This window comes from Pteronotus mesoamericanus, unplaced genomic scaffold, assembly GCF_021234165.1.
Source record: "Pteronotus mesoamericanus isolate MK-2021 breed Mesoamerican mustached bat unplaced genomic scaffold, CSHL_Meso_final scaffold_232, whole genome shotgun sequence".
Classification (NCBI taxonomy): Eukaryota; Metazoa; Chordata; class Mammalia; order Chiroptera; family Mormoopidae; genus Pteronotus; species Pteronotus mesoamericanus.
In genome coordinates, this window is record NW_026555311.1 from 4,590,930 (window position 1) to 4,735,108 (window position 144,179).

Consider the following 144,179-nt stretch of genomic DNA (forward strand, 5'->3'; position numbering starts at 1 on the left):
TTTAGTTTCAACAAATAGTAAAGGAACAATTAAAATAATATCCTTGTCAAAATCAGATTACTAAGTATTAAAAATATCGGTAATATCAAATATTGGCAACTGAATGGAACTGGGTATTCATAGAAACTTTTTCTTCATCTTAAAGCAGTCCCTTTAGCATATTTTGCAGTGCTGGTTTGGTGGAGGTATATTTTTTTTAGCCTTCTTTTGTCTGGGAAACTCCTTATTTCGCCTTCCACTTTCATTGAGAGCCTTGCTAAGTAGAGCAGTCTTGGTTGCAGACCTTTGCTTTTCAATACTCGGAATATTTCTTGCCATTCCCTTCTGGCTTGCAGTGTTTCTGTTGAGAAATCAGCTGCTAGCCATATCGGGGCTCCCTTATATGTTACTACCTCTTTCTCCCCTTCTTCCTGTAGGATTCTCTGTTTGTCTTTGTTATTTTCCATTTTAATGATGATGTGCCTTGGAGTGGGCCTCATTGGGTTCCTCTTGAATGGGACCCTCTCTGTTTCCTGGACTTGTGGGACTTTTTCTCTCCTCCAATTAGGGAAGTTTTCCATCATGACTTTTTCAAACAGGTTCTCTATCCCTTCCTCATCCTCTTCTCCTTCTGGTATCCTTATTATATGGATAGTATTACGTTTCAGGTTGTCCTGCATTTCCCTAAATGCCTCTTCATTTTTTTTCAGTCTTTTCATTTTCTTGCTCTTTCTGGGAGCTTCTTTCTACCTTATCCTCTAGCTCACTGATTTGGTCCTCAGCTTCATCTAGCCTGCTTTTGATTCTTTCTACTATGTTCTTCAATTCAGAAATTGTATTCTTCATTTCCTCTTGTCTCTTATTGATAGTTTCTATGTCCTTTTTCATGCTGATATAGTTTTCAGTAAGTTCCTCATAGGTTCCCTGTAGTTTTTGGTAATTCTCTCTGAGGTCACTGAGCTCATTCAGCTTCCTTAGAACCATTGTTTGGAACTCGATATCTGATAGTTTACTTGGCTTTATTTCATTTAGTTCTCTTTCTGGAGATTCCTCCTTTCCCTTTGAGTGGGGTGTATTTCTTCATCTTCCCATTATTTGTGAGACTCTTCTCTTTTGCTTCTGATTTTAAGTTGAACTGTCTTGATTTCCTGACTTTGTCGTGTGAACTTCTATGGTTGGAGACCGCTGTTTTTACTTTCTGGATCTGCCTCTGGTAATGTCAGATGTTGATGCTGTCTGACCTTAGGCAGTCTGTTTGAGACTTCTGAGAATCTACTGTCTGTGGTCGTCTCCTTCAGCTGTTAATCTAGTCACTCTGCACTCAGCAGGCCACCTTAGACAGCTCAGAGCAGGGGAGAGTCCCTCCTGGGGGCGGGGTTATTGAATCTTCTCATGCTGCTGCCGTCTGGGGGAGAAGTCTGCACTGGGATCCCACTGGGCATTCTCTCCACTCTCTCCCCAAAGACTCCGTCTCCAGTCTATCCTCAAGTGTCGCCAGACGTCTCTGCACCCCCTTTAGTCAGGGACCTGCTGTCTGTGGCTGCCGCTCTGCACTCAGCGGGCAGCTTAACAGAGGGTGGAGTGGAATCCTACCTGGGGGTAGGGCTATTGGGTCCTTTGATGCTCGTGCCGTTCAGGGGGAGTGGTCTCTGCCTAACCAAGATGGCTGTTGCCGAATAGGGGATGAGTCAGCACCGAGATCCCACCAGCTACTCTCTCAGTTCTCTCCCCAAAGCTTCCTTCCCCAGTCTCTCCTCAGCTGTCTCTAGTCCACTCTGCTCCCGCCTTTGCCGGAGACCAGGTAAGTGACTGCAAATAAAAATGTATGCATTGGCCCTTTAAACGATTCTTTGCGTCTCCAGCCACCTGTCTCTGGCAGAGAGCAACTCTGCCACTTTTCGCAGCTGGCTGTTTTCTGTGTACTTTTCGGGCTCTGGTTCTGTGGGCTAGAGATCCCCGCTTTTGGTTTAGACCCCTCTCTTCTCAGGGGGATCCAACTGGCCCTTTCAATATCCTTCTGGTGCTGCTATCCATGGATGCCCTGCCTACCTTCTCAGGTCTGTACCGAACTCCTTACCAGTTAGATTGAGCTAAAGTCGATTCTTCTGTCTCTGAGGTTACAAGGCTCCTCTCTCACTATTGTTCAGTTGTTTATTCCAGGTGATTTCTCCCCAATTTAGTTGTAATTCCAGGCTGGTCCTGGGAGGAGGTCAGTCTGACTTCCACTCACTCCTCCGCCATCTTGATTCTCTCTCAACATCAATGTGCAGTTGCATCTTGCATGCCCCCTACTGGGGACTAGGCCTGCAACCCAGGCATGTGCCCTGCACTGGGAATAAAATGAGTGATGCCTTGGTTCTCAGGCCAGTGCTCAGTCCACTGAGCCACACCAGCCAGGGCTTCAAAACTTAATACAATTAAGCAAAATTGTATAAATACTATTTATTAATCCATACTAATTTTTGCTTGAAATATTTTTTTCTGGCTAAATCCTGAGTATTAAATATATCAAATAGGATGCAGATCTAAATGAATTGTTCAGGTTATGTCATCAACAGCTAAAAAACAGAAATGTATAGCAGAAATATAAATAGGTCTGAACATCCATCACTTACGTTATTAACTGAAATAAGTATCTTCATTGAACTGAATCTGACATTTACTTGCATTTATATCAGACACTTGGAATCTAGCTATTGTTACTGTGATTATTGTTGAACTTTTAATGAATTAGATGCCAGTAATTTCTTGTAGGCAGTAATTTCCTATCTAAAAGTACAAGTGTGTGAAAATCAAAATAAAATGAAAATGCTGATAGATGTTTAGCTTGAGTTTACCTTGGATTTAAACTATCTTGTGTTTTTAAGCAGTTTTCTTCTCAGATGCTTTAAAGAAAACCTCTAAACAAATCTGGAAATGACATCTTCCCTGAGACCTCTCTCATAAATTCTACATATTTTTACTCTCAAATTATGTTAAATGTCCAAATCCAGTCTAGGACTACTAAATATATAGAACTAAGTAAAGTACTAATTTACTCTAAAGAATTGCTCCCTCTAGTGAGCCCACAATATTACTTCACTTTTTGGCACTGTTAGCACTGAGTAATATAATAAATGATATAAATGATGATGATTATTAGGTTGATGATAGTGGTCTGGCCTATTTTTGTGATATTACATTTTAATGTTTTCTGTTACTGGATATAGGGAAGTTTTATAATGATTGATTAGAGCTGCTTGCTAGATATTTTAGAACAGTGCATTTTAAAACTCTGCACTGAAAAAATTACTTACAAAACTCTTCAGATTACTTTTAAATCCCAGTAGGAACTATGTTATTTTTGAGAGCTATGGCCATATTGATATCACCAACATAAGGTGGGGGAATTAAAGCAGTTGTCCTGCTAACGTGTTATGGTGAGAATAAGTTTAACTGGACATCTAATTCTAGTGGTAATGGCTGTCTTTGCTCTGGGTATCATATACCTCAGAAAAATTAGGCATTATCAACCTTACTCCTCTTTCTTATTCAGAAATGCTATGCAACCAATGATACAGATATAAAAATATTTCAAATTCTTCGGAGTTTTATTTCAACTTAAATTACTACAACTGAATATAAAGTCAAAAAAGAAAAAATACTGGTGCTGCCATGAAAGGAAAATCATTATTTAATTCTCCAGTTGTTAATGCAGACCTGGTTTTAAAATAATTCATTTTAAATCTCAGGAAGGAGAAATTAAAATTGAGAAGTTGTACAGGTGATTACATTTATACAACTGATTAAAACAGGGAAAAACAAAACAACATTTATCAGGAGATTTACTCTTCTTAAAAGCAGGATTCCATTTTCTATGAAATTTAAATTACCTGGATAATTATTTCTATACTCAACCACTTTGCTTGAATAAGCAAAGCCTTTTTACAATGTAATCTCAGTTAATATAGCAGATGGCATGGGTTACCAATCCCATCAAGTTATTGTTTTTCTGTATCAATAATAATAGAGTAACCCCACCTTTCAAATGCTCAGCAAATATTAATCATTTTAGCACTTCTAGGAAGAGGTAGGAAATTTTAATAAATAAAATATAATAAAATATAATCTAGATTAATTTATTTGAAAGCACCTGTGAAACACAAGGAGAGAAACTCAAAAAAAAATTAAATGACTATATTAATTATGTGAAAGAAGGTAATATTGTTTGATGAATCACTCTCCCTTGAAGTAATTTCAGGAGGAACTCATGGGAGTGAGGGGCCTGTCAAGGTTTCAAAATTTTTGTTTCCACTCTCTTTTCTCAAGTGAAGGAACAACTAGCAGTATTTCCATGGAGACGTGACTCAGTCCGCGCAAGGGGCAAGCCTGCAGGCAGGTCCCGCGCCGGCTCGACTCCCAGGTCCCTGTGCCCCTCACAGCACTGCACGCAAGGCCGCCCGCCACCCGCTCCCGGCCCCCGACCCCGACACGGCCTCCCGCGGAACAGTGTGGCGTGGCGAGGCGAGCCCACCTAAGTGTTCGTGGGGTTCTGGTCACCTATACGCCTGTCCCGAGGCTTCCTCCTCCTCCTCCTAGACCGAGTGCGCCATTTGCTGAGGAGCCTGAGGCTCTGTCCTCTTCCCCTGGGCCTCCCGTCTCCTGGTTCTGCGCTGGAGCGCGATCCGACCTGGAGGAGGACTGGCTGGACCAGGAGGCTGCATCAACCGCGGAGGCCAAGCGCGGAGGCCAACCGCGGGGCTGTGCGCGGGGGAGGTCCCAGCGGGCGGAGGCAAGACCCCAGCTGGCCGCCGAGGGAGCAGCGCTGGACATTCCCTGGGGCTCCCGAGAACAGGGAAGGGTGTTCACACACCAGGAAGGCGCGCAAGGTTTGCTGCCTCGCCATTCCACACCTTTCCAAATGGTATGGTGGAGCCTGATCAAAAGTCGAGGGAGTCAAGGATATGTGAAACTCCGTGCACCGCCTCTCTCATTCAGAGACTCCTTCTTTACTCCCTGACACTTCCCTTTGAGGAAACTTAAAAAATGTCTGCCCTTGGATATTCACAGAGCTTTCTGATTGTTCCTGTAGGGGGCGTGTCCTGTGAGCGACGTTTGGGCCACAGCAGTAGAGCTGTCATTGTGGGCAAACCTTACATCCCAGTATCACTCCTGAGTTCTATTCACAGGTAGTATTGGCGTCTTTGTAGGAATAACTGGAGAGAAAGAACATTTATTTGTTTGTTTATTATCTATCTTTAATTTCACAAGTGGTTAGACACCAAGGGTTTGTATGAGTATACAAAAGTTAAGAGGAAGAAGAAACACAGGGGTATAACGAGACAAATATATAAATATATATACACCAAATTGGTAAATATATATATATATTTTCTTTCCCTCCTCAGCCTTTCTCTTGCCTTGCTGGAGAAAAGGGTCCCTTTTGAAAAGATGCAATGAGATTCAAATAAACTCACTGTTTCTCAGGTGGTGGAGATATTTCTCTTTTCCCTAAAGTTATTTCTATTTTTGTTCACTCCTTATTCAGAGAGATAGAAAAGCCTGGGTGAGAGCTGGACTTCAGTTCATCAAACCTAGCTGTCTTCATTTACATTTCTATCAGTTGGTTTATTCCTTACAATAAAATACTCACCACCTCCCCATGATTCATATAATAGCTTGTTCAGTTGATAGCCTACCTCTGTCTACAAAGAATTTGAGGAAGATTTTTAAACTACACATATACAAAAGAATACAAATAAAAGTATTAAGAACACTCAATGTGTGGTGAAATTTAGCATAATTGCTAAAGTTGATTAGAAAATTTGGCTCTGTGCTTAACAGGTTCCTTGGATGAAATGTACTTTCTGCTCAAAGCAAATACAGTCATGAACTTCTTAACAACAGGGATATATTCTGAGAAATGCACTATTAGGTGATTCCACCATTGTGCAAACATCAGCGTGCACTTACATTACCTAGATGATATAGCCTACTACACACCTAAGCCATATGGTATAGCCTATTGGTCCTCCAAAACAGTCCGGCATTCTACTGTATTTCTGAATACTATAGGCAATTATAACACCATGGTAAGTACTTTTGTATCTAAATATCTAAAAACATAGAAAAGGCACTGCAAAAAAAAAATATGGTATAAAAGATAAATGATTCACCTGTATCGTGCACTTCCCATGAATAGAACTTGCAAGACTAGAAGTTGCCCTGGGTGGGTCCGTGAGTGAGCAGTTCATGAATATGAAAACCTAGGATATTACTGTACACCACTATAGATTTTATAAACACTGTACAGTTAGGCTACACTAAATTTATGAAACAACATGAAATTAAATGAAGCACAAGAAAAAAGATGGCATAAAGTGATGTGATAAATGAGAGATATATGAAGCTGCATAAATATGAATATATATGCATAATACTGCATAACTGTTTTACAGCAAGCTTTTATTTTTATAAGTAGAAAGAGTACATTTTAAAATAACAGTAAAAAGTGTAGTAAATGAATGGGGGTTTCCAGAAGGAAAGAGGGTGAGGGGAGGGCAAAATGAGTAAAGAAAGTTAAATATATGGCAATGGAAGGAAACTAGACTCTGAGTGAGGGGCACACAATAGAGGACACGGATATCAAATTATAATCTTGTACACCTGAAAATTATTATTAGTGTTTCCCAAGTAAATTTAATTTAAAAATTTAAAGTATAGTATATAAAATGCATGAATCTATAAAATAGTCACATCAAATATTATGTACTGTACATAATTGTATGTGCTACATTTTTCTACGACTGGAGCACAGTAGGTTTGTTTATGCCAACATTGCCACAAACACATGACTAATGTGTTGCACTATGACTTTAAGACAGCTATGGCACCATTAGGCAATATGAAATATTCAGTTCCATTATAATCTTATGGGATCACCATCATATATGCAGTCAATATGTGGCAAATGACAGTTTTGGTTTCTGCAAGGCCACTTTGTAAAATCCTTTACCTGCCACTAGAGGCTGCTCTTAATTCTTAATATGTGAGGACTAATCTAGTTAAAAGAGCTTTTTTCCAGAGTCAGTAAGGACCTGGAAATTACTTTGAAAATTGTTTCTTTGCCATTCACATTTTAATTTTTTCTCCATTAACAGTCCTTTCCTTTATTTTAAATTATTATTATTTTTGGTTCATATCAGTTCTGTTTCATGTTTTGCTGATGGTAACTAAATAGAAGATGAAGGCACACTTACTTTTGGCTCATGCTTTTGTATTTTAGCATTGCATGTAGGCCTGGGATGTTGTTGCCTGTTGTTACTGAATTTCTTTTTTTTGCAATTAGAAAGAAAACCTACTGGTACTTTTTAATTGTTTATTAAGGCACAATCCATGACCCAAATTGTGTCTACCACTTTTCTTATTAATCATTATAGTGAATTAAATGATTTTTCTCTGTTGCCCACTCTTTTTAATAAGATAAGGGATATTCAAAAAGGACTTTTCAAATAGGCAAGATATAGTTAGATCTCCAAAAAGCAAATACTGAGTTGGTAGATGGGAAAGCTGTGTTCTGCCTCCTTGAAGGTAGAGTACCTACATCAATTATGTGGACTTCTGCAAAGGAGATTTATGCACTTACCCCATTTATTAATTTATTTAATCATTTATTTGGATCAGTGTGATTCATGGATATTTATTTTATACTTTGGGTTATAAATCAATACTACTTCATTTATCAAAGTAGTCCAACTTGGGCCATTGGAGCTCTTTCAGTCACCTCCTGTGTCCCTCTGACCTCCATAATGGTGAGGTTTTTGCTTTGTTTTGTTTTTCAGCACCTCCTTACTTTCTGGCACTATAAGATGCTTCAGGCTTATTTTGTATATTTCCAGCCCTAGTCCTAGAATCAGTCAGTCTCCCACAGAGTCCTGGTTTAGTTTACTGGAGAATAGTCCTAGAAACCAACATGGGTACTAAATGTGCTCAATACTGCTGGGGTGTCATTGCTTCTAGTTTTTGTGTTGTCAGCTGATAAAGCAAGGGAATATATGTTTGTATACTGATCTCTCTGTATATACATACCTGTATATATCTCTATATGTAACCATCTGGGACTATACTAAAATAAACATGAGTTCATATTGATGCCTCACAATCTAATCTGTTACCACAGGGATTATTCTAGTTTCCTTCCCTTGCTTATCTCTAACCTTCCATTCCAATAGTTGAAAACCTGTCTCCCACCATCTGCCATCCATTTGCTTAACTGTTCAATTCTACTGTGTAGCAGTATTAGAATTGTTAACCAGAACTCCTCTGGGAAACACTATGTCAACTAAAGTACATGCTTATGTGTTGTTTCTTCTGCCCTTAGTCTTATAGATTCCACTAATTTTCACAGTTACAGAGGTCAGCTTCTTTTCCTCCACCCCATTGAGTGAAGTTGTAAATAGATTTGTAGTAAGTTAAATTTTTTTAGTCACATTCTGTATTCTGGATCCTCTGACATCCTAAATGAAATTTTTTCCTAATTTGCACGTGTTAATATTTATTCTTTGTGCTGTAAAATCCTACGGATTTTGACAAATGAAAGAAATTGGGCTTTAGATATAGAGTTTGGAGGCACCCTTATATATGTGGCAGTTAGAGGCATGCAGGCATGGAGCCCTTGGGGTAGCAAGTAGAATGAAAAACAGGAAGAAGGAGCACAAATCCTGGGAAACAATAATACTTAAGGGTCAGGCAAAGGAAGAGAAACCAGAAAAAAAGAAGGAGAAGGAGTGGTCAGAGGTGTGTGAGAGACAGCTCTAAAGAGGCCAGGAGAGGAAAATGTCAAGAAGGAGAATGTTAAAGGTTGAGTTGTGTCCCTCTCCAGCCAAGCTCATATATTAAAGCCCCCCCCCCCACCATCAATAGCTCATAATGTGACCTTATTTGGAGATAGAGACTCTATTAGAGATACTCAAGTCATGGTGAGATTATTAGAGTGGGCCCTGATCTAATATGACTGGCATCCTAATAAAAAGGAGAAATTTGGACACAGACACATAAAGGGAAAGTGCCATGTGAACATGAGGACAGCTGTCTACGTCATGAGTAGAGACTTGGAACAGACCCCTCTTCCTCAGCCCTCAGAAGTAAACAACTCTGCAGACACCATAATTCAGCCGTCTAGCCTTCAGAGCTGTGATACAGTAAATTTCTATTGTGTAAGCCACCAGTTTGTAGTGCTTAGTTATGACAGTGTTAGCAAACAATACAGAAGAATGATTTCGGATGCAGAAATAATATTATGGGTGAATTGAGAAGTGAATACCAGGTGACCAAATGAAGATTAATCATAGATTTTGCTTTAAATAAACTTGGTGATGCAAGGAAGAAAGGCATTTTCTTAAGGTTCTCATCACTTGAGATTTCCTGCATCATTGTAATTGATTCTGTTGCTACTGCTATCCACCTTGCATTAAAATACATCAAATTAGTATTTCAAAGCCTTCATTTTCAGTGCCTTACTTTTCTACTTAAAAATTTTAGTAGTTCTGTTATAACTTTGTTAAAAATAACATTTGCTAAGTGGAGCACAGGATGCTGGATAGTGAGTTGCAGTTCAGCAACAGACCAGAAGAGGTATTGAAATAGAGACCTTTTTTATTCACAGGTCCTGATAGAGGTACATACCTCACCTCGAAGGGCCACATGGGGAGGTCAAGGTAAAGACAGGGAGAGAGAGGCAACACCTGGAGAACATGGTTTGTTAAGTTTGTGGGTGGAGTGATTTGAGGATCCCAGGCTAAGGTGGAATTGGTCAATTCAAACTCGAAGAGCAGGGTTTTGACAAGCACTGCTGGAGTCTTATCTAAGGAGTACACAAAGGGCAAGTCCAGGAAGGCAGAGGAGAGTCGATTGCAAAGGCAGCTGGTAAGACATACTGGGAATTGACATTTGCTTGTGGCTCTGCAGGTTGTTATCTAGGGGATGTGCTTATGTGAGGGGGTCTAGTATCTGATTAAGGCTCCCGCAGGCCATTAGCCAAACCAAATGGATGCCAAGGCAGCAGTACAATGGAGTAACACAGCTAAACACTCTCAACACTCTTCTTGGCTGCCTATAAGATAAAGGCCTCAGGTTAACTTTAAGACTTCACATATTCTGGACCCCACTACATCAGTTCAGGTTTACTTTTCACCACAGTGATCCTACATTCTGATCCCAGTCCCTCTCTCTTTTCTACATACATATATCTAGTTTATTAAAAACTGCAGCCTCTCCCCTTGACGGTGTCCCTCGAGCTATATGTTACTGATTCTTTAAGTCAGAGTTTAAGTCCTCATTCTATTAGGACTTGGACAACTCTTCAAGTTACTGTTTAAGGCTAACTTCTGTTATTCAAATTTCAGTTGAAAGCCAATAACTTGTATTTATTTACCATTATATACTTAAAGATATATATTCAGAGGCAGTAGTAGAAAATTGGGAATATTTCTAAATAATCCTAGTCAGACAATCCTGCCTTTACCTAAAAGCCTCTGCATGATATGTCAATTAACTGATGTAGCTGGGCAAATGTAGCTTTGTGCAGCCCTGGGAGGGACTTTGTATTGGTGCTGAGTTTCAGTACATCAATAATCTGTATAGCTCCTTGCCCCCAGCTGAATTCTCAGCCAACTGAGAGATAAATAGAAGATTATTGCCAATAAAGCCTAAGTTGGAGGACATAGTTTCAGTGTGCATTATTGATAATGAACCCAAAGATTTAGGTAGGTTCACCATCCTGTCAAGCCCTACGGCAACTTTATGCCCACTTCCCTTCCCTACAGGGATCCTATTTGGCTAAGTTTGCTCTATTATTAAAAACAGATTAGAGTATATGCTTTATGAACAGGAAGGCTCCTGGAAGAGGAAAGAAAAGGGAGGGGAGGAATGTCCCATGTATGCCCAATTCCTAAATATGATGAGAGAGGTGAGTAAGAGGCAGAAAAAGGCCAGTACTTATACTCTGTTGGAAGGTACCTCCATGTTGAAGGACACATTAGGAGTTGGAAATAAATTCTCTCCTAACATTTGGGGAGAAAGAAAAGGAAAGATTCCTGCCAGAGAAATTTCCTAGGGATTTATAGCACTTGCATCAACATTCTGGAGAACGGCAGAACAGAATATTTCTCTTCTACCAATTCTGAAATAACCAAAAGGTCACCCTAATTCTTGACTTTACTTTGTAGATAGCTACATCCTTGAGTTAATACTCATAATTTCCTGTTATTGGCAGTGTCTCATTTGAAAAAGATTGGCAGTTGACAAAACAAGACATGTCTAAAACTATGGCCATATCAGTGTCCATATCAGATCTTGTATACTTCAATCTTTTTCCTTATTTCCTCAAAATAAGGAGACTTCTCTCCTGATACTAACAAGAAATATGAAAATAAAAATATCCATGTGGGAAAACCTAGCATGACAGTCAGAAACAGGACTTAGGGTAAATTCTGAGGCACAGTTACATGAATCATGAATTTAGTGAATGGTGTTCAAAGATCAGATCTTAGTTGACCACTGGGACCCTTCTCAGTTTTACAGATCAACACCAGCCCCTCTAAGATTGTAGGTCCCATGTTGCTCTGTTACATTCTCATTTTATGACTGTGCATTTGATCTTTAAAAGTTTAAGCTAAGCTTTGACATTGCATGTATAGGCATTGACTAATCCTAGCTGGATCTAGAGTGTAGTCTATCATTTTGTATTTAAGAGGAAAGGAAGAAAGAAAGAAAGAAAGAAAGAAAGAAAGAAAGAAAGAAAGAAAGAAAGAAAGAAAGAAAGAAAGAAAGAAAGAAAGAAAGAAAGAAAGAAAGAAAGAAAGAAAGAAAAAGAAAGAAAGAGAAAGAAAAGAAAGAAAGAAAGAAAGAAAGAAAGAAAGAAAGAAAGAAAGAAAGAAAGAAAGAAAGAAAGAAAGAAAGAAAGAAAGAAAGAAAGAAAGAGAAAGAGAAAGAAAAAAAGAAGGAAGGAAGGAAGGAAGGAAAGAAAGAAAGAAAGAAAGAAAGAAAGAAAGAAAGAAAGAAAGAAAGAAAGAAAGAAAGAAAGAAAAGAAAGAAAGAGAGAGAGAAAGAAAAAAAGGAAGGAAGGAAAGAAAGAAAGAAAAAGAAAGAGAGAGAGAGAGGGAGGGAAGGAGGACGGCCCTTTACTTACTCTAAACTAGGTACTTGTCAGTTTTCCAGGCATTTTGTCTAAATTTTACAGCTACCTTTATGATAAAATTCAAATTTGGATTTTTCTGATAAATCAGAACATGGATTCTCCTTATGTTGTGAATAAATCTTTTAGGAAGAGCATATATTTATTTGAGCTTTTATCGATCCTTAGACCTAGGCCTTTGATTCCTTCTGTAGCACTTTCACCACTCTGGGATAATCAGCGTTATAATGTTGACACAGATCCTTCCTGTTATAATACATCTTCAATTTCTCTTGAGGTGTTAATTACAAAGATATATTGATCAAAGTTATAGATTTTATGATACTTTATTAAGTCATTTTACTTCTTTCCCCTAAGGGAGGAAAGCTGAGGAGGAACCATGGCAATATTTTCCTAAAACCTTTAACAGGCTAAAACAACTAGATCCATGCTCTATATCCTGTAATTTTGGGACAATAATAATCAGCCTATGTGTCAGAGTAGATAGATGCAAAATTATTATTTGGGAAAATCTTGCTTTGCACAATGGTTCTACTTTTTGAGTGGATTTCCATTCAGACAGTTACTTCTCAACTTTTATAAGAATATGTCAACATATTCCTCAGTTCATCTGACTAGTAAAGTATCAAGGGAGGAAATCTGCACTCAAGCTCACTATTTTGATAAAATTTATTAAAACTCAGTTTAAAATATTATTTTTGAGAGACTACCTAAAGGATATAGTCCATTTCATTTGTCTAAATATTCTTAAATTTAGCTTTAGTTAAGCCAGGTATCAATAAATTATATACTTAGATGCTGTTATCTTAGCTTTCTGTAGAATTGCTTTGAGAATTGATTTTTAAATTTAGCAAGGTGACCTCAAAGCCACAGTTGTAGTGAAATAGTGGGGATGAAAGCTCAGTTAGAATGGGCTCAAGAAGAAATTTTAGATAAGCATAGACAACACTTTTGTGCTGTTGTTTTTAGTTCTTTATTCTCTGATAAAAGAAACTGTGCCAGATTCTAGCACAGACCTTGGACATAAAAAATGCTGTATATTATTTGTTAAACAAATAAGTGAGTATTTCTACGTATACACATATAAAGATTTAGGGATCCCAGTAGTGGAATTGCAAGGTTTGATGTCATGCCAATTTAAAATCTGAAAGTTTTTGCCATTTTTTAAAATGTCTTATTGATTATGCTATTACAGTAGTCTCAATTTTTTCCCCCTTTGCACCCCTCTGCCTGGTACTCACTATCCCTCCAGCAGTTGCCTGCTCCTTAGTTCATGTCCATGGGCCATGCATGTAAGTTTTTTGGCTACTCCATTTCCCATATTATTCTTTACATCCCCCTGTCTATTTTGTTCCTACCAATTAGGCTTCTTAATCCTTGCACCTTTTTCCCCATTCTTCCCCTACCCCCTCCCAGTTGATAACCCTCCAAATGATCTCCATACCTATGATTCTGTTTCTGTTCTGGTTGTTTGCTTAGTTTGGCTTTTTGTTTTTTGTTTTATTTTTAGATTCAGTTGTTGATTGTTGTAAATTTGTTGCCATTTTAATCTTCATGGTTTTGATCTTCTACTTTTTCTTGAGTAAGTCCCTTTAGCATTTCACATAATAATGGCTTGGTGATGATGAACTCCTTTAGCTTTACCTTGTCTGGGAAGCACTTCATCTACCCTTCAATTGTAAATAATAGCTTTGCTGGATAGAGTAATCTAGGTTGTAGATCCTTGCTTTTCATCACTTTGAATATTTCTTGCAAGTCCCTTCCTGCCTGCAAAGTTTCTTTTGAGTACTCAGCTGATAGTCTTATGGGAACTCCTATTGGACAACTCTCTCCTTTTCTCTTGTTGCTTTTAATATTCTCTCTTTAACTTTAACTTTTGGCATTTTAATTATGATGTGCCTTGGTATGGTCCTCTTTGGGTTCAACTTGTTTAGGACTCTCTGTGCTTCCTGGACTTGCATGTCTATTTCCTTTGCCAAATGAGGGAAGTTTTCATTCATTATTTTTTCAAGTAAGTTTTCAATTTCTTTCTCTTCCTCCTATCCTTCTGGCACCCCTATGATTAGGATATTGGTATGTTTAAAGTTGTCCCAGAGGTTTCTAAGCTTATCCACATTTTTTAAAATTCTTTTTTCTTACTGTAGTTCTGATTGAATGCTTTTTTTCTTCCTTGTGTTCCAAATTGTTCATTTGATTCTCAGCTTCATCTTCTCCACTGTTGTTCCCTGTAGGTTTTTTTTTATTTCGCTTAGTGTGACCTTCATTTCTTCCCTTATGTTTTTGCAATGAGTTCTTTGAGCATCCTAATAACCAGTGTTTTGAACTCTGCAACTGATAGGTTGGTTATCTCCATTTTGTTTAGTTCTTTTCCTGTGGTTTTGTTCTGTTCTTTCATTTGGGCCATATTTCTGTGTCTCCTCAATTTGGCAGCTCCCCTGTGCTTGTTTCTGTGTATTAGGTAGAGCTGCTGTGACTCCCATCTTAGAAAAGGCATCTGTAAATTGTGTGGGGCAGAAACTTAGGTAATCGCCAGGGCAGGGCAACCCACTTCACCACTTTGTGGCTCTGTGTGAGGGGAGGGCTCAGAGAGGGTACAATGCTACTGCCTGGCTTCTGGAGGCTTTCCCAGCACTCACCTTGTTTCCAGTCACTTCATTCACTTCCTGTATGCAACTGGCACCCTTTGAGCTGTTGCACTGGTGGTGAATCCCAACACAGTAGGTGGGCTTACTTACATTCCAAGTCTGTGTGGGCCCTTTAAATGGACTCTCCTGAAAAATCCAGCAGTTTCTTCCCCCACCCCAATACCCACTGGTTTTTACAGCCAGAAGTTATGGAGGTTTATCTGGTTGGTGCTGGATCCCTGGGCGGTAAGGTGTGGCCTCAGGCAGGGATCACTCCCTCCCAAGGTATCCATCCCAGTTTTTATCCACCACACATGAATATGGGACCATCTGTTCTGCCACTGCCTCTCCATGCCACACTGTGTTTCCACATCTTTCCACCCATCTCCACCCTTTTTGCGACTCTGCCCCTTGTACCCATCTGGGTGAATGTGGCTTTTTTAAATTCTTGGTTGTTGGACTTCCATACTGAGCAATTTTCTGACGGTTCAAAAATCAAATGACCATATATGTTATTTTTGAGATATAGTTCTATATTTGAGATATAGTTGTAATTCTCTCTGTGGTTGCATGAGGAAGCAAAGCATGTCTACCTCTGCCTCCATCTTGACTGGAAGTCTGTTTTTGCTCATATTTTTTCTAAAATGTTTAACATAGATAACTTTTTAGATGAATTTGTAGTAAAGAGAAGGAGAAATCTGGAAAAAGAACCAGGATCAAGAGATTTTTTTTTTTACTTTTGGGGAAATAATATTTCTGTGCTGATGCAAAGAATCCAGTAGAAAAGTAAACACCAGTGATAGCAGAGAGAATGTAGATTTACTAGTGTAATGTTCTGTAGAGTTGAATAAGGATGGGACTTAATGCATTGGGCTTAGCTACAAATTTACTGGTAATAGCAGAGAAGGTAGAGAACATGGCTATGAATGCTGGTATCTTATTCGAGTGTATGGAAGCATCATAATTCATTTAAAAGTTTAGTGATGGGCATAGGATTTTTACTTTCAGGGGTTATGCAGTAAAAATCCTTTTATCCTTGCATACTATGAAAGTGTCTTTGTGAAGGTTATATTGGGTAAATCACTAGAAATTGTATTGATAGGTCAAAGGATATCATATTTTCAATTGTAATACAGTATATATTGCCAAATTCTCATCCAAAAGACTATTCAATACACACTGCCACCAGCAGTGGTGAGAGGGCCATTTTCCCATCACCTCACCCACAGTAAATTTTTCCAGTCTCTTTAATTTTGGTTATCTGTTTAGTAAAAAATGGAAATGGTATTTCTTTATTTTGATTTTATGTATTTGAAGTCATTCTCTCTCTCTCTCTCTCTCTCTCTCTCTCTTCAGTTTCTGGTTGATTTTTAAAAGCATCTTTATTGAGACATAATTCACATACCATGAAATTCACCCATTTAAAGCATACAAGTAAATTATTTTCAAGATTCATCTATGTTGTAGCATGTATCAGAACTTTATCTTCAATAATATTCCATTATATTGACAGAGCATATTTTTAAATCCTTCATCTTTGGGGTTGTTTCCATTTTTGACTATTATGAATCATTAATGCTGTTATGAACATCTGTGTACAAGTTTTTGCATGGGCATATGTTTTTATTTTTCTTGGATATATACATAAGAGCAAAATTGCTGGGTCATATAATATCTTTATATCTAATATTTTGAAAAACTGCCAAACTGTTTTCCAAAGCAGCTGCATCATTTTACATTCCCGCCAACAATGTATGAAGGTGCCAATTTCTTCATGTTCTTGCCAACAGTTGCTCTTGCCTGTCTTTTTTATTATTGCCATCCTAGTGGGTGTAAAGTGGTATCTCATTGTGTTTTTTTAATTTTATTTTCAATTACAGTTGATATTTAATATTATTTTATATTAGTTTCAGGTGTACAGCATAGTGGTTAGACATTCATATACTTTACAAAGTGATCCCCCCAATATTTCAAGTATCTACCTGGCACTAGGCTAGTTATTACACAATAATTGACTACATTCCTTATTCTGTACTTTACATTCCCCTGACTTTTGTGGTTTTAATATTCATTTCATTAATTGCTAATGGTGTTGAGCATCTTTTTATGTGCTTATTGGATATTTTTACATCTTGGGAAAATGTTCATTCAAATATTTTACCTATTTTTAAATTGGGCTATTTGTCTTTTTATTATTGAGGTATAAGAGTTCTTCATATATTCTGCACACAAACCCTCAATCACACATATGGTTTGAAAATACCTTCTTCCCTCCTACAGGTTGTTATTTTACTTTCTTGAAAGTATCATTTACAACACAGAAGTTTTTCACTTTGATGTAGTCTAATTTACCTATTTTGTTGTTGTTGCTTGTACTTTTGGTGTCATAGCTAAGAAATTATTGCCTAATCCAAGGTCACAAAGATTTACTCCTATGTTTTGTGGTTTTAACTTAGGTCTATGAGTCACTTGAGTTAATTTTTATGTATGGTGTAAGAAAGGGGTCCAACTTCATTTTCTTTCTTTTTTTTCTATTTTTGGCATGTAGATATTCCCTTATCCCAGTACCACTTGTTGAAAAGGCTATTTTTCCCCCCTTTAATTGTCTGGGCACCCTCATCAAAAACCAAATGACCATAAATGTAAAGATTAATTTCTGAAAACTCAATTCTATTTTATTGACTTCTATGTCTATCCTTATGTCAGAACCTCATCATATTGATTATTGTGGTTGTGTAGTAAGTCTTAAAATTGAGTAATGTGAGCTCTCCAACTTTGTTCTCGTTTTTCAAGATTCTTTTTGCTATTCTGTGTACCTTGCATTTTCATATGAATTTTATGATCAGTCATCAATTTTTGCAAATATGCAAACTGGGAGTTCATAGGGATAATGTTGTGTCAATTTCCAGAGTATTGCTATTTTAACAATATTGAGTCTTCCCATTTATGAACCTGAGCCATCTTTCCATTCATTTAGATCTTTAATTTTTTTCAATATTTTATAGTTTCAAGAGAACAAGTTTTGTACTTCTTTTGTTAAATTTATTTTTAAGTATTTTATCTATTTAGGTTGTCTTGGAATTGATTTTAATATCTTTTCAGAGTTTTCACTGCTAGTGTATAAAACAATTGATTTTGTATATTGACATTGTATCCTGCAACCCGCTGAACTCATTTAGTATTCTTAATAGTGTGTTTTCCTTATGATTTTCTATGTATAAGGGTATATCATCTGCTAATGGAGATCATTTGACTTTTTCCTCCTCCATCTGGATGCTCCTGTCATTTATTATTATTACATTTTATCTAAATGCCCACATTAGAATGTCTAGTACAATAATAAGGATACGGACAAAAGAAAACATCCTTGCTCTGTTCCTACTCTTAGGAGGAAAGCATTTAATCTTTTACCTACAATTGTGAGATTAGGTGTTGGTGTTTCATAGATGCCCTTTAACATGTTGAGGAAATTCCTATATATCCCTAGCTTGTTGAATGTTTTACCATGAAAGGGTATTGGATTTTGTCAAAGCGTCTTCTGCACCTGTGGGGATGATCATGCAGTTTTTGTTCTTACTCTGTTAACATGGTATATTACATTGGCTGATTTTCATATGTCAAATTCATTCCTGGTTGAATTTCACCTGGCACTTGGTCATGGTCTTTAATATTTTTTCTATGTTGTTGAATTTGGCTTGCTAGTATTTAGTTGAGGATCTTTGTTGTCTATATTCAAAAGAGATATTGGTTGTAGTTTGGGGATTATTTTCTCTTGTGATTTTTTTCTTTACTTGATTTAGTAAACAGAGTAATAATGACTCACAGAAGGAATTATAAGTGTTCCTTTCCTTCTTTTTTTTTTTTTTTACATACAATATAAATGTTTTATTAAGAGTTGATTGTCATCCCCCTGGGCCATCTGGTCCACAGACATGCAGGACACAGATACCAACTCGGCACAGCGTTGGAGCATCTTCCTCTGACTCCAGTATGGTGTTGCCCTCATGCATGAGGTCTTTCATGTTGCAGATGATGGAGTGGCTTGTGTTGTCCATGAATTCCACGTGCTCTTACATGCACTGTCCCTGGGAGCTGGTCCTGCCCAGCACTTTGGAAACCCTGGTGAGCTTTGTAGGTTGCGCATGATTCATATCTGTGATGGTGACGGATCCTCCAGAGAGGCTTCCCTTCTATTTTTCACAAGAGTTTGTGAAAAGAAACTGGTATTAATAATTTTTTTAAATGTTTGGTGGAATTCTCTAAGAAAGCCATTTGGTCCTTGGCTTTTGATTTTGTGGGAATTTTTAAAAAGATTACTAAGTCAATCTCTTGTTATAGGTTTATTCGGATTGTCTATTTCTTCTTGAGTCAGTTTGATAGTTTGTATTTTTCTAGGAATTTGTTCATTTTGTCTAAGTTATATAATTTATTGACATACAGCTGTGCATAGTGTTCTCATAATACTTTTTATCTCTGTAAGGTTGGTAGTGTTATCCCCTCTTTCATTCCTGATTTTGTTAATTTAAGTCTTTTCATTTTTTTCTTGGTCAGCCTAGCTAAAGTTTTAATTTTGTCATTATTTTTAAAGACCCAATTTTTGGTCTTATTGATATGTCCTGCTACTTTTCTATTATATATTTATTTCTACTCTAATCTTTATATAATTTCCTTTCTTCTAGTTGCTTTGGGTTTAGTTTTCTCTTCTTTTTCTAGTTTGTCAAGAGGGGAACTTCAGTTATTGACTTGAGAGCTTTCGTCTTTATTAATATAGATGTTCACAAATTTGAATTTCCTTCTGAGAACTACTTGTGTTGTAGCCCATAAGTTTTGATGTGTTGTGTTTTTGTTTTCATTAATCTCAAAGTACTAATTTTTCTTGTGATTTCACCATTGATCCCTTGGTTATTTTAGAGCATCATTTAATTTGTGCATGCTTATAAATTTCCCAAATTTCCTTTTGTTTTTGATTTTTAATATAATTCTATTGTAGTTGGAGAACACATTTTGTATGATTTGAATTCCCTTAACTGTGTTAAATCTTATTTTATGTCCTAGAGAATGTAGTGTGTGCACTTAAGAATGGGTATCAAACTGGTTTTGGGTGCAGTGTTCTATACATGCTGGGGGAATTCTCTTTTAAAAATCATAATTTTTGATATAAGAAAGGATGTATTACACTGAGATAAATAAAGAAAGCAACTCTGGTTGAGAGGAATACTGACTATGTAAGTTACAGGTATAGAAAATAAGAAGAGTTATGAGTATTCTGTAAAAACTATGTTGCCCTCACTGTCACTTCTAGTCCTTATCCTTCCTTAGATTATAAGATTCTTTTAATTAGACAAGTGACATAATGGAATCCTCTCCCAGGGGGGAAGTGACAATCTGTGAACAATAACGTATGTAGTCTGACACATTGTCTTTCCTTAGTGCCTAGGTTTGGTTATTTCTGACCCAAGTGGATTACATTCTCCAAACTAGTGTCTTAAGTGAGGTCTGGGGATGTCATAATATTTACAGTAATAGCATCTGTCAAAATTTCAGAAATAGCTGTAGTAAAACCAGTGAACCACCAAAGTAATGATTAGTAAAAATTTATTGTGCACACACAAACATGATAATTCATGAAACTCGGACCAAAACATGGAAGGAGGCTCAGAGGCAAATTGTTATAAAGTAGCTTAGATAGTGAGAAGGCAGTGTCTGTTTACTTTTCATAGCAATTGGCGTAATACTAGAATTTTCTTACAAAATAAGGAATTTGTTAGTGGTTACCTTGTATCAACCTTGGGAAACACACATTTTAGTTTATGATTTCCAGAGGTATAAGCAAGAAATGACCCAGGTCAAGTTATTCCTTAAAACGAAGGTAAATTAAGCTTTGCTTATGTGACTAAACTGGTTTTGACTGCTCAGGGTGACTAATGAAGACTGGCCTTCATTAGTTTTTTATTTTAACTTATCTAATGTTTACTGAATCGTTGTTTCCCATACATGCATCCTTTGCATACATTTTTGCATTTAATTCTCATGACAACCCACTGAGGTAGCCATTATTTTTATCTCCATTTTATTGATGAGGAAACTGAACAATAAAGAGATTAAGGGCATTGGACTACCAAGTAGCTGAAATTCAAATCCAGATCTCTCTAACTTTAACATGTGTTTCTACTCTGACATAGCAGTTAAGAACATAGGTTCTGGTGAAAAACTTCCTGGATTCAAATCCTGGCTGGTGCCAGATGCTACTTTTATGGCCCTGGGCAAGTTCTGTAAGTTCTCTCAGTTTCTCCATCTGTAAAATAGGGATATTAACAGTACCATGTCATGGGATTTCTGTAAAGTTTAAATGTAAAAATTAATACACTTGCAACACTAGTGTATAGAACAGTACCTGGTAAATTAAAAAAAGATGTTTGATATTATCGTTATTTAACAGTGTTTTGGAAAGCACCATAGGTAATTTTACTCCCCTTCCTTTCATTCCTCTTTATTCCTAATATCCTTTGAGAATTACTATTGAAGATTTTTGCTCCCATCTCATATTTATCTATTTTTGGACTAATACTTCACAACATGGAGCGTAAACTGTAGGAATACCATTGCCTTCAACCCAGCTGTATATCTCTGCTTCCCAGACCTTTGTTGCTTGTCACTTTTACATTGATGGTTCATTATTTAAAATTCCAGTTTATTTTATGTGGGTGCATAGCAATGATCTAAAACAGAGGAGTAGGTTGCCTGAATACTGCCGGAAGGCAGTACCACTGGCTCTGCCTCTTGCTACTGGACCTTGCTGATCATTTTTTCCAGTTATGCTTTTAAAGTTGACAGTTTTTCTGTTGTTTAATAATGAAAACAACATACTAATTTTTCCCCTGTGAAAACTGTGACAAAACGAAGTCGGTACAGTAGTAAGTTGTGCTTGGCACAGGTCTATCTATTGGTCATCAGCTTTTTAAAAATGATACTGTTGTCTTGGCTGGGTGGCTCAACTAGTTGGAATGTTGTCCTGTACGCCAAAGAGTTGCAGGTTTGATCCTGGTCGTGGTGCATAAAGGCAACAAATTGATCTCTCTCTCTCTCTTCCCCCCTTCTCTCTCTTTCTCTCCCTCCCTCTCTAAAATCAACAAGCACATCCTCCAGTGGGGATTTAAAAAATATGTAAAGAAAGAGAAGGTCCAGCAGGCTAGCGAAGTTAGGATGGCAGAGGGTGCACAGCTCTCCTTCATGTGGGCTAAAGAGACTAAACAGTTCATTCTCAATTTGCTTAAAATAGAATGAAACAGAATGGCTTGTAGACAAGTTGAAATCTGTTTTACTTACCATCTTATAGTTTTTTCTTTAAAAATTCATTTATTACATAAAGCAGAAGAAAAAAACCATCTTACTTCCATATTTGTATACTTGAAACAATACTAGACTTCAAGGGCTGGTTTTGATTGTGGTTAATTTGAAGTTCACAGTGTAGTGTTCCTGATGACTTATGATGTTAATGTGTTTTTTCATCTGAAGTAATTTAAAATAATATTTTTTAAGTTTTGGTCTGGCAATTTCTTCATTTTTATCTTTTTATTTCTGCCCAGTCTACATTTGAATGTCAGTTTAGTTGTATAGATTGAGAAATGATAATTGAGAGATAGCAGTAAGAAAGTTTACAAAGTTTGACAGGACTTGATTAGGCACATTATTAGGGAAATACAGTCAAAGCTAAGATTTTGATTGTTTTCATGTGCTTCAATTACCATCAAGCCAATCTTAAATTATTTTATAGTTCTGAAGGTTCTACATAAATTCAGATTTTTCTAAAGATAGCAGATTGGAACATAGTAATTTACCATCTTTTCTGCTTATTGGACTTAAATTGTGGATCTACTAGGCATCAAGTACCATATCAAATATAACTGATGTCTTTAATCAAGTCATGGATTTAAATTTGATCCATGCTATTCTGTCTGGATTAGGATAGGGGTTTATGCATAAAAGTTACTATAAGAAGATATATTCTCAGATATGCAGAGTCATGCTGTAGACATCCATGTGTTTCCTCATTTTCACACTTAGATTGCTAGGTTAGGTTGAAGCTAAATTCTAATTCCATTTAGTGTTATAGAATAATCATCTTTTGCTTCTTCCTGACCAGTTTCCAATTATTTAGCCTTTTTTCCTCTAAAGTTCATGGAGCAGAGTTAAGTACTATCTTCACTCTAATTTCATAGCATATTTGAGGGAGCTTTGCAGGGAATGGAACAAGTTGATGGAGTACCAAGCACAAAAAAGGCTGGGTTCTTGAATCCTAGTAGCATTGTGATAAATTATTGGAGGGAACACTGCAATTGTTATTATTCAAGAGTAAAGTGACACTGAAAAACAATATAAATTTTTTCAAGGTAGTCATTCAGATTTATTTAAAAAAGGAGAGGAGAGCTCTCTTGTTGATTTTATAAGAGCAAAGGGAACAACAGTCAGCTATTTCTTTGGCTAATTCATGCAATCCTTGAGTAAAATTTAAGCTTGGTTACTTTGGTAGGATTTAAAGGAATAAGGCATATGTGAATAAAATGATATTAGATCTGTATAATTCTGAATAATAAAATAAAGATTAAGATGTAATATTGGTCCCTCAAGTACTGGTATTCAACTTTAAAAATCAATCAAGAGAAAAGATTAGTGGTGTTTCTTTGGTACTGAAAATGTAAAGCTAAGACAAAATTGTTCTATTTTCACAGATTTGAGATACAAAGAATGGTATAAAGACATTAAAACAGCTATTACATTCTCTTCAATTTGAAAAGAATCTCCTATGAAGTACACTTAGAAGAAATCCCTGAGTACATAAACTTTTTTTGTATCTTTTTTCATAAACAAAGACAAACAATTTAAAAACTTTGCAAAACATAAAACATAATACTCAAAAAAAGCAGAATCTGTGTATAAGGTTCCCTCCACAGTGCTTGTGTATCAGGTCACCAAATGCTTGATAGTAGAAACAATAGATTCACAAAATTAAAATATGATATTTTACCCATTCCTAGGTAAATCCGAAAACCATTCTGTTATACTCTTTCTATTTTGTTTTACCCATTCAATATTGTTTTTTACTGTTTCCAGCACTTGCTGCCTAGGTTTTTCTCCTGCTCCAGCATCTGGGTATTTTTTGAAAAAATTCTCCACCTGTAAAAGAGGGGAAAATAATTAAACAAGTCATTTTAAAGCCCAATTAGTTTACATGAATGTTATTCACAAAACTGGATTTGTTTCCTTCTTACCTGGAAATTCAGTATCGCTAAACAACATTAAGATATACCTTTAAGACATATATATTAAGATATACGTCTTAAGATATAAGACAGTCATGATCATCTATGGCTTTGGATACCTGACAGAGCGTCAAGCCGTAAGAGAATCTAACATATTGGAGAAGGAGGGCATCAGACTAACAGCTGGCATGCCCATTCCCGCTTCTGCTGGTTTCTCTATTTTCTGTTCATGCCTCCAGGCAGTACCCGGAAAATCTCATCTGAGGAATGACAGCTTTGCTTAGCCATTCACTCTGAGAGTGAGGAGCATTTTAATATACTTTCAGTTCACTTATTAAAGAGTCATAAAAAAAAATTTTGTTAAACTTATTCTATCCTCCAAAACTCTCCCCAAAACTCAACCATAGTATTATTTGCTATTTAAAAAATAAGAATTATTTTGTCTCTTAACACACAGAAGAATGTTCACACTCCTATATCTAATAAACAGATACTAAAGATCCATACAATGTGTCCAACATTAACATAATTTTTCCCTAGGGGACCTGAGATTTTTGAAACCTAAAAGATTTGGGTTAAATTTTGAAATGCCAAAACTATGAATTTTGAAAGGAATCACATCTTGACCAACTTACTCCAGGGTAACATTTACCAGGAAAGGAGAGGCATACTGTTCATGCATTGGTAAGCTGAATGGTCTCATGCAGACTTCTAAAGCTTGCCTTTCTCAGATTTTAAATTTTTGTCTGTTTCTTGTTTATTTGATATATTTTGAGTTTAGAAAAAAAAATAGGCATACATTTAATTAGATATAAGAATTATTTCTTTCTGCTTGTCTTCTCTGATCTGAATAGGAAAAAATACGATCTCTGCTTTTTTAGAAAAGTTTAATTTTGTCCCTTTTAAGACCAGTCACAGAGGAAGTTGTCTCCATACCTCCCAGAGCTGTAGTTCAGTGTTGAACGGCTCTGCTATCGTGACAATGCGGCCAAGGTTTCTGTCATTGAGTGTGTACCTGAAGAGAAATTTAGGGGAGTAAAAGAGAAAGTAAGTACACAGAACTTGAAATCTTTTCTTGAGATGCAAACATTTCCTTTTTACTTTGTGGGCTTTTAAAAAAGTAATTTTCAAAGTGAGCAAAACATTTAATTTAAATAATTCTGGTCAGGAGAAATTCTTAGTAAACTTTGCACTTCTTTTTGTTAGGTAGATTCACAGCAACTTTCCCAGAGGTGATAGACTGCTTGTTGCATTACCCAAGTCAATTCCTTTTCTGCAAACATGAGAACCCAGGTAGAGACTACATTTCTCAGCTTCCTTCCTAGCTATGTGCAAACAGGTGAGCCAACTCTCATCAACAGAACATGAGCCAAAATGATATGTTCAATTTTTGTCTCCTTGCTTAAGTGAAAAAAATTTCTTGCCTTAGACTTCTTGGGTGTTTTTTTCACCCTTTCTCCAAGTTTCAACCACACAGTTATAAGGCCCTAGGCTTCAAGGATCTCCAAGATGGTGGCCTAGGTAAAAAGGGTTCACCTCCTCACACAACCACGTCAAAATTACAACTAAACTATACAACAACTATCACTCAGCACTGGCAGAAACTGAGTTGAATGGAGGTCCTGAAACCACGGATTTAAAGCAGAAACCACACCCATCCAGACTGGTAGGAGGGACAGAGACATGGTGACACAGCATGGACTGGCCCCACACTCATGCATGGCAGATAAAAAGCAAGAGGGATATCCTGGAGCAAGGGGTCCCAGCCCCACTCCAGGTCCCCCAGCCCAGGGTTCCAGTGCTGGAAAGGTAAGTCCCCATGGCTTCTGGCTGTCAAAATGAGTGTAGATTGAGTCCGTGGAAGAAAATGCTGGATTCCCAGGTAGTTCCTCTTAAAGGGTCTGCACACAGACTTACTTAGACTCACTCCTTCTGACTCCTGCACTGGGGCAGCATCTTGACAGGCACCAGTGGCACACAGGGAGGAACTAAAGTGTCCAGCATCTGGGTGAGAGCTGGGGGACAGACAGCTCTCACCCAGACAGAACTGCTGGAAAAGCCATTGCTCCTATGCTGAGCACCACTAACAGCAGAGCCACAGTGTGCAGTGGGCACCATTTGTGAGACTCCATCAACCTGGTTCAGGCTGTTTGCCCCACCCTGGGATACCGAGACTCCACCCCACCCAACTTATGGGTCCACCCAAGCAGTAAACAGTGGCTTTTCCATATCAATGTTTTGGCACACACTTCTAATCTGCCTAAATCCTCCCAAACAAGCAGTAGCTGGCTTCTCTGAGCTCCCTACATTTCACTAAGTGGCCTTAGGCCAGGCACTAGCAGCAGCAGGCCTTGGTTCACAGCCTGGCTTCACCAAGATACCTCCAGGGCATACAAGAAGCAGCTAGCTGCAAATCACTTTCTAGCTTAAGCCTAGTAGCCCCACAAAGAACACGAGCAGGCACCAGAACCCTGCTGAAGTAAGCCCTGTTCTGTGGAGTGGGATCCTGCACAGCTGATTCTCAACAGAGGGTGGAGGTAGGTGGTCAGTGGTCACAGTCGGTCTTTGAAGCTGACTGGTGTGGGTAAATCCACCCTGTTGGCCTGCCAACAGCAATCAAGTCTGAATGACCAGAGGAGGGTGTACTCAGCCTATGCAAAGGGCACACCTTGAGTATCCAGCTTGGGTAATAGGGGATGCAGTGCCTTTGGATCCCATAAGACACATACTACTAAGAGAGGGAGTCATAGAACTCTACCTAATACATAGAAACAAACACAGGATGGCTGCCAAAATGAGAAGACAAAGAAATATGACCCAAATAAGAGAACAGATTAAAATTCCAGAAAAAGAGAGATAAGCAATCGATCAGATGCAGAGTTCAAAACACTGGTTATAAGGATGCGCATGGAACTTAGTACCCCAACAGCAAAAAAAAAGATCCAGTATGAAATGAAGGGTTCACTAATTGAAATAAAGAATGATTTACAGGGAATCAAGAGCAGGGTAAATGAGGCCAAGAATCAAATCAATGATTTGGAACATAAGGAAGCAAGGAAAAAACAAACAAACAAACCCAGAACAGCAAAAATAAAAAAGAATTAAAAAAAAAAACAAGGATAGTTAGTATAAGGAGCTTCTGGCCTCTGAGACAACTTGGAATGTATCAACATTCATATCATATGGGTACCAGAAGGAGAAGAGAAAGAGCAAGAAATTGGAAATCTATTTAAAAACATAATGAAAGAAAACTTCCCTAATTTGGTGAAGGATGTAGACATACAAATCCAGGAAGCACAGAGAATCCCAAACAAGACAGACACAGAAAGGCTTACACCAAGGCACATCATAATCAAAGTGCCAAAGGTTAAAGATAAAGAGAATCTTAAAAAGAGCAAGAGAAAATCAGGTAGTTACCTACAAGGGAGTTCCTATAATACTCTGAGCTGATTTCTCAAAAGAAACTTTGCAAGCTAGAAGGGATTGTCAAGGAATGTTCAAAGTGATGAAAAGCAAGGACCTACAACCAAGATTACTCTTTCCAGCAAAGCTGCCATTTAGAATTAAAGGGCAAATAAAAGAGTATCGCAGACAGAAAAAGTTAAAGGATTTCATCATTACCAAACCATTATTATATGAAATGTTAAAGGGACTTATTTAGAAAAATAAAATCAAAACTATGAATAATAAAATGGCAATGAATACATATCTACCAACAATTGAGTCTAAAAAACAAACTTTCAAACAAGCAGTACAGAAACAGAATCACAGAAACAGAGAACAGTTTGATGGCAGCCAGATGAGAGAGGAGACTGGGGTAATAGATGAAAAGGTGAAAGGATTAAGAAGCACAAATAGGTAGTTACAGAATAGCCATGGGGATGTAAAGTATAGTATAGGAAATGGAGAAGTCAAAGAACTTCTACGCATGACCCATGGACATGAACTAAGGTGTGGGGATTGCCTGGGGGAGTGGGGGATATTCTCTGTGGAGGGAAAGCAAACGGGGGAAGATAGGGACAACTGTAATAGCATAATCAATAAAATATAACTTTAAAAACATGAACCATTGAAATGTTAGGGAAGGATAAAATAAAATACATTGATAAAAAAAGTTGGCTCGCAATAGAAATTTTACATTAAAAATTATCACATAGCAAAAGCAGAAACCAAAAAGATAAAGACTGATAAAGTTTGTTGCATACACTTTTTCAAAAGAGTTAAACTAAAAATGCCATAAAAACTAGAAGTCAAAATTTATTGCTTTGTTGTAAAAAGAGCAAATATTTTTCTTATATAAAGAATCCTGCCCTGGCTGATGTGGCTCAGTGGATTGAGCGCTGGCCTGCAAACCAAAGGGTCATAAGTTTGAGTTCGATTTCCAGTTTAGGGCACATGCCTGGGTTGCAGACCAGTCCCCAGTAAGGGGCGCATGAGAAGCAACCACACATTGATGTTTCTCTCCCCCTTCTCCCTCCCTTCCTCTCTCTAAAAATAAATGAATAAAATCTTTAAAAAAAACCCTCTAAATTAGTGAGAGGGAGAAATGTTCAAACCCTAAATTAGCAAAATAATGAATCAACAGTTGGAAAAATAAATATAAAGAGAAAATATATCAATGTGTAAAAGACAAAAAATTCTAATAATTAACCATGATCTTCAGTTCACTAGGTCCAATGTTCACTCTCATCACAGACATCATTGAATTTAAATCCACCGTGTCTTTCATCTTTTGTCTTAGAAGTTTAAGGCAAGCAGTTTCCCTTTACTTAATCATGTCATTATCCAAAATCTAAAACTCTGAGGCATCTATTCTCAGCACTGTCCCTGTAATGTGTACCTCCTTGTCTCTGACTTAGCTTTCTAAATTGCCCCAGTCTCTTCAAGCCTTCCTCCTAGTTTTCTGGAAATATCCCTTTACAGGGAATACCATTTCTCATTTGGGGAATGTTTATTTTCCTACATCCTTTGTAGCACCAGGTCAGAAATGGAATAGATGTGCCGTGTTTCCCATTGCTGCTTCCAGACCATTATTCTTTCACTACCTTTAAAAACCTATGTTTGTCCAGGTTATTCCTCCTCACCTCATTTATAGTATACTTTGGCACCTAACTCCAAGCCATTCCATCATGCTGAGTAATTACAAGGTCCACATGGACGATCGATATAACATTGGCTCCTTAGTTTTTTGACTTCCTCATTTCTAGTGATTCTTTACTCTATTTAAGCCATCAATTCCCATTGTCCTACCTTGTGATCATCCATAAGTACTCTTCCTCCAGAATGATTTCTTTATGCATCCTCCATGACATAACTTACCTTTCAGTTTCCATGAAACCATTTTTTCCCTTTACCTGGATTTCTGGCCCTTTGGTCATCCCTAGCCCTACTTTTTCCTGGACCATCAGCTCTTCCTTTTGCTTATTTGCTTATTTCCTTATATAGTTTAGATTTCACAGTCTACCATTTTCAATAACATTTTTGCCTAAGTCCTAAACTCCCATACTTTAAAAAAAAAAAAAAAGATTTTATTTATTTATTTTTAGAGAGAAGGGGAGGGAGGGAGAAAGACAGGGAGAAAAATATCAGTGTGAGAGAGAAACACTCATTGGCTGCCTCTTGTATGTGACCCATCCAAGGACTGAGCCCACAACTGAGGCATGTGTCCTGATCTGGAATCGAACCACTGACCTTTCGCTTTGCAGGATGATGGCCAACCAACTGAGCCACACAGGTCAGGGTTCCTTATACTTTGTTTGTGTCTAGCAAAACTCCAGCTTTGGATGACATAAACAGCCATTTTCTCTTGTTTGCACCAAGTGTCCAAGTTCTACCAAGGGAGGTCACCCAACTTTCCCCATAATGTCTCACTATAAATTCCTAGATATCTATCTTAAATAAGCTCTCCATCTTGACATTCTCCTACATTGCCCTGGTCAACTCATTTTCTTGTTCTTTGAATTGCCTTTTTCAAATGTTTTCACTCTTTCAATCTCTAAACACTCCCCCCTTTCCATCCTCTCCACAAAGATGACCTTGCCTTCTATTTCACTGAGAAAATACATAGTAACTTCTATATCTTTTATCCTACAAATATACAAATATGCCAATTTCCCTCCTATCACCTGTGTTCCGGTTCCTATTTTTCCCCACTTTCTTAAAAACTTTATTTTAAAAGTATTTTTTCTGCCTTACATATTAAATCTCTCATTCTTCCCTGGATCTTTCTTATCAGCTTTTAAATATATTTAACACACTAAAATTACCTTCCATAATATAAAAAAAAACCCTTTCCTTTGATCCAAAATCTTTCAATTTCCTTTCTCTCACCTCCCCACTTCTAGTCAAACTTTTCAAGACATTTCTGTATAGTGCTTGTCTCTATCTGCTCACCGACTCATTTGTTTTGATTTGAGATCTGCTCCCATCACTCCACTGAAAAACTGTTTCTAGAGTTACAATAGCTTTTATGTCAACAAATCTATTGAGCATTTTTTAGTCTTCAGTTTATTCAACACTTAAGTAACATTTGACAAGGAACTAGAACCTCCTTGAAACAATTTTCACTTTACCTTGAAAGAGAATCAAAAGCATCACATATAACAAATTGAATTCATCGTTTTCCTGCAAATCTTATCTTTTCTAGAAATCTAGGCATTATCTTTGACACCTCACTTTTGTCTCCCATTTCCAGCTACCACCCAATTCTAAGTGTTGTTCTTATGTCTTTAACTTCATCATCACATCCATTGTCCAATCTACCATTATCTTTTGCCAAAACTACTGCAATATCTCTTTGACTGCTTTTCCCAAATTCACTCTGGCCCCCACCTAAGTCTGTGCTTCACCTCAGCACCAGATCTTTCTTTTCAAAGTAAAACTGAACATTTCATTTTCTTACTTATAAGCCTTTAGTGCCTTTTTGCTCTTAGAACAAAAGGTTAAATCTTAACATGACCCTGCAAAGCTTGGCACTTATCTTTCCTCTTTCCTGATAGTAAGCATTTGGCTAGGAATACTTCAACCCTGTTCACCTAATTAACTACTACTGTCCTTCCTTCAGAATTCAACACAACCATCACTTCCTTTAGGAAAGTCCATAATCTCCTACTTCTCTTGACTTCATTGGTTTTCCCTTTATACTCCTTCAGTGTGCTCTGAACCTCTTCTGTTTGTAATTATTACAATTTTAAGAATATATACATTTGCATGATTCTCACGTTAATATTGATTTCTGTCACTAGATTCTAAAGTCCATGAGAACAGGGAACCAGATTATTTCTCCATAAAAACAGACTCAAGGAAAAAAACAGTAGTGTGACAACAGAGGTTATTGCTAGGTGGAATTATGGGTGATTTTAGTATCTTTAATTTTGCTTACCTGCATTTTGCACAAAACAACAGATGCTCATAATAAGAAAATGGGAATTAAAAAAAAGAAACTACACTTAAGTTGCTATCTGGATATTCTACAGAGTAAAAGAAAGTCTGCTAATTACAGGTAAGAGAACATCTTTTTATCAGTAACCTTTTATAATTTTTTTTGTTCTTAGTAAACTTTTATAATTTGTTTTGTTCTTAGAGACTAAAAATTAAGGATATATTTAAGAACTAGCAATGGATATATTGAATAAAAACTACAACTACTTTATAAATACTGGAATTTTAAGAACAAAATATATTCATTCCCAAGAAACCAGTATCACATAAAGTATAGCATTTAAGAAGAAATATTTTATATATGTATCATATTGATTACTTTTAAAACTAAAATAAGAATTTATATGAAAATAATCTTCTTGACCTAATATTTACATATGTATAATTATGTTTCCCAAAACAAATGATTTTGACACACACAAAACTTTTACTTCTCAAATTATTTTGTTTATAGGGTGGTGTTTAAATGGTTTCAGTCCTATTCCATTGACTTCATTTTTCAGCTACAGTTATAAATTACAACCAAACTTTATCATACTACATTATTGACTTATTGGGTTCATCCAACTTCAGTTTCATCTAAAAGTTTAGTGGAATATATAAAAGCAAAAAATTAATTCTGAAGTATCTTTGGAACTTTGTGGTTAATTCTCAGACTGGAAAAGGACATTAGTGATATGGCCATCAGTTGTCATAAAAATCACATGACAAAAACTTTATAAAAAAGCGGTTTATTTACTGTAGAATGACAATAAATTGTTCAGAAATGGAGGCAATAATACCACTCATTTTGAAGTCTGGAAAATGTTCAAGAGTTTGGAAATTTGGGATAAAGCTTGGTTCATTTCTGTTTAATTTATCCTATCCAATGTTAATGGAAAAATTTTATTTATTCAAACTAGTCATAATTAATATTGGGCATTTTGTGTGTGTGTGTCCATCATGTGGTTATTATATAATTTTATGTTTGAGGCTCTTTGAAATAATACCTCATAAGAACTAGATTACTAGACAATGAAGAAATATAAAAACCCTTGGGTGAGGGTTTTGGAACTAGCACTGGAAAATTTTTATCAATTCATTTTTCTTGAAAGAAATTCAGTATTATGTCTAATAGATTTATTTTAAGGCCAGATGTTTAAACTTTTACGACAAGATAACACCTGTTTTTTCTACTTCTTAATTTTTAAGAGGAATAACAATGAACTATTTTTTAAAAATGAAAAATGAATTATTTGGAATAAATTACACCAGAGCTATTTAAGCTTTGTAATAAACAGTTTGCAAAATGAACATTATTTACTTGTCTTTTCACGATAGTTCAAAAGTAAGCATTGTTTTTCATCTACATAGGTTTCATGCAACAAATGAAGTTTTTTAAAAAACTTTAAAAAAAAGTTTTAACGCTCTTTTTGATTAAAACAAAATACACAGTATTTGTCATTAGGCATATATCTTTCAAAATGAAAGGTATTATCTTGCATAATATGAACTGTTACCTCTAGATAACATGTTCTGAACAGGTAGATTTATTCATTCTAAACCAAGCATTTTATTGAACAATTATTAACAGATGAACAAAGTATTATGTGCGTGTGCTAGTGCATCAATAAATCTCCATAGAGATGGATGAGCAGCTATCATCAATCATTGCAAGAATAAAATAGGAAAAAAATTTATCACAAATAGGTAAAAAAAAAAAAAGAGCATAACTTGGTTGAGAGCTAGACTTAATCTGGATCTCAGAGGATGGGAGATGAGAATCACAGTAATGGCACGCTGGTAAATTATAGGGTAGAAAAGAGAATATAAATAAAAGTTGTCATAGTTAATATTTCTGATAAGGCAGTCAATCAGGCAGTGTTGACAGGAAGACAGAAGAGACCAAAAAGGATAACAGAGGATTTTTCCTGGTGCAGGGATTTCAGGTGGCAAAGGTTTTCACATTTGTTTGGGATATATAACCTGTATTTTATTTTATGCTGGGTCAAAGAAATATCTTTTTAATGGAAATAAGCATTAAATTTAGAGAATCAGGACCAATAATAGCAATATTTCTTTTGTATGGAGGCTGAAGAAATTAAGCAATTGAGAGAGCATCTCTTTAATTAATTTGTTATTTTCCATTTTAAAACTGTTATCACCTGGGAAGTGTAGTTTCTCTTTAAGAACTTTTCAAAATACCTGAAGTTTAATTATCTGGTCAAGGGAGATAAAATTTATCATTCATATAAGCCCAGTAAGATATATGGCTCTAATGTGAACTCAAGTCCAGGAATTCTCATTTAGTTTTCATTAAATATTAATTAAGAACTAAATATGTGCCTATCATTATGCTAGGTATTATCACAACAGGCAGAATTATATTAACTTGTTTTAACCAAACTAGAAGTAATGTGATTTAGGCATCTCTCCAGATCTCATAATTCTACACAGGAGGTGGAATACTTTCCAAAAATAAGTTATGATGAAAATTAATTAGTATATTGCTTCCCTGGAAGGAAAATACCATGATCCTTTACCGATGATAATATGTCATTTCAGATACTGTATAAATGTCAGAGAAAGTACAGTAAAGAGAAAAAGAAAGAGTTGTAGATAGTATCCAATAAAGAGAACAACAAACCATTATCTGATCATCCCACCTGTTGACTAGATATTCCCAGTTGTGCTGTATCCAATTCCAGGCCATGTTCTTCCCATAGCTGTTATATGAGATATATCGGATGACTGTAAACACATCCTGACTTTTAATAAGGTTTGAGTCCTTGAGCAAATCCAAATACCTAAGAGAAGCCAAAAATTCAAAATGAACTTTTAATGTTCAGTCATTCTTAGCTAAATTCCAGTAGAACATAGCTTTCATTCTTGTAATTCAATTCTTGAGGCACCAACCAACCAAATTAATTAAGTATTGCAAATAATAAAACACAATTAAAAAATTTTAAAATATTTCACTGTTTTTTAAAAAGCAACCTATACTTTTGAGGACTGTAAATTGTAAACCACAGAAACATGAAAACTTGAATTATTTTGGAAGTACTAAAAACAATAAAAACCCACAGTTTTAACTATTAATTATTTTGTGACAACATGGATTGAATTTAAGAATACCATGCTAAGAAATACAAGTCAGACAATAAAAGTAAAGAAGCATATGATTTCATTTATATGTGGGATATAAAACTGAAAGCAACAAATTAACAAACAAGAAAAACAAACAAAAACTCATGGACAGAGACAACAGTATGGTGGTTACCAGAGGGAAGAGGGGTGGGGAGACTTAAAGAGTAAAAGGGGTCAAATATAAGGTGACAGAAGAAGATTTGACTCTTTGTGATGTATCATAGAATTCTCCACTTGAGCCCTATATAATTTTATTAACTAATGTCACCCTAATAAATAAACAACAAAAAGAAAAAAGAATTCTATCTATTGAATAAACACATTTTGCCCACTTGCCTATTATCCCATTGACCTATAAAAAAGCAGCCAGTAAGTTAAGGGAAAATATTTATAGTCTAATTTTCTGTGGGATAACAGTTAAGTCTCATTTGTTCTTTCACTGATTGTAAGAAACAATCTCTTAATGTAACCTATGTGGTTGGATTAGTTGGCTATAATTATAGTATAATGCAAATAAGTCCAAGTCAATAGATTATATGACCAAATCAATAGATTTGTATTAAATTTATGCCATGGTTGAATATAGAGGGAATATCTCAACATGATATAGCCCATTGAACTTCCAGAAACTGCACTGGGCTGGTGGGTCCCTGAATTTCTGTGCAATTTGTATTTTACCCTTTAGTTAACAAGAACCTAGTAAGGCATGTAAGTACTTGCTAATTTTCTCATCAGATATAATCAGCACAATGCCCCCCAAGTAATAGATCTGTGTGATGTTCTGTGGACTGTTAAGATGATCGAGTTCTTGGTAGATTATCTTAAAGAGCAGTGGGCAGGAGAACTGACATACAGCCTTGAAGCAAGATGATCCCGGTGTATTGTTGACCCTGTCAGATACAGACGTTTTCTGGTAGTCCTTACAAACTGGTTATTGTACTTGTAATTTATAATTTACTTTCTGTTTCTCTCATGAACCTTTAGGTTTTTCAAGGGTAGATATCATGTCTTATTCATTTTTAGTCCCACAATCTATATGCCTATACAAAGAAATGACATAAGATTTGGTTAAATTAATAAAGTAAATAACTCAGAAACCATACTAAGTAAAAAATGAATTAAAGCAGAAGTTAGTGACTTGTGGCATAGGTGTGGAGTAGGAGAAGATTCACATATGAGCTTCAAGAAGTCTTTATACCTTCTGAGTGAAATGTAAATACACTTTATTTGTGTGTGTATGCATATCGTGACAGACACTCCTCAGTTGACAGAAACTAGTTTTGTTCTGGGCTTGGATCAAGCTATCCTTGATCCTAGAAAAGCTAGACTCCTATCCCAGCTCCAGAGTAGCATGACTGAGCCGTCAGTCAAACAATGCAAGTTCATCCTAGTCCACATATGATTATGTGGTAGACCCAGAGTATGACCAAGAATGATCAAGTGTGATCCACTTCTGTATTATGAGGGGATGTAGAAAGAACTGATCTCTTAACATAAAAGAAAAGCCTTGTGAGGAGGGATTCTTTTGCTACTGTCCTTCTTCCATTGAACTATGAGCATATGTTTGAAGACAAAATGTTTGGAACTCTGGAGGTCATGAGACATCCAACATGTTGAGGATGACTGAATAGACAAAGAGCCTAGATCCTGGATGAAAATTTGAATCACTGCACACAGCTGAAAACTGTATACCTACCTTTGGAATTTTTTCAAATAAGATTATATTTATTTACTGTTTAAGCCACTATTATGTAGATAGTTTGTCTCTTGCAGGGAAAATAAGTTTAATAGATTTTCTTGAAAAAATATACTTCAGTAGCATCTATAATAGACTGTGACATAAACCATCAAATACCATTCACAGAAGTAAAAAAAAAAAAAAAAAAAAAAAGCTCCAATTTACCTTGACAAAAGAGTAATGTTCTTCACAGATGCTAACGCATACAGCAGTTTTTCTTTTTCTTGAGCTAATGAAGTTTTCTGGTATTGATCAAGAGTGTAGTTCCATGAAGACTCATTGCCAGAGTTCTGCATGCCATACCGATACACCAGAAGCCTGATATTTACAGGAATCCTAGAAGGATAAAGAGTGTTTCAAAAAATTTAATTTTTGTTTCACAGTTTAAAGTCTTTTATAAATGAAAACATGGAGAACAATCACCTTACAGTCCCAGTGAGCCACTGCTGAAATAGCTTGGAAGCACTGTCCAAGGCTTCTTTGTCTCCCAACTTACATGCGAGCCCTAACACAGAAGCACGGAGCAACCTTAGAAAACAAACATAAGGTAGGCCTTAAGCACTTCCAACACATTTTAAAGCAAACAAACAAACAAACAAACAGATATTGAATGGATATTAGTTTTAAAAAATATAAAAAAATCACTTATTAAGGTGGTTTCCAGTATCATTCCATGTCAGACGATCTGCAACTGGCTTCACTTGAGCTCGGAAGTATTTCTGAAATAAAAGCACCATGTACAGTGAGTCAGTAATCATTTTTATTTATCAACAGTCTTTCAGTTATTATAATCCACAGCCTCCAAGTTGTAACCTTTTTTCCTAGTAGTTCAGAGAACTTCAGATCTTTCATTAGGAAAGGGATGTATTCAGTTCTTATCACATTGCAATATTGCTTCAATCCTGAAGCTAAGAATATCCTGAACATTCTCTAGTGTTTTATAAAACTTTGGGTAAGAAGTTGAAAGAAGTTTTATTTCAAATTCTTAGTTAACACTTGTAAGAAAGAGAATAACACTTGACATACTCACTGCACTAAAAAGGTTGCTCAAGACAATATTTGTATATTGTCTTTGGATTAACAAAGGACATTTATATTATATAATCTTAACTATCCCGTTACCATAGGCAGCTAAGTGCTGACATTCTTACTGTACAAAGAAAATTAAGATTCACAAATATTATACCATTTGTCCAAGTTCTTTCATTTACCAGGTGGAAGAGACAAGGATTCTAATCCAAAATTTGTTTAAAATTACAAGTGTCTTCCAAAGTGCTACAGAAATCACAAAGCAAAGTATTTAGAATGACTATTTTATAATAAAATCTCAATGTGAAAATAACTACAGTAGTAATAAAGAAATATAATGTTATATTTTAGGAAGAATAAATTCATTTTGACCTAGAAGAATTCATTAAAAATAGGATTTATGTGAGTTAAAAATAGGATAATAGTATCTATGATTTAAAATGCTGCCTATTTTTTAAAAAGATTTTCTTTATTTATTTTTTAGAGAGAGGAGAAGGAAGGGAGGAAGAGAAGGAGAGAAACATCAATGTGAAAGGGAAATATTGATTGGCTGCCTCTCATATGTGCCCCGACTGAGAGGACCAAACCCACAACCCAGTCATATGCCCTGACCAGGAATGCAACCAGCAACTTTTTACTTTGCAGGATGATGGACAACCAACAGAACCACACCAGTCAGGGCAAAATGTAGCCTACTTTAAATAAAATATTAATTATTATACTTCTTGTAACACAATATATACCTTTAAGTTGTACATTGAACCAGAAATACTGATACATTTCAAAGTGAAAAAATAGCAGACTTCTGCTCAAGATGGTCACAGAGGTAAACACAGCTCACCTTCTCACACAACTAAATTACAACTAAAATATAGAAAAACCATCACTCAGCTGCATCAGAAATTGAGTTGAATGGAAGTCTGGCAACTATGGAATTAAAAACCATATCCATCCAGACTGGTGGTAGGGGCGGAGACACAAAACAGGTTGATCACACACCAGCGTGTGGTGGATAAAAATTTGGGAAAGATATCTCGGGAGGGAGGAGTCCCAGCCTTACACCAGGCCTCCCAGCTCAGGGTTCCAGTGCCAGGAAGTCAAGTCCCCATAACTACTGGCTGCAAAAACTAGTGGGGACTGAGTTGGCAGAAGAAACTTCCGGAGTCCCAAGCATTTCCTCTTAAAGAACCCACACATGGACTTACTCAGACTCACACCCTCTGAACTCTATCATGGAGTAGCAGCTTGAGAGACACAAATGGCATACACAGAGAAACTGAAGTATCTGGCATCAAGGCATGAGCTTGGGGACTGTGTTCTCCCAGAGACAGAGGTAGACAGAGGCCATTGTCCCTTTTCTCAACACTCACTGAACAGAGCCACAAAGCCAGCAAGATGGTGCCATATCTAAGGCTCCATCATCCTGGCTAACACTATTTGCCTGGCCCTGGAGATCCCCAAAATATCTGTCCCACCCAACTTATGGGCCCACCCAAGCTGCTTTTCCACATGATGGTGTGTCTTGGCTCATGCTTCAAAGCTTCCTAAATCCTCTCAAACAAGCAACAGATGGCCTCAGTGAATCCCTATCCCCTGTACCTGTTGCTAAATGGCCCCAGGACTAAGACTAGCCTCAGCCAGCCTAGATTCACAGCTTGGCTTCACCAGGGAGCTCCAAGCACAGCAGAAGTAGCAGCCATCTCAGATTGCTTTATAGCTCAGGAAGGATAGCCCAAAGCAGAATACAGGTGAAGTGACTTGGCCTGCACCACACTGAAAACCCCAGAGCCTGCATACCCCGTGGACAGCTACAGGCCATATTGGAGCGCTACCACCCTTCCCCTGCACAGCTGATCCTCCACAGAGGGCAGAGGTTGGTGATCAGTGGTCACAGCCAATCCTTGCAGCTGACTGGCCTGGGTAAGTCCCTCCCATTGATCTGCCAACAGCAATCAAGGCTCAATTACAAGACAAGGGTATACTCAGCTTTCACAGAATGAGCACCTCGAGTACACCCAGTTTGGGGGTGATAAGGCAGGCTGTGCCACTGGACCCTATAGGACAACTACTACAATTAGGCCATGCTACCAAGACAGGGAGTCATAGCAGCTCTACCTAATACATAGAAACAAACATAGGGAGGCTGCCAGAACTAGGAGACAAAGAAACATGGCCCAAATGAAAGAACAGATCAACTCCAGAAAAAGAAACAAAATGGAGATGAGCAATCAATTAGATGCAGAGTTCAAAACACTGGTTGTAAGGATGCTCAAGGAAGCTAGTGAGGACTCCAACAACAAAAAATGATACAGTCAGAAATGAAGGATACACTAATTGAAGTAAAGAACAATTTACATGGAATCAATGGTAAGTGTATGAGACCAAGAATCAAATCAGTAATTTGGAACATAAGGAAGCGAAAAACAACTAACCAGAATAACAACAAGAAAAAAAATGGGACAGCATGAGCAGCGTCTGGGACAACTTCAAGCATTCCAACACTCAAATCATAGAGGGGCCAGAAGGAAAAGAGAAAGAGCAAGAAACTGGAAATCTATTTTTAAAAATAATGAAAGAAAGCTTCCCTAATTTGGAGAAGGAAACAGACATGCAAGTCCAGGAAGCACAGACAGTCCCAAACAAGATGGATATAAAGACACCAACTCCAAAACACATCATAATCAAAATGCCAAAGATTAAAGATACATAGAGAATCAAGATGGCAGAGGAGTGAGTGGAAGTCACACTGACCTTCTCCCAGGACCAGCCTGGAATTACAACTAAATTAGGGAGAAATCACCTGGAATAAACAACTGAACAGTGGTGAGAGAGGAGCCTTGTAACCTCAGAGACAAGAATGGGCTTTAGCGCAATCTAACTGGTAAGGAGTCGGTCCAGACCTGAGAAGGCGGGTGGGGCACCCACGGGTGGCAGCACCAGAAAGATATTGAAAGGGCCAGTTGGTACCCCTGAGAAGAGAGGGGTATAAACCAAAAGCAGGAATCTCTAGCCCACAGCACCAGAGCCCAAAAAGTACACAGAAAACAGCCAGCTGCAAAAAGTGGCAGGGTTGCTCTCTGCCAGAGACAGGTGGCTGGAGAGAAAAAGAACTGTTTAAAGGGCCAACGCATAAATTTTTATTTGCAGCCACTTACCTGGTCTCCGGCAAAGGCGGGGGCAGAGTGGGTTAGAGACGGCCGAGGAGAGACTGGGGAAAGAGGCTTTGGGGAGAGAACTGAGAGAGTAGCCAGCAGATCTCGGTGCTGACTCAGCCCCCATGAGGCAGCAGCCATCTTGATCAGGCAGAGACCACTCCTCCTGAGCGACAACACTGTCAAAGGACCCAATAGCCCCACGCCCAGGTGGGATTCCACGCCGCCCTGTGCTGTCTAAGCTGCCTGTGGAGTGCAGAGTGGCAGCCACAGACTGTAGATCCCTGGCTAAAGGGGGCGCAGAGACGTCTGGTGACACTTGAGGAGAGACTGGGGACAGAGGCTTTGGGGAGAGAATGGAGAGAGTAGCCAGCGGGATCCCAGTGCAGATTCCTCCCCCATTCAGCAGCAGTGTGAGTGGACCCAATAACCCCACCCCCAGGAGGGACTCCGCCCCGCCCTGAACTAAGGCACCCTGCTAAGTGCAGAGTGACTAAGATTAATAGCTGAAGGAGACACCCACACAGTACATTCCTGGAAGTCTCGAAGAGACTAAGGTCAGACAGCATCAACATCTGAGATCATCAGAGTCAGATCCAGAAAGTAAAAATAGCAGTCTCCTACGATAGAAGTTCACATCACAGGGTCAGGAAATCAAGACAGATCAACTTAAGAATCAGAAGCAAAAGAGAAGAGTCTCACAAATAATGGGAAGACAAAGAAATACACCCCACTCAAAGGGAAAGGGGGAATCCCCAGAAAGAGTACTAAATGAAATAGAGGCGAGTAAACTATCAAATATTGAGTTCCAAACAACTGTTCTAAGGCAGCTCAACGAGCTCAGTGAGCTCAGAGAGAATTACCAAAAATTACAGGGAAACTACGAGAAACTTACTGCAAACTATATCAGAGTGAAAAAGGACATAGAAACTATCAATAAGACACAAGAGGAAATGAAGAATACAGTTTCTGAATTAAAGAACACAGTAGAAGGAATCAAAAGCAGGCTAGATGAAGCTGGGGACCAAATCAGTGAGCTGGAGAACAGGTAGAAAAAAGCTCCCAGAAAGAGCAAGAAAATGAAAAAAAGACTCAAAAAGAATGAAGAGGCATTTAGGGAAATGCAGGACAACCTGAAATGTAATACTAATAATAGGGATACCAGAAGGATAAGAAGATGAGGAAGGGATGGAGAACCTGTTTGAAAAAGTCAGGATGGAAAATTTCCCTAATTGGAGGAGAGAAAAAGTCCCACAAGTCCAGGAAACAGAGAGGGTCCCATTCAAGAGGAACCCAATGAGGCCCACTCCAAGGCACATCATCATTAAAATGGAAAATAACAAAGACAAACAGAGAATCCTACAGGAAGAAGGGGAGAAAGAGGTAGTAACATATAAGGGAGCCCCGATATGGCTAGCAGCTGACTTCTCAACAGAAACACTGCAAGCCAGAAGGGAATGGCAAGAAATATTCCAAGTATTGAAAAGCAAAAGTCTGCAACCAAGACTGCTCTATTTAGCAAGGCTCTCAATGAAAATGGAAGGCGAAATAAAGAGTTTCCCAGACAAAAGAAGGCTAAAAGAATATACTTCCACCAAACCAGCACTGCAAAATATGCTAAAGGGACTGTTTTAAGATGAAGAAAAAGTTTCTATGAATATCCAGTTCCTTCCATAGTTGCCAATACTTGATTTTACTAATACTTTTAATACTTATTAATCTGATTGTGACAATGATATTATTTTAATTGTTCCTTCATTATTTGTTGAAACTAAACTTGTTTTAGTATATTTCTTGCCTATTTCTATTATTTTTTTAAAAAAAGCTTTAAATGACTTTTTGGTATTCTTTATTCATTTATTGATTAAAGGCTTGTAGAACTTTTTTCCCTTAAAAAAAACAAACCCATTAACGATGTTTTAGATGTGTTGCTAATACTTTTCTACTCTATTTTAACTTTTTTTAACTTTAACTTTTTTTATATGTATATTACTACATAGTTAAATGTTTAATATAGTCATATTGTCAATATTTACTTTATAGCTTCTGGGTTTGAATATTTTACTTCAGGTCATGAAAAATATTAGTTCTAATTTATTCTAAAGCTTCTTAGATCCTACATATTGATTTTTAACTCATCTGAATAGTTCTTGTATAATGTGTCAAACAGGGCTCTATATTTCTTTTATTTCAAGTAATAGTGGTCCATGCACCTTATTTGTTGAATAAGCCTTATTTTACCCATTGACTTGAAATATCAACTTAATCACACATTATATTGTTAGACAGATACAGACATTTGTCTCTAGAATGCTCATTGTATTTCATTGATCTACTTGATTACTTCTGTGCTGATGTCATATTGGTTTAATTGCTGTGACTTTATAATGGTTTTAAATTTTTTAATATTTTATAATTAACTTTGACATTTCAAAAAATAAATAAAATCAATCTGCATTTAAGAAAAAAAGAGAGAGAGAGATGAAACTCCTATCTTTTGTGACAACATGGATGGAACTGGAGAATATTAAGCTAAGTGAAATAAGCCAGATAATGAAAGACAAATACCATATGATCTCACTTATAAGTAGACTCTATTCAACAAAATAAACTAAGGAGCAAAATAAACCACAGGCACAGAAACATGGAGCAGACTGAAAGTGACCAGAGAGGACGGGGGAAGAGGACAATGGTGGAAAGAAGGAGAAGGGACTAGACAAAGGACATGTATGAATGACCCCGTGGACATGGACAACAGAGTGGAAACTGACTGCGGGAGAGGGGGGTAAGGGAGGTATGGGTGGAGGGAGGTAAAGGGGTAAAAACTGAGACAACTGTAATACAAGAAATATGATTTATACATTTTTTTAAAATAAAAAAAATTTATAAAAAGAAGATTAAAGATGCAAAATCTTAGCAATTAGTTACCTACAAGGGAATCCCCATAAGACTGTCAACTGATCTCTCAAAAGCAACTTTGCAGGCTAGAAGGGATTGGCAAGAAATATTCAGTCATGTAAAGCAGGGACCTACAGCCAAGATTGCTCTACCCAGCAAAGATATAATTTAGAATCAAAGGGCAGGTAAAGAGCTTCCCAGAGAAGAATAAAGTAAAAGAGTTGATCATCACCAAACCATTATTATATGAAATGTTAAAGGGACTCATTCAAGAAAAAGATTAAAACTATGAACAGTAAAACAGCAATAAATACATATCTATCAACAACTGAATTTAAAAAAGAAACTAAGCAAACAATAAGAACAAAGACAGAATCATGGATTCTGAGAGCATTTTGATGGTTGCCAGATGGGAGGGGTTTGTGGGGAAATGAGTGAAGAGGTGATGGAATTAATAAGTACAAGTAGGTAATTACAGAATAGCCATGGGGATGGTAAAGTACAGTATAGGAAATGGAGTAGCCAAAGAAAGTATATGCATGACTCGTGGACATGAACTGGTGTGGGGAATGACAGAGGGAGAGGAGTGTGCTAGGCGGAGTGTGACAAAGGAGGAAAAATTGGGACAACTCTAATAGCATAATCAATAAAATATAATTTAAAATAAGATAAAAATGGAAAAAGAAATAGCACCTCTTTGCTATGACTAGTCAAGTCATTGTACTTTCCTTTGACTTCACTTGGCAAGGAAGATAAGTTTTATCTCCCAGGAGCTCCTTCTCTCAGAAATTTTCCTATTCTGTTTATGACTAAACATTTACTTTCATACAGTATACTATTACAAGCACCTCAATCATAGGGTATAGTTCTTCATCATCTTCAAACATGCTAATAATATAGGTTACAGATGAAATGACTCTCTGCCATGGTAAGAAGTCGTCTTCTTCTGTGAGATATTTGGTCAAGTTCAGAGCCATCTTATAATCTAGAAGTTGAGCTCTAAGAAAGGAAAAACAAACCACAGTTAATTAAAAAGATGAATTAGCTTTCTTTTAACTGAAAGAACTAATATGGAGATTACAGATTTCAATGTTGATGAGAATCCTTCCATTACATGTATTTTTTAAGTTCAAATAGTTTTGTTCACAATGATATATTATGCTTTCAAACATTCAATAGTAAATGGAAAGATAAAACATTAAGATGTACATTTGAGAAATCTGTGGCAAAATTTGAGATAAAACAAATGCCATTTAGCTATGTGGTTAATATTGATGAATAGAAACTTTTAAATGTTAGGTTTATAAACTAATTATAATAGACAAATACATCAGTATAAATGTATCTGAATGAAATTAGTTGCATTTGAAATGAAGAGGAAACATGAATAACTGTACTCACAAATCATGAATGTTTAGAGCATTCCAACTAATATTTCCCATAACACACCTCCTGTTTTATACATTTCCCAATAATATGACTAAATAAAAATAAACTTTGTTCCTCCAGAAAACTTGAAGTTACTATTGACATTTCAAAGTTTAAAGAATCCCATTTCTTCCTCTTTAGAAAGTATTCTAGAACTTTTTGAAATCATATTATTAGAATCTGCCATGCTTCAATTTTTAGCCTAGGTTTTAGAAAGAATTTTATGGAAATCTTATTTTTCCAAATTACATGTTGAAATTTTAAATTAAAAATAAATTTTAAATTATTCAATTAGTAATGATGCATTGAGTGCTATTATTTTTCAAGTCACTTTGTGATTAAAGAATAATGTAATTATATCTTGACTTCTCCCTAAGAGTTTGATTAGAGGATAGACTAGTATTGGAGAGATAAATAAGAATAAAAATTTTTGGTATCATATGATTTTTACTAATGAAATATGATACAGACTTTTCTTTTCAGTTCAAAGAGCTGATTTCTCTTATTGTCTCAGTTCCTGATCTGATTTAGGAGTTATATTTTGAAGCATTCAGCCTCTCTTAATAAAAGTATAAATAATACTGAGAAATGGAGTGTTTTATTGAGAATATTTGTTAAGTAAAAAAACTGTAGAATGTTGTATTGACATTTAAAACTTGATAATTTTCTAATTTTAACAATTCTCTATTTTCCGAGGAGGATAAAGAAACAATTAAGTCCAATCAGTGTTCTCTTAGGATAGTACTGAAGAATAGTTGTTGCTCTAAGAATGAAATTAACAAAGGGGTTAGTGAAATTTTAGAAAGAATGGCAGATAATTTGGTCAGAAATCAAGTGGGCTGCACATTTCTGGGAGGTGAACATATTAGCAGGATCTTGGTTACTAGGACCAGAAGAATTGGTTATTTGGGTACCATTAATAGAAGGAAGGAATCTGATGATCCAAAGGTTAGAAGCCCTCACTAAGTATAACGTATTCAAATGTTGAAAAATCAATATCCTGTCCCAACATCTTATTTTTCCAGCATACTTGATAGCTATGCAGTAGTTTCACTTCAATGTCACTTGTTTTCTTTTCTTCCCCCTACCCCAAGATTTTATATATTTATTTTTAGACAGAGAGGAAGGGAGGAGGAAAGAGAGGGAGAGAAACATCAATGTGTGGTTGCCCCTCATGCGCCCCCTACTGGGGACCTGGCCTATAACCCAGGCATGTTCCCTGACTGGGAATCAAACAAGTAACCCTTTGGTTCCCAGGCCAGCACTCAATCCACTGAGCCTCACCAGCCAGGGCCACTTGTATTTTTTAAGTCTGAGTCATAAGGCCACAACACTGAAATGGGAGTGGATTTTTGATGCTTGATATTACAGAATATAATATTTTGAGAATTAAGATAATGTACTTTTCATTTTTCACAAATCATGTTACTTTGCAGCTCCTACCCATGTAGTCAGTTGTATTTGACACCTCAGAGGAAAAACAATACCATTTAGAACCATGATTCTCAAATTTAAGCCTATATGAGCAACATTGGAAAGTTGGTTTTGGTTAAATCATACACTCCTGGGTCTCACTCCCAGAAATTCTGAGTCAGTGGGTCTGGAGTAAGGCCTAGGTATTTGCATTGCTCACAACTTGCTGGGCAATGCTGATACCGCTGGGACTGCATGCGAAGAACTGGTGTTTCAGAACAAAGACTTCTATAGTGCCCGACCCATATCTCTTTACAGCCCTATGTTGGCTCCCTGGTGCCACCTTCTTCAGGCCAGATACATCTATCCTGCCTAAGAAGTTATACAACCCTTACTCTTGACCATTAATTAGCCATCTGATTCAGGAAGGCAACAAGCCATCCTCTAGTTAGTCCCACTCTGTAGTACAATTCATAGCTCCCTAGTAGAATCTGACAAAGCTAGACTCTAGATCAGACCATATATTTGCTCAGCTTTTTTCCCCTGTTCCATCCTGCATCTTGTATTCTCTACCTCAAGAGAGTACTCTGTTAATAACCACACATACGAAACCTCCCATTTCAGACTCGGCTTCTAGGGAACTCCACCTAAGACAGCATTCTTATTTCACTTTCATTTCTTTTTAAATCCGTAGCAAACAACAGTTCTGAAAGCCAGACTTGATTGAGATTTTTCTCTGTTCCAAAATTTTCCATTTATATAGTGAGAACTTAGCCTGAAGGACTCAAGCCATAGAATTTTCTTATAATTCATAGAGTAGAGAGGATAGAGGCTATAACTTAAAGAAAAAGTTCCCCCCTCAAACTTGATGGAGAAGAAGAGGACAAAGAGGCCCTCCTACGGAACTCATGTTCTCCTGTCTAGGGCTGAGGCACGCAGGAACTACGAGGAGTCCTGGAACAGAGGTGTGTTTTCGCTCCCCTGGGTGTGGCTCTGTGGTCCTTCTCAGAGAAGCCTGGGCTAAGCTTAGTGTCTTGTCAAACCCGGCTCTGGAATGGGACATTAGAACAATTAAGGGAGGTGCCTGGGTGGATGGAACTGATCCCATGTGCTCATGTCCAGCAAAGCCTTCAGGTGGTGTGGAGAGCTTCGGACAGTTCCCATGTATCTGGTCTCTCAACATTAACTTGCCAATTAAATTCAGATATCTGGCTTAAAGCAGTCAGGCCCCTTTTTACCTTTTCCCATTTTCCTCCTTCTCCCTATTATTTAAAAAGGGCTGTCCATGAGGAGGTAAGAAAGTTGCTTATCCAGTCCTGCGTTGTCCTTTGGTCACTTTTCTATAATACGGTAAAGCGGGTAATCTCGGCATGGCTGATGCTCCCCTGGTAGTCTTTATTTGCTAACCTGGCCCTCACCTTGCATATCATTGGAGCCACTGATCCTTCAAACCTGGCCGGAATTCCATTTGTGTCATTAGCATAGGTAGTCTTTTAAGCTGTCCTCTGGGCCATTCCTCCCTCACCCAGAAACTCCTGCTTCCACACATGCGCTTGTTAGCCAGCTCTCTGCTTTCCCTTATGTTCGTCTTTATCCCTCTCCTGGCTTTAGCGCACAGCGGGCTGCAGAGCACAGTGTAAGCTATTGAAAAGGATAAAATCTACTGTAACAGGTGTACAACAAAGAATTTTTTTTCTGCCTCAGTTTTGACAAGGACCCAAAAGTAGGCCCTTTGGCCTACACTCCAAAGTAAGATGCAGCCCACAAACTCTGAGCTAACATAGTCAGAAACAGGTTTTGTGATCCTTGGCTAATAAGCCACCACTATCCTATGAACAGGCTGAAATAGCTAAGTGGGAGAGAGTGACATTTTAGGAGAAGGCTTTGGGAGTGCTGTCAGACTACTGTGGGGTTGTCCCCTCACATCAAGCCTAACAAAGGAGCTTTTAATGGGACCACTTGAAGAATTTACATGTGTATCCTGGGGCATGGAGGCAGAGTGGCCTGGTGTCTGACATCCCACCCTGAGAAATCTAAAGAATGAAAGGCCGTGTTTGGCCAGTGCTATGACCTCAGACTGAAGTAGTGGGACAATGGAGTGGCCTGTCCTTTCAGACTTTACCAGGGCAAAGGATACATGAATACTTGCTATGGACCAGAAGTGGGTTGGAGATAGTCACTTGCCCCTCAGGTAACTTCAGGGGAAACACCCTTGGCCATGGAGTGGATGTGAGCAGCAAAAACCCATGGAAACACCACACAAGAAGAGTCAATGTTAAACATCTTCAAGGTTCAGAGAGGAGCCAAAGCAGACAGCATGTCAGGAGTATCCTCCTTTCACCTGCTCTTCTTGCTTTAACTCTGGAAGAACCAGAGGCAGCACAATGAGTGAGAAGCAGATGTTCCATGCAGGGAAGGGGAGGGAACTGAACCCCTTGTTCCCACTGCAGGGGGCTGACCTGAAGTGGGCCAGAGTTGGGGGTTGGGAGGAACTTTTAAATGAAGTTGAAAATTTTGATGATTTCATTGGGCTGGGCGCACAATTGAACTGAGCCTGTTTGGGGGACTGACCCAAAGTGACTGGGTGAATTCTTACACCATATCTTAACAAATGTGTCTGGCTGGATATTCCATCCAGGACAATAGGAGTACTAGCTCCTCAAATTTGGGGACAAGGGAATCAAGAATGCATTCACTTTTAGATGTGCCCTTTTAGTCCTGCTTATGCAACATGATACACTTCTTTTTGAACACCTGAGTTCTACATGAGTAGAACTGCATAAATTCTAGCCCTACCGCAGGCACTTATCTACTTAAATACACACTTCTCCTTTTCTTCCTCCTAAAGTTTCAGACAGTCTGGACCCATCTCTAACTAAAACTGGTAGAGTTTGTTCCTTTCTGAGTCCTGTTTTGCTCATGTGTTGCAGAAAGAAATTGGACAATAGCTGAATAGCTCGGATCATATTTTAGGTCTTTTCTGGATTGGTTTTTGTATGATCTTCCAAATTTTTTGGTTTTCAAATTTGTTTCATTTTCTTTCTTTCTGCAGCTCTTCAAAATTTTATGGGGCTATGGCCAAGAAGCTGAGCAAATGCAAGAAAATCTTTCACTTGTGTGAGTTATACGCTTTATACACGGTTCCTCAGAGATAACTGTTCAAGTGGCTTTCACTTCTTAAAGCAAAGAGAACTGTGTGCATTGTGTTGTGATGGGAATTAAGCTATAAAGGTATTACAGTTCTGTGTAATTTTTAACAGCAAAGATGCTAAGCTTTGGAAAAGGTCATTATGTATTCACAGGAGAGTTTTCCTGAAAAAATATTCTAAGTGGGACCTATTATAATTTCCCAGGTCTACACAGTGCCTGGTACCGAGTAGGTGCTCAATGAATATTTACTAAATGAGTGACAGACATACTGTAATATAATGAAAATACAATATAGTTCCCCCTTCTAGGATATGTTCCAAGACCCCCGGTGGATGCCTGAAAACTGTGGAGAGTACCAAACCCTATTTATATGTTTTTTTCCAATACATGCACACCTGTGATAAAGTTTAGCTTATAAATTAGGCACAGTAAGAGATTAACAACAGTAACTAATAGTAAAATTGAACAATTATAACAATATACTGTAATAAAATTTATGTGTCAGACTCCAGCTGAACACAAGTAACTGAAACTATGAAAAACAAAACCACAAATAAGGGGCAATGGCTATAATTAATTTGTTATATACCCAGGAGATTAAACTTGGAGATTCACTAAAGGGAGTCATAGCATCTATTACCTACAAAGGGAATCTACATTACAAATTCAGAAAAGCTTTTCTAAATGCTTCCATGTTGCTACTAATCAATGGTGGATGCATTTTACAATTTATTGAGCACTCGTTACAGGCCAGTTAGGTTTTCTGTGCTTTGTGTGCATTACCTCATTTATTCCTCAAGAGTCATAGAAGGTCATCCCCATTTTACTAATAAAGAAATGGAGCCAGAAAGAGATTAAGAATCTTACTCAAGGTTATACAGAACCAGGATTTTAATCTGGTCTGAGGACCTGTTTTTGTAACCCTGCAATTTTCCCCCTTAAAAAGTGTCAAGAATATTTCTGACTTCCAGTAGCCTAGAAAGCCTGTGTAAAATAGTTCTCTTGTGTCTTAGCGTTATTATGCTATCCTTCCAGCCACACAGTTGCTCATGTGTAGTGAGCATTTACTATGACCAGGCACAGCCAGGAGCTGGGTATAAAATGAATAGGACTATCATCTGGGTGCTTATTCTCATGATACTTACAGTTTGGTGGGTGAGATGGACAGTTAATAAGCAATGACAGTATAACATTGTGAGGAAATATAGAGGTCTGTAAAAGAGATACCCAACCAGGTAAAGGGCCTTTGGAGAGATCCTGAGGAAGTGGCATCTCATTCTTGGTACATTGCTCATATCTAGTATGAAGCCACTACATGGCCAGCAAAAAAGTCAGCTATGTTCCTAGCTCCTACAAAAGTGCCACAAATTCAGCAAATACCCATTGAATTACTGATGTTAGACTACTTGGAAAAAAAACACCTTAGAGTTACTATAGTTACTACCCCATTCCCCCAATCTATGCTAATTATTTTTTTTTACAACAATAATGTTGTAAATAGTGGCTTTGGATATTTTAAACTAAAATTAATTCTTAAATTTTGTTGTACTTCATTTTAAAAATTTATGACAAAATCCACAGTATTTTAAATGATCTAATCTCATTCCAAAACCCACCTTGCCAAGGCAAAAGCATCATCAATAAGACTTGCACGATCAGCAGAAGAAAATTCCTGGGAAGAGGAAGAAAAAGAGGTAAGAAATGTGACTCTTAAAGTGTTAAGATGCTGTTCCTAGAACAAAAAACAATTCACAGTCATTGCTACTCTTACCGTGTGGTTGGTGTTAAGATTGGTAGCTATCAAGTCCCAAGTTGGTCCATCATAATTTACACGATAAAACCCAATGTGATCCGGGTTTATTTTGAGAAAAGAATTTCCACTAGGATTAGAAGAGTTCAAAGTGATTCCTGTGGTAGTAAATAAACACTAATGAGAAACATATTTGCATATAATGTAAACACAGAGAAATTAGGCCCAGAAGGTAGAGAAAAAAAAGAGAAGAAATATTAGGTCAAAGAGTTGAGTTTGATTTAGATCCAAACCCCAAAGCCTAATTCTCATTTAGTTGCCCAACACAGAATGTCACTGTAATGCATGAACTGAAAAAAAAGGGAAATGTAAATAAGTGTCCTGTAATTTGTGACTTACATTTTTTACTAGCAGAAGCTTATCAAATGGATAAAATAATTTTGTGCTTATCAATCCTTCAATAAAAGAACACAATGGCTAAAAACAAAGAGGTCATGGTGGATTAATTACACAAAGAATACTCCCTGGAACACTCTGGGAAGGGGACAAAGATGTAAATATTTTAAAAAATAGTTTGCTTATTAAAATCAACATTCAAATTGATAGAAATGGCTATTGCTAAGCAGAATGATTTGAGAATCAGGAATACTTCTAATATGTTAAGAAGGCTTGTGCTAAAACTGAAATCCAAACATGACATTTTTGACTTTATAATCCATTTCATACTTGCTCTTCTAATTTTATCTTTGTAAAGTCTTCTACTTTCTTATTTCAATTAATTACATCAATGAATTTTTCTGAATTAACTTTTTAAAGTAGCATCCACTATTGATATAAAGCTCTAGTAAATAGATTTTAGGAGCTCAACATTGAAGGAAGAGAGACTTATGTTTTAGGTAAAATACACCCCTAACATGATAGCTATGCTCTGACATGACCAGATTTGTTAGGATTACTCCCATACTTTTAAATATATATATTTATTTTTTATACATATAAAACGAATATGTATATTTGTTTGCATGGAAAATGTACAATTTAAATAAGAGTGTGAGATTGCTTGGTATATTTGAGGAATTACAAATAGTCTGATGTACTGACAGTGTAGAATGTGATATTGGAAAATAGGAGATGAGGCTGGAAATAAGAGCTGGGGCTTCAGGGTGAAGCCATGATAAGGAATCCATCTCCAGGGGATGGTAAGATGGTAAAGACTTTTCCGCAGGGAAACAACATGCTTAAGTCTGTTTTCTAGAAAGATAATTTTGATAGTATGGTGAGAGACATATCGGACGGAGTTCCTAGAGCCCACTGTAATAACGTGGGCCGAGAGAGAATGAGGGCTTACCCTGAAGTGGAGATGATGGAAACAGAAAGGAGGTGATGTATACAAGAGGCACACCAAGGTAAAATCAACACAGTTCTCCTTCTGACTTGATGTGGATAGTTAGCAGACAGGAAAATGGCTTGCATGATTGGATGAATAATGAATTTGCCCTTAGAGAATAGAGGAATATGCGTCATTTTGGGAAGAAAGATGATTTAAATTTTGGAAGTGTTTGCAAGGTTTGGAAGACATCCAGGACACAGTAGTTTTTCATAATGTATTTGTACCCACTTCAACAAGACAGTAAGTTTCTTTAGGACCTTTCAGAGTAGGCACTTGACAAATTATAAACTTTTACCTCACTCATGTAGTATTTCTTTCTTTGTCATTCTCCCATGGACAAGTTGTTAAAAGGAAGCTAATCTTTTGGCAACCATATGCTTTGAATGTTTGTATCAGGAGAGCCACTCACTAAGCACAGAGCCATGTGTTACAAGAGAAAGAGCATGGACTTTTGAGTCTGACAGATCAAGGATAAAATCCTTGCTCTGTGACTTACTAGCTGTTTGATCTTGGCCAAATCACTTGACCTCTCTGTGTCCCAGTTCACCGTAAGGGAAATAGGGATAAAATTCCCTCACAGGACTGTTGTGAAGATTAAATAAGATAACATAGTAAAGTGTTGGTCATATAGGTATGTGTGCAACAGATGGTAACTATCCCCCCTTATTATGAAAGGAGATATGCCTCCAGTTCTATAAATAGCAAAGCAAATATAAGTAACATTGAGAAGTTCCTGGCAATCCATCTAAATACTGCAGCATTTTAGTGTGCTTTATATATACCTAGTTAAGCCTGTCTAAAGTTACTGTGATTTTTCTCACTTTATAGATGAGGAAGCTGAGATCCAGGAAATTAGTAGTTAGAGACTTTCCAAGTTCATGCTACTTTCCGAACAGTTGTCAACAGCAAAATACTGTTGGGTTGTTTAGTTACAAAATGAAGTAATCAGGACTAAACTACTGATGCTTATTTCAGATAGAGTATGGAAGTAACATTACGTTTTTATCTTCTATGTGAATGTGTATCTTCCATATACACACGCACATGCAGACAATACACATAATGGAACCTTACTGTTTTTATGATTGGTAATCTTTTTCATTTGAAATTATATTGTAAATACCTGCAATTGTTTTACATACATGAAAACATAAATTTAATGGTCATATAATACTCTATCACTCAACCTATGAATTACTTTTGTTTCTTGTTAATTTTATGCACAGAAGTGTTGAATGTGGAATGGATTAATTTTGGGGTAGGTGCTCCTTCTAGAAAATTATTTTTTTATATTTTTTTTAGATAATATAGAACACAAATAATTACCTTTTGAAAATTTCATGGAGTGGCTATTTAATTTCAACCCAAATACATTTCAGTAACAGAGCAAATATAATAATTCTTTAATGTACTATTTTATATAAATAACTACAATAAACTTTAGACAACTAGACAGCTTGTGATAGCCTGAGATTTCTAGGAAAATAAGCATTTTCCTTTGGTTATAAAGATGCTGTGTTGCATTAATCCTTATGTGAATTATTTTTTAATGTAAAAAGACAGCTTATATCTTATCAAATTTTATATATCACATAATAGTAAAACAGCTGAAAGATAAAGGGTAATAATTTTTACTGATGACACACAAATTGTACTGGAGAGCTAAAAATTCAAGTAGTATGATGCACTATCAGGATTTGGGGTCTAGAAGAAAATTTCAACCTCTGGAACTAAGCCTAGTATGAAATATTATAAAATGCATTGCTTATCCATTTGTGTCAATGTTTTCAACAAGTTACTTTTTCAAGGAAGTATTAATGATTCTGTCCCTCCTGAAACTCAGCACATGACCTAGAGAATCTCCCAGAAAAGAAAAGTGTAATATTAATATTTAACATAAGTAAACAGGAATCTGGAAAAATGCAAACTATCATGATGAAGATTATCATTGGCTGTGATTTTGGTGACAGGGAAGGCATAATTGCAAAGAAGGGTTGGATGGATCATGGAGATCTGTCCATGTGTCTCTAGTCTGTCCAGGGAAGCAGGTGCCCAAGTGAGCAGGTGTATACGTTCCAGATCTTTTGACATATCTGCTCTTACAGAGAACAATGTATGTGGCAGAGACCTGTTAGTTATTTAGCACACTGTTCCCATTTCCTCCTGGGTACACATCTACACTGCATTTGTTAGCCTCCTTTGCAGTGAGGTGGCAATATATGACTGAAAACTGGCCATGGATGTGGACAAAACTAATAAATGCTCTTCTAGGCCTGGTCCCTTCATTATCGTCCTGTGTCATCTGACCAAATACTGAAGATCCAGCAGGGGAATGAATCCAAGATACAGGAGGGAGGTGGAGCCATAAAAAGAAAGTAAAAAAATAATTTCTAAGTTATTATATGGGGGACAGCTGCCTAAGAGAGATGGCAAATCAAAAAAACTTCCATTAGACTATTGCATGAAGAAGAAATTTTTATTGCATGGAGTCACTACTGATAGCCTCTAAATGAAATAATTAGACTCCTCTGATTAATGCTGTACATACGGCTACCACAGCTTGACATCTCTAAAATAACTGATCTACCTTTGTTCTCTCTTTACCCTTATTAAATAAACTTTCTTCCTGGAAAGGGATAACGTAATTACTGGACATGAGTATTCTGGTTCACTTTGGCAAATGCATTCTTATTGCTGTAAATAACAAAATAACACTCTGATATGCTTGACTTATGTGAATAAATCTTCAGGACTTTGTTGACCAGAGCTGAATTGCTGAAACTGAGCTTCTGAACCTGCAAAACTGAATCATTAATGATCCAGTCAAAATTCAAACATTCCATGAGGCTCCACTTGAAAGAATGAAAAACATCTCTTCCTCTTTCTTTGTTATTAAATTTTAAAATATATTCCCATTATTATATTGGTATGAAAATTTTAAATATAACTACTATCAAATTTTTAGTAATGTTCTATTTACATAGAGTCAGAATTTGTCTATCTAAACCACCCAGAATGGGTTCCCAAATATGAAGGCGGTCATCACAAAGTCATGATGAAGAATTATGCCCTAGATCTTCTCCTAGACCCTATGTGTTTAGAAATACCTATTTTAAAATATTATGTTTTAGCAAGGTTAGTTATCTGATATTATGTGATAATCTTCAACTCTAAATGTTAGAAAGTAGGGGATTAAAAACAAAAAGGTTGCATACTACTAAATGTAGATGCACTGACAATAGCCAAAATAGTAGCTAGTACTAAAGACAGAGGAATAAAGTATGCACAGGTCATCTCTAAAAGCACAGCAGTGTGGTGGCAAGCAAGCCTTTATTAAGCGATGACTTACTAAACTCTTAGGAAGTGTTAGGATGTGCACAGCACCTTGTTGGGAATAGGGTGGGCAGGGGACGAGGAGTATGATATGTAGTTTGTATCTTCAAGGAGCTTATAATTTACTTAAAAAAGAAAAAACAAATCATATGAAATTAAACAGACGTGATGCTGTTTAAAATATAAAGTAATAATACTAGGAATAAGGATTAATAAAACTGACAGCATAAAATACACTGCAGATGGCAAGAAGAGAGATTTTTCAGGGTAAGTTTCTCTTCTTTTGTTATGCATTACATGTAAATAAAAGACCTTGGGGGAAGTCCCACCATTGCCTGGGAAATTTCTAACTGGGGAATCATCAAAGCAACTTAGAGGAGGGAGGTAAGGCTGGTAACCTGGGCTGGGTGCCCATTCAGTACACTTAGTTGAAGGCTGAAGGTGTTCCCAAACAGGAAACAGGAACTTAGTGTACAGCCTAAGAATGGAGCAGGCACTTTGAAGTAGGAAGAGGTGTCTAGTTTGTTTTTGGCTAAGTGACTAGTCTTGAGTCTGAAGTTTCAAATAAAAATAGGTTTCGTCATCAAAGTTCTGTGGACATTAGAGTTTATTAATTAGTTCATTGATTCATTGATTCATTCAATAAACAATTACTAGGTACCTGCAGGAGATATAGAACAACAACAAAAAACAACCACCGTTTCCTCAAGGAATGTTCTATGGAAGGGAGCAAGACACATAAGTCAATAGCTATAGCAAAAGAGCAAAACAAAACAAAACAAAAAAAGTATTAACTATAATGGCAGGTGGATAGAGAGTTACTGTGAGAGCGCTCAGCTCTCTTACTTTCTTACTGGTATTCACTGTCCAGAGCACAATTCTTGCCTACACTCGGTCAAGCCTATCACCCATTTAAACTCTACTTCTAGGCCCCCTAACTCTAAGCCTAGATGTGTCTTTCCTTAGTAACCTTTCCCAAACCCCCGAATCTAGGCCAGTGCTTCTCCAAGAAGCACATTAGCTATCACCACAGGAGACACTTATGACACAATTTTATATTTGCCTGCTGACAGGTCCACGCCCTCCCTAGACAATCCATGCCACAGAATAAGGACTGTGCTTTTTTTCCCCCTTCAGTTTGTCTCCATGCCTATCCCTGTGTCTGGCATATAAGTTAGTCCTCAACAAATACCTGCTTGAAAAGATCAATTATTGAATCAATTAAACGTGAAATTTACTATTCAAATATTCCAATATGTAAATAATACATATAAAAATGTTTATTGTTAACTCTTGAAACTTACTTTATGAAGCACTTGAATAAGCTTTAGTTATCTGGAAAATTCACTTGTGTGGAAACCTCACTCCATAAAAATTATGGGCAAACTGTGTGCCATGCTTTTAAATTTATACACAGCAAATCAAGCAGTTTCCAAGACATTTCTCCATTAACCAATGGTGACCAATGGGAAAAATATGTGGTAATAGTTAAACCAAATCTACTGAAAACCTCCCAAAGGAATCCTAGCCTCATTATGCCTTTCATCCGTGCTATTACACATTTCTAAAGGTGTCTTTTTTTTCTGATTCTCCATTTTCCTTTGGCAAGTGTACTTATGAGTAAGAAAATGGTGAGAAGACAGTTCAGAAAAAATAGAGCTTGGTACTCAAACACAACATAATCATAAATATCAAGACAAAATGGCATTGATATGGGAATGCTGGACAAGTTCATAAAAACTGTTGATCATAACCTTTAAAATAATTGCAGCATAAATGACCAAGAGAAAGTTTTGTTGTAAGAGCCACAGAAAAAGGTCTTAGCTCAACAACTGCAAAGCTGGTAGAGATTATAGGAAAAGTAAAAAACCACAAAAAAAATTTATAATGAAAGTAAAAAAAACCCAAAGGCAAAAACACCTACTACATCCATACAAAAACTTCTACGTAAGTGTTTATAGCAGCATTATTCATACTAGCCCAAAAGCAGAAACAATACAAATGCCAGTCAACTGATGGCGAGGTATACAAAAGGTATATTGATATGACATGAACATAACTTGTCAATAAAAAGGAATGAAATACTAATACATGCTGTGAGATGAATGAACCTCAAAGACATTATGCTAAGTGAGAGATGTAGTCACAAAATATGACATAGATCATTCCTTTTGTATGAAATTTCCAAAACAGGCAAATCTATGAACACAGAAAGTAGATTAATGGTTGCATAGGGCTAGGGGTATGGGAGGATAAAGGCATTAACAGCTAATGAGTATGGAGTTTCTTTCTGAGGTGATTACAATGTTCTAGAATTGACTGTGGTGATGATTACACATATCTATGAATGTAATAAAAACTATTGGACTGTACACTTTAAATGTGTGAATTGCATAGCATGTGAATCATATGTCAATCAAGCTGTTTTTATAAATAGTCTTTGAAAATAGAGTAAAATTTTACTTGCTAGGGGGAAATAATACCTAATTAATATTTTAGAATATTTTGCAGGAGCAAATAGGTATATGCAAATAAAAGGTGATCTAAATACTTTTATGCTTAAGAAGCCAAGGCTGAAATTTCATACCAAATGCTATTTCAAAACCAAGTCGTGGTGAGAGGGGGTGAAGAAGTGTCTCATTTGCCTTAGATAAACAATGGTTTTGAAACAGAAAACAAATACAATGGTAAAAGTATAAAAAGCAGGATTTTTCTGGGACGGGTGCTAAAGCATGCCTTATTTATTTTTTCAATGATTTGAAGGAGACAACATGTTATAAGTTCTTCTTGTTTTTGTATGAGTAAAATTTTCCAAGAAAGAAAAAGACAAACCAATGGAGACAGGATACAGAAATACATATATTTCAAATCAATTTAAGTGAGAACAGTCACAGCTGAATTTTTACACAAGCAAGTGCGAAGTAACTCATTTCAGGAGATAGTGGAAGGAAGGATGGATGGATGGATATAGATACTGATAGTGTCTGGAGCTATTAATGACAACTCACAGATTAAAAAAGATAATTTGATGTAAAGATTCCAGTAGGTTGATTTGGGAGACGGTAGGTCTAATTTAATAACAACATTTAAAAAATCACTCTTGTCATATAACATTTTAAAAAAATGATTTAATTTTTAAAACTGTTTAAAGAAGTAAAAGAAAGGAAGAAAGGAAAGGAAGAAAGAAAAGAAGAAAACAGATTGATCTTCCAATTGTTGAGCATGTGACACTTCTCCTTTGGATACGGGTATTTATATAATGTCAGTCATGGTAAATCATTAAACAGAACATCTCAAGGTAGAGAAGTTCTTATTGTTGTAGATAAGACTTGTACTAACCAATAAATTACTTAAGATATACCTCTTAGCTGAAATTTACATTGTTAGTTGCAGCTTTACTGTTATTTTTTATATTTATATTAGTTTAATGTGGTATATTAATCCAAAGAAGAAATAAATTAATTGATGATATTTACCTTTAGTTTCTGACCTATTGTAGAATGTAGTATGTGACACGTTATCTTCAGTCCAAGTAACTGGAATATTCCACGTGTAACTAAAATGTTTTAAAAAGAAAATTTTAATTTTATTACTAAAAAATTAAAACATATCCAAAGTAAATACAATTAAAAAGCAATAGCAAGCATATTTTCTTTGTAAGTGATCATTCAGTGTATAGAATACAATAAATACAATACCACATCCTTGAGTGATGAAGAGAGGCCATGTATTTGCTGTCAATTTCTATAAATCTCTAAAATTTAGAACTTTGGGTCAAAAGAATAGCCGAAGATAAAAATGATTATTTCAATAAAATGCCTTGAGGCTTTGGAAGATATTGCATATATATAACATCATATAACAATATTGAGCATTCATACACATACTTGCACATACTTTAATATGCTATTGTTTCTGTCAAGGAACACAAAACATTGTTAGAATTCAGAAGGCAATCTTAAAATGATGTAAAGGAAATAACACATTTTTGAAATTATATTGAAATTACACCACCGCCATCATCTCTTAAAATTTCTCATGCTCTAAACTCTCCTATTTAGAATCATGTGAACCAGCACACAAAGAAAATGTCATCAGGCAAGCATGTTTCAGTTTTCTTTAGCTACTTAGTATTTTCTTCGGGTGGGTGGGGGGGAAAGGAGGTTACCTTTGTATTTTGATGCAATATATATTTAACATTTTAGTCTTGAAAACTCATGAGGAGATCTTAAATGATACAAGTAACCCTATGTTCATTGCAGCATTATTTACAATAGCCAGGATATTGAAGCAACCCAAGTGCCCATCAATAGATGAGTGGGTAAAAAAGCTGTGATTTACACAGTGGAACACTATTCAGCCAGAAAAAGAATGAAATCTTACCTCTTGGAATAGCATGGATGAACCTAGAGGGTATTATGCTAAGTGATATAAGCCAGAGAGAGAAAGACAAAGACGATATGATTTCACTTACACGTGGACTCTAAAGAACAAAATAGACACAGACTCACAGATACAGAGAACAGACTGACAGATGTCACAGGGAGGTGGTTTGAGGGTCTGGGTGAAAAGCTGAAGGGATTAGGCAGTACGAATTTGTAGTTACAGAATGGTCACAGAGATGTAGATTACAGCATAGGTAGGGAATAGAGTCAATAATATCCTGGTAACTGTGTATGGGGCCAGGTCAGCGGTCCCCAGCGTTTTTGGCACCAGAAACGGGTTTTGTGAGAGTCAATTTTTCCATGGATGTGGGATGGGGGTGGACGGGGATAGACGGGGAGGGACTGGGAAAGGGCTGGGGGCAAAGCTCAGGCGGGAATGCAGGCAAAGTTTCACGTGCTTGTCCACGACTCAGCTCCTGATGTGTGGCCGGTTCCTAACTGGCCACAGACCAGTACTGGTCCACGGCCTGGGGATTAGGGACCCCTGGGCCAGGTGGGTACTTGAAGCAGTGGGGGGAGACCACTATGTAAAGTACATGATTTTCTCACCACTTTACATGTGAAACTAATAAAGAATAATATTCAATGTAAATTGTACTTGAAAAGTAAACTAGATGAAAACAAAACAAATGAGATCTTAAATATTTTTTTCATTGTTTGTTCTCATACCATCTTCTATCAGTCAGAAAACACAGGGAATTTAGAGAGAAGAAGAGTCTGTGTTGGGGTTTGGGTTTCAACTCACAGTTGGCTTTGTATTTCTTCATCTGTTTAAGCCTCTGATAGAAAATGGGGGAATGATATTTCCTGTTTTCAGTATATAATAAAACTTACGTAATTCAAGGAGAATATATTTTGCCATCGGCATGAAAGAAATTATGCTTTGTTTCATAACTACTGAAATGTTTTATAATGTTGAGTTTTTACTAACTGTCTTGGAGGAGTTTATTGCAGTGGAATATTTTTGGCTATACGTTTCACAGAGCAAATATATAAATCATCTCTGGGGTCCTGCAGCAAACATTGTCAGTGCCCCACCCTTAACCCCCTGAGTCTCTCTGTCATTTTTGTACACCCTAGATTCCACTGGGCTTTTGCTGCCGACAGCCAGCACCTGGGGCTCCCTGTCAGAGGACTGCCCTCTGGCTGCTGGAGCAAGGAAAGCGTGAAGTGCCAGGGAATTTACATTCTTGGATGCGGCACTTAGCCAGCGATGGATGGGCATGAGAAACTTCCTTGCCTTATCTGTCGGGACCTCTTTGAAGCCCTGTCACCAGGCACTGTCTTCTCTAAGACCTGCCTGATAATGTACCCTTTTCTGCTTGAGTTCCCACTTCCCAGTCTTCTACCTGTCTTTCATAAAAACAATTCCTACTGAGTGGCTTTCACTTGATCACCTTAGGGTCTGCTTATAGGCAAGCCAACCTAAGAGCGACCGCTTGTAGCTTCTCAACAGACAGGCAAAGAAGCATTTTTAAAAGTCACATCCTACTTACACATTTCACTCTTTCACTGCTCTGCTGATGGGTGCTGCATGTAAACTACTAATATTTTATTTCTCCTTGCTCTTCCCCAATGCCAGCCTGATTGAAACAACAGAGCCCCATGTGCACACTCAACTATTTCTTCCAAAACATGGTATCTGGGATGGCACTGTCCCTAAAAGTGAGCACAAGTTACACTACTAAGATCATGTTAAAAAATATTGCTCTGAAGTCCATAAGAGTATCATTAAGACAAAAAGGATAGAGGGTTGAGGCTATATACTTTTATACTTTAGAATCACTTACAGGACCTAATCTTATTGAAGCTGAGTAAAATAATAGACTAGACAGTACAAAATGTCAAGCAATGGAAATCACGTAAATGAAGTAATAGAGTCTCCTATATGTTATCTAAAATTCAGAAGTATCAGATTTCATTTTTAAAAGTATAATTCACTTTTGTCTTTATATCTAACAATACAATAGCCTCTGGCAGTATTAAATATGGCCACTTTAAATTTCAATAAGGAAACTGACTTTGGCCCAGGGTAACAGACCTACTCCCATCCTTCCATGCTGTCAAAGACAGGAGTTTGCCCGACAGAGAACTCCCCCTGATGGTGATGTGAAACGGGCCCATTCTAAGAGATGGTTGAGACTATAGTGATAAAACCATAACTACATGTATGCAGGCCACTTGGATAATAAAGAGTTTCTGGTCAGTAAGCATTCTCTAATCTTGGAATATTTAAACAGTGAGAAAATGGAGGATGCTGTGCAGCTTATAGTACAACTTGACCGACGGCCCTCTAACAGGCATGAATATATCCAGGCCAAGAGCAGGTGGCCACCAGGGTCAGAGAAAAAGTCCGTTACTTTCTGGGGCCATGAAAGAGTACGTGACAGTCTAAGCTTTCAATCAAGTGAAAAATGAGGAAGAATGACTTTTGATGTCTTTTACTCACTTCTTTGCTCAGTAGCAACTACCAATTTTTAACAAATGTTCTCAACAAGGAAGCATCTGTTTCCTAGGTTTATTTTTCTATGCATATATAACTATGTTACTTAAAAGAATGGAACAAGTCAATTGGCTTTATGATAAATGATCACTAAAAATCACACATTTATCAATCTAAGTAAAATAAAAACAGTAGCTGAAGGTAGAAATTAAAGAAAATATTAAAGAAAAGTATAAATGTTAATAGAGTTCCATGTTTTAAATTTTGAATGCAATTTATAGATTATGACTTAAAAAATAATTTTAGACCTGAATGTATATTTAGTTCCCTTCTAAATATATATATATTTGTTTCTGTGTGGAGAAGAATCCATAACCAAGGAGCAGTTTTTTAAAAATCCAATTTCACTGGTTCAAAAATAGTGTTATTAAGTCTTTGGCTCAAGGACTCAGTGGGTACATAAGACAGAAGGGAACAATTACTATGATGTTCTCCCAACAGAAGTTTGTTTCTCAAGAGAGAAATCTTTTTTCAGTTTTAAATAGCAGTTTTAAATACGACCAACCTAATTTGCTAGAACAAAAACAGTAGCTATAAAATAGGCAGTTTACAGTTATCAGGACAATCAGACTTATATTATGTTGATAACAAGTCACCTCTATGTTTCCATCCATTCTTATACTATGAAGAGGAAAGAGTTTAAAAAAAGTTTTTGCCATCATAATTTTTGCTTTTCAAAATAAACAAAAGATAAAGAAGTATACACAGACACTCCCTGATTGATCTCATTTGGTCTAGGAACTCAAATTTTCCTTTGTTTTGGAGAGAACTATTAATTTTCGGAACTTGGATTAGAGTAAGGTATCCAGTTTCTCTGAATTTTCTTTACTCTTGGAGAGCGGGCTGCCTGAGGTTTCCAGGAGGAAAGCTGGGAACAGGCCTCCTCCTTGGAGCGCCAACCAGTACCCCTGCAAGTAGCTAATTTAATATTTCTCAGCGTTCTTCATTCCCTGAGGCCATGGGCAGAAGGGATTTTGCCAATTTGAATTTTTGTAAACACCTGAGTGTGCTGTTAGTGTGACCTAATTCCCAAAGCTCCAAATCGGAAGCCAGAAAACAGGTTCTGTTACCGCATAGAGGACATATCACAAAGTGTGTCTGATAAGATCTTTCATTTCTCTAGAAAAACGGCTACGAACACTCTACAACGGTATTCTAAAAAGAGATTGTTTTTGCAGAGTTCATCCGACTGAATTCCCTGAACACTGTTTATTCTTTAATTGGGACTTGGAGCTCAGCCGACTGTTTGAAACGCCAGCACCCCGCCCCCGCCCCCGCCCCTCTCCCTGTCTCCCCGCAGGGCTGTCCTAACCGGTCTCCGCGTCCCACTCCGGGCCCTCGGAGCGATTCCCCATAGTGCAGCCAGAGGGGAATTTTTAAAAATGTAAATAAAATCCACCCCCTCTCTCCTTCAAGGCCTCGAATTAGCACACTGCTGTTCCAACTCTTCAGCGCGGCCTGCAGGCCAGGCATCCGCGCTCCGCTCGGCGTGGCCGCCCACCGCTCTTCGCAGGGCCCCTCTCGCCCAGCCTCCTGGGGCCAGGCGGCCTGCGTTCAAACCGAGGCGCCATCGCTCATGCTCTATGGACCCTTGCTTAAACTATTTAATCATTTTCTGCCTCCATTTCCCCATCCGTTGTAATAATAGCACCATAAAGTGTTTAAAATAGTCCCAGCTAACTTAGGAAATTCTCACCGAGTTTTGCATGTTATACAGATAACGCTCCTTTTTAGCCCTGGAGCCCTCAGACACGTAGTTTCTGTTTTCAACGTCCCGGACGGTCAAACCCCCAAACCAATGTACTCAGCTTAAATATCACTTCCTCAAGAAAGAAAGTCCTCTGCAGCCCACCCTACCCCACCGCACATTCTCACCTGCCCATCATTCAGGCTCGGCCTATATCGGTGGATACATACATATGACAGGAGAGAATAATTACTGTGAAACTTCCAAATGGAAACTTGTTTCACAAGAGAGAAATACTTTTACATTTTAATACCGAAAGGCTCCAGCAGTATTAAATTTGGCCAATCTAATTTGCTAGAACATAAAACAGTAACTCTAAAAGAAGGTTATAGTTATTAAATGAACCACTTTCTGAGACATCTTCACACCCTATAACTCTCCTTCCTCGTGTTATTCTAATTGCTACTGAATAACTGATCTGTGATGATTTCTAGATGTGACCATAAAATAAGGCCAATGAGACTATTAAAAAAGATAAAGAGAGTGAAAGGTCTTTTCAGCGGAAATCAGGCAGTGGAGCTTAGAGGCCACCTGAGTTGGGGCACCCGCAAAGCTTTTGCACCCAAACTGTATTAAGAAGTTGAAAGAGGGGACAATGAAAATCAGCGTGGATGAAACTGGACGCTGTCCAAAGGACCAGTGCCCCACGGTGCCGCTCCCCTGTAGCCCGGAGCCAGTCCAGGAGGAGGCGCAGATGGGTAATGGGGGTCTGGAGTGATTATCCCGAAAGGGCACACCGAGGGGCTGGCGGCCCTGAGATCCTGATTTTGTCCTCTCCAGCTGGGAGTGGTTGGCACTTCAGAAATATATATAAAAATAGCCATTCAGTTATACATAAATAGATATAGTATTAAGACTTTTGTACAAGTAGCATTTATGCAAGGGTGATAACCTGTGAAATCAGTGGCTGTGTTGCACATTTTGTCAGGTTTTACATATTTCGAATTTTTAAAAAATCCGGCAAACTAGAGGAAATGATATATGTGATTTGTTATTTTAACTGAAATTCTTAGAATACCTTAATTCATAGTTGTACTTGTCTAGAAAGGTCTAATTTTGTAGTTAAAGGTTGGATTCTTAATATGTTGAAAATGCCCAAGAAATCTCATATATTTATAAATTTTAATTTGTTAAATTCATAAAAATGTATAGGAAGGTTTTGTAAAATTAGACTTATAAGTCTGTGTCCTTAGGTGTTTGTATTTGGAAATTAAAAATGGAATTTAATAAAATTTTCAATAGGGATATTCAAAATTTTCTTATAAATGGTACATGCAAGAGAATTTGATTGAGTTTGTAACTGCTGTTTTAAGTGCTCAGGAAAAATTCATTTGTGCAATTAGTAAGTAAAACATCCTTAATCAAAAACTAGAAAAAATATTGTGGAAAAGCCACAGTCTCCTTCTTCACACTTCCCACAGGCCAGCACCTCTTAGAAGCATCCTCTTTTAAGTGCTTGTGGTTTTAACTCTTCTGATGTCTAACCCCATAACTCCTGATACCTCTTTTTTTTTTTAGATAGTATTTATTAATTCACCCATGAAAGAGGGTGATTTAGTTACTTATATTACTGTCTCTTCCATTCCCCTTTTAACAGTCAAAATTTAACAAAGTAAAATTACTGTTATTAGACTTTTGTATGTTGCAGTTTAAATAATATACTCATTCTGCTGTTTCTGTTTCATAAACATGAGTACTGATATTCTCTCCTAACTGTAAAAGAAGGATGGCTTGTGGAGTACTAGTAATAAACTGGCTTGAGGGAGGAGGGTATAGTATTAGCTGATTTCTATTAACTCCTCATTATGACCAATTATTTCAAGCTACCAGCGCGAGGTTACTGAGTTAGGACTGGAGCCAGCTCCTGCGTGTGACTGAATCAGTATCTCAACTTTCTTCCACCTTTCTCCCTCTTCCAGCTCCTTTCTTATGTCAGCTTTATTTCCTTATTACAATGTTGACTCTTTATGTTTACAATCTACTCTGCCACCATAATAAGATTTCTGTATTTGTTATCCATTGGTTGATTATAAAAGTTGAAAGCCAATAAATAATATTTATGAAATTATACTATACACATATTGTTGGCCAGGAAGCGTGCTGGAGTTACACGAGGTCTTTCCAGAAGGTATCCAGCCGTGTAATATGAAAAATAGAGACATGTACTGAAGAAGATACAAGATACAAGAAACACTGTACATAGGACAATGATGCCTCAGTCCCCTTCAAAGTAGATGACTTGGGACCTCACAAAGTTCTCCCAATCACCATCAGCTGCCCCATCATATTTTCTCAAATCTCATCGACGGTCTGAAATCTCTTCCCTTTCAAAGGTGATTTTAGTTTTGAGAAAAGCCAGAAGTTGCAGGGCACTAAATCTGGGCTGTACGGGGGCTGAGTCACCTGAGTGATTTCATGTTTCACCAAAAACTCTGCATGAGACATGATGCACGAGCAGGAGTGTTGTCTTGATTAAGCTGCCCATCACTAGTTGCCCTTAGCTACGGCCTTCTGATTCAAACAGATAGTTTCCGCAGAGGAATGCTCAAGCTTAACTCAAAATTTGATGCAGATTCGTTGCTCTACTCATTAAGTCATTTTGAATGCCACGGCCACACAGTACACATGCTCACTCAATGGCATCTACCACCCCCACTGACTAGTACAATGAAGTCATCATTGCTCATGTGCGCGCATTCCAATCCACTCTCCTTGGCTGCCAGGTTACATTGAAGTCTTGAAATCATTCTTATTATATTAACAATGGCTGGACTTTTTCCAGACAGACCTCCTATGTCCTTCTCTACAGTCTAATTTCATGGCCAAGAGTCACTTAAGTAAATAAAATGTCCCATAACATCCTAACATAAGGATCAAGTGGACCCCTTTTTTTTATGCATTACCAATGGCATGATATCATTCTATCTGCTTCATATTTTTAATCATAATTTTTACATAATTATCTCTTTATAGTTGAGCAAAATGATAGGTCTTCATCAAGTCCTCAAGTTTTTCCACCCTCCCAATCACTCTTTTTCCTGGAGATCACCCACCTTACCCCAGTCACCTGTTCTGACTCAGGACACTGAGCCCCCTGGCTCACTGTTGGCCTGCACTTCCTTTTACGGCTTTCTTAGGTGGGATGCACTGTTGCCTGGATCTCATTTCTTCATCTTTTATTGATGCACTCATACTTTTTCTCTCTGTCTTCCAAACCTCCTGGACTGCAGTCCTAGTAACTTATACAAAGGGCTGTGTAGAAAGCATTTTCTGGGATTGCATGTCTGAAAATATCTTTGCTGAGCATTTTTGCATTTGGTTTAGTTTTACTGGGTAGAGAATGAGAGGTTGAAAATACATTTTACCTCACCATTTTAGATGATTGCTCCATTTTCTTCTTGCATTCAGGGTTGATGTGAAAAAGACTAATGCCACACTAACTCATGCATTCTTGTTTTCTGAAATTTTGTGAGGCTGTGGCTCAATGGGATCTTTTCATCAGAATCCTTATGTCCTTTATTATTCCTTAATATAAATTGCCCTCATGTTTCTCTGTTTTCTTATTATGTGAGACTTTTATTAGTTGGCTTCTAGACTTTCCATATTTGTCTTCTCTTTCCTATTTGCCCGTTCTATGTGTGTTTGCTTTATATTTTTAGAAAATTCCCCAAATTTATTTCTAGTTGGTCTATTAATTTTTTTCACAACCCCAAATTTAATCTTCCAGAGACCTTTTGTGTTCTTATTTTGTCCTTTAAAAGTCATTCTGCTCTTAATTAATGGGTAGAATAGTTTCTTTGATCTCTCTATTCTATAAGTTTATTTTCTGTTTCCTCAATTATATTTCTTACTGATACAGACATTATGTTTATTCAGATAGGGTTTTACCTTTTATGCTTTAAGATTCATTTCATGTGTATTTTTATCCTTGATTATCCATTCATATTTAAGAAAGAAGGACAACAGAGTCATAAATATATATATATGTGTATATATATATATATGTGTGTATATATATATATATATACTTGATTGATTTGAGAGAGAGGAAGTGAGAAGGGGGGGGATATTGATTTGTTGTCCCACTCATCTATGCATTCATTGGTTGATTCCTGTATGTGCCCTGACCAAGGATCAAATCCACAACCAGGCATGTGGGAACAACACTCTATCAACTAAGCTACTTGACCAGGGCAGGAGCTATGTTTTTGACACTGTTTTCTCCAATGAACAGGAAGTCTGAGTGGGAGCTCTGTGCATGAATGAAAGGAGCTGGTGTCTCCACCCATCCATCCTACCATAATGAGGGAAGCTTTACTCTGGATGTCTCAACCTAAGGGAAATCCTTAGCTCTCCTCTACTGATTAAGTCAATTGCTTTAGGCAACACACACACACACACACACACACACACACACACACACACAACCCTCTGAAATTTTGCCTTGGGTCATTACCAGACTTCTAAGAGCTCTTTACAGAGGAAAGGATGGCAGTAGATAAAGGGAAAGTGGAGGGGGAGTTCTGATGGCACAATGTCCTGAGTCTAGACTTCAAATTAGTTGTCCTACTTTCAGCCTCATTTCTCACTCTTGCCCCCAACTCTTCATGCTGACACTGAGTCCAAGGCCTGTCTAGGGAAAGGGAAGATCATCTTTCACTTACACTGCAAGTCTCTTGTCATTGGCTGCATCTTCCTTAGTTTGTATTTTGTCAATATTTCTCCTTCTGCTCTCCTTCTTCTAGAATTCTATGGTCCATATAGCCCCTTCCCTTTATTTTCTTTACTTTTATAAGTTTATTTCTTTCATCACTTCTATTTCTTTATTCAATGATATCTGGGAAGAATAAGACTTTGATGCATTTTGAACATGGAGACCACTGACCTATTTTTAAATGCCTTTGCTTCTCTAAGGACACCTTGCTTTTATATTATCACCCATCAATCATGTACTGAAGACAAGATCTAAGCGAATGGCCATTATTTCCATCAAATTTCTGTTTTTCTCTTGAAACACATTATAGACCCTTACCCAAGAGCTGAAGGTGGCTGAGAAGGATTAGCTTTTGCGTCCAATAGAAAGCGTTTCTGTGTGATGGTCTTCTTATTTTCCACATTAAGTACAGGATAACCCATCTGTTTGGTCCAGGTGTCCATTACTTCTTTCACTGGTAGATTACTTGCCTAAGGTTTTAAAAACATGGGATAAATAATCAGATAAAGGAATGATTGATAAATATTCTGTTAATAAAACAAATAAATATTTGGATATATACTCTTCCCTTACCTCTTCAAGTGCTTCCCAAAAATCTGAAGTTTTTGCATTGCTAAATTTGTATTTTTTCAAATAAGCCTGTATGTGAAAGATAACAAATTCTTTAGTAATTAATGTTTGCTTTTCTCATACTTTCACAACATGACCTGAACCCCTAGACATATTTCACTCAAAAGTATAATATAACAAGTGTATATAGAATATAAATCGACTGAAACACTGTATGAAAAATATTTGTAACCTATAAAAACACTGCACAAACAATAACTTATTGTAAAGCATAAGAAATATTTTCTTATTAATGAGATAGTTGTTTTTCTGTTTTTTGCTGTTTGTGTGTGTATGTGTAATGGAATTGTGAATTGTGAATGAGAGAGAGAAACAGTTTCATTTTCTCAGGACAAGCAATATAAGATATTAGGGAGAGTCTAGTGTTCAGCAGTCAACAGACCCTAACATTTCTGATCTACTATGAAGAAAGATCCATAATTCTGTGAATCTTATTTAATGATGTTAACCTGTCCACTATGGGCTGCATCCCCTACCTTCATTTATAGTGGTGTTTTCTCATCTCAGACACTATATGACCCCATCACACACGTGAAGGACTGAAGTGATATGCAAACATAAAACAAGGGAGCTTGACTGGAAGCCAGGGCTCTGCGAATTTTTTCTATAGAAACCTACACAGTAAAGATTTTAGCATTGTAGGCAATAAAAATCTCTGTCGCAACTACTCAACTCTGCCTCCATAGCAGAAAATCAGCCGTGAATGAGCTATAAACAAATGAGCATGACTGTCTTCCAGAAAACCTCACATATGTACACTGATATTTGAATTCCATAGAGCTGTCATGTGTCAGGGAATAATCTTCTTTTTTAGATTTTTTTAGCCATTTAAAAATTTAGAAATAATTTTGTTTGAGGACCTTACAAAATTGACTGGTAGGCCAGATTTTTCCCACAGACAATAATTTGTCAGTGCCTGCTCTACAGAAATGAATACACAAGCTTTTGAATAATGATGATAATGATGGTTGATAAATTGGGGAAATTATTCACTTTAAATATGTCCTCACTCTTCAAATATTTTTTAAATACAAATTTTTAACTAGAAGACTTCCCTTTTTGGCAAATCTATTCACAAAAACCCCCCTACATGGGAGTTTTCAGATACAGTGTGACATCTCCCGCGAGAACATTTCCATTCCTCTCCTAGTCTCAGAAGGGGGCCCCACGGGCGGATCCGCAGGAGTCCCTGCGCAGCTCCCACCGCATCCCTCCTCTGTTTCTCTCTAGCATTGTCCCACTTAAAATGTGGAAGTCTTTGCTAGAAACAGAAGCTTCTTTAGTATTCTCTCAGCCTTCAAGGGCAGTAACTAGTGGTTGACTTTGCACATACAATTTTTACTCTAAGCTCTTATGATTTTCAGGAGGTGCTCTACCTAAGTCACCCTAGCTTCTAAATTCCTCTCCTTTTTCGGCACAGAGAGAGGACACGGTATTAGCAGACTGCTCCAGGGAGCCTGGAAGGGCTGAGGCCAGCCTGGAATGCTGCCTTCCGATTTGCTCTTCTGGTCAGTCCACCAGTCAGCCCTGCCACCAGGGGGCAGGCAAAGGAAGGGAGAAGAAAGGACAGGCACACACTCTGTCAATTTCAAGTATTCATTCCAGAGTTTGCACAAATCATTCATTTTATCTCCATAAAATGAATATATACTTGGAATAGTAACAGTTATAACCATAGATATCTGCTCATTACAGGTTCCAGTGCACAGTAGCTTCTTAAAATTAATTAGAGGAGTTTGTTAGTATTTTCACAATGTCTTCAGCTTAGAAACAAGCAGTCTTAGAACTGGAAGGGACCTTAAATATTATTTAATACAGCTCCCATACATTAAGGGAGGGGCAAGGGAAAATGCTGCTTAAAGAGGTAAAGAGATTTGCCTGAGGTTACCTTGTAAAGAATTCTGAATCCTGGACCAGTTTGTGTGGTTTTCATCACTATAGTTACTGTTACTTTTTTAAATTGCATTCTCTTGCTTCTACTGATCTAGAGGCTAAATGGGCATTTTTATTAAGAAGTTCCATTTTGGACACACAGATGGCCCATAGACATATGAAAAGATGCTCAACATCACTAATCATGAGAAAAATGTAAATTCAAACCATGATAAGATATCACCTTATGCCTGTCAGAATGGCTATTATCAATACATCAGTAAACAACAAATGCTGGTGAGGTTGTGGAGAAAAGGGAACCCTAGTGCACTGTTGGTGGGAATGCAGACTGGTGCAGCCACTGTGGAACACAGTATGCAATCTCCACAAAAAATTAAAAATGGAACTGCCTCATGAGCCAGCAATTTCACTTTGGGGTATATATCTGAAGAAACCCAGAACACTAATTTAAAAATACATATGCAACCCTATGTTCTTTGCAGCATTATTTACAATAGCCAAGGTATGGAAGCAACCCCAGTGTCTACTGATAGATGAGTGGATAAAAAAAGCTGTGGTACATATATACAGTGGAATGTTACTTGACTATAAAAAAATGAAATCTTATCAATTGCGCCAGTATGGATAGACCTAGAGGGTATTACGATAGGTAAAATAAGTCAGACAGGGAAAGAAAAACACTATATGATTTCACTTATATGTGGAATCTAAAGAACAACATAAATAAACAAAATTGAAACAGACTCACAGATACAGAGAACAGACTGATGGTTGTGGAGGGGAGGGGTGTTGGGGGGAGTGGGTGAAAAAGCTGCAATGACTAAGAAGCACAAACTGGTAATTACAAAATAGTTACAGAGATATAAAGTACAGCATAGGGAAGACAGTCAGTAATATGGTGACAACTATATGTGATGCCAGGTGAGTACTAAAAGTATCAGAAGGAAAACTGTAAAGTATATGACTGTCTAACCGCATACTTAAAACCAATACAGCATAGTATTAAATGTAAAAAAGGTACTCAGTTTATTTTGTCTAGATTTGCACTTCTGAACGTTCTATATTAAGAAATTTTCTTCTTCAACTTGAAAGATCACAATTCCAGTCAAAATTTCATGATGACCTAGGTCAACCAATAATAGTGCCTCGGAAAAGGAAAGGACCATTTCTACGACCAGTATCACAGGAAGGGAAAGAACATTTTCCAGCTGAGCTATTCTCGTGTTATCAAGGATACTACTGATAATAGAGAGAAATGGGAAGGATGGATATATTTCTCAGCTTCTAAGTATTTCATGACCGTATACTGTTATGAAGGCCCTAAGATCTATTATGCTTTTTTTGGTGTATGAGCACAGCCTTAAAGATTTTCCAGTTGGTGGTTCTTCTCTTAATTCCCCTCACTCCATACCTGCTTTGCTGTCCAATTTGCCCTCAGGGAAAGGTGACGAGGATGAAAGAGAAGAGACAGCTGGCCATCCTTGATTGAGTGCCACACTTAGTTAGCTAATAAAGAGTCACTTTGGGCATAAAGTTAGTACTTGCAAGGGAAAGATCTCAGACAATGTCATGCATTACGGTGATAACTCAAGGTAAAATTCTGTTTGGATACTTGGACTATGTGAAGGAATGTTCCAACTGGTGTGAGAACTTATGGAAGCTGATTGAGTGTGGTCTATGTTGATTATATTTTATTTTCAGATTTTAGCTAGTGTTTGAAGATTGAAGGGAAAGAGTTAGTTTCACAGGGTTTTGTTTTGTTTGGTAAATTCACTTCATAGCACTATAATAGTATGAAACATTGATATCTACTTTTCTACTCAGCTTCTGGTGCCACCTATAATCACAGTTAGGGTGAAGGAGTACAGTTTTAAGGTCAAAAATATTCGTTTTAGACAGGACTGAATTTTTAATTAATTATACCACATACTGGGCTAAAGAAAATGCAACAGTATTATTGAATTATTACAATAGTTGCTCACTTTTAGAGACTCTTTCAGTACTTCTGTAAAAAAGTTAACGTGAAAAAGCATTTAATGTAAAGTCAACTTTGAAGAGTCCAGGAATATTTTCTTCATTAATTTAATTTGGAATGAAAACTATGCAAATGGAATTTTAATTTAATTTCTTAAAAAGGAATTGCCTGTTTATTTCTCTATCACTTATCATAGACTATTCAGTCATTCATTCAAGAAACATTTTGGGGATCACCTAACGTGCATAATGCACCCTGCTAGGCACTGGAGTACATGCAAACATATGGATGACAGAGCTCCTCACTAAAGATACTAACAGTGAGAGAAGATACAATGAAATCTGAGTTTGCAGCTGATGGAAAGCTTACAAGATTTTCTAATGTACATATAAGAACAAGAATGTATCTTCTCTCCCCTTCCACCTCCTGAACATACAGAATACTTTATTAATGAACAGGAGGGAGAGGTACTGATGTACTCCCTAAGTACCCCCTAAATCTTAGTCTTACTTCTTACTTCAATAGTCACCAGGGAATTTTAGCGTGGGATGGAAGGGGGCCATGTCCTTTTGGGATAGTGCAGACCTGGTAGTGGTGAGAGTCACAGGAATCACTGTCCCAGCGTCCTGTGGGGAGGCTAGCAGACCACTGCTCTGGCCTGTGTCCTGCTTCATGGGCCGGGTGCCATCAGCACTGCTCTGCCTAACTCCCCAGGATGTCAGAGTCGGGAGGGTGGCGGTGGAAGGCAAACACTAGGAAGACATTCCCTCTCTAGGCTGCAATGGGGCCAAACTGCAGATAGGATTAGGGACACACTGTAACTACTTTGGTAAGATAAGACCCTGAGGGAGTCTGCTGGAAGAACAAAATGAAACCAAAACATCGAATGAGAGTAATGTGCTGAAGTGGGATGTGTGAAGTGCTTTAGAAAGTTTATTGCCGTTTCCATTTCTGAAAGGTAGCAGGCTCTTTTTATTCACTGACTCCATCATAATAGGGATGTTTATATTAACCATTTTCAAATATAGTAGTAAGGAGAAAGTCTTTCTAAAAACTGTAAGAGAAGACTTTAATAGATAGGTTTATATTTTTCTATCACATCACTGTGGACTAAATTGTCTTCCCCAGAAATTCATACATTAAAGCCCTAATCTTCAATGCCAATGTAATGGTATTTGGAAATGAGGTCTTTGGGAGGTTTAAATGAGGTCTATTTAGGTTTAAATGTTTCAGCCATGTGAGGACCTAGTGACAGAAGGCAGCCATCTGCAAGCCAGCAAAACAGCCCTCACCAAAATCTGAATATGCCGGCACCTTCATCTTCAATTCCTCAGCATCTAGAACTGTGAGAAGATAGGTGTCTCTTGTTTAACCCACCAAGTCTGTGGCAAAATGGTGCTTTGTTATGGCAGCCCTAGCAGATTCATACACATGCAAAGGATTAAAAAAACGACAACACGAAGTATTCTGTTTAAAATTCTCCACGAAACCTCTGCTACATGGTAATTACTGATGCAATGTAGGCACTTAAGTGGATGTGAAATCACTTTTTAATGTTTTGCTATGTTATTTGTCCCTGAGTAAGGAAAATATAAGTAAAAAGGGAACTGCCCTTAATTAATCACACATTATAACATTCATCAGCCACATATCAATGTAATTTACTTTCAATATCAATAAGAATAATAAATCGTACCCGACATCCTTTTTGAAAGTTCTCTCGTGATATCCAGTCTTCAAGCATTCTCAGAATGGAAGCTCCCTATGATGAAAAAGAATGAGAAATTAATAAAAGATACATAGGGGACAAATATCAGTAATCGCTATTGTGACTAGCATTTCATGATCATATTTGTTAGACTTCTTAAAGATGGTTTTGGTAAATGACATGGTACTAGCTTTGTGATTTTAGGGTTATAATGCCACTTCGCACACTCCCTGTATCTGTGTTTCTGAAATAACAAGGTAAAGAGAAAATGGCCAGCATTTCAGTGACTTGAGGTTCAAGTAATTACTGCACTTCACCAAATGTACCAGCAGGGGGGGGCCTTCCTAATGAAGGAAAAAGAAAGTTTTAGAAATCGTGTTCTTTCATGAATAAGGAAAACAGTTTCAGCACAAAATTTGGGCTATTTATAAAGTATACTTAAGTAATTGAAAAAAGAATTACATTTAACAGAGGGAAGTAGATATTTGAGACATTATCTTGTTTAATATAGATAGATGTATAATTTAGGTATAAAATTCTTCCCTTCAAAAGTCATTTATCTCATTGGGTTTTCTTTACTCTGAACAATCTGATTACTAACCCTGCTGTCTACAGTCTTTCCACATATTATAATAGTAGTACTAAATTTTCTTATTAATAGAATGATTTAAAATTCTAATTTTTTCATGTATCTGACCAGAAAAACACTTATATTAATTTTTACTACAATGTATTGATTACTATAAGTTGGTTTTGTACATAGTAGAAAGGTTAGAAATATTTATTTATTTCAGATCTAATATCCCCATGGAGTACTCAGGACTCAGGAAAAAATTTATTCAATAAATATAAACTTCACCTTGTGAGTTATTCAAATATATTCTGGATTGAAAACTCATTTTTAACAGAAGATGAAAAAGAATCATTTACAATGCAAAAGAAAAACAAACAAAAGAACTCTGAAAAGTGCCATAGGAATAATATGAAAGAAAAAGACAAAAAAGATGTTATACATTTCAAATGTGTGTGTGTGTGTGTGTGTGTGTGTGTGTGTGTGTGTGTGTGTTTGTGTGGAAAGCATCTTTTTTCCACTCAGGTAATTTTTTAAAAAGGTTTATTTTATTCTTATTCAAGAAGGAGGGAAGTGGTGGGGGGCGGGTTAGAGATAGAGAGAAACACTGACTGGCTCTCACCTGCACACACGCCACCCAGCGACGGCATCCTGGGCATGTACCCTTCAGAGCTCACGCCAGTCAATTTTATCTAATACACACTTTAGTAATTATAATTTTTGATGTTTAAGTATCACTCAGAATAACAAAATGTATTAGTTTTCAGTGGCTTTTGAGTAACTTAACATAGTGGGTAAACTATGAGAGGCTGAGGTAGAAAATGACAAAACTGTGCTGCATTCAGCAACTTCACATAAAATTATAATGGATAAAAACGTCTCATTTACATGTTAACAAAGTCATCATTAAATCTTATCTAAAAATACATAAAAGTGATTCCTCAAACTGAGTTGGATTTAAATACTTATTAGAAGCACTAAAGGATTCTACTATAAAAGATGTCCACATATATGGCATTTCTCATTAAGTACATGGGCAGAAAAAGTTTTACTATCTTTTAAAAAATCAAGTAAAACAATTTTAAATTTGATGCTTAAAGTTTAAGTGTTCAATTATCAAAATGAGAGCTGTAATAAACAAAAGTAGAAAAAATTTTTTAAAAATCTGATTCAAAGTCTGGTCACAATTGGCATTGTTCATTTCCACTTAAGAATACACATTATTGGATATTCAACACTCAGAATAAATTATACACCATTTCTAAACCTCATTAACACAGACTAACCATCTTACCATCACTTTTAGGGATTTACTAAAAGAAAAACCACTAAATTGGAAGATATTAAGAACAATGCCATATTTTCCTCACCTTGCTATAGGATATTCCATCAAAAGCAGATGTTATTTCATCAGGATTTGACACAGTGACAACAATTGGGTGTGAAGACATCAAAGAATCATCCTCTTGTACAGGTAGAACATCTTCAAGTAACATCTGGTCCCGCTAAAATGACAGAATGAAGCCAAGAAATATAATACTTCCTTTACACTGACTCATATATCAACATATCATGTATATAATACGAATTGGGGGAAATAAATACAGATGACTCAAATTATTTAAAACAAGCACTAAATGTTCAAATTAATCATGTTTTATACTAGTTGCTCTATACTGATTCTGTTACCTTCTCCTACTTATAACTCCTTTAACTTTGCCTCTATATTTATTACAGGCCCAGAAATACAAATACCTGTGAATTCTGTTTCTGCTACTTCTGTGTGACTTTCAGACATTGGCCACACATTTCAAGTCCTGTTTCCATACCTGTGCAATGGGGATATGATATCATCTCACAGATTAGTTCTGAGATTTAAATGAGGAAGTACGTTGATTTGTCAAAAATTGATGTTTGGGTTTTAAAAAATATTTTTTGTCAACTGATCATTGGAACTTGGATGATTCATAATTAAGAAAACATAACTTTTGCTTTAGTTCTAATTAATAATCATTTTTTTATTCCAGTCTTATTTTCTCAGCAAAATAGAGTAGTTGAGCCATCTAGTCCTATAGTCAGACTTCCTTGTTCAAAGCTCAGTTTTTCCTTTTTCTTGACACATAATTTTAAACAAGTTCCCCTAACTGTTACATAGGTAGTGATAACATCTACTTTTTAGAATTGTGCAGAAATTCACTGAGCCAATGCATGGTAAGCAGTTGGCACAGTACCTGGCAGAGAGGGAAAACCTAACACGGCTGCTGTTATTATTATTTTGATTTTTAATCTATTAGATCCTAAAATCTAACTCTGCTAAATTGCTACTAACAAAAAAAATAAAAAGTTTTATTGGTCTTACTGAATTAAAAATAATAGTTTACATTTTCTGATTTTGTGGTTTCCTTTTATAATAGGCAAAGTACTATTTCCAATCAAGTTAAACTATGAGGAATTAAGAGAACAAAGTTTCCAAATGAGGACTTAGAAGTACAGAGCTTCCATCCAAGGTTATAGAATATTACAGTGATGACTGCCAGTCAAGGTAATTTTGACTCGGACTTTAATTCCTTCTGTCCCTGTAAAACATTTAGGTAAATAGGCAGGATCCTGTTCTCCATGTTAGAGGAGGAAATTTGACTTTAGTCTTAGTTGTGTTACCAATTGTCTGTGTGAGAATGGAAAGTCACATTACTTTTCTGTGCATGAGATCTTCACCTGTGAAATGAGGCTCCACTATTACTGTATTTACCAAGGTCTCTTACAATGCATGTTTATCTGTCCCCTCCACCTGCAACACACTAATTTGGGGACTTTTTAAGGGCAGAAATGTTTTATTCAGTTTTGAGTTCTTTATAGTGTTTACTGAATGAGGAATGAATGAATGACGAGTCATGTGATTAAATTTCATTTAAGAACTGCATACTAAATTCTTCTGGAATTTAAAAGGAGTTTTGAAACACTGAAATTGGAATATTAAACTATTATGTATTATATATAGAAATATAAAAATGTTTTAATTTATTATAATGTCTTGACATAAGAAGGGCATCAGATTACTTTGTAGAAAATAAAAGACAAAATGTTTTCATTTATATAGCTTAATTTCAATAAATTATGAAATCAGCAATTTTCAGAATAGATGAGTAGTATCAATTAGGGGACCACATTTTTGTCCCCCAGGGGACATCTGGAAATATGGAAGTCATTTCTGTTTTCACAACTAGAATGACATGATTATTGGCATCTAGTAGACAGAGGCCCAAAATGCTGCTAAATATTATACAAGACACAGGACAACAGCCCACAATGAAGAATTATCTGGGCCAAAATGGCAGTAGTTTTATTGTTGAAAACCCTGATGTAGAACCCTGATGTAGATTAAATTAGTAAAGAAACAATTGTTACAAATTAACTTTCTCATTTTTTTAAAGTTGTGGAAACTAAGGGCTTCAAGCATTTGACATTGTCTTTTTATTATGTCCAGTAGAGGGCAGTAGTCTACACAGTATGCAACTATAACTCTACTTTCACACATCTACACACACACTTTCATACACACAAACAGGTAAGAATACTTTCACTACCTAAATACAAACAGAAAGATCTAGCTTTTTTGGAAAGAAACATCTGTAGAGTTCACAGAAGGCTCGATTGCAGTCCCCTTAGGGACACGCAGTTTGATAATAATAATTGTATATACATTTTGGGAGCTTTTAGTTTACAGGATAGAGAACAATGTTCTTTCATAGAGGAGAGAACTGACTCAAAGAGGATGCGTAACTTGCTCAAGGTCACATTCCCTGTAAAGCATCTAAGAAATGATGCATCCAGGATTTGAACATGAGTCTAACTACTAAGTTTATGCTCTTATCTCTTTCCACACAATTTAAGCAACCTGTGTAAGGTAAGTCATTTACAAAATTTTGTAAATTAAGCTTAGACATTTTTCAAAGGGTTAGCACTACAGGTGTTTTCTGTACACAAAGCACAGAATTGGCATTGTCTAAGCTATTCTTTTCCTGCTTTGACACATGGTCCTGAGTAAATCTATCAAGGATATCCTTAAATCCTAGTGGCCAGTTGCTCTCTTGGGCTTGGGTTTAGGCTCTAAGCAAGGAACAGTTCAGTAAACAAGCTGGCTCCACCCATTCTCACAATGGAATTCCCAATTCACCACTTCATTGGCCCCAGACTCAGGGTGATAGTCCAAATGCTTCAATCTGGCCTGCATGAGACAAATAGAGATTTACAGCTTATGTGTTTAGGACTCACCATTTGCCAATCTTTTTCTGCGTGGCTTACTCCCAGGAACTCAAAGAAGGATGCAAAGCCTTCATTTAGCCACAAGTCTTCCCACCATTCCATGGTCACAATATTTCCAAACCACTGAAATTATAAGCAATAAAGTGATAGTTAAATTCTTATGCCTTTGGTAGAGAGACCTAGAAAATTTCAGTACAATCGTTTGTTCATGTAAATTTTGTCACTTGACACAGAATTGCTAAGGCACTTCTAGTTCTAATTTAGTGCTAAGGCACAGAAATGCTAAGGCATCCTTAGCATTTATCTCCTGGTTTTAAAATGATCTTAAAATTTCCTTCATTTCTTGCCTAGATTTAGGTATTACTGGGAATATTTTAAGTTATAAGAAGGCCTAGTGTGTATTTATTAAAGGCAAAACAATGTGTATTAAAAGTTTATGGTAAAATATATGTTAGCACTAAGACTTTCGAGCAGGATTTTCTGAGTTGGCTATTTTTAATTTGCTAAATTGCAATTCACTTCAATTATTCCCATGGTCTAAACCATGTTTTAAAATGAGCTAATGTGATGCTAAGATTCTATACCTGATGCACAAGTTCATGGGCAACCACACTGGCCACCTTCTGCTTGTTTGATGAGGCTGATTCTTCAGGGTCATAAAGCAGGTTAGTTTCTCTGTATGTGATAAGTCCCCAGTTCTCCATAGCCCCAGTGCCGAAGTCTGGAATAGCAATTTTATCTATGGAAAAAAAAAAAAGAGTCTAGTGAGAGATACATTCTTTCCATTTGTTCTGGACATTTCTTACCAATTTCAGTTCTTTGGATGAACCACATTTTAAAAAGTCTAAAAATAACTTCTCTGTCTTCATATACTCAAAATTTCCATGGACCTTTTCCTGTTGACTCCAAATATCAGTATCTTGTTTTTTTAATGACATTTTTACTAATGGCAATGCTCTTTTCAACTCCTCTATAATTTTGTGTCTTTTTTTTCTTCCTGTACTTCTTTTTTATTAGCTTTTAAAATAATTTTCACTTAGATAACACAGAGTATCTGTTTTTGGGATAAGTTGTGAAAAATTAAGAGAATAAAGTTTTCAAATGAGGACTTAGAAGTACAGAGCTTCCAAGTGCACAAGAGTATATCTTGATCTAAGGTTATAGAATATTAGAAAATATAAATCCTAGTTTTTCCCCTAACTCCGTGCAATTTAAGGTCAACCTGATTCTCTATGAATTGAGTAATTTACCATCAATCTGTAAGTATTAGATCAGTGGGGTCAATATGAAATTGACCATATTCTCTCTAAATTCTCTTCCAGGTCTAAAATGTTGAATTTTATCATAACTCTCTATTCCTTATTTTTTTCTGGGGCCTATAATCTTGGATATACTATCTAACAGAAAGAGGCAGTATTAATCAGTTCTGTGTTAAATCCCAAAACAGAAAACATTCAGCTTGAGTACTGGACAGAGTCCCGCTTCTCCAGTTAATAAACTATAATAATTAGAGTATAATTTCTTTATCATCACACAATTTAAATGAGGCACAGAAATGAAAATAAATTTTCACCTAACGTAAAAGGAAGGTCTTTTCTGGTTAAAATAATGATTCTTAAAGCTTTTTATAAAAGAATGAAAGTGAATATATCTTAAATGGAAGTCAAGGTTCTAGCTGTAGTTTCCTTTTCTTGTTATCTTCACTCTTAGGTTTGTTTATTTTTTCCACAAGATTACCACTTAAAAAGTGGAGAAATATTTCCCACAAGGGCCAATTTTTCTGTAATATTATGGAGTGTAATTTGCACCTACTGCTTGGGAAAAAGGAATTTTTTGTAACCTAGTTTCTTTGCTGAGAATTGACATTATAATTAACTCCAGTGAATTTAATTTTGGGGGGATATAATAAGTGCAGAAGTCATTTCTAAGAAAAGTCTAAGATAAAGTCAATTCTGAAATGCAATGGAAATATGAAGAAGAAGGAGGAAGAGGAGAAGGAGGAAGAGAAGTTGTATTTGTTTTAGTAGTTGTAGTAGTAGTTGTGGTAGTAGTTGTGGTAGCAGTCATAGTAGAAGTAGTTGTAAGAGTTGTTATTGTAGTGCTATAGTAGTAATAATAGTTGCAGTACTAGTAGTAATTGTTGTAGTAGTTGTAGTAGTAGAAGGAGTAGTGGTGGTAGTGTTGGTAGTTGTGGTAGTAACAGTAGTTGTAGTAGCAGTCATCTCCATTGTCATAGTAGTAGAAGTAGTAGTAGTCGTCACAGCAGTAGTGGTGGCGATAGTAGCAATGGAGAAGAAGGAATAAGAAGAAGAAGTGAAGAGAAAAATAATTTTGTGAAATTTCCACTTCCTGGGTTATCTTGGGCAGCATAAGTGAGATAAGAGAAAAAAAGATTTTTAAATTGATATGCTTAACATTTTATTTAACATTATTCTGATAGTGATGAAAAGCTGTTTTTCTTCCTGTTTCCTCCTCTAGTGATAATAGTTGCTAAGCAAAAAAAAAAAAAAAATTGGAGCACTGCCATTGAAGAGAAAATGGGGCATCTATAGACTTGCTTGCGGCCATGGCCATTCTCATGTAGAGAATCTAGCATCCCAGCTGCTTTCCATTGAAAATTATATCAAAGTAAGAGCAGAAACAGAAACAGAGAAGTCAACTGTTGGTTGGTTTGTTTTTTGTCACCTTTATTTCATTTCTACAGCCATCTATATGGGCGTTCCATGTGAAGTCTTTGCTAGTACCAGTCAAACTTACTAATAAAGAATTTCTGCTATTGATAGCAGTGTCATATTGCTCCCATTTTGATTACAGCTCCGTTTTTATTTAAAAATAAACCTGCACCACATTAGAAAAATATTTATGGAAGGAGCATCGCTGTTTCATTTTAACTGCTAGAGAATCTAGAATTAGTCTTGTACAATAACAGAAAGACTGGGGGCACATGGGACTTTGACAGCATCATTTATTCTTATTTCCTAACTCATTGACGGTAGGGAAGCAATGTAAGTTATTAGGATGGGTACTAATTTGAAACCAACTGATCTAGTTTGCTATTTCTCTCTCCATTATTAACATTTGCAGGTTTATGCACATACAATATTTTAATCTTTATTTGGAAATAAAAGACTATATATTTGTCAGGTAAGAACAGAGTATAGGCTTTATTCTTGGAGGATCCAGAATGGATCCTTCCACATCTACTAAGTAATAGACACATATTGTAGGTATACAATAAAATGACTTAGGGATGAGTATTAACTAAGGATGATAAAATGGAGGAAGTGAGTTAACTTAGGTGAAAACAAAAGCAATATTAAAAAATAAGAAAATTAAAAAATGATTCTCACCTAATTTAGGAAGAGCATAATCCATAGCAAAGTATTCTTCAAAATAATCAAACACAATTTTAGTTATGTTTGCCGCATATTCAGCTGTGTGCCTTTGCTCTGGCTGGACATATACAGTGAGCTATTAAACAAAACATAAACATACAGTGAAAATTATTCCTCATTTGATAAAACACATGAAGTAATGGAGAGAAGGTTGACTTTAGAGACAAATAAGTCTAATTTGAATCTCAGTTCTATATGGGCAATTCACTTCACTTCTCTGAGACTCATATGTAAAGTGAAATAATACTGCATAGCTCACTGAGAGATTTTAATGACTAGAAATAATTTAAGACAATGGTTGGCATACTGTTCAATATATTTTTAAAATGATATCAATTTTTTCTATTTAGAACATATGCTGTCTTTTTAATGTCTATGTATCTATGTATTTACCTATTTGTCCATTCTCTTATATCTATCTATCTATCCATTTATCTATCCATCATCTGTCTATCTATCCATCATTACTGTGTAATTTGTCCTTGAGGAAACGAATGTGATTTTTCTCATCTAAAGAGCCCTTGGATACATGTTTACCATTTGCTCTATTCTATCCATTGCTACCTAAGTGACCATTCTGATATTTTAACTATTCTACTCCAAGAATCTAAAATACAACAATTCAAAATTTTCCTGAGAGGGGAGCAGCTTGATAGGCTACATTATTCTGTAAATCTCCAGGCTACTTTTTGAGACATCATTTATAAATAAAACCAAGAATAGATCCCCCCACCACAAATTCTAAGCATGTATTGACCCACAATAGCCAACAAAATGTTGAAAGAAGAAAAACAAAGTTGGAAGACTGATACTACCTGATTCCAAGATTTAATATTAAACTCCAGTAACCAAGAGAGTGAAGTATTAGCAAAAGAATACACACACTGATAAATATCACATGATACAAATCCTAGGAGTAGTCCCACATAAATATAATAAGCTGATCCTTGACAGTGGAACAAAGGCAATACATTGGAGCAAGAGAGTTTTTTTAACAAATGATGTTGAAACAACTGAACATTCACATGCAAAAATAAATAAATATGGACACAAACTCTCTATCTTTCATAAAAATTAACTCAAATTGGATCATAGCCCAAAATGTGAAATATGAAACTATAAAACTCTTAAAGATAACATAAGAAAACCCTAAATGATCTTGGATGTAAAGAGGACTTCTTAGATACAACACCAAAAGAGTGATCCATGAAATAAATAATTGATAATCTGGACTTCATTAAAAACTTTTACCTGTGAAAGACAATGTCAAAAGCATGAGAAGACAAGCCACAGACTGAGAACGTACATTTTCAAAAACACACCTGATAAAGGTATGTTATCCAACATATACAAAGAATACTTAAAACTAAAACTCAACAAAGAAAACAAACAACCAGATTAAAAAATGGACCAAAGATATTAAAAGATACCTCACCAAAGAAGATATGCAGATGACAAATAATATATGAAAAGATGTTCTACATCATGTATTATCAGTGAGATGCAAATTAAAATAACAATGAGATACTGCTACGCACCTACTAGAATGCAAAAATCTGGAACACTAACACCACCAAATGCTGGTGAGGATGAAGAAAGGTAGGAACCTTTGCACATGACTATTGGGAATGTAAAATTGCACAGCCACTTTGTAAGACAGTATGGTAGTTCTTGCAAAACATACTCTTACCATATCATCCAGCAATCACACTCCTTGGTATCTACCCAAAGGAGTTTAAAACATGTCCACACAAATACCTGCAAAAAGATGTTCATAGCAGGTTTATTCATAATTTCCAAAACTTGGAAGCAACCAAGATGTCCTCTAGAAGGTGAATACATAAATAAATGGTGGTCCACCCAGAGAATGGAAAATTTAGTTCTAAAAAGAAATAAGCTATGGAACTATAAAAAGACAGGGAAAAAAACTTAAATGCACATTACTAAGTGAAAGAAGTTAATTTTAAAAGGCCGCATCCTGTATGATTCCTACTATATGACATTTTGGAAGAGGCAAAACTGTAAAGACATTAAAGAGATCAGTTGTTGCCTGGGGTGGGTATGGGAGAGAAGGAAGATATGAATAGGTGAGGCAGAGGATTTTTAGAGCAGTAAAAACACTCTGTATGATATAAAAATACTATATACATATCATTGTACATTTGGTGAGATCCAAAGGATGTATAACCAAGACTTAAGCCTAAGGTAAGCTATGGACTTTGGGTATCTTGATATGTCATTTTAGGTTCATCCTTGGTTAAAAAAAAATACTATTTGGGGAGTGATATTGATAATGGGAGAGACTATGTATGTGTAAGAGCAGGGGGTACTCAATGGGGACCCCAAAATCCCCAGGATTTATATATAAAAAATTGTGTATTTATTCTTACATGTTTAAACTTCAGTCACCCTCAAAGTACTCTCCATTTGATGCAATACGCCTATCGATATATTTTTTTCCCACTGCTCAAAACAGTTTTTGAACCCATCGATTTTGATGCCTTTTGTGCTTCTGCAGTTTTTTTGTTTCACCTCTTCCACATTAAGTCACTTGGGGAGTGATCAGATGAATAGGAAGGGTAAGACACAGGGGTCACATTGTTTTTGGTCAAAAATTGTTGAACACTCAGTGCAGTGTGGGCAGGTGCACTCATAAATTGTCTATCATGAAATGGGCAAATGCACTGAAAGAATCTTCAAAAAAAATTCACTGAGGTGGCATTCCAGTGCCAATCACAACAATGCCAGCTGGTACGCTTATACAGATGGGTTCCAAGAAGACTCATCTAGTGGACAAAGCCTGTTCTACAAGTGGCCTGCTCTTCAGATAATTCTGGGGTTTTTTGGGTCTTCCCTCATATATGAAATCTTTGTGCCTTCCCTTAATTTAGTTGTAAACTAAACTTAAAAACTGCTCTAATAATGTCTTTTTTAAAAAGTTTGTGAAGACTTCAAAGAAAGTATATTTGCTGGATTTAAGAAATGATTTAAAACCCTCAAATAGAACAAAAGATGCAGTCATCTGGTAAGTTCAAGCCAACATACCCGACCAGAACAGGTGACTCATCATAAAAAAAAAAGAAGAAAGAAAGAAAATTAGGCCTATGGCAGCAACAGGAATGCAGTGTCCTTCAATAGGATTGCTATTAATGTAAATTCAACCAAAATAAAAATAGTTCCTTCTTCCTTTGTTTCTTTATATTATTTTCATTAACATTTTGTTTTCATTTTTAAAAATGTAAATAAATAAGAATCATCAGCAATAATCTATGGTTTCCTGAATTTTAAATATATATATATATTTATATATATGAATGAGAAAATTAGAGCCCTTAATTTGGAATAATCTCTCTAGTAAAAAAAATTAAAAACTCTTAAAATATTATAAAAATTAATATCATTCAGGAACTTAGCAAAACCACACCAAAAATGTCTTTTTAAAAAAATTATTTATTTATTTTTTTAGAGGCAGGGGAAGGGAGAGAGAAAGAGAGGAAAAGAAACATCAATGTGTGGTTGCCCCTTGCATGCCCCTAAACTGGGGACCTGGCCCACAACCCAGGTATATGCCCTGACTAGGAATCGAACCAGCGACCCTTTGGTTCTTAGGCTGGCACTCAATCCACTGAGCCACACCAGCCAGGGCTAAAAATGTCTTTTTAAAATATAAAATAAGCCTGTGCTAAAATATCTCTGAGGGGAGTAAAAGAATTGTCATTAGAACAGAACAAGAGTTGTTATTGTTTCTAGGCAAGACCCACTGATGCATGCAACAATTACTGGCCAAAATTTTAAGAAGAAATAAGATACTTACATAGCCATTAATTATCTCTTCCCATGTATTTACTAATTACTGAGGTAATTATAACATATATCCATTAATTCCTTGATAGTTCTCCCTCCAGAAAGTGGAGATTAATTCCCTTCCCCCTGGGTATATGCTGTACTTGGTGATTATTTCTAACAAATAGAGCATGGAAAAGAAAAATAGTAATTTACAGTGGAAAAACTTAACAGACATCACTTTAGCCAAGTCTTCGAAGTTAGCATCAGCAGTATTAAGTCACCATAATGGCATGTACCCCCTGAGATGATATGATATGAAGGGCACCCCACTTTTGCAATACTTTCCCCAAATCCAAAACCGCAGTAAAGCATGAGAAAACATCAGAAAAACCCAAATAGAAGGATATCTACAAAATGACCAGTACTCTTCAAAAGTGTCAAGAACATCAAAAAAAGGAAAAACTGAGAAAATGTCACAGATCGGAGGAAATTAAGGGCACCTGATAACTAAACACAATGTGGTCTCATCTATTGGATCTTCAAAGAGTAAAAGAACATTAGCTGGAAAAACTGGTGATATTTAAATAAAAGCTGTAGTAGTTAATATTTTTGTACAAATAATTTCTTAGTTTTAATGTGATAAAAGGTTATGTAAGATTTTAACACTGGGGGAATCAGGGTAAACATTATAAGAGTACTCTTGTTATCTTTGCAATTCTTCAGCAAATCTAAAATTATTTCAAAATAAGAAGTTTAAAAGTATATGAGCATTAAAACAATAATTGTGTCTAATAAGACTATTTTCATGTAAGGGATACATAAATTAAGAACCTAAAACAGCTTTAAAAAATAGAGTGCATAAAAAAAATCCATGACATACATATTTTGTGCCTTTGACCAATCTTTCCAGTCCAGACAAACAATGGACCAAGATAGAAGCAAGTAAGAAGACATAGACAAGCAGGTAGGACTCATTCACAGCTATAATTCCAAGTGCTACTATTCAGGAATCATCCTATAAGACTTTTTGAAAGAAGGCACAATACAATCTCTTTCACTGAGTTATTAGAATTAATATGGTTATAGTATAAACCTAATTAAACAGATGCTTTCAATCAGCATTCTCTTAGTGAACAATTCTTCCCAACTTCCTCTTCTTATGAAAGTCAAGAGTGGAAATATCTCCAGCAAGTTAACTGCTCCTTTTAGCACAACCTTTACAGAAGACACAGGTCAAAGACCCCAAAGAAATTCAAGACTTAATTGGAATACCGTTTTTCAGGAACAAGATCATCCTTGCCATTTAACTTTTCCTGATTTTGGTTCTGAGGAGACTAGTGCAAAGTTAAAAATTCTGGTAAATTACTGAGGATGAAGTTCAAATGTACCTCCAAGAGCACCACCAACCCAAAAATTTAAAATAATTTTACATGTGATAATATGGGAATGCTTCCTTTTTCCTATTTGCTTTTTTTTTTCCAAATTTTCTATAAGGTATGTGTATTAAACCTATAATTTTAAAAGCTTGAGAATATATGAATAATATTGTTCTGGATTTGAAAATGGATTTCGGTATATCCCAATGGGAGTCTTTGAGCTGAACTATCAAATTAATAATGTGCACCCAGGCTGGCGCGGCTCACTGGGATGAGCGTAGTCCTTCAAAGCCAAAAGGTTGCCAGTTCGATTCCTGGCCAGGGCACATACCTGGGTGGCAGGCCAGGTCTCCAATTGGGGTACATGAGAGGCAACCAACTGATGTTTCTCTTGGGCATCAATGTTTCTCTCCCTCTATATCTTCCTCCCTTCCCTTCTCTTTCAAAATAAATAAATAAAATCTTTTTTGAAAAGTTAATAATATGCTTATTGAGGACAATGTTTCCCATGATACAAAGACTCCTGCAAGAGCAAGAGAAACCCGTTGCAACTCAAGAGTTAACTCACATAACTAAAAAGTAATGTAATCTCTATACATTTTGTACAGTTCAGGGTATTTTATTTTTGTTTTTGGGTGGTAGAATTTAGTGATTTTATTTACTTTAAAACCCTTAATCAATCAACTAAATCTGATAAAGACTTCACGTGTAGATACTTTGCCAAAGAGTTGTAAAAAAATCCATCAATGGTTGGCCTCAATTGTTGCTAAAGTACTGTAAGTTACTCTTCAAGTTGCTCTGTTCTTTTTTTTCTTTTTCAAGATTGAATTAAAATGTAATACAACTAATATTCAAAAAAACATGCAGAGTTAAAAGTCTTCTGAGCTACCTTCAAAACCCGGTTTACCTTTTTCCTTAACAATTTTTTAGGACTGGGTCCTCCAATATAATTTTTCTTATATTATAATTTTTCTTATAAGCAGCAAGGACATTTTAACATAATGAATGGGTCAACTACTAGTATCAGCTACACTCTCTTGAAGTATACAATTAAGACCTTATTGTTTGATTAAGTTTGTTGATTCTGTGTTTGTTGATATAAAGAACTCTTGCTAGAAGGGTGACCATACCCAAGTTTAATCAGGATATTACAGATTCTTGGATTGCACAGTAATATCTGATTATGAATAACAGGTGATTAATGTGCCAGAATAACACTGTCAGGAGCAGAGTGGATAAGAATGGTCCTTTGCTTTATGAAATTTCTACTAAAAATATTGTATTACACAATAACTACCTAGTTTCCTTTCTTTTTTTTAACTGACAGAGTAACATAGGGATGTTAGGTCAAGAGGGTGTAGTAAATTGAAGCTTTGATGTACCCCTCCTGCTCCTAACATAGAGAAATAGCAGATGCAATAAAAAAATAAAAATATAAAAAAAATTTTAAAAACCCATGAGGCATATCAGGCTTTAAACAATATAAGCATCGCCATGGAGTTGATAAAAATACAAAGAAGTGGGCAAGAACTGAAAGTATAGGCTTTTTAGGCTCTGATTTTAGAAGAAATTAGAAATAGGTTCCTAGAGGTCAGAGCCAGGCCACACTTTGGAAATCATGATTTTAAATTTTGAGTACTTTTTCTGACTGTTTTCTCCTAACTTTTTGTTTTTATTTTATTGTGACCATATTTTCTTGAATCTCTGAATGTAATAATTAAAGGTTGAGTGTGTGTTTAATTTTGTATGTATATTATTTTTTGGAATTTTCTTTTGTTTTCTCAGTTATCACCATTTACCCCCACTGTGTCTTGGATTTTTCTTTCACGTTGCTTGTGTTCCTCATATGCCTGCTTGTCTTAGGCTATCTGTTCAGCTCTAAGAATATACAGTACTGTAAGTCTGATGTGGATTCCCTCTAATGTTACATCTAAGTAGACTTAAGCAGGATTTTTGTTGTTGTTGTTTTTGTTTTTGTAAATCTGCAGCGAGAAATTGTACTGGGAACATTTGTGCTTTGTCATCAGCGACAGGATTTCAACGTAGCGTGAGTGGGTAGGGAGCCAGGCAGGGACTTCCTGAATGTCAAAAAGGTGGAATTTACCATAAATTGTCATTCACACTAAATGCCTTAAAGTTCTCCCTTCTTGTTCTGCTCAACTTTTAAGGCAGACAGCCCCACAGGTTTTTGCAAGAGGGAAAGCTCTGGCTGTCCCTCTGCTATAGATGAGGCCAAGGGAGGGGTACCCACTTTGCTCAGCTCCACATCTCAATTTCACTGAGTTCTCCTGACTCAGGGTCTCTCATAAGTATCCAAAGAGATTTTGACTTTCTATTCCTCTCTTACCAAACAAATGACCAGAGAGTAATAAATTATGACAGTATTATCTTCTCTTCCCACCCAAAAGAGGAAATCTTTGCCAACTTAAGGTAGAATGTATACACTCAGCTTTGACAGAGGAATGATTTAAGTAATATTTACCACTTAAAGGGTATTTGGGGATCTTTGCCAAACTATATTTTCTATTATGTCTTTCCGAATCCTCTACATAGTAAAATCCATCATTAGAGCTCAACTAACTAACTTCTACGCTCTAATCAATGACCCAGCCAGTACAGCTACACAGTAATATTATCTCTTGGCCAATGGTAGAGCTCTGTACCCCGTCTAAAAAGTCACATAAAAGAAACATATGTGATCAAAGAAAGACAAAATCTGGATGAGTCATCATGATATACAGCCCCTTTAAAAAGGTCTTTAAAAGCCCTTTTGAAAAATCAACATTCCTCCATCTGCTGTAATTTGGATACATATAGGCAGGTTTAGGATATCTCAGTATCAACCCCTCCTATACCACCATTAAGGCAAAATTCCCTGGGAGCTAGTTTCACAGGAAATAGAGAAATCTATTCCTTCCCTCAAATGATTGGTGAGGAGGTAAAGATATTTTCAGACTATCATATTTCAGAAGGCATAGCAGGGCACAGTATTTGGGATGAATTTGGGATTTAACTCTCCACACTTGCCTGCTGGAAAAACTTGAACAGAATAATTAAAGTCATTAAATTTTAATTATCTCATCTTTAAAATGGGGGTGATGACTTCTTCCTTATAAAACTATATTGAATAGATTACAAGAATATGTATTTATTATATATACATAGATATATAGATGATTGATAGATAGACAGATAGATAGATAGATAGATAGATAGATAGATAGATAGATAGATAGAAAATGTAGCACAGAGGTGAAATAACAGACTAAGTAAGTATTTAGGACATAAGCCAAATGGGGGCCTCCCAAATGAGAAAAATAGTTAGGTAAAAGTATTTGGTTTTTCAAAAGAAAATTACTGAATTACTTGTCTTGATAAAAACATTTTATATTTTCTTACATTTTAACAAATGCTTTTTGACACTTTGGTGTTGTCTTATTTTGAATTACATAGAGGAAGAGCACTTTTACAAACCTCCCAGTGCTTAGTCACCCAAAGGATATTGACCTACCTCTGGTTTCCTTCTCTCTCCCTGGGTTCTCTGGGACCCCGCCCAAACACTCAGCCATTTCACTAAATTAGGCCACCCCAATAATTGAGGCTACCCATTTCTATGTCTGTTGTGTTTGTTTATTTTTCACCTGTGTCTTTTTACTTTATATTTTTTCTATGTTGTTCCTTGTACCATCAAGCTCACAGACCTGGGTAACTAATGGGCTTTTCTAGTCTGTTGTATAAAAAAAATTCAGAAAAGTAGAAAATTAACCAAAAATGCATAAGTGATACATTTTTTAAAAACATGGGACTCACAGGTATTCCCCTCTTTGACCTTCTCTGCACATAATCAAATTGATGCACAGCAAAGCACACCAGATAAGTGCTCATGGGGACAGACTTCTCAAAAGTTGTTTTAGTCCATTTATCATCCACCGACTCTTCTTTCTATTGAAAACAAAAGATAAACTTTTATTTATCAAAAGATCAATCATGTACAAAGACAAACAATTATTCCAAACCTGGCTTTCTAGTCAGAAGCCCTTTGCCAAAGCTTAAGGGTAAAATTTCTTTTTACCCCTAAATGGTGATATTGAAAAGGCTAAAGGAAAATTTATTTTCTTTTCAGTACTGTGAAAGAGTGATTGAACTATAAACTGTATAAAGTTTCTCAGAGAAAAATAAAATTTTGACTGTGATATAAATGGGAGAGGAGATTAGTTACCCTCCTACATGAAACACACAATCCTGACCATAATATTTGAGGAGCTACTGTGATTCCTTAATGAAGGCGAGGGTAGTGCTCAAAGCCTTGCACACATCAAGAACTAAGTAGGTATTTGCTGACTTGGGTATATGTAGGAGGATACCAGTCATAGCAGGATATTGGTTTCTCTTTCCATCTCTGCTTGTCTATACCGAAGACCCAAGGTATGGGCACTCCTTAAGTCACTGCATTGGCTACCATGGAGAAAGAGAAGGATTCCACTGCTTGGTGCAACTACTGACCCCATCTGTCTGGCTTTCTGTCCGTGCCAGCTTTGCATTCCCCCTGGCCAATCACCAGTCCTCAGACTCCATCTATGACTCCAACTCCTGCTACCCATTGTTTAAATATTTCCACATGCCCTGTAGCCACACATTAAGTCACACAACAGTGAGATGCTTTAAAAAGGAATTAAGCAAGGGAAGCCAAACTAGAAGTGATGCATGGTTGACAAGGCAAGCATGTGTACACATGTGCTTGTATGGGAGTGTTCAAACTCCAGCGAAGTGAGATACTCTGCAATAAAAACTTACTGGTATTAGTTCTGATCTAATTATACAGAACAGTCTCTTTTTCTCTAAGACTTCCAGAAGTATACTCTGCAAGAGGAAAAGGTAATATGAGGAGGTCTTAAGCAGGAGTTAATAAAGTTTTCATTCTTTCAAAATCTTCCCAGCCTCACTTTCCCCCTTCCATGCCAACACATTCTAATGGCATTTTCCTCTGACCCAATCTTCTGGGTTGGCGTCTCATACTTTAAGTTTATTCTTTCCGCTTTCTCCTCCAATCAAAACTCAATTGCCCAGGTACCTGACACCACAGGAATACAAGATAATGAACCAATTCACACTGAGGGGTTTTTTTGAGGAATATTTATAATAAAAAGGGATGAATTTCAGTGATGATATTTCACATAGAAGATCAGAAAGATGTGAAATACAATTTTGGCAGGGTTTCCTTCTGATACTAGGTAGGTGAGAATTATGTCTAAGGACAAGCTTTACCCTTTTACACGTCAAATGTTTAAAATATAATATACCTCAACTTTAAGGAAATAACTCTTTAGTTAACTACATTACCCATTATGGGGATAAGGAGCAGTAACTATGGAAAAAAGTCTTATGGTAATAGTTGCACAGACAGAACTTACTGTAGCCTTTTTTTTTTTTTTTAACATTTAATGAGTACATCTAATTCATCAGAAAATCTATGGATATGTTATTTCCTGAAACTGGCTTCTGCACCCTAATATTTAAGTGATGATATTTTGCAGTATCTCTATTTTAAAAACTGGATTTATATTTAAATATAAACTGAGAATAGTGACAAGGGCCTAAATATTTCTCAGTCTGTAATTTCTTTATTTTGCCATTATGTTGTCATTCTTTCAATAAAGCAGAGCCCAGCTAGTGTATGTCTACTGCATTCTCTCTAGCTTAGAAAACCTAGGGTGTCTTTTTGGCCAGACTGTGGTCTCTTGGGCTAAAGACTTCTGTGATTCAAAGAAAAGAGATTCCCAAAATGTGTTTTGAAATCTCTAAATAGGCTATTAGAGCACATCTAATTTTAGAAATCAGTAGGATTCTTTCATAGCAAATCAAGTAATTTACCCAATATTTTAAACAGACTATCTTCATAAACAAAAAAATTTAAAAATACTCACCTCCACTGGCATATTTGAAAGTGCCTTATATTCTTTGGGGTGGATGATAGATATTGTATAAGTTGCCTTTTTGTTGGGCTCATCAAAACAAGGGAAGGATTTCCTGGCATCTGTTGGTTCATGATCGGTGGCTGCTATGCTCCTTAGAAACAAACACACACACACAAATAACCAAAATGCATGCAATTTCTTCTAACAGCCCCTATGTTTCCATTCCCATAGGAAAAAAAAAAAAAACACAACTATGTCATTATAGCCATTACCTTTCTTAAAATGAGTGTCCATACAGAAACTATCAAAGAATTGTCAAGACGTTTATGAAATTTTTCAGGTAACAAATGAAAGTCCAGAGACAACTTCAGATATTTTCTATGATATTTTTTAGCTATTTTGGTGTCATAATTAAAAATATGGTAACTGTAGATGAGCAAAAATAAACCCAGTTATGAGACATCACTCTCTTCACCACAAAGATGTCGAACAACAAGTAGATAAACACAAAGCCACCTCAAGCACTTGTCTTGGACAGACCCGTGAGAGAGTGAGCAGCTGTGTTCTGTCATGGAGGAGAGAAGCATATTTCAGAGTTCCTGCTCCTGTCCCTAAGGGAATATTCTTTCTTATTTATTTTACCCCAGGGGAAAAACTCAGTTTCAGTTCCAAGCAAAGGCAGGGCTCTGAGTAACGTCCCAGGTGAAGCAAACTTTGGCCAGGTTTAAAGCCCATTTTTTGAGAAGAGAGCATTTCTGTATGGCTCTAACTTCATATGCTTATGTAAGCAAAAATGTTAACATTTAATGTATCTGTCATTTCAAAGTGGAAATACTTTTTCTGAGTAAATGCTGAAAAAGCCAATGAATATATACTTTTTATGTGTAGTCACACCACAGTAAGATAGTATTGTTATTGCGTTACTCATTAGAAGAATAAGCAAAGTAAAAAAAAAAAAAGAAAGGAAAAGTAAAAAAATTTTGACTTATATTCATTAATAATTTGTGTAAGGAAAATATTTTGTCCTTCAAGATCCTCAGGAACTAAGGAAGGTATATCATAAAGGTTATCAAGCTAAATTATTAGATCATTCATTCATCTAACAAATATTTATTGCACCCTTTACTTCCACTCTCTCTCACAGATGCACACATTTGCTAGGCATTGTTCTAGGTACTGAGGGAATAACAATGACAAAATAGATGTATAAAATAGATATATAAATAGGTAAATGAATAGTATATAAATAAGTAGCATGATGGGAGCGCTATATAAAATAAAATGGAGAGTGAGAGAGAATGACTCAGGAGCAGTGGTGAGCAACATAAAGTAGGGTAGTCAGGGACAGTCTCTTACAGTAGGTGATGGTTTGTTGAGATCTAAAAGATGAGAAAAGGCCAGACAGGTGAAGATTAAGTAAAATGTGTTCTAGTAGAGGGAACAGCAAGTGCACAGCTTCTAAGGTAGAAATGACCTTCTGTGGTTAAGGACCTGAAAGGCATCCCATGTGACTGAAGTATAAGTGAACCAGGGGGACTGGGCAAAAGAGAGGTCTTGAGAGGCCAGCAGAGACCATGGTAAGAGTCTGGATTTCATTTTGGTTCAAGGATGTACTATATACATTAATTTACTTAAAAGATAATATGTCATAGGTCAACATCCATCTATAAGAAATTAAAATATTTTTGAATTCCTTTTAAAAATCTCTCTAGATAAAAAAAAAAATTACTTGTTAATAACTCAGCCAAGAAAACTAATCTATGTGAAAAACACAACCAGAAAAATGTCTGTCTGGAGAGACTGTTGACTAAGAGACAGAATTTTCCAGGATGCCTGAGAAGAAATCTTTATCTTCATTGGAGTGTAGGTAACAAAAATGTGTGCATTTGTAAATATTCATTGAATTGTGCCCAACAGGTTTGTGTATTCAATGTATATAAATTTTTCTTAAAAATAGAAAGATGGAAGTGTAGGTAAACATGGCTTGCCTCCTCACACAACCACAGAAAAAATTACCACTAAACTATAAAACTACTATCACCCAGAACTGTCAGAAAAGCAAGCTGTGTGGAAGTCCAACAACCATGGAATTAAAGAAGTCACATTCATACAGACAGGTAGAAGGGGCATTCCCACACCCACATGTCGTAGATAAAATCAGGATGGATACTCAGGAGTGAGGGATCCCAGACCCATTCCAGAGCACACAGCCCAGGCTTCCAATGTGAGGAAGATAAGTCCCCATAACTTCTGTCTGTAAAAACCAGTGGGGATTGGGGCAGCAAAAGAAACTGAGGGATTCTCAGGCATCTCTCCATAAACAGTCCGCAATAGACTTAGGACTTACACAGACTCACTCCCTCTGGACTCTGGCACCAGGGCAGCACCTGGAAGGGCACTAGTGGCAAAAAGGGAAAACTAAGCGATTGGCATCAGGATGAGTGCTGGGGGCAGCTTCCCATCACACAAAAGTCCAGAGGCCAGGCAGCAGCCATTGTCTTCTTTCTGAGCCCTCCCCAACACAGAGCCAAAGAGCAGCAATACCATATCGGAGGCTCCATCAACCTGGTTCACACAGGTTTTCCCACCCTGATGATTACCTAAGGCTCTTCCCCATCCAACTTGCAGATGCATTTTTCTACAATACACTACACTACTAGGACAGGGAGCCAAAGAAGCTCTACCTAATACATAGAAACAAAAGCAGGGAGGCTGCCAAAAAGAGGAAACAAAGAACTGTGGCCCAAATGAGAGAACAGAACAAAACTCAAAAAAAAAGAAGCAAACAAAATGGAGATGAGCAATCTATCAGATACAGAGTTCAAAACACTGGTTAATAGGATGCTCAAGGAACTCCCTAGATACTTCAACAACATAAGAAAGACCTAGGCGGAAATGAAGGTTACACTAAGTGAAATAAAAATGTACAGGGAATCAACAGTGGAGTGGATAAAGCTGAAAATCAAATCAATGACTTGGAACATAAGGATGGAAAAAAACATTCAATCACAACAGCAAGAAGAAAAAAGAACCCCCCCAAAAAAAAGATAAGCTAAGGAGACTCTGGGACAATGTCAAACATCAAACATACCAACATTCGAATCAGAGGGGTGCCAGAAGAGAAAGAGCAAGAAATTTAAAACTTATTTGAAAAAAAGCAATGGAAGAAAACTTTCCTAATTTGGTGAAGGAAATAGGCATACAAGTCCAAGAGGCACAGTGAATCCCAAACAAGATGGACACAAAGAGGAACACACTAAGACACATCACAGTTAAAATGCCAAAGGTTAAAGATAAAGAGAGACTCTTACAAGCAGCAAGAGAAAAGCAGATAGTCACCTACAAAGGAGTTCCCAAAAGACTGTCAGATGATTTCTCAAAAGAAACTTCATAGGCTAGATGGGACTGGCAAGGAGTATTCAAAGTGATGAAAAACAAGGACCTACATCCAAGATTACTCTCTCCAGCAAAGCTATCACTTAGAATTTAAGGGCAGAAAAAGTGCTTCCCAGACAAGGTAAAGCAAAAGGAGTTTATCATCACCAAGACGTTACGGGAAATGTTAAAGGGACTTATTTAAGAAAAAGAAGATGATCAAAACTATTAACTTTAAAATGGCAATAAATTGACAATGATCAACAATTGAATCTAAAACACAAACTGAGCAAACGACCAGAACAGGAACAGAATCGTAGATACAGAGATCATTTGGATGGTTACCAGTTGGGAGGTGGAAGGAGGAGACTGGGTGAAAAGGTGCAGGGATTTAGAAATACAGATGGGTAGTTGCAAATAGACAGGGGGATGTTAAGAACAGTATGGAGTAGCCAAAGAATGTATATGCATAACCCATGAGCTTGAACTAAGGGGCAGAATTGCTGGAGGTTAATGGGGGGTGCCAGCAGGAGGGGGCAAAGAGAAAAATTGGGACTACTGTAGTAGCATAATAAAAATACATTTTTTAAAAATAGAATTTTATGACCGCATTTAATTCACAAGACGGGTGGGAAGAGTACATGAGATAATGCTGGTACGGGGCTGAAGCAGTGGCTGACGCAGTGGCTGCTCCACAGCTGATGATCGGTAAATGAAGACACTGCAAGAAATTAGATCTGCTTGTGGATAAATAAAAGGCTATAAAAAATGGATTGGGATGAAGCGGTGTGGACAGCCTAGAGCAGTGCTTCTCATAGTTTAACATAAACAAGAATCACCAGGGATCGTTTCAAAAAGCAGATTCCAATTCAGGAGGTCTGGGCTGGGGGTTGGAATGCCGACTTTCTAACAGAATGCCACTCAAATAGCAGAGGAGCATGAAGTCAACTTGGCAGAGTACAAAACACAAGTCACAGTTCTCTTCTGTTAAAAAAAAAAAAAAACAACCTCTAATTTCTTAAGATATGAAGTAAGAAACTGGAAAGCCAGGAGGGACATCTTGTGGAGAAACCTGCCAAGAGTGTTGGAGGGTCTTCAACTCCTCCTGAGTGACCTGGAGAAAGGTCACTGCTGTATCCAACCATTTGGCTGGACCACTCACAGAACCTACCTCCAACCCATGGGCTTTACAGATGAACAGGAAGAGGAGGAGTTGGATTTGAGGGTCAGAGCCTGCTGTGTATAATTCCCCTTATTGCTGCTAGACTAATTGACTAATTTTCAGAATGGGTGTCCCCAGCTACTCCCATCAATGGTGACTGGGCTGTGACAGCTCCTCATTCCCCACCAATTTTTGGCATTATTCAGCTCTCTAATTTCTGCCAGTCTAACTGGTGTAAGTGATACCTCATTATCATTTTAAGTTGTATTTTTCTGATCACAAACAAATATGACCATATTTTCATAAAAAAATAAATTTTACCTAAAAAAGAACTGTAAGTGAAATATTGAACTCAATAAGTAGTTTTGTGTTGTTGCAGTGGCATAGGTTAGCAACTCAGAAAAAGCCTTCTCTATCTGAGCACACTTAAAAAGAGAATAATAGAAAGCAACTTTCTCACTGTTGGAGAAAATAATTTATAAATTTGTTAGCAGGGAAGTTTAGAATGTAGCTTTGGCTTTAAAATGAAAATGCTGGTTTGGTATACACTGAATGATTTTCAAGTAGATAGCGATAGAAGGATATAAAAACACACATTTCCTAGGTTTGTCTGCTGAACAGACCTGGATGCAATGACAGGCATGTAGCAATGAACGCAACTAGTTCCCAGATGATCATTCTGAAATATCATCCTCTGCTGGAAGGAACCAGGATTCCTTAGAGAAAGGGCTGATTCCAGTGTGGGGTCAGGAAAAGTCCACAATGATCCTGGAACATCTTGCTGTGCCAAAAACTAAGGAAGTTCTCAAAGAATCATAAGAACAAGTAGAAAGGACACAGGCGTCCACTCAAAGGGACTACCACTAACCAAATCTGAGGGAATTGGAATATCAAAATGAGCAATGGGATTATAACCATTGAATAAAATAAGAATCCTTACTCTGATAAATACAAAAAATATGAACAAATAAATAAGGAGGGGAGGAGCTCTTCTTTACAATAGATTGCCTGCCAATAATTTTAGGAGGAATGATGGTTTTAGAAATGATGGGCAGTGGATGCCAGAACAAATGGGTGAAAGTTTGATGAGGAAAGGGATATCTGAGTAGTTTAAAAAAAAAAATCTCTCTAAAAATTACGTAGGGAAAAACTCTAACTTTACAACGGAGAAACCTTTTGGGTTACAACTTAAGCAAGTGATCAAAGATAGTAACATCATTAATAGTGCAAGACAGCTTGCTGAGTCTCCTCATGTGACTTCTTGACAGGGACACAGCATTACTTCTGTGAAATTCTTGATAAAAATGCTTAAGTTGCATTTTTAAATCAGGAGAACAGTCTGAAAAACTAAAACTGAAGGACATTCTCAAAATAGGTGGCCTGAACTCTTCAAAAATAATCAAGGTGTGGAAGAAAAAGAAAGTCTAGGGGATGGTTCTAGTTTATAGAATCTAGCCCTGGCTGGTGCAGTTCAGAGGACTGAGTGCCAGCCTGCAAACCCAATGATTGCTGGTTCAATTCCCAGTCAGGGCACATGCCCGGGCTGCGGGCTAGATCCCCAGCTGAGGGCACACGAGAGGCAACCACACATTGATGTTTTTCTCCCCCTCTTTTTCCCTCCCTTTCTCTAAAAATAAAGTCTTTAAAAAAAAAATAAGTGAATCTAAAATGGCACTACACTAAATGTAATAAAGAATCCAGGCTGTCTTTAGGACTGTGAAAAACAAAGCTCAATAGCACATTTTGTGGTTAATTGATGAGATTTGATTATGACAGTGGATTAAATAATTGTATTATATCAGTATTAAACTTCCAGATTTTAATAACGGCTTATCATTGTTAGAGAAAGTTGTGTGCTTAAGAAATATATACTGAGTGTTAAGAGGTAAAGGTAAACAGTGTTTCAATATACTTAGAGAGAGACAAAGCCGGGAGAGAGAGAAACATTGAAAGGAGGAGAGAGAGAGAGGAAATAGGACACATGTAAACAACTGGTGAATCTGGGTAAAGTGTTTCAAGGAGCCTCTTTTACTACTTGTGAAACTTTTCTGTAAATTTGAAATTATTTCAAAACGAAAAGTTACTCAAAAGTTTCAGCCAAAAATTTATTCTTCAGTAAAATAATTACTGATGAGTTTTTGTGAGGGTAACAATTTAACTAGTGAACTGAAGTTTCTAACACTGCAGATTGCAGTGAATTGCCAATACATCAGAATATAAAGAAATCTGTACACTTTCCTTGGGTACTAAGGTTTTCTAGTAAGCTGCACTGAGCTCCAATCCCGTGTTTTGTCAGCTGTCTTTTTATTCCGAGTTCTTCTGGCTTCTGATTTCTTCCAGAGGAAAAGGAAAGGGAAAAATCACTGCAAGAATGTTGCAGCTTAGTCGCACCTCAGAAATTTGAGAATATATGTATGTGTGCAGGCGTACATGTGTGCGCGCACACGCTGTACCTTTGTGTGTGGGGGATAAGGGTGAGGAGGGAGTGGAATTACAGGTTCCTAAGCAATAGCAGTAGGTTAGGTTTTCAAATACTCTTTTCCAGGCTCTGCTCTATGTCCCTGCACCCAAGAGGAATTTTTATCCTTTCTCCATTTCTCTTTAAAAGAGCTATGCCTGACAGCTCAGAGATACTTTGGAAATGGAACATAGTGTCAGAGATGTCTCTGTGTGGTATGTTTGCAGGTCCTGTCACTGAATGTTAATCACTGCGAACTCCTTCAATTACTGTGACCTGGACATACATTGGTGTAGTTAAAGTGATATTCATTAAGAAGGGTTATAAACTGTGCGCTGTTTTTTCTAAATTGTAGAGCCAATATGGTTCTATGGGGAAAACCCTCTTCTAAGAAAAAAACTTTCTAGATTCTAATTCTATTTCAGCTCCTTAAGTGTGATCTTGCACAAATTACAAAATCTGCGATTCTTAATGCCCTCATCTATAACACCTGGTTACCGAAGCACATCTGGCCTCTTCACAGGGTTGAGGGAACAGAGAAGAGTTAGGTCACATGTAGTAGTATATTTGAAACTCCCTTGAAATTTGCATAATGGGATTGGTATACACCTCATTCTATTTTCTTAAATTCTAAAAGGCTAACTATACTTTCTTTTTCCATGCACACACAGCATACACAACTTTAATCAACCAAATGAAAAAGTCCCAAATGTACAAGTAAAAAAATTCAAACTGTTGACACAGGTTTAAATAACATCAGCTACTTTTTTGTACAACTGTATAAATTCGAAACAGCTAGCCTAACTGTATCTACAACACTTGTTTATACGGAGTCTGTACAGAACGATCTGTACATTGATTTCCTCAGAACCCTTAGATGGCACCTCTTGGCGAAGACTCAACACTTCATTCATATATCTTACAAGAAAAGGAAGACTATTTCTAGGATTGACAACGCTGTGAGTCCTGTGCTCAGACCACATAGGCTCCGCTTTCTTGGTTAAGATCCTTCCGCCCTACAGACCACACCAGATGCCTAGGCCCCTCTAAACAGCTTTGCACAGAGTGCTCCAAATAAAAGCCTATAAACCACCCCAAGATGAGAAAGCAGAGTCCTAACAAGAGTGCCACATAGCGCCAGGCTTGGGGGAACCTGCCTAACTATGCTTTCTGATGCAGCACCTTCCACAACCAACAGACTTCAGAATTGAATCATTTGACACTAATAGATGTACTGGAACAAAATTAGTGTTTTTAAATTTGTGTGTAAATCATATAGGCAATATGATTTTTTTAAAATGATAATTTGTTTTCTCATGAACTCCTGTATAACTCAAAAGCTCCTACTTAACTATGCTAAATTCCATCCAAAGTTACTAAAGTTTTGTAAAGATACGCAAATTTGAAAACAAGGTATATGAGAAAGCAGTACAAAATAAGTATAGACCATGACTTAGTGGGAGAGGTTTTACTCAGTGATTAAACTGTTTTCTTTTTAAAATCAGCTGAATTATGTTACAAATTAATGGAAAAGGCCTGGCTAATAGCTTAATACCTTCGGGAGTGACTGCTGTGTATGTCCTGAGTAATTACAGTGCCAGGCAAACTGCTGAGGTAAACCACTTTTGCTACGTTAATATGTCACTTTTGAGGTTCAGCGCGTTAATAATACAATTCTATGTGGCTTGTTAATTGATAAAAGGGAAGAATGGCCCTCTGACTTCTCTGAGCACGTAACAATCAAGGAGACTTTAAAGAAAGCTAGAGAGAGAAAAGGTGATGATGCAAGTCATAGGCCAGTTCACTCTGAATCAACATAACAAAACAAACTACTTGATTATCTCATAAGTCACCTGTCATACTATTTCCAGTGAAGACTCTCAGGCTAAATTCAGCAATTTAATAACTTAATCCAGCAAAATAAATAGCAAGGTCTGGGTGAAAGCCTTAAACAACGGGCTTCTGATGCAAGCAAGGCAGCCACGGCTGCTAAGTGTCTATACAGACAAGCAAGCGTTCCAGATTTAAGTAGGGAAGCCGATCAGTGCAAGACAACCCATTTAGCTTATGCAGATTCCAACGTGTTTTTGATGGTTTGAATTAACCTATTAATTATTTAACCTTTTTTTCCAATTGTTTTTCCAATGTAGAAGACATCCAAGGTCAAGTAAAATCATTTTTGTTTCCTTGCTTCTAAAATAATGGGAATAACTAAGCCTCCTACAACAATTAAACAAGACCAAAAATATTGATTCTTTATTGGTAATGGGTATACTAATAGCTCGACATATCAATCTAAGAATATAATGAATAAACTGACATACCACTAAAATTTCAAGATCAACACTACAAATGACTATATATGTCCGTGCATGTGGGAATATATCGCACACATTTCACTAAGACCACCGCACGGATTTCTTTTTTTATTGTATTTCCACTTAACTCCTAAATGTTTATCACAAGCCTTAACCTTGTGCTTCATACTTATTTATCCAAATGCCTACAAGATGTCTCTTCCTATCTAGGAATTCTTACAGGCATTCAACACATCTGACATTAAACTTAGGACCTTCCCTTCTAAACTTGGTTCTTCTCTTGTAATTCCAATTAATGTGTGGGCTATTTCTCAGATCAGGTGTCTGGGGCATACTAGGCCTTTTACTTTAACTTAACCCTCTGCATAGTCACTCAGTCTGCAAATTCTGACTCCCTTACCTCCAAACTGTCTTCTCCACTGTGTCCTCTTCTGTCTATGTTGAAACCACTGTCATACCCGATATTCATGTTCTCTTCCTTGAGCCATTGCCTTATCTCCCATGTACCCCAGCACAAATTTGGCACTTTCCTTCCCCATCCATATCTAAATACTCACCAGCTAATTTTTCCTTTACATTGCTTGTCATTAGCTAACCTTCCTTTTCTTTCCTATAGGTTTCCTAGGGTTAGAGTGCAAGAAGCTAGCTTGCACTCTGCTTCTCTGACTTGGTTGGTGCCTTTCTTTTTGCCTGCTTTTCCTTTCTTATTTGCTTATTAAAATCCCACCATAATATCACAATTCAGTGCCAATCCTACTAATGTTATAAAGAACACTCCAGAAAACTCAAACTAGAAACCATCTGTCCCCCTTTTAAATTTTTTTGATTCCTGTTCCTTTCAATATTCTCAGTCCTTAAAATATAAAGACTGTGTTCTTAAACCAGAGAAAGATTTACCAATTCTGCTTCTCCTCAATAAGAAATGAAACCAAGTGAAGTTTTTCACCCTCACTGAGTTGGGAGCTAGAGATGTTACCGGTAGAACTTGGAGTCCTTCATGGGAAAGGGGCTGTAGCATTGTGACTTCTCCCAGCTTGTGCCGGAGCACGTTGGAGTGCAAAAACCTGCACAAAACTATTTCTGTATACCCATTCAGTAACGTTTGAGTGTTCACTGTGTGCCGGGCAGCGGACAAGAGAGACTCAGCCTACTCTCAGAGACCCACAGAAGGGTCCACGCTCACGTAAGTTTGGGAAACAGCAACTATGGCAGTCTCTGGAAATTCATAATGGACATTGTCATATAAAAGTCTCTGAAAAGTCCCACCATTAAAAACATGCTCTATTTAATCCTATTGCCCAAACTAATTGTCCTCCCCTGCTTTTGTTCTGGCAAAATCTATAAATATCCCATGAGGCTAGAGCTCTGTGGAACATACTTGGGGAAATGCTGTGCAAGAGCAATTCAAATGCTGAGAAAGAAAACGTTGAACCTGGGATAGAAAAAAAATATCATTATATATTTTGGAGATTCGAGTAGAGAGGACTCTGTCTGGGAAAAGGACAACTGCAAAGAGTGAGGGTTTTGGTGGTGTGGGCCGGAAAAAATTTCAAAGTTTCCAATCCTTTTAAGTGGTTTTCCTCAGACCTTAAGGAACAGACCAGAGAGTAGGAAAAGTGACTTTTAAGTTTTCCAGACTTTGTCCTCCTAAACCTCACTATAAGCCTGTCCCTAGCAACATGATGTGGAGACTCTTATTGGGGAACTTTAAGCTGGCTCTGCCTTCTTCTACAACTCTCCTTTATTTCACAATTTTGAGGCAAAGCAGCTCAGATAGTTGTCTCCCTTCTGTGAATTTCAAGCCCAGGTTATATTTGCAGAAATCCAGTAATTTTGGTTACTTCTGAGTGCAGTCATGTTTAGTTTGCATTATGGTTGCAACAATGATATCCCAAACTGCTAATATTCATTCCCGGAGTTAGATTTCGTATTAAGGCAAACAAGTCAGAAAATATAATTTTGGTTGCATACTGGAAATCTATTACTATAATGGACTTTTAAATTGCATGAGCATTGAGTATTACGAAGCTCACTGTATAATGTGAAAGAATGGTGCTGCTCCAGTGAGTTCACTCCTATGGTCCTTATATAGATATTGTGGATGGGAACCCCTACAGGCCTGCCTTTTCCAAAGCCTTAAAAAAAGAATTTTCTCAAGCGTTCGAAATATTTCATAACAAGCAAAACCAAAAGTATTCCATGTTGCTTAAATGAAGTTATTGAGTATGTGCCAAAACTATTCCAAAGCGTGTGTGCAGAGCAGAACTGGCAGCATCCAGTGTAATATGAGAGCCTCAAAAGCTACCAATGAAAACAGACAAACTCAGGAAAACCAGTCTTCCCTGAGGACCTAACTGAACACAGGCCTTCCTTGCCAATCTTACTGTTGCATAGTATTTTTTTGACCAACAAGGAAGACAGCTGAGTTTCAGGATGCCAGTTCTCACATTTATATTTATGGTAAAATGAACTAGTACAGTAAAATAACCTAAAGAATCAGAGTGAAAAATATATATTTTCATATATAGTGCTTTTTAAAATTTGTAAAGTATGTAATAGAAATTTATTAATGGAACATCGTTTCATATTTTTTGGCCTTCCGGCAATGTACAGAATTTTTATAATATATTTTGATGACTTTACCTGGATGAAATTTCTGTTGTTTTCACAAGCTAAGAAACAGTTTTAAAACCTTAAAAATAGTCACTTAAAATTTTTGACTAATTTTCATTTACAGTAATGAATTTTTTGAATCTCTTGAAGATGGTTTCCTTCAGAATAGTATGCCTTTTCCTCCACTGAAGAGCAAACACTTTAAAAAAGCATTTTAATGTTAGTGCAGTTCAGAGAGATAAGTACTTTCATGCGTTGTTAATGGAAATGTAATTTGAGACATATTTTTTGAAAGTCAGTTTGAACACACACACATAAACATGTGCATGTACATGTTATATATGTATATGTGTATAAAATACAGATCTGTGTACACTCATACATATGTAGTTTGGACCATTTTCCTAAAGAAATATTAGGAATGTTATATAGTTTATTATAGAAATGTTCATTAAATTTTATTATAGAGATGTTCACTAAATGTTATAGGTGTTTATAGGTAAAAAAGCAGAAGCAACTTAAATGCCCAGGTTTAATGGAAAAGTTGCATAAATTATGTTAGATTCACACAATGAACTATCACGTTTCCATTAAATTATTTATGGAAGAATACCAAATGACATATTAAAGTGTTGATATATTCTAAAAGAATTTTACACAATATTACGTATAGCATAATAATGTCATGTTTATCTATGTCCAGAAGAAATACTAGAAGAATGTCTGCCTAAATATTAACAAAGACTATATTTGAATGATGGACTTATAAACAGATTTTTATTTTTTCATATAATGTTCCCTGACACCCAAGTTTTCTGCAGTGAATGAGTATTATTTATGAAATAAATAAACAAAATAAATGTTACAAGTTTCTGGGTATATTCATACATTTTATATCCTAACATAAGGAAATGCACAGATATACACTTAAAGATGTACTTACAACTATGTTCTTTTCTGACTTGTTTATAGTAATAAAATAGTGGAAGCACTCAAACATCCAACAGGGAATTGGTTTTAAAAATAAAAGTGCATTCATGCAATGGAATATCACACAATTTTAAGAATCAGACTCTTGAAAGTATTTTAAGAATGGGTGGGAATTGCTTATAATGTTAAGTTAAAAAGGTATATTGATAAGACTTCTGGTAAAGATGGCGGCATAGGCAGACATGGCTCACCTCTTCACACAACCACATCAAAATTACAACTAAAATATAGAGCAACCATCACTCAGAACCTTCAGAAATAGAGTTGATTCGAAGTCTGACAACTGCAGAACTAAAAACAAACCGCATCCATCCAGACTGGTAGGAGGGGCATAAATGTGGAACAGGCTAGTCTTTCATCCATGTATTGTGGACAAAAATGCGGGAGGGACATGTCCAGAGCAAGGAGTTCCAGCCCCATACCAAGCCCACTAGCCCAGGAATCTAATGCCAGGAAGATAAGTCCCTACAACTTCTGGCTGTGAAAACCAGCGGGGATTGAGTTGGTGGAAGAAACTCTAGAGCCCTAACCAATTCCTCTTAAAGAAGCCACCCATGGACTCACCTACTCAGACTCACTCCCTCTGAGGTCCAGCACCAGGATAGCCTCTGGAAATGTACCAGTGACATATTGGGAGAAGCTGAAGTGTCTGGCATCAAGGCAAGCAGAGGTCATTGTTCTTTTTCTAAACCTTCCCCCCACAGAGCCAACTAGCTGGTGCCATCTCTCCAACAACCTGGCTAACACTGTTTGACCCACCTTAGAGATTTCCAGACTTTCTGCCCAACCCAACAGGCCCACCCAAGTAGCTTTTCCATATGAATTGTTGGTCTTGGCTCATGCTTCACAACTTCCTAAATCCTCTTAAACAAGCAACAACTGGCCTCAGTGAGCCTCAGGCCCGGCACTAGCAGCAGCCAGCCTAAATTCACAGCTTGGCTTCACCTGGGAATCTCCAAGCCCAGCACAAGTAGCAGCCACCTCAGATTGCTTTACAACTCAGGCAGGGTGGCCCTAGGCAAAACATGGGTTGGGGCTGACTTTGGCCTGTGCCACGTGGGAAACCCCAAGGCCAGAGCACACAGTGGACAGCTACACACCATATCTGAGCACCACCACCCTGCCCCTGCACAACTGATCCTCCGTGGAGGGTGAAGGTTGATGGCCAGTGATCACAGCCAGTCCTTGCAGCTGACTGGCCTGGATAAATCCCTCCTATTGATCTGCCAACAGCAACTAAGGCTCAACTGCAAGAGAAGGGTATACAGAGCCCACAAAGAGCGTACCTCGAGTACCCAGCTTGAGTGATAGGAGAGGCTGTGCCACGGGCCCCTACAGGACACCTACTACAGCAGGCCACACTATTAGGATACGGAGTCAAAGCAGCTCTACCTAATACATAGAAACAAACACAGGGAAGCTACCAAAATGAGGAGACAAAGAAGCATGGCCCAAATGAAAGAACAGATCAAAACTCCAGAAAAAGAGCTAAATGAAATGGAGATAAGCAATCTATCAGACACAGAGTTCAAAACACTGGTTAAAAGTATGCTCAAGGAACTTAGTGAGAACCTCAGCAGCATAGAAAAGATCCAGTCAGAAACAAAGAACACAGTAATTGAAATAAAGAACAATTTACAGAGAAATAACAGTAGAGTGGATAAAGCCGAGAACCAAATCAATGATTTGAAACATAAGGAAGCAAAAAACAATCAGAACAAGAAGAAGAAAAAAGAATCTGAAAAAACAAGGATAGTATAAGGAGCCTCTGGGACAACTTAAAGCACCCCTACACTCACATCACAGGGGTGCCCAGAAGGAAAAGAGAAAGAGCAAGAAATTGGAAATTTATTTTTAAAAAATAATGAAAGAAAACCTCCTTAATTTGGTGAAGGAAACAGACATACAAGTCCAGGAAGTACGGAAAGTCCCAAAAAGATGGATGCAAAGAGGCCCACTCCAAGATACATCATAATTAAAATACCAAAGGTTAAAAATAAAGAAAGAATCTTAAAAGCAGCAAGAAAAAAGAAGTTAGTTACCTACAGGGGAGTTCCCATAAGACTGTCAGCTGTTTTCTCAAAAGAAACTTTGAAAGGCAAGAAGGGATTGGCAAAAGATATTCAAAGTTATGAAAAGCAGGGACCTACAACCAAGATTGCTCTCCCCAGCAAACATCATTTAGAATCGAAGGGCGGATACAGAGCTTCCCAGACAAGAAAATACTAAAGGAGTTCATCATCACCAAACCATGAGTATATGAAATGTTAAAGGGACCTATTTAAGAAAAAGAAGATCAAAACTATGAAATATTCAATGGCAAAAATACATATCTATCAACAGTTGAATCTAAAAAACGAACTGGGCAAACAAGAACAGAGATAGAATCATACGGACATAGAGAACATTTTGATGGTTGACAGCCAGGCAGAGGTCTGGGGGAACAGGTGAAGAGATGAAGGGATTAAGTACAAAATAGGTAGTTACAGAATACCCATGGGGATGTAGAATACAGTCTAGGAAATGGAGTAGCCAAAGAACTTATACATGTGATCTATGAACATGAACAATGGTGAGGGGAATGCCTGAGGGAGTGGGGGGTACTGGGTGGAGGGGAGCAAAGGGGAAAAATCAGGACAAGTGTAATAGCATAATCAATAAAATATATACTTTAAAAATAAAAAGATTATGGATACATAGAAATAATATAATTACAGTTTTGATCACCTAGAAAAATGTTAAATTATATTAACATGTTAATGGGATTATTACCACTGGATGGTGAAAGTATTTATAGGTTCTTTTGATTTTCTCTTTTAATAATTTTCTATGCTTTCAACATCTGTAATTTTTATAAACAGAAAAATGTAAACACTAAAGAAGTTTGTTTTGTTACCAGTGATATTAAGATACACCATTTAGCATCACCTCTTCAAATATTTTTTTTCAAACTAGCATTTCTACTCCATGTATTAGTGTACTACATAGTAAGATAGGGCTATTTAAATATTTTATTTTAGTCTTTGGGTCTCTCTGACAAACAACAGAACGAATTTTGACCGAAAGGTTTTCTTTGCTCTATAAGATGCTAAAATAACATAAGAAAGGGATATTCAGCGAGCTGACCCCAGTTTCACTTTTCTTAACTATGTGACACTAAAGTTTCTTAATCATTTACCAGTTACGAATCTAAGCAGGCAAAGATCAAAGCAGTTTCAAGTTCAGTGACACCTAAGGTGTAGACTTCATCCCTGATACAAGGGCCACACCCACAGTGTGAAGGCTTTTTAAGATGCTGGAGTTTATGCCTTCAACAGGGCCCTAATCATAGCCTCTGATTGATCGTCAAGGCAAGTAACCATCTTTGTTAAACTCAGGAAATGAAATTGTGTACACACATACACACACACACAGAAGACTGTGGGAGGAAAAATGTATTTATGTCCTTAGCTACATATATTTTTATGTCCTTAACAGAGCTTGATATTGCATGCATATTGCATTAAGTGCAAAGATTTATTTGTGTTCTGCCACTGATGTGTGGACTTAGTGAAGATTTATTGAAAACTTACCTGTAAGTGGTTCTGGCCATGGAAATAAAAGGGCACAGTCCTCACTTCACTTCCAGATGGAGACACAAAGACAACTCCATGAATATTATGTACTCTGTCATTGTCTTTTCTCCAGTAAAATAATCAAAATTATGATTGACATGTACTGACTTTCACTTAAATTTAGTGTAATAACATTTTAAAGGCTCAGTTTAAAATCATTGCCATAGAGCCCATGAATATCACCAGTTAAATTTATCAAATACACATATTTTACAAATCTGAGTTAGTTTATACTAAATATTAAGGATAGGGTTCAGTACATTATGATTTTTCTGAATGGAATGAAAGACTTACACTGATTTTTTTTCACTCTACGCAGCTTACTCAATATTTTCAAGTTTTATGATAGGCACTGAAAATACAACAGGGCAAGAATTTTTGTTTCCCAGATGAACAGGCAACACTGCCACCAAGTTCAGATGAAGACCATACCAACAAAAAACGTAAAACGTGGAAAGTGAAAAAGAAAGAAAAAGAAATGGAAAGCAAATATGTAAGTTTAGGGGAAATAGAGCAAAAATTAATATTTACTTGATTTGTCCTTTCTCCACGTAGGTCGTTTTATAAAACCCCACGAGCGAGCCATTCAGCCAGCCGGCGAACTCCATGGTCAAGCGGTAGAGACCCTCGGCACCGCTGGGGGCGAGCTCTTCCTCTGCTTCCACCACCACATACTCCTGCTTTTTGTACTCGAAGCACTGCTGGACTCTCACCTGCGCCCCTGAGGGCCGCCTCAGCACTGGCAGCCGGCTGATCTTGGTCTCCCGGAGGTGCAGCCACAGGTGCCGGGTGGGCTTGGTCACATTGATTTCGATGGTCACACTGCCCGTGTAGGTGTCCTCCTCCATCACGGGCTTCATCTCCAGATCATAGTGCACCGGGATGATGAAGTCCGGCAGCCTGAAATTCTTCCAGGCTCCACTTTCATCGTCACTGGCAGGGCAGGCCCCCTGGTCCTGGGGAGGGCTCGCCGTGGGAGGGCTCGCCGAGGGAGGACTATGGGAAGGGGCAACTTCTGGGAGGGCACACGATCTGGTCAAGCCCACAGAAAGTCCTACTATCAGCCCTACACCCACCACCGCCGCGCAGATGATGGCCACATGTTTCGTTTTAATGCAGTATCTCTTCGGGTCTTCGCCCTCCGCAAAGTTCATTTTTGTTTCCAAAGTCAAATGTTACACACGAAAGGATGTTAAAGTCACCAACGTCACCAGACTTCCTTTTTAACTTGGAGGAGTGCCCTGGTTTGGCGGTCTGTTTTCGCTTTTCCCACACCTCTTTCGGGCTTCTTTCGTCTTCTCTCCCAGCAAGTCGCCCCCCAGCCACTGAGGGATGAATGAGCAATCAGGGTGGGGTTACAGAGTCGCTGAGCCCGGGGGAGAGGACTGAGAAGAAAACTGTCGCGGCTTCCTTATAAACAGAGCATCCCCAACCCCACCCCTCCGGCGCTGCAGGGAGTTAAACATAAAACAGGGCTTCGTTTTTCAGCCAACAGGAGGATGACCCCTTGCCAAAGCTCTGTCAGCAGCTTTCGGGGAAACATTTGGGGAAGAGGTGTGCCTGCAATAGAAAAACTCAACCTTTGTCACTGGGTCTTTGGCTCTTTCCTGCCGTGTTCACAATCTCTCTCTTAACCAAAGGGCTTCTTGAATGGCAGCTATTTTATCCGGTAGCTTGCCAAAGAAACTGTTTTCTTTTTATTCTTTTTCTTATTATGTAAACAGTCAGATCCTGCCTTTTACCAAAGTCATATCCTGGAAATGGATACTCAGAGTGATTCATAAATTAAGAACCACTTAAGTATTCAGTAAGTATTTGTTGAACTAGTGGATTAGAAAGCGTAACCAGGTAACCTTAAATGAGTACAATGGATGCTGGATGAAAGAGAGGGGGAAACATGGAGAAATTAGCCAAAGCAGTACTGGACCTGAAAAGCCAAGGAAGAAAAGAGAGAAACAGAAGGGAAGAGGATTGAAAACTCAGAACTATAAGGAAGGTAATCCTTGTTAGACAATCGTGGTAGGTTAGATAACCGAACTGGAGTAGATAACTCTATCTCTGGAATTTGCCTCCAAGTGAGATTTTCTTTAGACTTTGATGCGGTAGATCACACTTGGAACAGATTCTGATGCGAAGGGAGGCCTGTTGGGAGATTCATTATCTGTGCAAACCTGATGCTTCTAAATAACAAGGTCAAGGGGGAAAAATCACAAGAACACCCTCCTGTTTATGAGTGGCTAAAATGTAGACACCTGAACCATCTCTAATAGTAGCAATACAATAATAATTATAAAAAATTTGAGAACTTTCTATGTTAGGTACTATGCTCAGTACTTCACAGGAATTATTTAAATTTTCCCAACAACCCTCTAAGAATGATATTATTATGATGTCCATTTTAGAAATTTGATGACAGACATTTGAAAAGGTTCAATCATTTGCTCACAGTCATATAACTGGCAAACAGCTGAATTAAGGTTTAATCCCAGGTTGTCTGAGTGCAAAGTCATTATATCTAACTCACTGCCTCTATACTCTGAAGGGTAGAAATGTTTAAAGGTAAAGTAACTATAAAAAAAAGGACTTGGTCAATCTGAGGGTATTAACAGACATACAGAGCAGGCAATGCTGGGTTAGAAAAAGTTAACAAGTTCTTTCACTATCTCCCATTCTTTCAGAGACTCCAGATGGTAACATGCATTGTGAATGTCCCAGAAAGGAGGTACTATTGAGCAGTTTCTACATTTAGTAGAAACATTTGCCAATGTTTTTTCTATATCTATTGATATGATTATGTGATTTTTATTCTTTATTTTGATAATGTGGTATGTCACAACATTGATTTACAGATATTGCACCGACTTTTCATCCCAGGAATAAATCCTCCTTGATCATGATATAGGATCTTTTTAATGTATTGCTGAATTTGGTGGATTCAGAAGTTTTCCTTTTATGTTCATCAGGAATATTGGCCTATAATTTTTTTATTTCTTTTTTTTTTGGGGGGGGAGTGTCTTTTTTTCTGGTTTTAGTATCTGCTAATGCTGGCCTCATAAAATGAGTTTGGTAGCCTTCCCTCTTCTACAATTTTTTGGAATAGTTGGAGAAGTATAGGTATTAGTTTTTCTTGGAATGTTTTGTAAGACTTACCTATGAAGCCACAGGTCCACAGCTTTTGTTTGCCAGGTGTTTTTCTGATTACAAATTCAATTCTATTAATAGTTATAAGAATGTTCTGATTTTGTTTCTTCCTGATTCAGCCTTGGAACATTCTATATTTCTAAGAATTTATCCATTTCTTCCAGGGTATCTAATTGGTTGCTGTATAATTGTTTGTAGAATGTCCTTATAATCCTTTGTATTTCTTTGGAGTCAATTGTTATTTTTTTTTATTTATTTGGGCTCTCTCTCTCTTTTTCTCTTAATGAGCCTGTCTATGGGTTTATCTATTCAAAGAACCAGTTCTTGGTTTCATCCATCTTTTCTATTGCTTTTTTTTAACTCTGTTTTGTTTATTTTTACTCTACTATTTATTATTTCCTTCCTTCTACTAAATTTAAGCTTTGTCTGTTCTTCTTTGTCTAATTTATTTAGGTGTAAGGTTAGATTGTTTACTTCAGATTTTTCTTGATTCTTGAGGTAGACTGGTATTGCTATGAATTTCCCCCTTAAAACTGCTCCGACTGTGTCCCATAGGGTTTTGGTATCTGTGTTTTTATTTTCATTTGTCCCAAGATATCAAAAGTCACACAGTCTGAAGGTGTAGAAAAGATACTTCATGCAAAACGGGTATAAGAAAATATAAAAAAGGAAAAAATTCTCACTGACAAAGACTAACACATAATAAAAGCAGTGGATTAACCAACTATAAAGCTGTAAAGGAGTTAAAAGACCAAGTAAGACCACATGTAATTACAGCAATAAATTTAAAAAATACACACACACACACACACACACACCCCCATAAGAAGAAAAAATAATAACAATAAACATGGGTAGGGTGAGTAATATTGTAGTGATTTTATAATATGTTCATACTTAAAAGACCATTAAGTATGGTCTCTTACTTACAATTGCTGACCCATTGTTTAGTAGCATGTTATTTAGCTTCCACATGTTTGTGCATTTCTTAGTTTTCTTGTAATTGATTTCTAAATTTATATAATTGTGGTCAGAAAAGACGCTTGATGTGATTTCAGCCTTCCTAAATTTATTGAAACTTGTTTTGTGGCCTAACATGTAGTCTATCCTCAAAAACACTCCATGTGCACTTAAAAGAATGTGTATTCTGCTACTTTTGGTTCAAATGTCCTAAAAAATATCAATTAACTTTCTAGGGTCTAATGTGTCATTTAAGACCCTTGTTTCTTCGCTGATTTTCTGTCTGGATGATCTATCCATTGATGTCAATGGAGTGTCAAAGTCCCAGACTGTGACTCTTATTACTGTTGTTCCCTCTCTCTCTGTTTGTCATAACTTGCTTTATATATTTTTTTTTATGTTGGATACATAAATGCTTATGATAGTTATAGCCTCTTATTTAATTTATTCCTTTATCATTTTGAAATGTCCTTCTTTGTCTCTTGGTACAGGCTTTGTTTAAAAGTCTATTCTGTTTGATATAAGTATTGCTATCCTAGCTTTTTTTCCCTCTCATTTTTCATGAAGTATCTTTCCCACACCTTTAGACTGTGTGACTTTTTATCTGAAGTGTGTCTATTATAAGCAACAGATGTGTGAGTCTTGTTGTGTTGTTGTTGTTGTTGTTCATTCAGCACCTTCTTTTTTTTTATTGGAGCATTTAGTCCATCTACATATAATTATTAATAGGTATGTAGTTACTGCCTTTTTAATTAATAGTTTATGATTTTTTTTGTAGTTTTTCTCTGTCCCTTTCTTATTCTCTTGCTCCTTTCTCTAGTATGTTGAAGACTTTCTATAGTGTTGTGTTTGGATTCTTTCTCTCCATTTCTTTCATATCTTTTGTAGATTTTGGTTTATCGTTATCTTATGCTTCCTATATGCCAAGCTATGTTTATAGCAGTCTATATTAAGTTAATGGTCTCTTAAGTATGAACATATTATAAAATCACTACAATATTACTCACCCTACCCATGTTTATTGTTATTATTTTTTCTTCTTATGGGGGGTGTGTGTGTGTGTGTGTGTTTTAAATTTATTGCTGTAATTACATGTGGTCTTACTTGGCCTTTTAACTCCTTTACAGCTTTATAGTTGGTTAATCCACTGCTTTTATTATATGTTAGTCTTTGTCAGTGAGAATTTTTTCCTTTTCTAAATTTTCTTATTCATATTTTTTTATCTTTTCTGCTTTAGGTCCCTTTAGCATAAACATAAACTGGTTTAGTGGTGATGAACTCCCCTACATTTTTTTTTCTTGTTTGGAAAAGAGTCTTTCCTTCAGTTCTAAATATTAGGTTTACTGGGTAATCTTGGTTGTCATCCTTGCTTTTAATCACTTCAAATATTCCAATCTTTCTAGCCTGCAAAGTTTTTATTGAAAAATCAGCTGATAGTCTATGGGAGCTCCTTTGTATGCAAATAACTGCCTTTCTCTTGTTACTGTTCAGATTCTCTCTTTGTCTTTAAATTTTGGCATTTTAATTATGATGTGTTTTGGTGTGGGCCTCTTTGGGTTCGTATTGTTTGGGACTCTTTTTGCCTCCTGGACTTATATGTTTATTTTCTTTGCCAAGATAAGGAAGTTTTCTATCATTATTTCTTTCAATAAATTTTCAAACACACGCTCTCTCTCGTCTCCTGGTGTGTATGACACCCCATGGTGTGAATGTTGGTATGCTTGATGTTGCCCCAGAGGTCCCTTAAACTAACCTATTTTTTTAATTTTTCTTTTTTCTTTTTGCTGTTCTGATTGGGTGTTTTTTGTTACCTTTTCTTTTAGATCACTGATTTGAGTCTATGCTCAAATCTGTCATTGATTCCCTCCATGAATTCATCATTTCAGGTATTGTAGCCTTCATTTTTAACTGATTCTTTTTTGTCTTCTATCTCCATTTTTATGTTTTCTCTTTTCATTAAAGTTTTCACTGTATTCACTTTTCTTCCCCTAATTTCACTGAGCATTTTTATACCCAGTGTTTTGAAATCCACCTTGGTATATTGCTTGACTCCGTTTCATTTAGATATTTTTCTGGAGTTTTTACCTGTTCTTTCATTCGGGACATGTGTCTTTGTCTTTAGTTTGGCTGACTCCCTGTGATTTTTTATTATGTATTAGGTAGATCTACCATGTCTCTCAGTCTTGGCAGAGTGGCCTTATATAGTAGGTGTCCTATGGGATCAATTGGTGCAGTCTCCTTGGTCACCTGAGGAAGGTGCTCCAAGGGTGTCCCTAGTTTGGGTTGTGCATGCCCTCTTGTTATAGTTCAACTTTGATTACTGTTGGCATATCAGTGGGTGGGACTGACCCTTAGGCTGACTAGCTGTGAAGAATGGCCTTGACTCCAGCAGACAAGATTTTTCATGGAGGTTGACTCTATAAAGTGGGATTCAGTATAGCAGGTTTCTGGTGCTTGCTGAGTGTGCTCTTGGGAGAATTTTCATTTGTGGAGCTGGTTGGCTTGTGCTCTGGTGCAGTCTGAAACCAGCCATTATGTGTGTTGGTATTGGGGTCACTTGGGAGTGTCTCTCATGCAGGCCAAGTTCAGCTACTGTCTGTGCTTAGCGCAAGGCCACCTGGTAGAAGCTACCAAGTGATCTGTAGTTGGTTTCTACCTGTGTTGGGCTTGGAGTTCCCTGGGAGAAATTTGGCTACCAGTTGAGACTGGCTGCCACTAGTGTTGGGTTTGGTGCCTCTTTGCAAGTAGTATAAAGCACTTTTAGGCCAGCTGCTGCTTGTTTGGTTTTTTGCACCTTTGAATTTAGGAAAGTTGCAGCTTGAGCTGATGAAGGTTACTTGAATGGAAAAGCCGCTGGAAGTCTTTTGGGAGTGTGAGTTGGTTGGGACAGGGTCTCAGAAAAATACCAGGGTTCAGCAAATGGTTAGCCAAGTTAATGGAGAGCTGAGATTTGGTGTTCACTTGCGCCTACTGGCTGGGTGTGGGGAAGGCTCAACAAAGGACAGTGGTACCTGCTGGCACTTCTGTCCCTGGAGAGATGTCCTGAACTTTCCCTTCCAGCCCTTGCCCTAGCTATAGTTAATTCAGGTCTTTTGCATATGTCCCTGCTTCTTGGCTAACTGTTGCCCCAGCAATGGCGCTCAGAGTATGTGGGAGTGAGTCTGCGCTTGGACCCTCTAATACCTGCAGCATCTAGGTATCCAGCAGCTCTCCATCTAACTCAGGTGTAACCTTTGCTGGTTTTCACAGCCAAACGTTATGAGGACTTTTCTTCCCAGCACTGGAGCCCCAGTCTGGGGATCCCAGTGTGGATTTGGGACCCATCGTTCCTCAGGAGGAAACCTCCTCAGCCAAGACAGCACTTTCATTTCATAACTGCCACACAGTGATTGAGGACCTGTCTGCTCCCATATCCACCTCTCCTATTAGTCTCCATGTGGCTTATTCTTTATAACCTTAGTTATAGGTATTCAGTTATAGGTGGTTCTCAAGGATGGTTGTTCTGTAACTGAGTTGTAATTTTGGTGTAGTTGTGGGAGCTGGAGAGCACAGTGTTTACTTACTCTGCCACTTTGACCAGAAGCTTAATATTTAGTTTTCAACATATTTATACTAGACAGAAAATTATAGGATAAACTAAAATGTGGGCATTAACAGAAATGTTAGTAAATACTTTTATAGGCATGTATGTAAAGCCTTGCTTTGCTCATAGTATGTTGAGGTTTTGAAATATTCAGAAAGGCAAGGCAAATAAAATGAAAGGATTTATTATTCCTGTAATTTTAAACTCCTTTTTTATTGGGTTCACTAATGTGCAATAATACATTGGGAGACAGTAGCAAAATAAAGAAACACCAGGAGAAAAATAATAGTTATAGTGTCAAGTTCTAAAGTATCTCAAAATTATTTTAAAAGTTTTCTCAGCACTCTATATTCTGTTAGAACATATCCCCAAATATTCAACTCATTCAGCATTTTCTTTTATCCTTTGTAGTATCAAAATTCTTGGCAATATTTTCTTTCTTTCTTCTTTCTTATCTACAAAAGTCTGCAAATATAATCTTGATGTGGGGGAAATATATCACCCAATGTTCTTTTATCCCCTAAGGAGTCCAAGTGAATTATACTAACAGTGATGATTTTGAATCATGTTCCCCACAAAAATTCTAAGAGATACATTCTTCACCTTAAGTAATATTATTTCTTTCAGAGGAAAGGCCAGTAATTTTCCAAATTATATTTATTAGCATTGGCTGTTTTATTTGAAAATTTCTTTATTACCACATTAATTTAAAAAATAAAGTTGTCTTTAATTTTTGTTTTCTTTGGTAATAAAGATGTTGACTGCAATGAGATGCAATAAGATGTCAAAAGTCATCCATATGAGTGATAAAAATGTTATTCTGTTGTCGTGCTCTTTTCTTGGCATCTCTTCCATTTTTCATTTATCACTTTTTAGCATGCTTTTGTCTTAGGGCAAAAAATATTCCCCACCCCTCCCCCCAAAGATACTCACATCCTAATGCCCAGAACCTGTAAATGTTATTTTACATGGTAAAAAAAAAAAAAAAAAAAGTTGTTGCAGATGTGATTAAGTTAAGAATCTTGAGATGGAGAGATTATCCTAAAATTATCTGTTATCAGGGTGGGTCCTAAACACAATCTCATGTGTTGTTATAAAAGGAAGGCAGAGGGAGATTTTACAAACAGATGCAAGAAATGCAAAGACAGAGCAGAGAGAGATTTGAAGATGACTGTCTGAAAGATTGGAGTGATGTACCCACAAACCTAGCAATGCTGGCAGCCTCCAAAAGGTGAAAGAAGCAGGAACAGATTCTCTCCTACAATTTCTGAAAAAAGTGTGGCCCTGCTGACACATACATTTTGTACCAGTGATACTGATTTTTGATGCCTGGACTTCAGAATTGTGATAGAATAAATGTCTGTTATTTTAAGCCATGAAGCTTGTGGTAATTTGTTATAACGGCCAGAGAAAATTAATATAGTAGTTTTATTATTTATTATTGAGAACCACATTGTGCCAGGTATTTCAACTGATGGAAAAGCACTGAATAAAAACACAAATGAAAACAGTCTCAGAAAAGAATAATTTTTCTCAAGTAGAAAGAAGGCCAGAATTAGATAGAATATTGGCTTTTTGCACAATAGTGTACTGTCTTCTTTCATTCACTTCTGAGTTTCCTCAGAACAGCTGTTTTTGTTGTTCAGGAAATATATAGATTTCACTCAAGGCTTCAAAAGATTTTTATGCAATTATTTTCCAATTGCCTTTACAATAGGATATTTTTATCAAGTTTGATAAATTATTTCTCCAGTGAACAGAATATATGTATTTCTGTATGAACATTATGATTCCCACTGAATTTATTTACATCATATATTAAATTTATGTCTGGAGAAAAATTTATATTTACTTCTTATTTGGAAGCTTTAATTCTAGGTGCTTTGTAGTCAATAATGTTACAAATCCTGGGCAAAATAACACTATTTCTATGGATACAGTAATTTCCTTTTATCTTCTGAATATTTTGCCTCATTTATGTCTGTACTCCTCATTGATGGTAATCTGGTGAATTATTTGATTTCTATATTTCCATGTTTTTTTGATGAATTGATTGCTATTAGCTTTTAAAGGGTTTTCAAGTGACTCTTTTATTTGTTTGTTTGGTATCTTTCTTATTTGGACCTAAGATAGTTATATGCATATCGCAAGCATGTTAGCTTGATTGTTTAAAATCTCGTTACTCAGGATTCAGACATGTCTCCATGTGTGAAATCATCAGGTACAGTTTACCATGGGTTGGAGATATGAAAATTTTTGATGCCTTATGAGAAAGAATTTATTGTGGAATTTATGAGTAAGATATGCTTTTTAGTAACAAGTAAAGAAAACTTAGCTAACAATCACTTAATCTATAAAGACATCTAATGATCTCCCATAACAAATCTGGAGGCAGGGAGTATCCTCACCAAGTAAACTTCAGCACAAGAATGTAGTCGTTAACATTGTAATAACTATGTATGATGCCAGGTGGGTAATTGAGTTATTGAGGGAATCACTTTGTAAATTATGGAATTATTTAATCACTATGCTGTACACCTGAAATTAATATAAAATAATATTGAATGTCAACTGTAGTTGAATAAAAATTATATATGTATATATTTTATTGATTATCCTGTTACACTTGTCACAATTTTCCCTCTTTGTCCCCCTCTACCTGGTATTCCACATTCCCTCTGACAATCCATCCCCATTAGGCCATTTCCAAGGGTCGTGCATTTAAGTTCTTTGGCTACTCTATTTCCTATACAGCTCTTAATGCCCCCTGTCTGTTCTGAACCTACCAATTTATACTTCTAATCCCTGCACCTTTTCCCCCATTCTCTCCCTTCCCCTCCCAACTGATAACTCTCCAAATGATCTCCATATCTATGATTCTGTTTCTGTTCTGCTTGTTTGTTTGCTCAGTTTGCTTTTTAGATTCAATTGTTATAGTTGTGAATTTATTGCTATTTTCAAGTTCACGGTTTTGATCACCTTCTTTTTCTTAAGTAAGTCCCTTTAACGTTTCCTATAATAACAGCTTGGTGATGATGAATTCCTTTAGCTTTACATTGTCTGGGAAGCATTCATCTGTACTTTGATTCTAAATGATAGCTTTGCTGGATAGAGTAATCTAGGTTGTAGGTCGTTACTTTTCATCACTTTGAATACTTCTTGCCAGTCCCTTCTTGCTTGCAAAGTTTCTTTTGAGAAATCATCTGACAGTCTTTTGGGAACTCCTATGTAGGTAACTATCTGTTTTTTCTTGCTGCTTTTAAGATTCTCTCTTTATCTTTAACCTTTCCATTTTAATTATGATATGTCTTGGTGTGGTTGTCTTTGGGTCCAACTTGTTTGGGAATCTCTGTGCTTCCTGGACTTGTATGTCTATTTCCTTCACCAAGTTAAGGAAGTTTTTTAATTATTTTTTTCAAAGAAGCTTTCAATTTCTTGCTCTTTCTCTTTTCCTTCTGGCACCTCTATGATTTGCATGTTGGTACATTTGAAGCTGTCCCAGAGGCTCCTTAGCTTATCCTTGTTTTTTTGGATTCTTTACTCTTCTTGCTTCTCTGATTAAATGTTTTATTTTCTTCCTTATGTTCCAAATCATTGATTTGATTGTTGGCTTTTTCCACTCTACTGTTGATTCCCTGTAAAATGTTCCTTATTTTACTTAGTGTACCCTTCATTTATGCCTGGGTCTTTTTTATGTTCTTGAAGTATCCAGTGAGTTCTTTGAGCATCCTAATAACCAGTGTTTTGAACTCTGCATCTGGTAGATTGCTTATCACCATTTTGTTTAGTTCTTTTTCTGGAGTTTTGTTCTGTTCTTTGATTTGGGTCATATTTCTTTGTCTCCTCATTTTGGCAGCCTCCCTGCCTTTGTTACTATGGATTAGGTAGAGCTGCTTTGACTCCCTGTCTTAGTAGTGTGGCATATTATAGAAAAGCACACCAGTAAGTTAGATGCAGCAGAGCCTTAGGTAATCGCCAAAGAGGGGCAACCTGTGTGAACCAGGTTGATGGAGTCTCAGATAATGGTCTTGTAGCTTGTTGACTCTGTGTTGGGGAGAGCTCAGAAAGGGGACAATGGATGCTGCCTGGCCTCTGGGGTTTTGCCCTGGGAAAGCTGTCCCCCGGCACTTGTCCTGATGCTAGACACTTCAGTTTCTCCCTGTGTGCCACCAGTGTCCCTCCAGGTACTGCCCTAGTGCTGGAGCCCACAGGGAGTGAGTCTGTATTTAAGTCCTAAGACCATTTTGGGCCCTTCAAACGGAGATGCTTGAGAACTTTGCAGTTTCTTCTGCCCCCCAACCCCCACTGATTTTTATAGCCAGAAGTTACAGGGACTTATCGTCTTGGTATTGGAACCCTGGGCTGAGTGCTCTGGTGTGGGGCTGGAATCCTTTGCTCCCAAGGTATCCCTCCCAATTTTTATCCACCACATATAGGTGTGGGACCACCCATTCCACGTCTCCATGTCTTCGCATCTCCATGTCTCTGAGTCTCCACTCCTCCTACACATCTGGATGAATATGACTTTTTTAATCCTTTTGTTGTCATACTTCCATACAGCTCAATTTTCTGATGATTCTAGGTGATAACTGTTTTGTATTTTAATTGTAATTTTTGCTGTGGTTGTGCGAGGAGGTTAGCCATGTTTACCTACACCTCCTTCTTGACTAGGAGTCCCCGTAACTGAAAATTTTTAAACAAACAAATTTAAGAGAAAGAAGAGAGACAAACTAATATGTGCTTTTCTCTCCATTCCACAATATTCATTATGTTGTCTCAAGCTGAGCGTCACAGCTCCAGCTATGACATCACTTTCAAAAAAAGAAGCGGAGAGTATGAGGAAGAGTAAAAACTTTTTTCTTAAGATTTATTTCCTTTTACCAATGAAAAAAATAATTTCCCAGGTGCCCTCATCAGGCTTCTTTGACATTTCATTCAGCAGTCCTGACTCACACAGTCCTCCTGTAGCTTCACCTGGAAGAGAAGAATGTGGTAAAAATGACTGACTTGAAACAACTGCAGCTCATCTCCAAGACAACACACATTACTGACACTAACAAGGACAAATAAGTGGGGAAAGGCTGTTGGGTAGATAAAGACTGCTGCCCATATCAAGGAGCACATGCCTCGCCTGAATACATCCTATCTATGGGGAAGAAAACAGATCTAAAAGCAGCAGGGAGTCTGTGCTCCCTATTGTTTTCCACCTACTACCCTCTCCTCCCCAGCACCTTACCTGCCTTGTCTCTTCTCCCTAAAATCATCTTTCGTGCTGCCATTGCAACTGTGTAAAAATCTCCAATGAGTCTCATTCACCAGCTGAATCAGGTTCTTGGCATGTTACTCAAAGCTCCACTTTTATTATCTTTCCAGAAGGTTCCCAACCTCTCAAAATCATTTTTCAAATTTACCCCCAAGCCAAAGCCGTCCACTGACCATCCTTTGCAAGCGTACATCGCACCCTGTGATCGCAGTGCTTTGCCTGTGCTGGTGCTCCTGCCCAGGCCTCTGCTCCCCTTCCCTTTTTAATCATTCTCAGGACCCAGCCTACGTCTCTTCTCAAGTAAAACATCACTGACCCAGACAGACCACAATGACTAATACTTCTTTAACCTCCTGTCGACGTTTCCATGGGATATTATTCATTTGCCACTTATCTTCAGACCAGTCCAAATTGGACCAATTATGCTATTAATAAAGGTATTCTAACAGCCCAAGCAAGCTATGCCAAATATATCGGTGCTGTATTACTTATTTCTCACTCAGGGCCACATCTAAAGTAAATATGTTCGCTAAAGAGCTTTCCTAGATAGCTCTCTTCTAAGCAGTGCCTCAGGGATGTGGGCTCCCTGCAGCTTGCGGGGCTGCCCCCTACACTCTATGGCCCCAAGCTCCTCTCACAAAAGAGAGCACGAGGAGCTCACGCGCGGGGTTTTTAATCCCCTCGGCCTGGAGGTCGCTGGCATTACTTCAACTCGCAACCATTGTCCAGAACTAGTCCCATGAGTCCTCTTGAAGGCAAAGGGGCTGGGGCACAGAGCCCATGACAACGCTGCTGTGTCTTTGCTGGTTGGTCAGTGAGCCATGTCTGCCCAGGCTGGCCTCCCCTCCCTTGAGGATATACTTGGCAAGTGTAGTGTAGTGACTCAGAAGAAGAAGATCGTGAATAGGAAAAGAATGCTGTGCCAGTTGCTGCTGAAACTTTCATAGAGGCCAAAGGCTGTATATCCAAGGCCAAGTGCCCTCTCCCTTCACACATATGTAAAACTATTCAGCTACACAATCAGTACACTAACGTTTATTTCCCACCACGACTGCTCTAAAAATTCATTTTGACTTAATTTTCCCTGAACAGACTTGTCATACTGAGAGGCAGATACAGACAAAGTGATTTACTCTGGGTCCCACACTGCTTCTGGAAATGGCCTAGGTACAGCAACTTCCTATTTTATTTTGCAAAAGGTCATTGTATGTGCATTTCAGCACACCATAGAAACAACTGTAAGGAAAGACCATTGCATGGAGGAGGAACGAAAGGAAAGGAAACGGAATGACACAAAACCAACCTTCATGGTCATACTTGGTGCCAGATGTCTTCTATTTGCTGTCTTTTTATGCACCCAGTTGCTGCTTAACTGCATCTTCCTGCCTCCAAATCTAATAGAAGAAATGTAGTACTGTTAATGGGCTAGCCCAGGCTTTTCCATGAATAATTTTGCATTTTAGTTTCATTATGAGTTACATAGATCTTTGTATCTAGCCTAGGCAATAAATCACATTTATAATATTGTTTCAAGATCCAAACAGAAGACTTACTCTTTTTATTTTTCTGGAGATCAGTCCTCTCAGTACCCTAGGAGGTCCCCGTCTCCAACATGCTCCAAGCTGGTGTGGTTAATGCATTACTTTTTGCCCTCCAGTGTGGGAGTATGTTTTTGTTAGCTTGCAATCTTATAATCTAAGCAGTGCAAGTATTGCCTATTTTATTAGGTAAATTATGGCAAGTATTCAAATGGTCAAAGAACAAAAAAGTAAGAACAGGAAGTGTGATGCACTAATGCTGTTTAGCAAACTGTTCTTCTATTTTTTTTAAATAAGTCATAGATTTGAGAAACTGAGTGAGTTTAATGAAGGCTATTTCATTTTCTTGATGATTGATGTTTTGCGAGTCTCAGCTCTATTATAGACATGAAATATCTGCACCCACATCTGCATTCGAAGAGTCAGCTGCGTCACTCTCCTGAAATAATTTGGGCAGCACATTCCAAACCCATCTGTAATTTCAGTCATAACACTTAACATTCTGTTTTGCATCTCTCTGAAGGCCAGCATTATTAATTTTCCCCAGCCGCTTATAAAGTTATTTGCATAACAAGTATGTGTCTTTCAACACAGAATTCCTTATTCATCTTGTTGCCTTTCTTTAGCACCTGAAACTCAATACTGCTGCTCTCAATACAGCAACAGTGTGCATGGCAGTAAGACAGGTGGAGATTAATCTAACAATGTTATCAATTTGACTCAGAGCAAAGTTACATTTAAGGTTCAAGGTAACTTGGTTTATTGGCAGTGATTGGCTAATTGCTCATGAAGCATATTTCCCTTTTCCCCTGGACTCACAGCTGGACAATGTTTTTAGCCTACTTCACAGTAGAAATGAGACTCCATTTCGGCTCATGGAATGTGAAAAGAAGTGATATATTCTCTTCAGATCCTGTCCATAAAAACTACTTGTATGATCCTGTGCTCTCTCTTGCTTTGTCTGCCAGCTAGATGTTGACGCCCAGGAAAATCTGGAAAGCCATCTATTGAAGATGGAAAAGATGGCAGGAGTCTGGGCTTCAAATAACTAGATCCCCTCCATAACCCCACACCACTAATGGGTTCTTATGTGAGCAAGACAAATTCCATTTATTAAGCTGTCAAAAGGTGTAAGATTTGTCCTCTAGCATGACTTTAATATTATTTACCACATCTATTTAATTGCTGAATTTTTACTTCGAGGCAGTAGTTGTCATTCAGGGACAACTGTGCCTCTCCTCAGGATACATCTGGCAATATTTGGCAACATCTTTGATTGTGAGGACTTGGGGACAGACGCGAAGGTGGTTGCTATTGGCATCTAGTGGGTAGCCACCTAAGAGGCTGCTAAACACCCTATGGTGCGCAGGACAGCTCCTCATATGTCATCTTGTCCAAATGTCAGTGGTGCTGAGGTTGATAAGCCCTGCTTTAGGCTGTATCTACGTGACAAAAATAAATATCGTTAAAATATTTGGTTAGTTTTATTATTTGCTTCATTTAGTAATCTCCTGATCCCGTCTTTGATTAATTTAGACTCTTGTTTTGGTACTGTGCTGGACTGATAGCTTTGATCACTGTCATTTGTGCAAAGCTTTATAATCTCTATATTCTTCCTTCCACCTCCCTAGCCCTCCCACCTTGTCCTACCTTTTACTGCACAGTGCTCGCCACTATGTCTGTTGCTATGTCTTCAGCAATTTGCGCAATGCCTGACAGAGAGTGTTTGATAAATGATTCATGAACAAAGACTGAATGAATATGAATACAACCACAGAGAGAGAAAAAAAGAATGAATCATTCCTTGTCCTCATCTCTCCCTTTCCCTTAGCTTCTATGACATGACATTACTTTGGTTTTTTCTCTCCGTTGTCTTCTCTCGTCCTCTATATTGAATTCTTCCACAAGACAGGCATTTTTCTCTTCTTTCTCTTCCTCCTTTGGGCGGCTCAACCAACACATCTATTCCAACATCTCCCAAAATTCATCACTAATCCAAATTTCCTCCTGAGATTCAAGGTCAAACTATGCCATTCTGTGCTAACTTGCTTATTCCACCATCACTTGCAACTCCTTTTGTATAAAGCTAAGTATTATCACTGCCTATAAAAACATTGTATCTTCCCAGTCCTTTCCACGTTTTCCTTTTTCAAAGTTACAATTCTTCCTCCTTGGCACCAACTATGATTCTTCCCTCACCTCACATACTGCAAGGTGGATCATAGGTGCTTGGCAATTACAGTGTCTCTTCCTCTCTCCTCGTACTTTGTAACAGGTTGTCTTGCATTGCTTTAGTTTGCCATTTTCTTGTTCAGATTTTAAAAATCCAGAGCAGCACTCGGTAATAGAAATATAATGTGAGCCATAGATATAATGCTTAATTTCCAGTAGCCACATTAAAAAATGAAAAAGAAACAGACTAATTTTATATTTTATTTAACACAATATGTTCAAAATATTTCATGACTCAAAATAAAAATATGTATCCAATATAAAATCAATAACATATCTGACTTTTTCCCATAGTATCAAAATTTAGTGTGCTGCGTGCTTACAGCGCATCTCACTTTGGACTGGTCATGTCTCAGGTGCTCGGTACTTACACGTGGCTAGTAGCTACCCTAGTGGACAGTGTAGCTCTAGAGCTTAGGGATTTTTATCTCATGCTTGTTTGTATTCCTAGTCTCTGGTACAAAGTCTGGCACACAAATATGTTTGGCCAAAGAAAGTAACCTCGACCTTCTTTGAATCGCTGGTTAGAGGAAGATGATGGCCCGGCCGCACTGGCGATGCGGTGACAAGAAATTGGAGAGACCTGGTCGCTGCATCAGAAACGCGACTGTGAGGCTCCGTGACTCCGCCCGCCCGGGTGACCCGCTCCTGGTCCGGGATGGGGCCCGGGGTGCCCAGCGCCCCCTCCTCGCTCTCCTTCCCGGCCCCGTTCCGCCCAGGGTCCTCCGGGGAGGGCTGCGCTGGGGCGCCCGCCCGTCTGAGGTAGTTGTGATCATTGAGGATGTTGCCGTGTACTTCTCCAGGACAGAGTGGCACCTCCTTGGTGAGGCTCAGAGATGCCTGTACCTCGATGCGATGCTGGAGAACTATACTCTTATATCATCACTGGGTTGCTGCTGTGGACCAGAGGATGTGGTGGCACCCACTGAACAGAATATCTCTATAAGAGTCCCGAAGGCTAAGAATCGTATGTTAGCACCATCTTTCCAGAACAGCCACCCCTGTGAGATTTGTGGGCCTGCCTTCAAAAACAGTTTCCTCTTCGTTGACCAGCAGGAAACACAACAGAGGCTGACAGTGCTAAGCTGTGAGGCATGTGCAAAACCATTTTATTTCAGTGCACAGTCACTAGCACCAGGAGCAGGACACAACACAGAATTTTTTCATCAGCAGTGTGGACAGGGTCTCATTTGCAAAGAGCTGCCATTTCCATGTGTCATGGAATCCTTGTACCTCCAGTCAGGTTGGAAAACGCTTCCTCTTCAGCTTCAGGCATTGTGAGCAACTGGCTGCTCACACCATGTACAAGGGAAACAAAATCTCTAAGTCTGTAATGACTTTGCAAAGGACAAAATATTACACTGCAAGAGAATGCAAAAAGCCATTGGCTGTGATGAGTCACTTGTTGAGGACCAGGGATTCCTTACAGGAAGACAATATTTATTTCTTGTGAATGTGGAAAATCTTTTTCCAGTGGCTTGTCCCTCCATTATCATCTGAGAGTTCACACTGGAGAAAGGCTTTAAAAGTGTAGTGAATGCAAAAATCTTTTACTGATAGCTATGACCTTTGTAAACATTGCAGAGTTCACACTGGATAAAGGCCTTATTTGTGCACTGAATGTGGGAAGTCTTTTATGAGAAAAGATCATTTTAATTCTCATCAGAGACTTCACACTGGAGAAAGGCTTTATGAGTGTAGAGACTGTGGGCATTCTTACCTATTCCTCTACTGTATGTATTCATCAGAAAGTTCATACAGGAGAAAGGCCTTTGAGTGCAGTGAATGTGGAGAATCTTTTACCCGTAGCTCTGCCCTCCATTTTCATCATAGAGTTCACACTAGAGGAGGACCTTATGAGTACGATGAGTATAGGAAATCTTACGCCTGGATCCCTGTCCTTCATTGTATTCACAGTGGTCACATTGGATAAAGGCCTTAAGAGTTTACTCAACATGGGAAAGCCTTTACCTGTGGCAGTCACCTCCATTACCATCAAAGAGTTCACACCAAAGAAACACCTATGATTCTGGTGAACATGGGAAGTCTTTTTTCTGTAGCTTTAACCTTCATTATTATCAGAGACTACACACAGGAGAAAATTTGTATGGTTGCAAGGAATGTGAAAAATTTCATTTAATCAGTAACCTTCATTATCCTAAGAGACTTCACACTGGAGGGATGCATTGTGCCTGCAATGAATATGGGAAATGTTTTTCTTGTGTCAGTGATTTCCACTATTATGATAGTTTATACTGTAGAAACTGCAATTTGACTTCTGCAAATATGGGATATCTTTTAACTGTAGCCATTCCTTTTGTTGTTGTTGGAGAGTTCACAATGTCTAAGTTCTTATAACTTAAAGTCTGAGAAATTTCTGTCCATTGCCTTTCTTATTTTTTGACAAGTCATACAGGAAAAAGCTTTTATATATATACATGCATTGTGGGAAATGTTTTTTTCTAGCACTAACCTCCATTATATTGAGTTTTACTCAGTAAAGACCTAGTGAGTACAGTGAATGTGGGAAATTCTTTTCTGATCTTTTCTTTTTTATATCATCAGGAGTTTATGCAGGAGATAGGCCTTACAGGGGCATCAAATGTGGGAAATCTTTTACCTCATAGTCACAGCTGCCTTAAACATAGTTCACACTGGTTAAAGGCTTCAAGTATGAAGTGAACATGGGACATATTTAGCTATAAGTCTGTACCCTTTTGACTTCGGAGAGTTCTCACTATGTAAATGGTTAGATTTTAGGAACTATATTGTAATCTTGCAGTGTAATGAAACTGTTGAAAACATTCTGAGGAAACGTCTGAGTTAAATTTTATATGTTCACATGTCACAGGAGGTTAATGTTTAAATTTTGAAGATTCTAACAAATATGATCAAAACTGATTATGCCTTGAGTCTGTGAGAATTGCATTTCTCTACTCTTTAACAAAATCTTGATTTGTTTAATTTTTATAATTTTACCACTTTTTGTGTGTTTGTCATATTCTCTCTGTTCTTTTGGTTGCATTTCCCTAAGGCTTTATGATGAGAATTTTTATAGGAGTGTATGTACTAGTGATATGTTTTTACAAAATGTGTGCCCACATAATTTACCTATTCTTTTATTAATTTGGGCTACTTTCCTTTACAAATAGACAGTGAAAGACTGAAGATCTGTGTTGTAATGTCACCTATTTTCACACCTTGAATAACGTAATTTTAATTTTATGGAATTTTTTTTGGAATACTTGTTCTTAATAGTAGGAAACATAGCCAAATTGTTTGGATTTAACTAGCTGCACACAGTGTGCTGTAAGTACATATACACTTCAAAGACTAATCTGCATTATTAACACACTTCACCACTGTTGTAAATTCAAACATTTAGTAATATAATAAAAAGCCTTGCTTTTTAGTTTTCACCCATTTTTATGGCCTGTCATCTGGGGTTTGCTGACCTCTGCAGGACCTGAAGGTGTGCAAGGTGATATGAGTATAAACAGGTATTTGTTGAGCCTCAAAGCCTCCCAGAATTCCAAAGAAGAGATCAGTGATTAGACTCCTCCTACCCTGGGCCATGCCACCTGGCTTTAAATCTTAGATTATTGACCATAGTTATGATTACAGAAAAGTGGTGCATTGTGCTATGGCCTCAGTATTTTCTTGTGTACAATAGGGATTAAAAGGAACCTTGCCCTGGCTGGAATGGCACAGTGGGTTGAGTCTTGTCACAGACCAAAAGGCTGCAGGTTCAGTTCCTGGTCAGGGTATGCGTGGAACAGGTCCCCAGTTAGGGGAGTGCTAAAGCCAAAGAATTGATGTTTCTCTTGCACATTGATTTTTCTCTCCTTTTTCTCCCTCCCTTACCCCCTCTAAAAATAAGTGAATAAAATGCTTTTTAAAAGGAAAAAAAAAAAAGTAACCTCACTTTCACAAAATTGGCTTTTCATTGTTCTAATGTGCTGCAGAACTTCTGTTGTATATGTTTTATTCTTATTTGTTGGATGCTTTGAATTATTTTCTACTTGCATGACATAGTATGTGCCTTTTCCCTGCTAAAATATTTTGAGGTTAGGGTCATTCACAGTGTTTTCTAATCCCTTTGTATCCCTCATACTGCATTGCATGGTGACGCATAGAATGAGTGGATAAAATGATGCTCAGATAACTCAAGCTGAAATAAATACTCATTTTCTCTTTTACTTATAAATTTAAAAGTTTAACTAAGTTTATAGAAAAGCATTTTACTAGGTTTTTCTCTCTAGAATAATAATCAATTTTATTATGCTACTATATTTAAACTGTTTTGATTACTAACCAATATAGGCTTGTTGGAGAGAAGAAAATGTACATGAGGTAATATGTGTGTACAAACATTATATCATAAAAGCAACAACAAAATGATAGGTACAATCATTTTGTACCTTTTGGGGTAAAACTCCCCAAAAGACTGGAAAACATAACAAACTGTTAAAAACAGCTGGGTTTTTTTTTGGTAATGTATAGGAAATAGAAAAATTTTTTTTGCCCTTTTGTGTTCTCATTTTGTTTCGTATAAAGAATTTCCCAAAAGATATGTTACTTTACTATTTAGTGAAACACACTAAACACACATACATGTTATACTGGGTCAAGTTCTTCATTAAAAAAATTTTGATGTTTGCTGGTATCTGTTACTTCCCTGTATTTTAATAATCACCTCTTTCCAAATTTTGACCTATTAAGTTAAATAAACCAAAAAAAGATGTTTATTCTGTCTCTAAAAAAAAATACAAATCTATTTCCTGTCATCATTCCATACTTCTAATTTATTAGGGTAAGTTTAATTATGTATCTGGGTTCCCCCTTTTTACACGTTTCTGTAATCATGTTTTTGATTGCTGAATTCTTATTTGTGCTGATATTTACATTCCATGTGTTATCCACTCTCCCCAGTCTTTGCTCCCACTTCCCACCCTCCCTGCCCAGGCTCAGGTCCTCTTTCAGGAGCTATTAACCATCACTCCTTCCCTTGGAGATTGTTTTAACAATGTGGATTACAGAACAGTCAAATAACAAGTATACTTTGTTAAGACTTTATCGAAGACACCTGACATTCAGATACGCATGAAGATAACTGTTTCATGTTTTAAAATCTGATTTTATTTTTTATTAAATAAAAGCTTTGCAAAATTTTTCAGTACGAAGTTTATTTTTTCCTTTCTCATTCCCCAAAAATACAATATACACCACCGCCATAATAATAGTTTAAAAAAAAAAAATAGTATTACTTCTCAGCCTAAAATTCTCAATGGATTCCCAATGTAATTAAAATAACACTGAAACACTTTTCCGTGACCTACAAGAACCGACAATATGTCTTTTCTTTTTATCCCATAGGCTCCACCTTCTTGAATTTTCTTTCTGTTCCTTGGATACTCTGGAGTCCCATCTCTGGGCTACTGAAACACATTTCTCTATCATCTTTGCAAGGCTGCCTCTTTCGCACCATTCACACCTCGTTCTGACATTGGAGACGACCTCAATGACTACCTTAGCTTCATTGCCACTGCCCTTCTCCCTCCTCCTTAGCATTTTCTATCCCATTACGTGATTGCATAGTTTTTATAGCCTTCTGTCCACCAGCAGTTATTGCACTTAGTTGTTCATTAATGCATGTTACCTGTCTCCCTAGCTAGAATGAAAGTTCCACCAAACTGGAAGTTTTTCTTGTATCCCCATTACCTTAGAAGTGTGCCAGATACAAAGTAGGCACAAAATAAATGTCTCTTGTTTGGGGATTTAAATAAAAATTGACACATGTTTTCATTTCCACCAATAAGTTTATTGAATATGCAGGCTATAACATGGTATAACATTCATCTTTCTCAATTAGTGTCTTGATTTGATCGCTATCAACTTCATCTGGTCAACCCAACAGTAGAGCATCGTCCAGTGAAAGATCTCCAGCATGAAACTTTGCAAACCACTTTGGACACGTTCGATCAGTCACAGCACCTTCCCCATACACTGCACAAATCTTTTTTTGCATTTCATTTGTGTTTTTACCTTTCTTGAAATAATAAAACATAATACAATAAAAATGTTGCTTTTCTTCCATCTTCAGTATTAAAATGTCTTCACAAAAATTCACCAATTCTGTTTTTTTTTTTTAAATGCATGGTGATATGACAGCTGTCACAATACCATCTAACAAAATTGTTTGAAATGAAGTTAAAGACAACTAAGCACTACTGGAGCCATCTTACAGGGGGGGAAAAAAAAAAACATTTTGGCCAACCCAGTATCATGGTTTCATTAACAACATATCCTAACTAATTTTTCTAATTCATCCTAAAATTTTACTCAGCCATAACGGCCTATACCTTCACTGATTTAAAAATAAAAGTAAATTTATCTTTCATAAGAACATGGGAGTTTAAAGCTGCAATGCAATTTAGATAAAATCTAGTTTGCAGGTAAGGAAACTAAAACCCAGGGTGAGGCTACGTAACCTTCCAAAGGTCACCGAGCCAGCTGAAGGCAGAGCCATTTTTAGACACCGAGCCCAAAGCTCTCTCCAGTCATTTCTCTGCTGTCACAGTGCCTGTCACATAGAAGGCAATCAATAAAATTGGCAATACAGGAATGAACAGTGAATGCGAAGTTCTTACAAACATTTTTGAGTTTAGAGATTTGGCTTCAATTTGAAATAGTGATTATGATATCTTGGTGCTTTTCATTTATCTCTGTCTTTTGAGGATATAAAACTCAAGCATGACTATTGTACACAATGACTCACATGATATTAATTATATGGTTTGCCTCTCACATGTTTCAATCTGTAGTCTCACTGCCTAAGGAACACACCCTGAGTGTGTACCCATCTTGGTATTCATAATGCAATGTGTGTAATTCTACTTCTAATGTGAATAGTACAACAATGTTATTTATTTATTGGTAGTTATTTCTAAAAGGAAAGTATATTAGGATGGAATTCCTGGATTTAATTACCAATAATTGTTCTTCACGTAAAAATAAGTTTAAAATATTTGATTGGCATTGGAATAATAAAAACAAGTTAGAGTTAAAGATGTTTTTGAATCTTCTCATCATGCATTTATAGTATTTGAAAATTTATATGGTAAGTTCATAGCATAATGAGAAAGAAGTTCAACTTGACATTAAAAGTCAGATGTTGTAAGAAATAGGAAATGAAATAAAGATTTTCTAATTATAATGGCAAATATAATTTTATAAACTAAAATGTCAAACTTTATTTAACATGTTTTAAAATGATGCTTCATATTTTGAATGACACAATCCAGCCAAGTCACGAGGAAACAGTTTCCTTATCCAAGGAACTGTTTTGCTTTCACGGATAAACAGCGCAATGGAGGGCTTCTCTTCTATGTTCTAATTGTACTGACCTCTCTTCACTACTCTCTGCTTACTGACTGCATGTAGCTTTCTTTAACTTACCCCGATTTACCTTTGCTCTGAAGCAGAGACCATAGCATTGTACTTTTCTTCTTTTCTTCTTTGTGGGTTTGTTTTCATCTGCCCAATTCCATGAATCGGACTTTCACTAGCTCTATTTACTGTTTCTCTTGGTAGATGTAGTGCGTTATTGCTCTTCTGTATCTTCCTGAAAAGGGGAAGAAACTACATAGTCCCTCTGCTGCCCCGACAAGCAGTTCCACTGCCAGGAGTTTTCTTAGCATCCAGCCTAGAAGAGACTTGAACAAGCAGCAGAAAAATGATACCTCCAATCTTACATGAACATGCCCAGCAGTTTTGAAACAGCTTTGTCTCTTGTCCATCGGTCATGTTCACTGAATCAGATAATGATCAGAATAATGGGTGGTTCCTCACACTAAGTACTCAATGAACTGGTACCTGCCTGTGAACAGTGTCTCTCTTCCCACCTTGGTGAGGTAAGGGTTTAGAAGCAGTTTTGTGGGACTACCACAGTTGGAAAGCCCAGGAGCAGTCGAAATTCATCTGCCCCTAGGAAATAATATTTTAGAGTTTTTATTGTGGAGGATGTTAAATTTTATAATATGGCCACCTTCCCTTTGCTGAGACTTTACTTCTGAAGGTAATTCTGAAAAAAGAATGATATTGGAAATAAATCACAATGAATCTTGAAAGGGAAAAATCCAAAATCTGTTTATTGAGATTTTATCAAGCACAGCACCAGCTCCATTCCTTCCATGAGACCTTATTAAGCCATCCCAGCTAGTGATTGCCTATCCCTCTAAACTGAAGAATGTTGTTATTTTTTGTACCACTCATTTAATAACCCATGACATTTCTTCTATTGGTACTGTATATTGTTATGTACCTATTTGCCTCTTCCCTTGTGCTACCTTTAATAAATACATGACTTATTTTCCTACTAGACTACAGGCACTTCTATGCCAGACACTTCTTTTTAAATATTTATTTATTTATAGAAAGCGAGGAAAAGAGAGAGAAAGCGTAACAGACAGACATCAATTAGTTGCTCCACTTATTTAAGCATTCACTGATTCTTGCATGTTCCCTGACCTGAGATCAAACCCACAACCTTGGTGTATCAGGACGATGCTCTCACTAGCTGAGCTACCCAGTTAAGACTCCATGCCAGACTCTTCTATATTCCTTTCAGCATCTAAACTGTCATTTTTGTGGAATAATTTTAAAAATTAAAAATATGAATTTATTTCTGTGTGAGCATATGTAGGTTTCTTGAAAAATATCTCTTTTTTAGAGGCACAAGAAAGAGTAGTCTGTTTAAAATTTTTTGAGCTTTTAATTTTATTTTTCAATTACAGTTGACATTCAACATTATTTTGTATTAACTTCAGTTGACAGTATGTTGGTTAGACAATCATATAATTTACGAGGTGATCCCACAATATTTCCAGTGCGCGGCTGGCATCATACCTAGTTATTAAAATATTATTGACTATATTCCCTATGCTGTACTTTACATCCCCACGACTCTTTTTTAACTACCAACTTGTATTTCTAATCCCTTCACCCTTTTCACCCAGTCCCCCAGCCTCCCTCCCCTATGACAACCATCAGTCTGTTTTCTGCATCTGTGAGTCTCCAGAAACAGGAGTCCTTGGGCGGGGGGGGGGGGGGGGGCGGGGGGGCGGCGGTACTCCACCCTACACTGTGCTCTCTTTAATATTCCATTTCACATCAACAAGGAAATGGCCAGACTATGCAAAATTCCAGAGCAGCACTCACTGGGTTTTTCATGTTCTCCTAGGCATCATCCTTCCTATGAGTTAAGTTGTTGAGAGTAACTGAGCTGAACTTTAATTCTCTGTGGATAAAAACATTTCAGAGATGATGTTTAAACCTGCTGTTAGCATTTAACACAAATTTGTGTAAGAATCCCAAGAGCGTTATTTGTAGAAAAGAGACTGATACCCCAACCAAGTGGCAACAGCACAAAGGGCAGATCTATCCTTCCATCTCAAATCACCAGAATATTGGAAAAAATTATAAAATATATGATTTCAGGACTCCAGACATCAGGAAAATAGGACAGTCCTCCTTAGATATAGAAAACAAATTAGAACAGTTAGCCACAGTTTGATGCTTTAAGAGTTTCTGGGCTGTGGTGCAAAGAGTGGAGGAGCATAGCAGATCCTTGAAAGGAGTAGATGGGGTTGAGGATCCAGGAAGACCCAGCCCGCTAGAGTACACCAGACAGAGCACCACAAAGAAGAGGAACACAGAGATCTATAGTGTCCCCCTAACAATGCAGCAGAGTACTCATCAGTGCATTCAGATGAGGGAACTGTCAGAAGCAAGGGGAAAAAAAATCCTCAAAAGGATTAAAGGAAACTGTATGATCCCTCACACAGAGCTGGGTATAGTTTCCACTCCCACCAACCACACCCGAAGACGTCAACATTTGCAGAGCATTGAATTAATTGTTCAGAAGTGTTTAGCGTCAGCACTGGGTAATAATTAGCCAAAAACTAAACATGGCTTTGGTCCCACCTAATAAATATGAAAAACAAGACTCAAAAGGATCAAACTGTTTTCTACTAGCTTAGGTTCTATCTCAGAACAAAGCTTAAACATATTGACAGGAACACAAAAAATATCCGGCACTCAACATGATAAAATTAACAATGTCTTGCATCCAATCAAAGGTTACCATGTATGCAAAGAAGTAGGAAAATAGGATCAACTGAAGCCAGAATTGACAGACATTTTAAAATTTGTGGGCAAAACACTGAAACAATTATTATAATTGTACTCTATATTTTCAAAGAGTTGATTAGATATAAAAAAAACAAAAAGAGCCAAACTGAACTTGTAGAGATAAAAACTACAAATCACACTGGATGCCATTAATGGTAGCTTAGACATTGCAGAAGAAAAGATTAGTGAATTCGAAGGCACAAAAATAAAAACTATCCAAAAATGAACAGACCCAGGTACTCTAAGCCAGGGAAGGGCGTGGATGTTCCCGAAGAGAAAAGTTTCCATCAGGGCAGAAAGAGACAAAATTGGTGAGCTGACCCTTGTTCTGTGTGGTCAGGCAAAACTGTGTGCTTGGGTCCATGGAATGGGAGGCATTAAAACTGCTCCCAAATTAGTCATCCAGCTTGGTGGGTTCGGGGTGAAGCCTTGGTACTTAGAGAGTGGTGATCTGGGTAACATTAATAACTGCCACATTGGAAGCTCAGTTCAATTTTATGCTAATGTTCGTGGATGTGGGGATGCCTATACTTTCTCACACCTTGAAGAACCTCTGTGGTGATTGCAGCAACCATCTCCACGAAGGCAGCAGGAACATGATCCAGCACGTGATGAATGGAGGATTTACTTGGACTACACAGATTTCAGCTGTATTGGCAGGAACCATGTAGCATGTTCTGGATACCCAGCTTCTCATTTGTTGAGTCCATCAATCTCAGAGAGGGAACAATCTGAGTTCTGGTTTCTTCTGCAAGCTGAAGGGAAACATGCCCAGTGTTTCATAAAAAGTAGGCATTCTGAGGAATTCTGGGACATAAAAGGGAAGGACAACTTAGTGGAGAAGAGAATATAATCTTTTGTTAATGTGGCCACGAGTGTAATAATTTGGATTGCTTCTGGGAGATAATTTTATTTTTTTATTTTTTAAATGTTTTATTGTTTATGTTATTACAGTTGTCCCATTTTCCCCCCCTTCACTCCCCTCCACCCAGCCTGCCCCCCACTTCCATAGCCAATCCCCACACTGGTGTCCATGTCCATGGGTCTTTCATGTATGTTCTTTGACTAATCCCTTCACCTTCTTTCAATCAGTCCCTACCTTCCCCCCTCCCCTCTTGCACCCATGATTCATGCCTCTGGTTCTATTTTGCTCATTAGTGTATTTGGTTCATTAGATTCCTCTTATAAGTGAGATTATATATTTGTCGTTCACCAGCTGACTTATTTCACTTAGCATAATAGTCCCCAGTACCAACCATGCTGTCACAAAAGGCAGAAATTTCTTCTTTTTTCCTGCTGCATAGTATTCCATTGTATAAATGTACCAGTTTTTTGATCCACTCATCAACTGATGGGCACTTCGGCTGTTTCTAAAACTTGACTATTGTAAATAATGGTGCTATGAACATAGGGGTGTATAAATTCTTTTGAATTGGTGTTTCAGGATGCTTAGGGTGCATTCCCAGCAGTAGAAATGCTGGGCCAAAAGGCAATTTCACTTTTAATTTTTTGAGGAAACCCCATACTGTTTTCCACAGTGGCTACATCAGTCTGCATCCCCACCAACAGTGCACTAGGGTTGCCTTTTCTCCACATCATGGCCAGTACTTGTTTGTTGATTTATTCACAGTTGCCATTCTGACAGGTGTGAAGTGCTTTCTCGTTGTGGTTTTAATTTGCATCTCTCTGATGGCTAGCGATGTTGAGCATTTTTTCATGTGTCTATGGGCCCTCGGTATGTCCTCCTTGAAGAAGTGTCTATTCAGGCTCTTTGCCCAGCTTTTGATTGGGTTGTCTTCCTGGTGTTGAGTTGTATGAGTTATTTATATATCTTGGAGATTAAACCCTTGTCTGATGTATCATTGACAAATATGTTCTCCCATACAGTTGGTTCCCTTTTCATTTTCATTCTGGTTTCTGTAGCTGTGAGGAAGCATTTTAATTTGATTTAGTCACATTCCTTTATTTTTTCCTTTATTTCCATTGCCCAAGGAGATATATCAGCAAAAACATTGTTACATGAGGTATCTGAAATTTTACTGCTTTTGTTTTCCTCTAGGATTTTGTTATGGGGGAAGTGCTGTGTTGCGGGAAGCACAGGGCTCCTGGGTCTGATGGTTACTGTCCAGAGCCAGCTGAGGAGGGAACAGGGCTCTGAATCCTGCAGAGCCTGTCCCAGGGTTGTCATGAATGAGGGGAATAAACACAAGTCATCGCAAGCACTTTTTTTTTGCCAGGAGAGGGGACATGGCTCTTCCCTCTAGTGGAGAAGACCCTGAGCCCCCGTGTCCAAAGGCTTTTTATTGAGAACCATATGCGCAGGGGTATACAACAAAGCTCATCAATCAGTGTCAAAAGGCTATGTTTACAGAAAACAGATGGAGATCATAGAGAACAATTGAAGGAACACAAAAGATCTGCCTCAGGTCAAGGTCTATGAATAATGTAAATCTCCTTCGCAGTATGAGCCAGTTATCATAGCTTTTGAGGGAACAAAGCATGCCTCAAGGAACTTACTTCTAGGCCTGATTGTCCCTGGGAACTACCTGATCCAATTTGGGGCTGTACCTGCCTTTAGTCTTGTTTCAAGCCTGAGCCAGGCGGGCAGGGCAGATCCTCCAAGAGATAAGGAGACTTATTTCAGATAGAATGAGGACTCCAGCCATATCAAAGCTGCAGGGTGTGGGCCTTTTTGCCCTTTCTCCATGTCCCCCAAGTCCTTGTCCTGCTGCCCATATCGGCTGTGTCTGGCTTAGGTTGTCCCTCCTCTTGAGGAATCTTACCCGTCATTGACTACCAACCATCACAGGGCCAAGCAGGGTGATATGAGGGACAGGTTTTGTCTCCTCAGTGGCCTGTTTTCCCAAGGCCTCCTTAATTAGCTCCAGCCTTGGGGCCCTCTTGCCTGTCGGCAGGACTCCATTCCATGAAATCAGAAGGGACATTTCCCAACAGGATTTTTATAATATTGTCACTTATATTTAAGTCTTTTATCCATTTTAAATTTATTCTGGTGTATGGTGTAAGTTGGTGGTTTAGTTTCAAATTTTTACATGTACCTGTCCAGTTCCCTCAACACCATTTATTGAAGAAACTGTCTTTACTCGATTGTATGCTCTTGCCCCCTTTGTCAAGTATTAATTGGCCATAGAGACATGGGTTTATTTCTGGGCTCTTTATTCAGTTCCATTGATCTATGTGTCTGTTCTAATGCCAGTACCAGAATGTTTTGATTACAGTAGCTTTGTACTATAGTTTGATATCAGGTATTGTGATCCCTTCTATATTGTTCTTCTTTCTCAAGAATACTGAGGCTACTCGGGGTCTTTTTTGGTTCCATATAAATTTTTGGAATCTTTGTTCTAGATCTGTGCAATATGCCATTGGATTTTTAATAAGAATTGTGTTGAATCTATATATTGCTTTGGGTAGTATGGACATTTTAATGATGTTAATTCTTCCAATCCATGAACACAGTATATACTTCCATTTATTTGTATTTTCCTCAGTTTCTTTCTTCAGTATTCTATCGTTTTCTGAGTACAGGTCTTTTACCTCCTTTGTTAAATTTATTCCTCTGTACTTCGTTTATTTTGTTGTTGTTGTTGTTCTGCTATAGTAATTGAGATTTTTTTCTTAGTTTCTCTTTCTGATAGTTCATTTTTGGTGTACAAAATGCCATCAGTTTCTGAGTATTGACTTTGTATCAGACTTTGCTGAATTCAATATTAGGTCGAGTGGTTTTTTGGTGGAGTCTATAGAGTTTTCTAAGTACACTATTATGTAATCGGCAAATAATGACAGTTTTACTTCCTCCTTTCCAATTTGGATGCCTTTTATTTCTTAGTGTCTGGTTGCTGTGGCTAGGACTTCTAGTACTATGTTGAATTAGAGTGGTGAAAGCAGACACCTTTGTCTTATTCCTGATCTTAAAGAAAATGCTTTTCATTTTGCCATTGAGTATGTTGTTGGCAGTAGGTTTTTCATATATGGCCTTTATTATGTTGAGGTATGCACCCTCTAGTCCCAGTTTTCTGAGTGTTTTGAGTGTTTTTATCAAAAATTGGTGCTGAATTTTATCAGATTCTTTTTCTGCATCTATTTATATGCTCATGAGATTTTTGTCTTTCATTTTATTTGATGTATCACATTTATTGATTTGCAAATATTATACCATCCTTGTGTCCTGGAATAAATCCTACTTGATCCTAGTGTACAATGTTTTTAATATATTGCCCGATCCAATTTGCTAGTATTTTATTGAGAACTTTAGCATCTACGTTCATTGTTAATCAAAGGTATTGGCCTGTAATTTTCTTTCTTTTTGTGTCTTTAACTGGTTTTGGGATTAGGATAATACTGGACTCATAAAAAGAGTTTGGGCCCTGGCTCATGTGTCTCAGTGGACAGATCTCTGGCCTGTGAACCAAAGGGTTACTGGTTTGATTCCCAATCAGGGCACGTGCCTGGGTTGCAGGCCAGGACCCCAGTGCAAGGGTGTGAGAGGCAACCACATACTGATGTTTCTCTCCCTCTCTTTCTCCCTGCCTTCTGCTCTCTCTAAAAATAAATAAACAATAAAATTATATTAATAAAGTTTGGGAGTCTTCACTTTTCTTGAATTTTTTGGAATAGTCTGAGAAGGATGGCTGATAGTACTTCTTTGTATGTTTGGTAAAATTTGCCTGTGAAGCCATCTGCTCCAGGACTTTTTGTGCTGGTAGTTTTTGATTACTGCTTCAATTTTGCTAGTTGTTTTCAGTCTAGACAGGCTTTCTGCTTCTTTCTGATTCAGCTCTGGGAGATTGTCTGTTTCTAGAAAGGTATGCATTTCACCCAGGTTGTCCACTTTCTTGTCATATGGTTGTTCATAGTAATTTCTTACACTCCTTTGTATTTCTGTGGTATCAGTTGTTAATTCTCCTCTTTCATTTTTTTATCTTATGTATTTGGGTCCTCCCTCTTTTTTTCTTGATGAGTGTGTTAAGGATTTGTCAATTTTGTTTATCTTTTCAAAGAACAACCTCCTGGATTCTTTGATCCTTTGAATTGTTTTTTTAGTGTCTATGTTGTTTAATTCTTTGCTGATCTTGATTATTTCCTTCCTTCTCCTCTCTCTGGGCTTTGTTTTTGATTGTTCCTCTAGTTCTTTTAGTTGTAGGTTGGGTTGTTTGAGAACTTTCTATCTTCTTTAGATTGGTTGTATTGTTATGAACTTCCACCTCAAGACTACTTTCGTGGTGTCCCATAGGTTTTGGGATGCAGTGTGTTCATTTTCATTTGTTTACAGGTACTTTTTGATTTCCGCCTTGATCTCATTGTTAACCCATTCATTATTTAATAACGTATTATTCAGCCTCCTTGTATTTGAATGTTTTTTTTTTTTCTTGAGGTTGGTTTCTAGATTCAACCTGTTGTGATCTGAGAAGATACCATTTCAATTTTCTTGAATTTGTTAAGGCTTATTTTGTATCCTACCATGTGATCTATCTTTGAAAATGATCCATGTGCCTTTGAGAAGAATGTATATTTTGCTTCTTGGGGGTGAAATGTTCTCTAAATATCAATTAAGTCCATTTGATCTAGTGTATCATTCAATGCTGCTATATCCTTGTTGATTTTTTTTGTGTGGAAGAGCTGTCCATCGTTTAAAATCACTGTGGGGTTTAAAATCCCCTACAATGACTTACTGCTGTTGATATTTTTCTTAAAGTTTTCCACAATTTTCTTTATATATTTAGGTGCTCCTATATTGGGTGTATATATGTTTACAAGGGTTATATCCTCTTGTTGGACTGCTCCCTTAAGTATTATGTAGTGATCTTCTTTGTCTCTTGTTATAGCCTTTGTTTTAAAATCTATTTTGTCTGATGTAGGTATTGCTACACCAGCTTTTTTATTTTTTTCATGCCCATTTGCTTGGAATAATCTTTTCTAT

General features: G+C 37.2%; 1 protein-coding gene across 1 annotated transcript; it reads right to left on the minus strand.

Moving 5' to 3' along the window:
- Positions 1 to 22,339: 22,339 nt before the first annotated feature.
- Positions 22,340 to 112,755, minus strand: ENPEP (glutamyl aminopeptidase). Its single transcript, XM_054591619.1, has 20 exons — positions 111,865 to 112,755; positions 94,813 to 94,954; positions 92,699 to 92,830; positions 83,682 to 83,802; positions 80,916 to 81,070; positions 80,341 to 80,454; positions 77,439 to 77,573; positions 75,486 to 75,551; positions 69,865 to 69,930; positions 69,610 to 69,761; positions 59,359 to 59,438; positions 51,181 to 51,317; positions 51,026 to 51,081; positions 44,267 to 44,417; positions 36,985 to 37,058; positions 36,763 to 36,867; positions 36,505 to 36,675; positions 34,121 to 34,261; positions 24,972 to 25,050; positions 22,340 to 23,949 (listed from the first exon to the last, which is right to left on the minus strand). Exons 1-20 carry the CDS (start codon positions 112,485 to 112,487, stop codon positions 23,797 to 23,799), a joined length of 2,853 nt encoding a protein of 950 aa, XP_054447594.1. The 5' UTR covers positions 112,488 to 112,755; the 3' UTR covers positions 22,340 to 23,796.
- Positions 112,756 to 144,179: the final 31,424 nt, after the last annotated feature.

Bases quoted from the DNA above. Each gene is read 5' to 3' on its own strand.
- ENPEP (XM_054591619.1), bottom strand. From the start codon at position 112,487: ATGAACTTTGCGGAGGGCGAAGACCCGAAGAGATACTGCATTAAAACG. The intron at 92,831-94,812 runs GTGAGTATTTTT...TGTTTTCAATAG, and splicing joins TTTCAAATATGCCAGTGGAG to AAAGAAGAGTCGGTGGATGA. The intron at 37,059-44,266 runs GTGCTTGTAATA...CTTTTATTTCAG, and splicing joins AACTATACCCTATGATTGAG to AAATACTTCCGAGCTCAAGT.